We start from the raw sequence: 144,179 nt of genomic DNA, 5'->3' as shown, positions 1-144,179 counted from the left end.
TCTTTATTGATTAAGGTATCATATATTTGTCCTCATCCCCCCATTCCCATCCCACACCCCTCCCCACACATGCCCCCACCCCCCTGTTGTCCTTAACTGCTGGTTAGGCTCATATGCTTGCACACAAGTCCTTTGGTTGATCTCTCCCCTTTACCCCCACCATCCCCTACCCTCCCTCTGAGGCCCGACAGTATGATCCATGCCTCCTTGTTTCTGGGTCTGTTATTGCTCATCAGTCTATGTTGTTCATTATTTCCCCTAGATGAGTGAGATCATGTGCTATTAGAAATACACTTATAAGAACCGAAAATGAGATAATCAATAATGGTTATGGTGACAAGCAAATGAATCAGTCTGTAGTGAGTTTCTTTCTGGGCCAACAGTTCTTTTGCCTCCTAACATTTAAATAAAAAAGGAGAGGATAGTAGAAGAATATCATGTAAGGAAAAATATCCTGTAAGTAAATTACATCTAGAAAATTAATACTTTAGAAAATTAATTGTAAGGCTAAAAGCAAGACACCCATGAAAAACACACAAGGTGTCAAAACAAGCCAGAGGAAAATCATTTGGGCAAAAAATGAAATAGGATCCCAAGTCAAATTTATAGAAAATATTCCTTTATTAACTTTTGGTCGAGAATATGTTTGTATATTTTCAGAAAACAACTCTGAGACCATGTGGATTCCAGCAACAGAGAGGAATCGACAGGACTACTCCAGCCATGAAGACAGAAGAGAAGCAGTCCAGAGATGGAAGACGCTGATGTGGCCTTCCCATACTAGCAGTTAGCAGCTGTGCATCACTGCAGGTTGCCCAGGACCAAACCAGAGAGAATTGGACCTGATGAATTTTTTATATCCATTTCATTTAGCTTTTCTTCAGGAACATTCCATTTTTCTTTCATTTGGGGCTTTTTTTTTTTTTTGTCTTTCCATTTTGGTTGCCTGTTGGGGTTTATGTCTAGATTAGATACATCTGCTGTAAGTCCCAATCTCTAGTGCAGGACAATGTTAGACCCATCTTGTGACTGGCCCTGAGCACCCTGCTTGGAGCTATCAACAATTCACAGCTTGTTGCTCCCTCTGCTCAAGCTGAGTGCCATTGGAAAGGACCAAAATGTGCACAAGTGTCTGTTTTTCTTAGCCTTGAGCTTGGATTTGATCAGGAAAATACTCAAAGCCTCCAGAGACCTGCCTCTGCCTGCAGTCCCATTGACTCTCAGACTTGAAGAGTCTCAGTCTTTTGAGCACAGGGTGAGGTGAGAGGTCTTCCAATAGGATGGGTCAACCGCCTTCCCCCCAGGCAAAAAAATGCCTGGATATCAAAGTATCAAAGGTCCACCTCTAGAGAAAGATTTCCTCCACAGTGTGTGTTAATGTCACAGCATAGGAAACTGAGGGTAGCTGTCATCCAAACTCCAACCCTGGAGCCCCCAATCCTGGATTCTGCTCACACATCTCCAGTGCACTCTGCCCTCCCTCTTCAAGAGCTCAAGGTGAGTGGCTTCACATGAAATTTTGTGTGTTGCCCCATTAAGTGGGTGCCTGCATTTCCAGTCATCTCTTCCTGGCAGATGGCAACCCTGTTGCTCTTCACAGGTGGATGTAATGTGGGCACTTTTCTCAATTCTGGTGCTCTGGGCTTGGGAGCCAAGCTTGAGGTTTAGACCTCAGAGTTCTCAATGGGAACCCCCCACAGCTGAGATATCCCTCCAGAACTTCAGTTGCTGCCTATGGGAGCCGGGCCAGCCCTTTTAGGCATCTGTCCTTCGTACCAGTCACTATGCAGTCTCCACTTTCCAACTTTTATTATCAGGGCTCTTTCCAGCTAGTCTTTAGGATGATTATTCAGGATAATTTTTCAGTATTTTAGTTAGTATTTCCAGTTTGGTCAGTGTAGCATTCACTTATTCCGCCTCCAATTTGGAATCTCATAATTTTAGTAAACATATGAAGGCATTTTTGGACTCCATAGTCTAAATATATTTTTATTGATTTCAGAGAGGAATTGAAAGGGAGCGAGAGATAGAAACATCAATGATGAGAGATAATCATTGATCAGCTGCCTCCTGTATGACCCATACTGAATATCAGGCCAGCAACCCGGGCATGCACCCTGACTGGGATTCGAACCATGACCTCTTGGTTCATAGGTGCATGCTCAACCATTTAGCCGCACTGGCTGGGTGCTGCTTCCATCTTAAAGTCCGAGTTATGCTACTCTCCATCTCAACTATGGGTTAGGCAAAAGAGGGACCAGTACTTCAAATAGTTCCCAGATAGATTAGAACATTGCAAATTAGGTCTCTTCTACTCTTCCCATTTGTGGTAGAAAATAGAACTGGGCTGGAGCTTTTGTGAGGAAAATATAAAATTACATCAGGTAGGCAATGCAGCAAGGAAGAGGTAAAGTGCCATGAAATTTCCTATTGATTGGAATATTGCTTTTCTTGATTGGGTATTTGCTTCGTTGTTAAAGAATTTTGTTTTCCAGAGCTCCTATTAGGTTATTTTATACAATTTGTTTTTTGGGTTTTCTATTTGTTTGTTTTGATGTTTTTTTTTTCTATGTATATATGGAGGAACAAAGACTTGAAGTTTCATATTTTGCCATTTTGCTAGAATATTTTTATTGCATAGTTTACTTTTTAATTATTTTAAATTTTATTGGAGTGACATTAGTCAACATAAACATATAGGATACATGTGTGGATTATTATTTTACAAAATCTGTATATAGGACCATGTGCCCACCACCCAAAGTCAAATCTCCTGTCACCTCATATTAGGACCCCTTTCTTCCCCCACCCCCCTCCCTCTGGCAACTACTACACTGCTATTTGTGTCCATAAGTTTCAGTTTTATATTCCACATAATAGTTAAATCATATAGTTCTTAGTTTTCTCTGTTTGACATATTTTATCTCACATAATGTTCTCAAGGTCCATCCATGTAGCTGTAAATGATGTTATTTCATCCTTTCTTTTTTTTTTGAAATTTCTTTTTTTTATTAAGGTATTATATGTGTACATATCTGACCACCTCACTCCCATATATGCCCTCACCCCCCAGAGTTTTGCGTCCATTGGTTATGTTTATATGTATGCATACAAGTCCTTGGGTTGATCTCTTATCTTCCCCACCTCTCCCTAAACTTCCTGCTGTAATTTGACAGACTGTTTGATGCTTTACTGCCTCTGTATCTATCTTTTTGTTCAACAGTTTATAATGTTCTTTATTATCTATAAATGAGTGAGATCATGTGGTATTTTTCTTTCATTGAATGGCTTATTTCACTCAGCATAATGTTCTCCAATTCCATCCAGGTTGCTGCAAATGGTGAGAATTCCTTCTTTTTTGTGGCAGCATAGTATTCCATTGTGTAGATGTACCATAGTTTTCTGATCCAGTCATCTGCTGATGGACACGTAGGCTGTTTCCAGATCTTAGCTATTGTAAATTGTGCTGCTATGAACATAGGGTTGCATATATCCTTTCTGATTGGTGTTTCTAGTTTCTTAGGATATATTCCTAGGAGTGGGATTACTGGGTCAAATGGGAGTTCCATTTTCAGTTTTTTGAGGAAACTCCATACTGTTCTCCACAGTGGCTGCACCAGTCTGCATTCCCACCAGCAGTGCACGAGGGTTCCTTTTTCACCGCATCCTCGCCAACACTTGTCGTTTGTTGATTTGTTGATGATAGCCATTCTGACAGGTGTGAGATGGTACCTCATTGTTGTTTTGATTTGCATCTCTCCAATAATTAGTGAAGTTGAGCATGTTTTCATATGTCTCTTGGACTTCCTTCTGTCTTCTTTTGAAAAGATTCCATTTAGGTCCGTTGCCCATTTTTTTATTGGATCATTTTTCTTCCTTTTATTAAGTTGTATAAGCTGCCTGTAGATGTTGGAGATTAAACCTTTATCAGTGATACCATTTGCAAATATGTTCTCCCATACAGTGGGCTTTCTTGTTGTTATGTTGATAGTTTCTTTTGCTGTAAAAAAGCTTTTTATTTTGTTGTAGTCCCATTTGTTTATTTTCTCTTTAGCTTCCATTGCCCTAGGGGCAGTGTCTGTGAAGAAGTTCTTTTGGCATATGTCTGAGATTTTGCTGCCTGTGGATTCCTCTAGTATTTTTATGGTTTCCCGTCTTATGTTTAAGTCCTTTATCCATTTTGAGTTTATTTTTGTGTATGGTGTAAGTTGGTGATCTAGCTTCATTTTTTTTGCATGTATCTGTCTAATTTTCCCAACACCACTTCTTGAAGACACTGTATTGATTCCATTGTATGTTCATGCCTCCTTTGTCAAATATTAATTGAGAATAGTGGTTTGGGTCAATATCTGGATTCTATATTCTATTCCATTGATCTATATGTCTGTTCTTGTGCCAGTACCAGTCTGTTTTGAGAATAGTGGCTTTGTAATACAGCTTGAAATCTGGTATTGAGATCCCTCCTACTTTATTCTTCTTTCTCAGGATTGCTATGGCTATTCGGGGTCTTTTTTTATTCCAGATGAATTTTTGGAGAGTTCTTTCAAGGTCTATGAAATATGACGTTGGTATTTTAATGGGGAGTGCATTGAATCTATAAATTGCTTTGGGTAGTACTGACATTTTAATGATGTTGATTCTACCAATCCATGAACATGGTATGTTCTTTCATCTGTTTACGTCTTCCTCTATCACTTTTTTCAGTGTCCTGTAGTTTTCCGCATATAGGTCTTTTACCTCCTTAGTTAAGTTTATTCCTAGGTATCTTAATTTTTTTGGTGTGGTGGTAAATGGGATTGCCTTTTTAGTCTCTCTGTCTGTAAGTTCACTATCGGTGTATAGAAAGGCCATCGATTTCTTGGCATTAATTTTGTATCCTGCTACATTGCCAAATCCATTTATTAAGTCTATTAGTTTTTTGACGGAGTCTTTGGGATTTTTTATGTACAATATCATGTTGTCTTCAAATAAAGACAGCTTTACTTGTTCTTTTCTAATTTGGATGCATTTTATTTCTTTTTCTTGTCTAATTTCAATGGCTAATACTTCCAGTACTATGTCAAACAGGAGTGGTGAGAGTGGGCATCCCTGTCTTGTTCCTGTTCTTAGGGGAAATGTTTTTAGTTTTTGTCCATTGAGTATGATTTTTGCTGTGGTTTTATCGTATATCGCTTTTATTATGTTGAGTTATGAGCCTTCTATTCCCACCTTGTTGAGAGTTTTTATCAAAAAAGGGTGTTGGATTTTGTCAAATGCTTTTTCTGCATCAATTGATATGACTATGGGATTTTTATCTCTCAATTTGTTTATTTGATGTATCACGGTTATTGATTTGCGGATATTGTACCATCCTTGAATTCCTGGGATAAATCCTACTTGGTCATGGTGTATCATCTTTCTGATGTACTGCTGGAGCTGATTTGCTAGAATTTGGTTGAGGATTTTGGCATCTATGTTCATGACGGATATTGGTCTGTAATTCTCTTTCATTGTGTTGTCTTTATCTGGTTTTGGTATTAGAGTGATGCTGGCTTCATAGAAGGAGCTTGGAAGTGTTCCTTCCTCTTGAGTTTTTTGGAATAGTCTGAGGAGGATAGGTTTTAGTTCTTTCTTGAATGTTTGGTAAAACTCTCCTGTGAAGCCCTCAGGCCCCTGGCTTTTGTTTGCCAGAAGCTTTTTGATGACTGCTTCAATTTTGTCCATAGTTACTGGCCTATTGAACTGTTTATATTCTTCTGATTGATTTTTGGAAGGTTATATTTTTCTAGGAATATGTCCATTTCTTCCAGGTTGTCCAGTTTGTTGGAAGAGAGTTGTTCGTAGTATTTTGTAACAATCCTTTGTATCTCAGGGGGGTCTGTTGTTATTTCACCTCTTTCATTTCTGATTTTGTTTATTTGGGTCCTCCCTCTTTGCTTCTTGGTGAGCCTAGCTAGAGGTTCATCAATCTTGTTTATCCTTTCAAAGTACCAGCTCTTGGTTTTGTTGATCTTTTGTATTGTTTCTTTGGTCTCTATGTCTTTTATCTCTGCTCTTATCTTGGTTATTTCCTTCCTTCTGGTTACACTGGGCTTTTCTTGCTGCTTTTTTTCTAACTCTTTGATTTGTAGGGTTTGGTAATTTATTACCATTGTTTCTTGTTTTTTGCAATAGGGTTGTAGAGGTATGAACTTCCCTCTCATGACTGCTTTCGCTGTGTCCCATAGATTTTGGATTGTTGTGTTTTCACTGTCATTTGTTCTTATGATGTTTTTTATTTCTTCCTTGATGTCTCTGGTGACCCAGTCCTTGTTTAATAGCATGCTGTTTAGTCTCCATGTCTTTCATTTCTTTGGATTGTATTTATAGTAGTTGATTTCCAGTTTTATGCCACTGTGATTTGAGAAGATGCTTGATATGATTTCTATCTTCTTAAATTTGAAGAGACTTTGCCTGTGAACCAGCATATGATCTATTTTTGAAAATGACCCATGTGCACTTGAGAAGAATGTATATACTGTGGCTTTGGGGTGAAATGTTCTGAAGATGTCAATTAATGCCATCTGGTCTAGTGAGTCATTTAGGATTGATGTTTCTTTGCTGATTTTTTGTTTCTGAGGATTTGTCCAATGGTGATAGTGGGGTATTAAAGTCTCCTACTATGATAGTATTGCTATTAATCTCTCCTTTGATATCCTCCAGGAGTTATTTTATGTAGTTGGGTGCTCCTACATTGGGTGCATATATGTTTACCAGAATTATTCCTTCTTGTTGGATTTCTCCCTTTAGTATTATGAAGTGGCCTTCCTTATCTCTTGTTATGGCATTTACTTTGAGGTCTATTTTGTCAGATATAAGTATTGCTACCCGAGCTTTTTTTTTTCATTTCCATTTGCCTGAAAGATATTTTCCCATCCCTTCACTTTCAATCTGTGTGAGTCTCTTGTTCTGAGGTGGGTCTCTTGTAGACAGCATATATATGGGTCGTGTTTTTTTTATCCATTCAGCCACTCGATGTCTTTTGATTGGAGCATTTAATCCGTTTACATTTAAAGTTATTACTGAACGGTATTTGTTTGTAGTCATATCTATTTTTGTGTCTGTATTCCTTCTTACCTGTTTATTTCTTCTTTTTACAGTATTCCCTTTAGCATTTCTTGCATTGCTGGTTTGGTGGTGATAAACTCCCTGAGCCTTTTTTTGTCTTCAAAGGACCTGATTTCCCCTTCAATTTTGATTGATAGCCTTGCTGGATATAGTATTCTTGGATTCAGTCCTTTGCTTTGCGACACTTTGTATACCTCCTTCCATTCTCTTCTAGCTTGTTGTGTTTCTGTTGAGTAATCATTTGACAATCTGATGGGTGTTCCTTTGTAGGTAACTCTCTGTCTCTCTCTTGCCGCCTTTAAGATTCTCTCTTTATCATTTATATTTGCCATTGAAATTATGACATGTCTTGGTGTGGGTCTTTTGGGGTTGATCCTGCTTGGGACTCTCTGTATTTGTGTAACTTTTATCTTTCCCATATCCAGGAAGTTTTCTGTCATTATTCCTTCAAATAGATTTTCTAATCCCTGCTGCTCTTCTTGTCCTTCTGGCAGCCCTATTATATGCATGTTACTTCGTTTCATATTGTCCCGAAGCTCCCTTAGGCTTTCCTCCTGCTTTTTAATTTTTTTCTCCAATTGCTGTTCAGATTGAGCTTGTTTCTGGACCTGATTTTCTAACTCACTAATTTGGTCCTCTGCTTCTTCTAGTCTACTGTTGAAACTTTCCATGGTGTTTTTGATTGTAGCTATATCACTTTTCATTTCTTCCTGATTCTTGCATAAGTTGTTGATTTTCTCATCCATCCAATGTATAAATTCCACGACCATTACTCTGAACTCTTTTTCGGTCATGTTGCAAGCTTCAGTTTCACTAATTTCTTTTTTTGGTGACTCCTCATTTTCTTTCCTATGTGAGTTATTTCGTCTCCCCATTCTGACTATCATCAGAAAGCTCAAGCTTCAGTTTGTGTGGACCTGGGCCGTGTGCTGTGGGGACTTCACTCCACCTGAGTTTCACTGAAGTGCTCTGACACTAGGATGTGTGACTGTCGTTGGTTGGTGGGAACCAGGCTTGCCCAGGGTCAGTGTCCCCAGTGTTCCGTGTGGTCTCATGTGCACACTTAGAATCAGGGGCCCTGTCTACACCACACTGTTGGTATGTGCCTAAAATGAGATCCTTAGCATGTGCCAGGAGTCAGAGTTTTCCTGTGTCTGCACCAAGAATTGAGTTTCAGAGTCTCTGTTGCCTCGTGTGGTTTCTCGTTGAGAATCAGGGTCCCTGTGTGTGCATGCACCAACAATTGGAGTCACTGGCTCTTAGTGTGAATGCGCTGTGAGTCAGGGATCCCAGGCAGCTGTGTCCAGTGTGCCAAATTCCCTGAAGTGGAGCTGTGTCCTGTGTGTGCTCTCTCTACTGAGCCAAACCAGCTAGGGCTTCGAACACTCTCAAATTCCTGAAGGGTAGCTGCCTCTGTGCACTCTTTCAGATTCCCCAAAGGGGGGCGGAGTCCGTCCTGTGCGTCAAATTCCCCAAAGTGGAGCCCCTCTGTGCGCTGTCTAAGATTCCCTGAAGGGGAGCTGTGCCCCGCAAGCCAAATTCCCCAAAGGGGAGCCCTCTGTGCATGCTGTCAGTTTTCCCCAAAGGGGAGCTGCGTCTGTCTCGCACCAAATTCCCTAAAGGGGAGTGAGTCCTTGTGCGGGCACTCTGCAGCCTGGGAGAGAGGCGTCTATCAGTTATTATGGCGCTATCCGCAAGTCTGCGGGGAGGGGGATAGGCTCTTTGACTCAGGGAAATCTGCTGCCAGGAAGCCTGGATTCTTGTTGTCTGTTGGTCTGAAGCTGTGATAGCAGTTCTCTGTCCCCAGTGGCTGCAGGGTCCTGGTTTGTGTCTGAAGCCAGGATCCTAGTCTCAGGCAGCTCTGTTTCTCAAGATGGCATGGTCTCCGAGTCAGCACCAGCTGCCGAGAAGTGTCCGTTTTGTGTGTGGGGCTCCGCAGTCTAGGACTGCCTGGTTAGGCAGCCCCTTGGAAGACATGCAGAATCTAACTGACCCTAGCTCATACACCCACACACACCATGCATGTCTACACTCTCCTCTATGGGTTCCTCACTCACACTCTCTCTCTCCCTACCTTCCTGCCGGTCGCCATCTTTTTTTCTCTCTATTTCATCCTTGATTATGGCCGTGCAGTACTCCATTGTGTATATATACCACATCTTCTTTATTCATTTTTCTATTGCAGGTCACTTTGGCTGTTTCCAACTCTTGGCCACTGTGAATAATGCTGCAATGAGCATAGGGGTGCATATATCTTTGTGTATAAATGATTTCGAGTTTTTTGGGTATATACCCAGGAATGGGATTGTTGGGTCATATGGTAGCTCTATTTTTAATTTTTTGAGGAATTGCCAGATTGCTTTCCATAGTAGTTGTACAAATCCACATTCCCACCAGCAGTGAATGAGGGTTTCCTTTTTTCCACAACCTTTCCAACACTTGTTGTCACTTGTTTTGTTTATGATGGCCACTCTAACTGGTATAAGGTGAAAACCCCTGGCTAGACTCACTAAGGGAAAAAGTGAAAAGATCCATATAAACAAAATCAGAAATTAGAGAGGAGAAATCACCAGAGACATCACAGATATACAAAGGATCGTACTAAAATATGAAAGCCTTTATGCCACCAAATTCAATGATCTAGAAGAAATGGCCAAGTTCCTAGAAATATATAACCTTCCTGGACTAAATCATGAAGAATTGGCAAATCTAAATAGACCAATCAGCAGTGAGGAAATTGAATCAACCATCAAAAACCTCCCAAAAAACAAAAGTCCAGGACCAGATGGCTTCACCAGTGAATTCTACCAAACGTTCAAGGAAGGATTAAAGCCTATTCTTTGCAAACTCTTCCAAAAAATTAAAGAGGCAATACTTACTAACACATTCTATGAGGCCAATATAACCCTAATACCAAAACCTGGCAAAGATAACACAAAGAAAGAAAACTACAGACCAATATCCCTGATGAATACAGATGCAAAAATCCTCACCAAAATACTAGCTAATTGAATACAACAGTACATCCAAAAAATGATACATCACGATCAAGTGAGATTCATCCCAGGGGCACAAGGATGGTTCAACATTTGCAAATCAATCAATGTAATATACCACATTAACAAAAGAAAGGATATAGTAGAGGAATATCATGTAAGGAAAAATATCCTGTAAGTAAATTACATCTAGAAAATTAATACTTTAGAAAATTAATTGTAAGGCTAAAAGCAAGACACCCATGAAAAACACACAAGGTGACAAAACAAGCCAGAGGAAAATCATTTGGGCAAAAATTGAAAAAGGATCCCCAGTCAAATTTATAGAAAATATTCCTTTATTAACTTTTGGTCAAGAATATGTTTGTATATTTTCAGAAAACAACTCTGAGACCATGTGGATTCCAGCAAGAGAGGAATCGACAGGACTACTCCAGCCATGAAGACAGAAGAGAAGCAGTCCAGAGATGGAAGACGCTGATGTGGCCTTCCCATACTAGCAGTTAGCAGCTGTGCATCACTGCAGATTGCCCAGGACCAAACCAGACAGAGTCGGACCTGCATAACCACCATTTGTCCACCATCCAGTACTGAAATGTCAGTGCTGACATGTACACATAAGGAACTGTTGGACATTGAAATTGGGTCTCAAAAGAACTGTTGGCCCAGAAAGAAACTCACTACACACTGATTCATTTGCCTGTCACCATAACCATTATTGCTTGTCTCATTTTCGGTTCTTGTAAGTGTATTTCTAATAGCACATGATCTCACTCATCTAGGGGAAATAATGAACAACATAGACTGATGAACAAGAACAGACCCAGAAACAAGGAGGAATGGATCAGACTGTGGGGCCTCAGGGGGAGGGTAGGGAAGGGTGGGGGTAAATGGGGAGATCAACCAAAGGACTTGTGTGCAGGCATATGAGACTAACCGGTGGTTAAGGACAACAGGGGGGTGGGGGCATGTGTGGGGAGGGGTGTGGGATGGGAATGGGGGGACAAGGACAAATATGTGATACCTTAATCAATAAAGAAATTTTAAAAAATAAATAAAAAAATAAATAAACAAAAGAAAGGATAAAAATTATATGATCTTGTCAATAGATGCAGAAAAGTCATTTGATAAGATACAACATCCATTTATGGTTAAAACTCTCAATAAAATAGGAATAGAAGGAAAGTACCAAAGGCCATATATGACAAATCCTCAGACAATATCATACTCAATGGTGAAAAACTGAAAGCTTTTCCCCTAAGATCAGGAATAACACAAGGATGTCCACTCTCACCACTCTTATTCAACATACTGCTGGAAGTTCTAGCCAGAGCAATAAGGCAAGAGAAAGAAATAAAAGGCATCCAAATAGGGAAGGAAGAAATTAAACTGTCAATTTTTGTGGATGACATGATTCTGTATTTAGAAAACCCTAAAGACACTACCAAAAAACTACTGGAAACAATAAACAAATATAGTCAAGTTCCAGTATACAAAATCAATGTACAATAATCCATTGCCTTCTTGTATACCAACAACAAGACTTCAGAAAAAAGAAATGGAGAAAACAATTCCTTTTGCAATTGCAACCAAAAGAATAAAATACCTAGAAATAAACTTAACAAAGAAAGTGGAAGAGCTATATACTGAAAATTACAAAACATTATTAAAAGAGAATGAAAAATACACAATGAAATGGAAAACATATCCCATGTTCATGGATTGGAAGAATCAATATAATTAAAATGGACATTTTACCTAACGCAATATAGAGATTTAATGCAATCAAAATCCCAATGTAATTTTTTTTAAAAAATAGAATGAGAAATCATCAGATTTGTATGAAACCACAAAAGACCCAGAATAGCCAAAGCAATCTTAAAAAAAGAAAGAAGTCACACCACCTGACTTCAAAATATACTACAGAGCTATGAGAATCAAAACAGCATGGTATTGGCAGAGAAACAGATACACAGATCAATGGAATAGAATAGAGAGCCCAGCTATAAAACCATACATATATGGACAGATAATTTTCAACAAAGTAGCCAGAAATGCACATTGAAGTAAAGATAGTCTCTTTAATAAATGGTTCTGAGAAAACTGAAAATCCACATGCAAATGAATGAAACTTGATTGCAGTCTGTCCCCATGTACAAAAATCAATTCAAAATGCATCAAAAACTTAAACATAAGACCCGACACTATAAGTCACATAGAAAAAAATATAGGTACCAAACTTATGGACCTGGGTGATAGAGAACATTTTATGAACTTGACCCCAAAGACAAGGGAGGAAAAAAAAATAAATGAATGGGACTATATCAAACTGAAGAGCTTCTGCACAGCAAAATAAATGGACAACAAAACAAACAGGCAGCCAACCAGATGGGAGATGATATTTGCAGGCAGTAGCTCTGACAAAGGTTTAATTTCCAAAAAATATAAAGAACTCATAAAACTCAACACCAAACAAATCAACAATCCAATCAAAAAGTGGACAGAGGACCTGAAAATACACCTCTCCTAAGAATACATACAAGCAACCAATAGATATATGAAAATACTAGAGTCCTGGTGCATGAAATTCATGCACGGGAGGGGGGGGTTGTCCTTCAGCCTTGCCTGCACCCTCTCCAATCTGGGACCCCTCAGGGGATGTCTGACTGATGGTTTAGGGGCATTAACTCCAGCCATTAGGAAAATCACACAGAATGTCCTTGACAGTGTGGTTTTATGAGTTGTTTTAATAATGGCCATTCCTTTAAATAATATCTGCTTACATACAATACAGCTGGTACTATGTGAATTCAGAATTTTAATATCACAAAATCATAGAAGGTTGTAGTGGAAATAACCTTGAATTGTCTAGTCCAAACTTTTATAAATATTGGAATTCCCTTTTCAAAGATTTTGAATGCTTTTAGTCCTAAGAAGCTTAAGCAACTTTTGAGGCAACCCGTTTTCTGTGAAAGAACTGGGGGACTCTGGCAACAGATGTGCGGAGCTACATGACCTACCTGAAGGCAGGTCTGGCTGCACTGCACGCCTTCTGCCCCCATAGACTGAGGGCCTCTGGCGGGGCTGAGGGGACTGAGCATTGCCATCTTTGTGACAGTCAATTTGCATACTCCCTGTTTGTTAGATAGGATGTTCAACCTTACTAGCAATCAGGGAAATGCAAATTATTGCATATTTTAAAAATCTAATTTCTGTAGTCTATACATTTATGATATCTCTCTGCTTTGTTATTTGTAAAGTGTGTTATTTTATGTTAAGCAGGACAGAACTAAATGCAAAGGCCTATGGCAGATACTTGGAAATTTCTCTAATTTTTTCATTGATCCATTACATAATATACTTTTAAGATCAGTCTTCCACTGAGTTAGAACTCCCCCAAACATGATATCTAGGTCACATATTTTTACTTGTATCATTATTTGCATTAATTAGATAATTAATATATTGGGAATTGTTCTGAGCTACTAATATTCTAACTCACTTAAAAATAAAGTTAATTTGTTTCACTTACTCTCAGAACTATTTCTGGCCTCCTAGTGATCAATAATTTCTTTGACACATTTTCTTAAACTATGTTTATTTTTATTTAAATTTTATTTTTAAATTACAATTTACATTCAGTATTACTTAGTATGAGTTTATGGTGTACCAAATAGTGGTTAGAAAATGTAAAAATTCATAAAGTTTTCCCCCTGACATTTTCAGTACCTATCTGGCACCATACAGAGTTATTACAATATTATTGACTATACTTCCTATGCTGTATTTACATCTCTATGACTTTATTGTAACTACCAATCTGAACTTCTGAATCCCTTTAACTTTTTCACCCAGTCCCCCAAGACCCCTCACCTCTGTCAATCATCAATCTGTTCTCTGTGTGTACGAGTTCGTTTAGTTTTATTTGTTTGTTTATTTATGTCTTTAGATTCCAAATATAAGTGAATTCATATGACAGTTTTCTTTCTTTGACTAACTTATTTCAATGAGATTAATACTCTCTATGTCCATCCATACTGCTGCAATGAAAACATTTCATTCTTTTTTATGGTCAAGTAATGTTGCAGTGTACATATGTGCCACCACCTTTTAAACTTTATATTTATTTATTTATTTATTTATTTATTTATTTATTTATTTATTTATTTATATTTATTATTTTAATCCTCACTCTAGGATATTTTTTCTATTGCATTTAGGGAGAGTAGGTTGGAGAGAAGGAGGGGTGAGAGAGAGAAACATCAATGTGAAAGAGACACATTGATTGGTTGACTACTGCACGACTCCCAACCAGGGCCAGGGATCTAACCTGCAACCTAGACCAGCCAATGTTGCTCAGTGGTTGAATGTCGATGTTTGTACCAGTAGGTCACTGGTTCGATTCCCCACCAGAGCACATGCCCAGATTGGATTGCAGGCTAGATCCCCATCTGGGGGAGTGTAGGATGCAGCCTATCGATGTTGGTGTTTCTCACTGATATGTCTATCTCTCTCTCCCTCTCCTTTCCTCTCTCTCTAAAAATCAATAAAAACATATTTTAGCTGGCAACCCAGATACATGCCCTTGACCATGAGTGGAACCTGTGACCCTTTAGTGCTCGGGCTGACACTGTAACCACTGAACAACACTGGCCAGAGCAACTTTATTTTTATTGTTGACAATGTTATAAGTGTCCCCATTTCCCAACTCTTTGCCCACATATGGGTACATATATTATTTCCAATCCATGTTACTGTATTCTTAGGATATATTCCCAGAAGTGGGATCACTAGGTCAAAAGGCCATTGCATTTTTGTTATTTTTTTGAGGAAACTCTATACTGTTTTCCATAATGGCTGCATCAGTCTGCATTAGGGTTCCTTTTTCTCCACATTGTTGCCAACACTTATTGTTTGTTGATTTGTAGATGGTAGCCATTCTGGCAGGCGTGAATTGATATCTCATTGTAGTTTTAATTTGCATCTCTCTGATAATTAGTGATGAAAAACATTTTTCCATATGCCCACTGGCCATCTGAATGTCCTTTTTAGAGAAGTGCTTATTCAGGTCCTTTGCCCATTTTTTAAATTGGACTCTTTGTCTTCCTGGTATTTAGTTGTATAAGTTCTTATTGTACTTTGGAAATTAATCCTTTTTAGATATATCATTGGCAAATATGTTCTCCCACACAGTGGGTTACCTTTTTATTTTGAGGATGGTAAACTTAAAAAACTGCATAATGAGTTAATGAATGACCAATTTCTTGGCAAATTTTTTTAAATTAAAAAATCTTTATTGTTCAAATTATTACAATTGTTCCTCTTTTTTACCCCCATAGCTCCCCTCCACCCGGTTCCCACCCCACCCTCTGCCCTTACTTCCCCACCACTGTCCTCATCCATAGGTGTACAATTTTTGTTCAGTCTCTTCCCGCACCCCCCACACCCCTTTCCCCCTGAGAATTGTCAGTCCACTCCCTTTCTATGCCCCTGATTCTATTATGTTCACCAGTTTATTCTGTTCATCAGATTTTTAATTCACTTGATTTTTAGATTCACTTGTTGATAGATATGTATTTGTTGTTCATAATTTTTATCTTTAACTTTTTCTTCTTCTTTCTCTTCTTAAAGAATACCTTTCAGCATTTCATATAATACTGGTTTGGTGGTGATGAACTCCTTTAGCCTTTTCTTATCTGTGAAGCTCTTTATCTGACCTTCAATTCTGAATGATAGCTTTGCTGGGTAGAGTAATCTTGGTTGTAGGTTCTTGCTATTCATCACTGGCCTGCATAGTTTCTGTTGAGAAATCAGGTGACAATCGTATGGGTACTCCCTTGTAGGTAATTAACTGTTTTTCTCTTGCTGCTTTTAAGATTCTCTTTGTTTTTTGCTCTTGGCATTTTAATTATGATGTGTCTTGGTGTGGTCCTCTTTGGATTCCTTTTGTTTGGGGTTCTGTGCGCTTCCTGGACTTGTATGTCTATTTCTTTCACCAGGTGTGGGAAGTTTTCAGTCATTATTTCTTCAAGTAGGTTTTCAGTATCTTGCTCTCTCTCTTCTTCTGGCACCCCCATAATTCTGATGTTTGTACGCTTGAAGTTGTCCCAGAGGATCCTTAGACTATCTTAATATTTTTGGATTCTTTTTTCTTTTTGCTTTTCCAGTTCAGTGTTTTTTGCTTCTTTGTATTTCAAATCTTTGACTTGATTCTTGCGTTCCTCTAGTCTGCTGTTAGGTCTCTGTATAATATTTTTTATTTCAGTCAGTGTATGTTTAATTTCTAGTTGGTCCTTTTTCATATCCTCTAGGGTCTCACTAAATTTGTTGGCCTTTTCTAGAAAATTCTTGAAAAACCTCATAACCTTGGTTTTGAACTCTATATCCAGTCATTTGCTTTCCTCCATTTATTTCATTTGTGATCTGTTTCTTTGTCTCCACATTTTTGCTGCTTCCTTGAGTTGATAGAGTAGCTTTGTGTGCTAGGTGTCCTATAGGGCCCAGTGGCTTAGCCTCCCCAGTTACCTGAGGTGGACACTCTTGGTGCAACCCTTTGTGGACTGTATGTACACCCTTGTTGTAGTTAAGTCTTGATTGTTGTTGGTATCACTGGGAGGAATTGACCTCCAGGCCAATTGGCTGTGAGGATCATCTGTGTCTACGCTGGGAGAACTTTTGTGCTGGAGACAGCCTTATGAGACAAGACTTGCAAAATTGCAAAAACCTCTGTGTTCAAGTTGGATGGGGCGGAGTCTCAGGGCTGAGCAGTCTTGGCTTCCCGTCAGCCCTGCCCTATGAGGCCTCTGGGTCTCAGTGTCCCTCAGTAATCACTGCAAGCACCTCTGAGAGAAAGCTGCCTTTGAGTTTTGCCCACTGCCAGACAGTCCAGTTTCTCCCCCAATGAATCTGGATTCCCAGATTCTCGCCCGGAACTGGGGTTCAGCGCAGTCGGGAGCTTCCATCTCTCTCCCACTTGAGAAAGCCACCAGCACACTCAGCAGTCAGTCCTTTCTGCATGCACTTGTGCGTGCGCCCCCAGACCTCTGCCTTTCGTGGCTCCCCTGAGTTTCCATGTGCTCTCTCTCTTCCTGTCAGTCCAGATGCCCCCATATAAGCCTGGGTCCCCAGGGTCTCGCCCGGAATTGGGGTTCAGTGCAGTCGGAACTGGGGTTCAGTGCAGTCAGGAGCTTCCTTCTCCCTCCTGCCAGAGAAAGTCAGGCAGGCACTCAGTCGCCCTTCCTCTCTGCGTGCGTGTATCCGTACCTCAGCCTTTTGCAGCTCCTCTGATTCTCCGTGAGCTTTTCTCTTCCCTTCTAGTTGTAGAATTTCGACTCAGCCAGCTTTCCTGTGGTTCTGGATTATGTCCGTTTTGTCTTTTAGTTGTAGTTTTGAAATTGTTGTGGGAGGCAGCAGTTTAGGTGTTTACCTATGCCACCATCTTGGTTTCTCTCTCTTGGAAATTTTTAAAAATAATTTCCCATAATAAAATCCAGAATAAGTTACTTTTCAAAGAATAACATTCTTTGAACTTGTAAACTACTTATAATAAAGGAACTTTTCTGATAAATGCAACTATCGGCAGCTTTACTATTTGTGTGTTTCCAACATTAAAACTAATGTCTTTCACTACTTTAAATGTTTTAATAGTATTATTTTTCCAACTGAAATGGTAAATGTCTAAGCCTCTAATTTTTTTTTTAACTTGTAACAGTAATGCCTTTATTAACTGATAATTTTTACACCTGTGGTTTGCATGATAAAAATGGTAGAATGATTATTTGGACACAATAATAACTGATTTTTGTTTAAGAGTTGTTGCCAGGAGCCAGTTCCAGCATGTAATAATTACAAGAGTTTCATCAAAAGGTTGATGAAGCTTGGGGGCTCAACAAGGGCTGAGCCACATATGTAATCATCTGTTGGAACGGCTAAAAAAGCATCTCCCCCAAACCTGAATAGGATTGTTTACTGCCAAACAGCTCAGGACATCTTAATTTACATGTTATTGCCTCCTGGTGGCCAAACACCTGAACAGCTGTAGGCTATTTCCCAACCTGACAATGCTTCTGTACCCTACCCTTTGAAGTGTATTATCTCCACCTTGCCTTAGGACAAATTGTGATAATAAAAAGCAAGGGGTCCTGAGACAAAGAAGAGTCTTTAGCTCCTTTAGCTGAAGCTCCTCTGACCCCAATGCCTCTCAAAACTATCTTTCGTCTTTGGACTCCTTATTGAATCTATGCACAGCCTTTCTCCAGATTGCTGAACCCTTCTTAATGCTGGGACAAGAACCCCAGCTGGTTGTAATACTTGCTATAAATTCCTTGGAGTATCATCTGAATAATCAATATACTTAGTTGCACAACCATTTCATCCACTGTTGTTTTCAGTATTATTGTTTATAATGGATCAAATGATTATTATTTTGCCTCTTGCAGACTAGTTTTATATGCCCAAATAGGCACTACAAAAAGAGGTGCTTCTCTTCCAAAATTTCCAAAGAGTTCTGTTAAAATAATTTTTTTCCTAAGTATGTGGTCATTGGTTGAGTAAAAATACTAATGCTTTCTTCAGGTAAAATTTAAAACAATAATTATTTTAGACAATCAATTAATATAACATTCTTAGTAATTTACTGGGAAAATTATAACTTCATTTAGAATGACATAATCTGAGAAAAGTTATCATTGAAATCTATAAAATCATAAATTTAAAGAATCATTAATTGAATGCAAACTTTTTCACAACATTTGAGACTACTGTAATTTGGATGGATTGTGATTGAGAAGGCAAGATTATGGTAAGTGAAGAATAGTAACTGAATTTTATTATGCTCAATAAATGTTACAGAAAAACACACAAAATATTTTAAATAAACTTTTAAAAGGTTTTACAGATCGGTGTAAAACAGGGTTAGGGAATCTTTTTTCTGCCAAGGGTCATTTGGATATTTATAACATCATTCATGAGCCATGAGAAAAATCATCAACTTAAAAATTAGCCTGCTCTATTTGTTCAAACATTTAAATGATTTCTTGGGCCTTATGCAGCCCTCAGGCCGGATGTCCCCCACCCTTGATCTAAAATATATTTTAAGGAAACTAGTAAGCTCATGAATGTATGGTAGTTAAAATATATAGGAGCCACCAGATTTTTATATTGGGCCTGGCTTTTATTTAGTTTCCTTACGAATCTAGGGCTAGATTCTTGTTTCCTCATATATGAAAGAATTATGGAAATTATATCCATTAGAATTGTCATTTTTTGTTATGTTCTATAATTGTGAAAAATAATTCATACTGTGTTGGTGGATATGTAAGTCAATAGACCTTGCAAGTTATAATGCATTATCAAGATATAAGGTATTATAATTGTTTTGTTTAACATTTTAGAGGTAACATCCATCTGTGCCATCCAAGACATTCTTTTCTCTGAGGGAGAATATTTGACTGGATAGAATGTTTCTGTGACACAGTTTGGACATTAATATGTTCATATTTTATAGGATTTGACTTAATATAAGATTTTTTCCCTTTTTTACTTGCCTTAATTTTATAAATCTTTATGATACATTATTTAAGCCACTAAAAACTATGCAAAAATCAAGGTTTTAAAATCAAGAGACTTGTTATAATACACAAACTATTGTAAAAACAAACAAACAAACATGTACTATGTTCATGTAAGAAAAGTTAAAAGCATTACTTGAAAAAATATCTGGATATCTGGATAATCCATGCCATATTAATACCATCTTTCAAAATACCCATGTAATTGGGTTAAAATATTTACTTATTTGTATATATTTGAGTCAGGTTTCCAGTTCATTTTTCTCTTGTAGACATAGTCACAAAATATTTCCATTTATGTTTGTACTTATTTAGATTGGTTTCCTTTGAAATTTCACAAATGATTGTGCATGTTTTCATACTGTACATGATGCAAAGTGTGTAAGGCTGCCAGTTATATCAAGTTAGACAAAAATTATTTAGACTGTTGTAATCAGATAAAGAGAGTTCATGTAGCATGTTTGTCTCCTATGTCAGACTACACCAGAATTCCATATTATAATGTTGAACCTGGTTATACTCATTCATCCTCTGTTTTATGAAACTTAGCTGGAAACAGTAAATAATGGTAGACTTAAGAGCTGTCTTGTGCTTCTGAATGTGGAATAAGTTATTATGTATGATGGTGCCAATATTGTATGTCCATATGACAAACATAGCATTTAAATTTTATCTCCAGTACTTTCTGGAAATACTTTGGTGCACTCCGCAGAATTTAAAGTGATGGTTATGAATTCATACACCTTTTCTGCCTGAGGAGAGAGATAAATGATTGATTTACATATTTATTAAATATATATCTTATCAGAATGCACACACCTGCAATATTTCATCTCATTTATGGGGTTGCTTTTGTTGCAGGTACTCATTGAGATGAAAATATTAAACAAAAGCCCTTATAAGTTGAATATATAAAACAAAAGATAAAGTAGTATATGAGAAGTAAGTAGATATATTCTAAGGACATAAAATATAAATGATATAAACATAAAACAAGCAAAACATAAGCCTTTTAAGGAATTTCAGGGCTTTATATTTTTTATTTAACAGTGTTACAGTAAATCCAAACTCTAAAATTGTTAAGTATTAGACTTAAATATTATCTGTGAAATATGATTCAGACTTTCTTTGTCCTCTAGAAAACAAAAGAAAAAGAAGGAAATGTGTGTGAGATCTTACAATTTCTTTATCTAAAAATAGTTCTTTATATTAATAGTATTATTTCAAGATTGTTTTTTTATTTATCAGAAAGTATTTCTTTTTGGATTTTAAAAATCTTCAGATTCTTTAGCTGTAGTGTCTACTTTCTAGAGAGTCGAGATTCATTAATATTAAAGATATAATCACATACAATTACATGAATATAAAAATCAATATCTGAAAGCCATTTCTTCTATAGGTAAGAGTAAATTCTTTATAATCTGAACTGTGAAGTACTCTGGTTATTAATTGCTATTAAAAGCATTGCCATAGAGCTAGAACTCATATTATATAATGTTACATAATTTTTCTCAAGGCTCTAGAGATTAAAATTTTTCTAATTTGAATAAGTTATAAATAATAAATATTGCCCAAATTATGTTTTCTGAAGAACACAATATATAGAAAAGAATATCATGATTCCTTAATTGGAAAGATGCTCCAACACCAAACTACTTCAAACTTGATAGGCCCCTGAGTTTGCATTGTTAAGCTTATAATGTCAAATCAAGGGAAGATTGAGACTACTAGTAGTTTACAGATTATAATAATATGGATCAGGACAAACCATGCTTAGCACTGCACTGCCCAATATAAATCACCATTATATTTTATGTCATTTTGACCCCATGATCCTGGATTATTGCATTTCAATGTCCTTTGAAAATGCAAATAATTAAAATTATTGTTTTCCTACACCAATTCCAAGGCTTTATTTAGAATTTAAGTTCACTTAAGAGATATCAATACTTGAATACTGTGCCACAGATTATAGTACTTTATTTGGGGACTGGTTTGCCTAGAAGTTATTTCTTATGTCTCAGTAGATAGGTGCAAAGTTGTCTTTTATCAAGGGATATTAAATATAGCTGAAAAGTTATAGTCTTTTGTGGCATGCAAACCAGGGTTTACTAGCTCTGCTACCTATTAATTGAGCAATCACAAGCAAGTTAATTATTTTTGAGCCAAAGATGATGATTAATAATACTTATGTAATAATATTTATTATTACTCAACGCCTGGCCTATATTAGAAGTTCTCTCAAGTATTAGCATTTCCCTCCAAGCCTCTTGCATTTCTTTCCCAATATCCCAGCTCTCCTGAAGAACTAAGATTTCTGATTTTCTTCTTAATATCATGATATATAATGGCTAACCAATGAAGAAGGCTAGTAACTAGCTATCAAGATATGCAGATTATTATATCCCTGGTTATATTAATAATAGAGTACCTACCTTTGTTGTATTCTGTTACTTCCAGAGGAAAATAAAATTATTTAGCAAAAGTTTCTAAATGAAGTCTTTATATCATCTATCTATATAATACATCATATATATCATATACCTATTATCTATATTGAGAAGAGTTATGTGGCAATTAAGAATAAGGAAAACTTTCATAAGATCTTCAAATCCAAAGGTTTTTACTGTTCAATATAGTTCTACCAAGAAATTAATGAATAAATGGCTGAACTAATGTCTAATTTCAAAATATTTCACTTGGCATTTAACAGTTATTTGGGAGTTAGATTTTAAGAGATGTTTCACTATATATATATATATATATATATATATATATATATATGGGAAAGAAATGAACAAACAATTAATTGCTTCCTTATTTTTGGTTTAGGTTAGTATATTCATGATTGAATTTAGATCCTGAAGTTTTAAAATGTGAGGTTTACAGACAGAAATGTTATCCTATTGGGCAATACTAATAAGAAGTGAAACATTAAAGGCATCATAAAGCAATATATGCCATCTAAACACTTGGCTTACCTCAAATAACAAAATTGTGTAAGTCCTTATTGAACTCAGTTAAGGTAAGAAATGATCCAATTATGCCAAATCTTATTTTATTAAATGTAAAATGATAATAGATTACATTATGATGTCACTTCCTATCCCTTTAAGATAATATAAGCATGGAACTGCTGTAGATTTCAGAGTGATGTAAGTGAAAAATGGGACAGCTCCTAAATATGAATGATTCCTCAAGGCTTGGATTCTATGCATAATAACAATTATCAAGTTACTATTTACATTTACATGTTATCTTTACAGATTATTTGCATAATGGATATATTAGTTTCCTGGTGCTTCCATAATGAAGTATCACAAACCAGTGGCTTAAAAAACAGAAATTTATTTTCTCATATTTCTGGAGGGTATAAATCTAAAATCAAGGTGTTGTCAGGGTCATGCTCTCAAATAAGCTCTTAGGGAAAGATTTCTTGCCTATTTCAGCTTCTGGCAACCCCATGTATTTCTTGACTTGTGGAAGCATAAATATAACTTGTCTCCATCTTCATATGGCTGACCTCTTTCTGTGTCTGGCTCTTCTCTTTCTATTTTATTTTTAATTTTGTTTTTTCAGAGTTTTAATATTTAGTAAATGACATCAAAACATTTATATTTATTAACGATCACATTAGTCATATTAGCTTAATGGCCTACCTTACTGAAGAATGGCTTTAGCCTGGTAGGTGTGGCTAAGTGGTTGGGCGTCAACCTATGAACCAGAAGGTCATGGTTCAATTCTCAGTCAGGGCACATGCCTGGGTTGTGGGTTTGATCCCCAGTGGAGGACATGCAGGAGGCAGCCAGTCAATGATTTCCTCTCATCATTGATGTCTCTCTCTCTCTCTCTCTCTCTCTCTCTCTCTCTCTCTCTCTCTGTCTCTCTCTCTCTCTTCCTCTCTGAAATCAATAAAAAAGAATGAACTCATTTTAACTTACCTAATTAAATCTTTAATGTCCCTATATTTAAATAAGTTTACATTCAGAGGTATAGGGAATAGGATCTCAATATGTCTTTTTGGAGGGACACAATTCAACCCACAATAATCCACCCTAAAATTAATATCTTTCCCATGTGAAAGACACATTCATCTTAAAATATCTCATAACTGTGATCCATCTCAGCATCACTCTAAGTTCTAAATCTCATATAAATATGATGAACTCAAAATGTCCCAAATCTTATCTTCTAAATCAAATGTGGGTGAGATTTCTCTAAGTATGATCCATTCTGGAACAAAATTCCTATCTGTGGACCTGTGAAACCAGTCATCTGTTTCCAAAACATAATGGTAGGAAAGCCATATGATAGATATTCCCATTCTCAAAGGGAAAAATTGGAAAGAAAAAAAAAAAGTGTTGTGGTGACAAAATAAGTCTAAAACCCAACAGGGCAAATTCCATTAGATTTCAGTTCTTTTGAAATATAATCAGTGATTTTATGATCAATCCTCTTGCCCTGCTAGCGTGGAGATCCTGCCCTCTTGGCCCAATGAGATCCCATTAGGCCCAGCCTCTGCATGTGTGATTCTGCCCTTGGAGCCATTCTCTCTTCATCTTGTCTCTGTCCATTTCAATAAAGGCTGGCAGTTTTTCTGCTCATATCTCATCCTCAAAAACTTGTTTTGCTTCTCTGGATATCAAGGGGATCCACCTCATTAGACACAACGTTCTCCACATATCTTTCCTTCAAATCCTCATCTCTATTCCTGACTATTGCTGAGATAGGTGATTGGATTCATAAATCACATAAGTTCCATGACTAAACTCTTGGCAAATGTTTGTCCAGATAGAATCTTGGTCCTATTTCCATAGCACACTATCTGGATGGGCTGAGAATTTTCCAAATCATCAAGTGCTGGCTTCTTTTTGCTAAGCAGTTTCGTTCTCAGTATATTTCTTTCTCCTTATATTTTACTATAAGGAGCAATGAAAACAAATTGCACCTTCTTCAGTTTGGAAATATCTTCAACTAAATATTAAAGTTCATTGATTACCAGTTCTATTTTCCACACAATGTAGCACATAATTCAGACAAGCTGTCTGCCATTTTAAAACAATGATCACTTTTTCTCCAGTGATCATAACAGGCTCTTTATTTCCACCTGAGACCTCAAGAGAAGCACTTTTAACATTCAAATTTCCAACAACATTATATTTTTGTGTGTGTGTGTGGGTGTGTAATTGTATGTTTATAGTAAGAAATATTTTTTTTTCCTGAGACAATGATAGCTTTCTCTCCAGCTCTCCTTTATGAGCCTTCACGAAAATTTCCTGTAATGTCCATATTTCTACCAACAATCTCATTAAAGCAATTAAATTAATTTATTATAGAAATTAAGTGCTTCAAAATTATTTCACCTTTTAGCCATTTCCCAATTCCACATTTTTAACCATTTGTTATAGAAGCAACCCGCTAAGAACATACTTTTTGTATGTTTCCTAGGTTTGCTGTGACAAAGCACTAAACTGATATAGTTATGGAGGCTAGAAGTCTGAAACTTGGCTAGGCTATTCTCCCTCCAAATCTTCTTTGGGAGGATCTTTCCTTGCTTCTCCCAGCTTTGGTTAGCCCCAGTATTCCTTGGCTGTGGTCACAAAAGTTTTATCTATGTCTCCAACTTCCTATGACTGTCTTCTTTCTGAGTGTCTTCTCTCATAAGGACACTGGTCATGTGGGATTAAGGGCCTGTCTTAGGCCAATAGAACTTCATTTTAACTTAACTAGTTACATTGTAATAACTATTTCCAAATACATTCACGTTCTGAGGTACTTAGACTTCAACATATCTTTTGGGAAGATACATTTCAATGCATAATTACAGATGAACTGTGATATGAGTCTTAAAAATGAACCATATTTCAGTGCTTTGAGTTATCCTCATCCCATATGTATGGCTTTGTTAACATCATTTATGAGAGAATTTATAAATACATTTATAAGTTAATTATAGGATATTTAGCATGTATTTAAAAGTCAGATTTGAAAAAAAAATTAGAGATCAAAAGAGGTTTTAGCAGTGGGGATTACAGTAGGATATTTTAGACATCATACAATCTAATGTGTCAGCTCAGAAGACAACATTTTAAGAGCAAGAGATGATTCAAGTAGAAGTATTTTTTCATCAGAGATTAGTTTTTCAAACACAAGAATTGAACCCACATCTTCAGATTTGTTTTTCTCTTCCACAAGATTAGTGTATTGGTGTTTTTTTTTTTGCTGTATAACAAATTACCAAAAACTTTGTAGTTTAAAACAACATTAGTTTTTTTTTTTCAATCTCAAAATTCTGTAGGTCAGAAATCTTTCAAAGCAAGGCTGGAATCGCTTGCAGGCTAAAATCATGATATTGGCCAGGCTGAGTCCTCACCTGCAGGCTCTGGGGAAACATCTGCTTTCAAGCTCATTCAGGTCATTGGTTTCTTATGGTTTTAGACTGAGGCTACTGTTTTCCTTGCTAACTGTACATTGTGGGCGATTCTCAACTAAATAGCACCCATATCCCTTGTCAGGTCCATCCCTCCAGCATCAGCATATTGAATCTCTTATTTTAAAAATTTCTGATTTCTTCCTTTGTGACTAGTCAGAGAAATCTCTCTGCTTTTAAAGCACTCATGTGATTAAATCAGGCTCATCTTAATAACCTCCCTGTTTTAAAGTTAACTGCGCCATATAATCTAATCTTGGGAGTAAAATTCATTACATTTATAGTCTGATCATTTGTGCAGTAAATGTGCATGTTGGGGGACAATAATTACTAGGTTCACCTTTAGATTTTTCTGCTCTAATTTAGCACCTGCTTTTGTTTAAAAAAGGAATGAACAGAAGAAATGGATTCATTATGATCTTCTTTCTTTTTATAATGATATTTTTATTGCATTTTGAAAGAAATGTTTGTTATGTAAAGTAGTATGTATTTATATATTACTAGTGGGGTTCCTCAGCCTGGCCTGTGGGATCAGGCCGAAACTGGCTCTCTGACATTCTCCGAGGGATCCTGGATCGTGAGAGGGCACAGGCCAGGCCGAGGGACCTCACTGGTGCACGATTGGGGCCAGGGAGGGATGTGGGAGGTTGGCCAGCTGAGGAGGGATTGCAGGAGGGCTCCAGGGCGTGACCGGCAGGTCTCACTAAGTCCCAATCAGCCAGACTCCAGCAGCAAGCTAACCTACCAGTCAGAGCATCTGCCTCGGGGTGGTCAGTGCACATCATAGCAAGTGGTTGAGCGGCCTTAGTATATCATTAGCAAATTATGCTTTGATTGGTTGAATGGACGACCGGATGACTGCACACTTAGCATATTAGGCTTTTATTATATAAGATTATACTGTATATACAACTGGGGGCCAGGTGCATAAAATTCATGCACTAGGGGGGGTGTCCCTCAGTCAAGCCTGCCCCCTCTCACAGACTGGGAGCCCTCAGGGGATGTCCTCTGTGGGAGGCAACCGGGCTGATCAGGGGAAGGCACCAGCCCCAACACCCCGCTGCTGCAGTCACTGCCAGCCACCGTAGCCACCACAGTGTTTTCATCAACACGGACTCTAGTCCCTTCACCATGAAAAAATGACAGCTTTCTTTAGGCACTTTCAAGATGTGTCTTTCATAGGATATGACATTTCTTTCTTTCTTTTTTTTTTTTTTTTATCCTCACCTGAGAATATGTTTCCATTGATTTTTAGAGTATGGAAGAGAGAGGGAAAGACAGAGAGAAACATCAATGTGAGAGGGACACTTTGATTGGTTGCCTCCTGCATGAGCCCTGACCTGGGCCCCGTCCAGGGAGGAGCCTGCAACCTAGGTACATGCCCTTGATCAGAATCGAACCCGGACCCTGTGGTCGGCAGGCTGAGGCATTATCCCCTGAGCCAAACTGGCTAGGGCAGGATATGACATTTCTTAGCCCTCCAGCAGTGGACCTTTGTTTTTTCCTCTAGGAGTGAGGTGGAAAAACCCTAGTTCACTTTTTTGGATTCTTATTACCCAAGTTACCAAGAACACTGTGAGTGGCGGCATACAGGGAGCTTAGCCAATGAGCAGTCAGAAAAGGTGTTTCCTCTGCAGCCCCTGGCTCCGCTCAGGCCCTGCTCAAGTGTCTGACGCAGCTTAGGCAGGGCCCCTCAGGTCCACTCAGGCCCTGCTCAAGCCTCCGCTGTGGCTTAGGCTGGGCCCCCCAGCTCCGATCAAGCCTCTGCTGTGGCGTGGGCAGGGCCCCCCGGGTCCACTCGGGCCCTGCTCAAGCTTCCACCATGGCTTGGGCAGAGCCCCCCCCGGCTCCAATCAAGCCTCTGCTGTGGCTTGGGTAGAGCACCCACCTTGGCCCCACTCCTGCCCTGCTCAAGCCTCTGCCGCCTCGCCCCCGGCTTCTAGGCGCCAAGGCCCATAGGCCAAGAGTGGCCTGGGGCGTTCTGGGACTCTGACAGCTCAGGGCCTACATGTGGGTCTACAGGATCAGAGAAGCCTGGGTCCCGAGGATGTTCCCAGGACCCAGGCTGCTGGGTGCCTGCATATGCAAATTAACCCACCATATTTGTTGGGTTAATTTGCATACTCACTCCTGATTGGCTGGTGGGCGTCATGGAGGTACTGTCAATTTGCATCTTTCTCTTTTATTAGTGTAGATATGTACACACATAATTAAAATCAAATGAATAGCCATGCATACATCTTGCAACCTAAGCTATAGAACCTTACTAATACCTTGCATAAATTTCTATGGGATACAATCTTTTGAGAGTTTCTCTTTTAACTTAGAAAGGTTATAGCCATACTTTGCTCTTAAGTATGCTAGGAAATATTCTCAATATTCCTTGATGGCCCTTAGAGCTGAGATTTGAAAACACTGGTATAAATTTTAAGTTCTGAACAGTGCAGATAAGAAAAAACATTAGCTGGAAATGTTAAGGGGCTTTTTATAGCAGGACATAGATTTGATCTATTACTGAAAGTGATCAATAGTGCTTCATAATCAAGAAGACAGTGAACAAAACTCACATGAAGAAAACACCTTGAGAAATGGTGCAGACTTTGGAATAAATACTTCATATTTGAAGGATAATGTGTAGATTTCCCTGAAAGAGTCTTGTGTTGGATAGTACTGAAAGAGATATATGAAAAAGTAGTTTGGAGCCATATATTGAAGTACCTTAAATATGTACATATTGAGTTTGAAATTGTCTCAAAAACAGTGGGAGCCATTTTAGGTATTTAATTATGTTCAGGATATAAGCTCTAAGCGAATAAGAATCAATGACTCTTGAAATCATCACTGTATCTATAATACCAGATATAGTAAGTGCTCAATGGATATTTATTGAATGAAAAAATTACAAATGGAAGAGATTACATTCTGGGAGATACTTTTTGGGGCCATTCCATGAAAAAACTGGCCCAGAGAGATATTAGTGCTAATTAAAATGAAGATTGGGATAAATATAATGAGTACAACAGAAGATTGTAGTTATACAAGAACATCCTAAGTACTAGTGATGTTAGCACTGAGGCAGGTGACTGCAGAACTTACTTTAGGTATAGAATTATCATGTACTGATATACAAGATGAAGTGAATGCTTTGAGTAATGTGAGATCTGAGTACAGATACAGAACAGATTTAGCGGGTCCTTAATCTATTGCATTTTGGCTGACCTGGCCTGGGGAAAAATAATTACTGTCTTTTAAAATAGTGCCAGTTTATAAATTATCTGTGTGTGTGTTACTGGGATATATTTGATATTTGAAGTAAAGTAGGCATCAAGCCATGGGGTTTTTGTATTTCTGCCAACATTGAAATCTGCTTCTGATTTCTTAAAAAAAGAAATAGCTTCATATGTCTTGAGTGACATATAAACCACATCATTTCTTTTAATATAAAGGCCTTTCTAGTTTAAAAAAAATAATCCTTATGTTTCTTGATATTTTCAGAAAATGAGTCAAGTTTAAAGATTAACTTAATATAGAAATTTAGGGATTGATTATTCTCATTAATGACTTACCTGAATACATTGTCATTCTTTCAACTATGCTTAGAGTATAATTATTTAAAAATTATCCAGGGCCATTTATATAGATATTTACTGTAATCATTGATAAAAATGTTCAGCTATTAAATTTTCCCCCAAAATATTGTTTTTAATTAGAGATAATGTAGTTTAAAATTGTATGAATAGACAGATTGATAATTTTAATCCTTCTCCATATTTTTTGCATGTTTTCTTTTTCTCATTTGAGAAATAGGCATGGTAATAGCAGCAAACTCATAGTTTTGTTGTGAGGATTAAGTGAACTAGTGAATGTGAAATGATTAAAACATTCCTGATGTAAATTAATTGCTCTATAAGTATATATTTTTTGTTATTGTTACTGTTTGGTTTTAGAAAAATGATTACTTTTGAATGTCTTTTTTTAAAAAAGTTTCTCATGTTTCACATTTTGTGTGTGTGTGCCAGTAGTATAAGTCGTTAATTCAGGTTAATTTTTAAGTGGAAGCTTGCTTTTGAAAGGCTAATTAAAACACATATGAAAGAAAATGTCTGATATTGAAGATTTAATTTCGATATTTCTAAGGGACTTAATAGTTTTCTTTATTGATTATAGCAATTGGAGATACTAGTACTAGATTCTATCTGTACTTTTCTTACTTTAGAAAATTCTTACTTTAATTATTCTTTATTTTTATTGTTGCACTATTAGATATATCCCAATCGCCCCTGCTTTGCCCGCCTTCATCCAGCCCCTTATTACCCCTTCCTTATGGTCATCACTGAACTGTTTTCTGTGTCTGTGAGTTATACGTATACCAGAGGCCCGGTGCATGAAATCCGTGCATGGGGACGGTACCTCAGCCCAGCCTGTGCACTCTCGCAATCGGGGGATGTCTGACTGCTGGTTTAGGCTGGCAGTTGGACATCCCTCTTGCAACTGGGACTGCTGGCTCCTAACCACTCGCCTGACTGCCTGCCTGCCTGATCACCCCTAACCACTCTGCCTGCCTTATCACCCCTAACCGCTTGCCTACCTGCCTGCTCAGTGCGCATCATAAGGACTTGTTGTTCTGCCATTGGGTCAATTTGCATATTATCCTTTTATTATATAGGATGTTTTTTCACTAATCCCTTCACCTTCTTTCATCCAGTACCCCCTTGCTCCTCTCCTCTGAAAGCTGTCAGTCTTTTCCATGTATCCATGCCTCTGTTTTTATTTTGTTTGTCAGTTTATTTTGTTCATTATATTCCACCTATAAGTGAAATCATGTTATTTTTCTTTCTCTGAGTGGCTTATTTCATTTAACATAATAATTTCTAGGTCCATTCATGTTATTGCCAAAGGTAAGAGTTTGTTCCTTTTAACATCTATATAGTATTCCATTGTCTAAATGCACCACAGATTGTTTATCCACTCCTCTACTAATGGAAACTTGGGCTTCTTCTAAATCTTGGCTATCTATATATATAAAAGTCTAAGCAACCGTCTGACTGTTTGACTGTCCAACCAGTAGCTATGATGAGTACTGACCACTAGGGGGCAGACACTAAATGCAGGAGCTGCTGAGCTGAGGTGACTTGGCAGCTGCAGTTTTCAGGTGCAGGTGATGCACCTGGAACCAGAGAAGAGGGAGCCAATTCCAGGGTGTGTCAACTGAGAACCACCATCTTGCAATCCAGGACCCCTCGGGAGATGTCGGAGAGCTGGTTTTGGCCCGATCCCCACAGGCCAGTCTGAGGGACTCCACCTGCCATAGGGACCCCGCTCACTCCACAGACAACTTTTGAGCCACTGCGCTGCCCCAGGTGCTGCCGGCTGGGGAGGGACCGCGTGAGGTTGGCTCCAGGACATGTCCGGACCTTCTCACCCAGTCCCACCCTGCCGGCCACCTTCTACTTAATTTCTTTTCAATGTGCACAAATCTGTGCACTAGGCCTCTAGTTGTAAATAACACTGCTATGAACATAGGGGTGCATATATTATTTTCTGACTGGTGTTTCAGGTTTCTTGGGATATAGTCCCAGAAATGGGAATGCTGTGTCAAAAGGCAGTGCCATTTTTAAATTTTTGAGGAAGCTCCATATTGATATAAATAGTGGCTGCAGCAGTCTACATTCCCATTTCTCAACATCCTCTCCAGCACTTGTTGTTTGTTGATTTTTTTATGGTAGCCATTCAGACAGGTGTGAGGTGATACCTCATTGTCATTTTAATTCACATTTCTCTGTTGATCAGTGATTTTGAGCATCCTACCTAATAATAGACAAATATGCAAATTGATCGTACCTTCGCTATGCCCACAATTGGCCAGGAGGCGTGGGGGGTGGAACTTGGGGTGGCCGATTGGGCCAGCAGGACACTGAGCTCGCGTTGCCAGCGGTGGCACGAGCTCAGCGTCTGCTCCATGGCTGTGCTGCGGCACAGAAGGGGCCTCTGGGGCAGTGAGCTCACGTCCCTCCGTGGACCATCAAAAGCGGGGAAGCCTGATGCCTGAGTGGACAGGCACCCAGCTCCCTCATGATCAAAAGTGAAAGCGTGTAGGGGACCCTACACAGGCATGATTTAATCATGCACTGGGCCTCTAGTCCTATCTAATAAAGAAGGAATATGCTAATTGACCCTCACACTGTCACAAAGATGGCGGTGCCCACAGCCAATAAGGAGGGAATATGCTAATTGACTTCCCCACCCTTAAAGATGGCAGCACCCACAGCCACAAGGTGGCAGTGCCCAGTCTCCTCAGCCCCCCAGGGAAGCAGGCATGTGCGGCCGCTTTGTGTGCCTGCCTCCTGAATCTCCCAGTCCCCTAAGCTCCCCAACTTCCCAGGGCTGGCCCGAGGCACAGGCAGGCCTCAGATGGCGGCTGCTCAGCTAATACCCAAGGTGCAGGCAAACCTCAGATGGTGGCTGCCCAGCCAACTAGGCTGCCCAAATTTCCCCAACACCTGCCAGCAGTGGCAGCAGCAGAGGTGTGATGGGGCATCGCCTTCCCCTGATCACCGGGTTGCTTCCGACCCCTGAGGGCTCCTGGACTGTGAGAGGGGGCAGGCTGTGCTAAGGGACACCCCCCCAGTGCATGAATTTTCATGTACCAGGCCACTAGTTTTTTTATATGTCTCTTGGCCATCTGTAAGTCATCTTTGGAGAAGTGTCTATTCAGGTCATTTGCCCAATTTTTAATTGGATTTTTTGTCTTCCTTTTGTTAAGTTGGATGAATTCCTCATATATTTTTGATATTAAACCTTTATCAGATGTTTCATTGCCAAATATGTTCTCCTATACAGTGGGCTCCCTTTCGTTTTGTTAATGGTTTTGTTTTGCTGTTCAGAAGCTTTTTATTTTGATGTAGTCCCATTTGTTTATTTTCTCCTTAGTTTCCTTTGCCCTAGGAGAAAATATCCATAACTATATTGTTAGATGTCTGACATTTTACTGCCTATGGTTTCTTCCAATATTTTTATGTTTTCACAACTTAACATGTAAGTATTTTATCCATTTTAAGTTTATTCTTATGTATGGTATAAGTTGGTGGCCTAGTTTCATTTTTTTGCATGCATCTGTCCAATTTCCCCAACAGCATTTATTGAAGAGACTGTCTTTACTCCATTAAATGATATAAGAATACATTGGAATATAATTCATAGATGTATACATGTATTGAGATGTTATTTTTATGGAAGCAGTTAGTCCCTTTAGTTGAGTAGCAAGTTTCCTATCTACACTAATAAAAGAGAAAAATGCTAATTGACTGTACCTCTCCTACACTCACCAACCAATCAAGTGTGATATGCAAATTAACCCAACAAAGATGGCAGGTAAATTTGCATACACAGGCGGGGCAGGCAGGGTCATGGCCAACCCCTGGGAGTCTGGGTCCATCAGGGGCTGGAGGAGGCTGGGCAGGCAGCACCAGAAGCCACCAACAAGGTACTGGTGCATTGGGGGCCCGGGGAGGTGGGGCGGGAAGCACCAGATGCTGCCAGTGGGGTCCAGGTCCATCGCAGGCCTCGTGAGGGGCATAGGGCCCATGTAGCCATGCCTGCAGGGCCCAGGGAACATTGCCACCCGGGGGAGGAGTGGCCGGGCCCACCTAGCCACGCCTGCGGGGGCCTGGGAACATCGCAGGCATGGGGTTGCTGAGACCCAGGCCAGGCCTCTGGCCACAGATTCACAGCTTCATGGAGACCGACCCTACCAGGCTGCCTAGAGGCCATGTGGCTGGGCCACAGGGTGCCCGTTCAAGATGTGACACAGAGAGGAGGTGCAGGAGGAAATTCAGAGAATGGGATGTGGGGGTTCAAGACTCACTTCCTTTGGGCTTTGTCCTTCTTAACCTTGGTCCTTTTCTTTCGGGCCTGGAGCGCAGGCACTGCAGGAGAGAGGGATGGATGAAGGCCGAATGGGGAAGAAAGGAGGTGACCCAGGTGAGGGTGGAGACCTAGCAGAGGTGCGAGACCCGACTGCAGGGCTGCCTGAAGGGTGGCTCCAGGGTGAGTGCCGCGGCTTTGGTGAAGCAGCAGGCCAGGAGGCAGATTTTCCAAGGGGCGCAGAGCAGCGCCGCACCATCCATCTATGAGGACACACCACACAGGCGCTGCCTTCACCAGCAGGCTCTGGGCGACATCTGCAAATGCTACTGCAACCTCTAATATTCTGGACAAAGACTGACCCTGTGCCCCTCTGGGTACCAGGCTTGCTAGTAGTGTGCTGTCACCAATGCCATAAATCAAAGGCAAAAACCTGGCGAGGCAGGGTGCACCAGAGGGGGCTCAGGCTGGGCAGGGGGCCGGTGGGCAGGGATCTGCCTCGCCTGCAGAGAGAGAGGTTCTGCAGTGGCCCCAAGATGCTGCATGGAAGGATGCCTGGGAGGAGGGGCAAGGACCAGCAGCCCTGAGGCAGGAGTGGAAGGGAGGTGCCACCTCAGTGGAGGGGTGTTGTACTGCAGGGTACAGAACTGACTGACATGATTCAGAGAAGCTCCCAGTGCTAACCAGGCCTCACCCAGGCGGCCTTTGCACTTCAGAGGCAGTGACTCCTGCTTCCACCTTGGCCCCAAATCAAGCCAGCGCCCACCCTGCCCCAGGGAAGAGCATGCCTGCACAGTGAGTATGAAGCCTACCACCTGCTCCAGAGAAGGGGGGCAGTAAAGAATGAGGGCAGGGGACCTGGGAGAAGAAAGAATGTGGAGCAACTGCGATGAAGAAGTGCTTGGTGCTTGAGAAAGAGGCTCGGAAGCCTGACAGGAAGGTTTGTTCTGTTTGCCCTGCGGCTGCACCTTAGGAAGGGCAGAGAGCATGCTGAGTCAAGTTCCACAGACAACGGAATTGGCCTCAGTTTCCTGGTCTATAAAATGGATTAAGCGTGTCCCAGTGCCTTCGCTGAGCTTCGATTGCCAATTGAGATACTATATAAGGAAAATGAGGGAAGAAGTGAGAAAGAAAAGGAAAGGCGAACAACACAAAATAAAGACTGGAAGGAACCTGTAAACCCATTGTCACTTAAATAGGGAATATAGTCAATAGTGTTGTAATGATGGTATGATGCCAGGTGGGTACTGAAAATATCGGGGAACACTTTGTAAAGTATATGATTGTCTAACCACTATTCTGTAACTAATATAAAACCTGAAACCAATACAAAATAATATTGAATGTAAAGAAATGAAAATAGGAGTGAATTTTTTATAAATTTCAAAATTTAAATAAAGGCTGTAAAGGAAGGAAGGGGGAGAATAAAAATAGTGTTTTTCATTTTACTACTTTATTGTCTTTTCAGTACATGAAAAGATATTGCCACCACATATGTCTGATATTATGCTGCCTATGGATTCTTCTAAGATTTTGATTGATTCCTGTCTTACATTTAAGTCCTTTATGCATTTTGAGGTTTTTTTGTGTGTGTGTGTGTATGGTGTATGTTTGTGGTCTAATTTCATTTTTTTGCATGTATATGTCCAATTTTCCCAACACCATTTATTGAAGAGACTGTCTTGACTCCATTGTATGGTCTTGCCTTCTTTGTCAAATATTAACTGTGCATAAAGGCTTTGGTCAATTTCTGGGTTCTCTGTTTTTTTCCATTGGTCTATATGTCTGTTCTTATGCCAGTACCAAGCAGTTTTGAGAACAGTATCTTTGTAATATAGCTTGATATCTGGTATTGTGATCCCTCTAACTTTGTTCTTCTGTCTCAAAATTGCTGTGGCTATTTGGGGTATTTCTTTGTTCCATATGAATTTTTGGCACATTTTTTCCAGGTCTTTGAGTAATATGCTGTTGGTATATTAATGGGGAGTGCATTAAATCTATAGATTGCTTTGGGTAGCATGGACATTTTAATGATGTTGATTCTATCAACCCATGAACACGGTATATTCTTCCATTTGTTTATGTCTTCCTCTATCTCTTTTTTCAATAACCTGTAGTTTTCTGAGTATAGGTCTTTTACCTCCTTAGTTAAGTTTATTCCTAGGTATCTTAATTTTTTTGTTGCTATGGTAAATGGGATTTTTTGTTTTTTTCTTTTCTGTGAGTTCAATATTGGTGCATAAAAAAGCCATAGATTTCTGGGTGTTAATTTTGCATGCTGCTACATTGGCAAATTCATTTATTAAATCTAGTATTTTTTATGGAATCTTTAGGGTTTTCTATGTACAATATCATGTCGTCTGCTAATAATGACACCTTTACCACTTCTTTTCCAATTTGGAAGCCTTTAATTTCTTCTTCTTGCCTGATCGCTATGGCTAGCACTTCCAGTACTATGTTGAACATGAGTGGTGAAAGTGGGCATCCCTATCTTGTGCCTGTTCTTAGGGGAAATGGTTTTATATTTTGTCCATTGAATATGATGTTGGCTGTAGGTTTCTCATATAAGGGCTTTTTTTTATGTTTAGGTGTGACCCCTCTATTCCCACTTTGCTCAGAGTTTTTATCAAGGAAGGTGGTTGGATTTTGTCAAATGCTTTTTCTGCATCAATTGATATGATTATGTGATTTTTGTCTCTCAGTTTTTTTATGTGATGTATCACGTTTATTGATTTGTGGATATTGTACCATCCTTGCATGCCCGGAATAAATCTCACTTCGTCATGGTGTGTGATCCTTGTAATGTAATGCTGGATCTGATTTGCTAGAATTTTGTTGAGGATTTTAGCATCTATGTTCATCAGAGATATTGGCATGTGATTTTTTCGTTGTAGCGTCTATCTGCTTTTGGGATTAGGGTAATGATGGCTTCATAGAAAGAGCTTGGAAGTGTTCCTTCCTCTTGAACTTTTTTGGAATAGTCTGAGGATGATAGATTTTAGTTCTTCTTTGAATGTTAAAACTCCCCTGTGAAGCTCTCTGGCCCAGGGCTTTTGTTTGCTGGAAGGTTTTTGATGACTACTTTATTTTTCTCCATAGTTATTGGCCTATTAACATTTTTTTTATCTGTCCTGATTGAGTTTTGGAAGGTCATATTTTTCTAGGAATATGTCCATTTCTTCTAGGTTGACCAGCTAGTTGAAATAGACTTGTTTATGGTATTTTTTTCATAATCTATTGTATTTCTGTGGGGTCTGTTGTTATTTTGCCCCTTTAATTTCTGATTTTGCTTTTTGGGTCATCTCTCCTTGCTTCTTGGTGCACCTGGCTAGAAGTTCATAAATCTTGTTTATTCTTTCCAAGAACCAATGCTTGGTTTCATTGATACTGGTTTTTTGTTTGTTTGTTTATTTTTGTCTCTATGTCACTTATTTCCACTCTGATATTTATTATTTCCTTTTTTTCCTGCTTACTCTGGGCTTTTCTTGTTGCTCTCTTTCTACTTCTTTAAGTTGTATAGTTAGATCTTTTATTACCAGTTTTTATTTTATTTTTTATTTATTTATTTATTTATTTATTTATTTATTTATTTATTTATTGAGGAAGGCCGGTAATGCTAAGAACTTCCCTCTCAGAACTGCTTTCACTGTGTCCCATAGATTTTGGATTGTTGTGTTTTCATTACCATTTGTTTCCAGGATGTTTTTTTTTTTTAATTATTTCTTCTTTTATGTCTTGTGGAACCCAATCATAGTTTAACAGCATGCTATTTAGCCTGAAAATTTTGGAATTTTGTGATTTTTTTTATTGTAGTTTATTTCTAATATTATGTCATTGTTAACTGAGAAGATGCTTGATATTATTTCTATCTTCTTGAATTTGAAGAGACTTTGCCTGTGCTCAAACATGTTGTCTATCTTTGAAAATTTCTCATGTGCACTTGTGAAAAATGTATATTCTGTGGCTTTGGGGGTGAAATGTTCTGCAAATGTCAAGTAAGTCCATCTGATCTAGTGAGTCATTTAGGATTGCTGTCTCTTTGCTAATTCTTTTGCCTAGAGGATTTATCCAATGTTGTTAATGCGGTATTAAAGTCCCCTAGTATGATTTATTGCTGTCAATCTCTCCCTTGATATCTTCCAGACTTTTTTTTTTTAATGTATTTGGGTGCTCCTGCATTGGGTGCATATATGTTTATTTGAGTTATATCTTCTTCTTGTATCAATCCCTTTAGTATTATGAAGTGGCCTTCCTTCTCTTGTTATGGCCTTCACTTTGAGGTCTAATTTGTCAGATATAAGAATTGCTACTCTGGCTTTTTTTTTTTTTTTCATTTCCATTTGCCTGAAAAATATTTTTCCAACCCTTCACTTTTAGTCTCTGTGAGTTCCTTGTTCTGAGGTGGGTCTCTCATAGACAGCATATATATGGGTCATGTTTTCTTATCCATTCAGCCACTCTATATCTTTTTATTGGATCATTTATTCCATTTACATTTAAAGTTATTATTAATAGGCACTTGTTAGTAGACATTTCTATTCTTTATGCCTGTTTGTTTTTCCTTTTCTATTTCTCCTTTTTACAACAGTCCCTTTAGCATTTCTTGCATAGCTGGTTTGGTAGTGATTAACTCCTTTAGGCTTTTTTATCTGAGAAGCTTCTGATTTTCCCTTAAATTATGAATGATAGCCTTGCTAGATAGAATATTCTTCTATTCAGTCCCTTGCTTTGCATCACTTTTTAACACTTCATTCCATTCCCTTCTGGACTGATGTGTTTCTGTTGAGAAATCATTTGATAATCCAATGGGAGATTTTTTTTAGGTAACTCTCTCTCTCTTGCAGCCTTTAAGATTCTCTTAGTCTTTAACTTTTGCCATTGTAATTATGATGTGTCTTGCTGTGTGTTTTTTTGAGCTGATATTGATTGGGACTCTGTGCTTGTATGACATTTTTCTTCCCCAAATGAGTGAAGTTTTCTTTCAGTATTTCTTCAAAAGGGTTTTCTAAACCTTGTTCCTCTTCTTGTCCTCCTGACACCCCTAATATATATATATATATATATATATATATATATATATATATATATATATATATATATATATTACTTCATTTCATGCTGTCCCAAAGATCTCCTAGGCTCTCCTCCTGTTTTCTATTCTTTTTTTCTCCAATAGCTATTCAGATTGGGTGTGTTTCACTGCCCTATCTTCTAACTCACTAATTCGGTCCTCCACTTCTTCTAGTTTACTGTTGAAACGTGTTTTTTATTATAACCATATCATTTTTTTTATTTCCTCTTGATATTTACATAACTTGTTGACTTTCTCATTCATCTGGTTTATGAAAAGTATGACCCTTTGAATTATTTTTCTGACACATTGCATGCCTCTGTTTCATTTAGTTCCTTTTCTGGTGATTCTACTTTTTCTTTCCTTGGGGAAAGACCCTGGCCTGCACCTGTCCAATCTGGCCTGCACCTGGCCTGCACCTTGCTTTGTCTCCCCATTTGCTGTCTCTTTCTGGCCCTGGCCACCCTGCTTGGGGTTTGAGAGGTTGAAGACCCTATCAGGGCAATGGTCCAAAAATTGTTAGCCCAGAGGCTGGGTCTGCCTTAATTCTCATGACTCTATTGTCTCTGCTCCAAGTGTACACACCTTTCCTACTGATCTGGTCCCTCAGTTGTTTATTTCATATGTTTGGGTTGGTGGAAGCATGTGCACAGTTCCTCTGATGTGCAACTCCCTGTGATGATCCAGATCCCTCTGACATGCAGTTTTCTGTGTAGCCTAGCACCTGTGTCAGGATGGCACTCTAGGTCCCTCTGACAGTACATTTGTGTCATGGCCCTGTGGCTCCTGGCTAGGCACACCTGCTGGCTCTAGACCGCACCAGAAGCACTTACCTATGGCCTTTAGTGTGGCATGTGCTGTATTGCTCTGAGTAGCCCCTGTGGCACAGTCCCAGAGGCCAGGGAGAATCGGGTGTGTGTTGCTCTGGGTCACACAGTCCCTGCTTCTTTTTAGCCCTGATGATATATGTACTGGGTTCCTCCAGTTTTCCCCTCAATGTGGAGCAGGGTGGGTTACCATGGGTCACTCAGTCTGAGCTCCCCTGTGGCCTGAGTTGGGCATGTGCGCTGTGCTACTTAGGAATGCCCCAACAGCAAGACCCTGGGCTAGGCGTGGAGTGGTGGTGGGTTGCTCTGTGTTGCACAGTCCAGGCTTTCTTGTAGCCAGGAGTGAGAAGCACACTGGGTTGCTCCAGTTTGCCCCTCCTCAGTATGGAGTAGGGGCAGGTTCCCCTGGGTTACTCAGTCCATGCTCCCCTGTCACCCGGAGTGAGGTGCATGCTCCCCTGTTGCCCAGGGTGAGGTGTACATTAGGTTGCTCCAGATGACACCAGCAGGACTGTCCCGGGAACTGGGGTGGAGCAGGCGTGGCTTGCTCTGGGTTGCAGTCATATCTTCCCTGTGGAATGCTCTGGTTTGACCTGGCTCACCCTGACAGCAGATCCTGATGCTGGGGGTGGAGTGGGGGACTTGGGTGGCTTTGGGTCAGGCTAGCAACATGGTTCTGGGGTCCGTTCTGGGGCTAGAGCACAAGGTTACCCTGGCTTGCACTCACTGCAGAGTCTTGGAGCCAGATCCTAAGACACTGGGTCCCAGCAAGCTGGTGAGGAAGCCACACTCTGGTGGTGTGCACTCCCTACAGACATCTGGGAGCCTTCCAGGAGGTACTGCACCACTCACTGCTGGGGCATGGTGGTAGTTTCACCTGGGTTATGGCTGGCAAGTGGCGTTCTGTAGGCATCCTCTGCCTTTCCTTATTGAAAATTGTCTAATTTGTTAATTCAGGGTGGATGTTCTCTTATTTAGTTGCTTTTATGGCCTAGCCCTAGCAGGAGGTGTACTACAGTGCTGCCTATTAGGCTACCATTTTTCTCTCCTCCCTTCACCAATATATTTATTTAATGTCCTATATTTTGCATAGTTGAGGTCTTTAACCTTCTTTTTTAAGTTTATTCCTAGGTATTCTATTATTCTTGATGCAATTATGAATGTGATTATTTTCTGCATTTCTCCTTCTGATTGTTTATTATCTATACTAATAATAGAGGAATATGCAAATTGACATGGACACCATCACATAACATCCATTCAAGATGGAGGCAGGGCCGTGGTGGAGAGCTCTCAACATGCCTACACCAGGGGTCCAAAGGGCATGGAGAGGAAGGGAGAGCAGATAGGCAGTTAGGGTGATCAGACCAGGAGGAGTGAGCAGATAGGCAGTTAGGGGGATCAGGCCAGGAGGGGAGGGCAGTTAAGGTGATCAGGTCAGGAGGGGAGAGCAGATAGGCAGTTAGGGGGATCAGGCCAGGAGGGGAGGGCAGTTAAGGGGATCAGGCCAGCAAGGGAGAGCAGTTAGGCAGTTAGGGGTATCAGACCAGGAGGGGAGAGCAGTTAGGGGGATCAGGCCAGCAGGGGAGAATAGTTAGGGCCATCAGGCCAGCAGGGGAACAGTTAGGGGCATCAGGCAGGCAGGCAGGTGAGTGGTTAGGAGCCAGTGGTTCCAGATTGCAAGAGGATTCCTGGATTGGAGAGGGTGCAGGCCAGGCTGGAGGACCCAGACACCTCCCTACCCCCATGCATGAATCAAAAGTTTTAAGTGTCAACAAAAGTTTACTTCCACCCATCTAATATCTACAGGGTGCAATAAAAGGAGACACTTTATCCAGGTGATCAGTTTGTAAACAAGGGAAATACAGTTTACAGGGGAAACTGAAAATACTCCCTTGAGAAAATGGGGAGGCCTTCAAATATATAGAAATTGCCTACCTTGGTCCCTGATTGGTCTATTTTTATGCAAATGAGGAATATGCAGTTTTATTTGTCCAAATATCACTCTCCTGATTGGACAGAATTGTGCAACTTGATTGTTCAATATGGAGACACTCTGATTAGCTGTTCAAGATGCAAATGAGGATATAGCTGTGCAGCTGTGATTGGATGCAACAAGTCTTAGTCCATTGGTTGAAATATGATTCCAGGAACTTCTTTATAAGGTTTGGCTCAGAGGACAGGAATTCAATATAAGAGATTTGGCAGCTCATTCTATGCCTTTCCCCTGATATGCAGTTAGTGTGAGAGTCCTCTGTAAAGGATACATGCTAAATTGTCAAGGTGAATTTGCTCCCAATAAAACCCAAGGAGTCCTTTTCAGCAGGTATATTCCTGCTTAGGGTCAAGAAAGCTTTAACTGAATTAAAGGTATTGTCTAATAATGGCTACCTTATAAATGGCATTAAACAAATACCCTAAAAACTAAACTCACTATATTTTTTCAGAAGCAACAACCAATTTATACATATAAAAGCCTAAGCGACCGTTCAACTGCTATACTGCTTGACCACTCAACCAGTAGCTATGACGCGCACTGACCACAAGGAAGTAGACGCTTGATGCAGGAGCTGCCCCCTGGTGGTCAGTTTGCTCCTACAGCTGGAGTGCCTCTCAGCTGACCAACGGGTGCCAGATGGTGAGCTCATGGCTGGCAAGCACCGCTGAAGCGGCGTGAGCCTCTCCTGTAGACACTCCCCCTGCACGCCGCTCCCCCATTCAGACTGGGACCAGGATACGAACCAGCATTGGGACTGACTGGGTGCAAGCCCGTGGCCGCCCTAGGACAGGTGCGCAGAGACTGCAAGGGAACAGCAGTGAGACTACTGAGCAGCGGTCGCGCCAGGTGCATTGGGACTGGGATGAGCAGTAGGAGCGTGGCACACAGCCCGTGCTTAGGCTCCTCCCTGGCCATCTACTACTTTGAGCACTACTACATTCCTCAGGGGATATTGGACTGCAGGTTTCAGCCAATCCCCACAGGCCAGACCAAAAGACCTCACCAGTGCATGAACCCATGCACCAGGCCTCTAGTGAATTTATAAACAGTTTAAAATTCTGTTTCTTTTTTTACATTTTCTTTTAAAAATTGGATTGTGCAGCACAATATTATTAAAGATTTCTTAGCCATGTAGATACATTAAAATTTAAATATTGGTTTCTTCTTTTAATGTGCCAAATTTGTTTCAGATATGATTCACTGAAAGTAGAATGCCTTAGGATTAGTTTCTTTGTCCTACTTTGAGGACACATCCCTCCTCTTCCTCCATTTCTTTTTTCTCATTTCATCTTCTTTACATTCTCCTAAATTATAAATAATATTAAAATATAAAGAAGTAGGCAAGATAATAAGTGTACATGTTTTGTTACTTTGTAAAATCTATTCCGATCCTCCCACTCCCATTCACTTCCAAAATTGTTCCATATGCAAGGATAAGTGAATGCAGAATTGTACATTTGATTTAAAATTTCTCATTCAGATAAACAATTATTACTAAAAACATTTCCCAATAATATTCTTTAGTTTTACTTAATAAATTTGGTTTTAGACTTGTGTGATGCTAATTTTCTGGACACTAATCTCTCCATTTGAAAATAAATATACAAATTTTTTTAGCTAGTAAATGAAACTTTTATGAGTAATAGTGAGACAAATGAACAATGTTTCAAATTAATATGAAGCAAATTGTTTTACAATCCAAACATAAAACATCATTAAAGTGTGATGAAACATATTTGCTGCTTCTTAGAGTTAACACCAAAGTCAAGTACAGATTTTCTTCCCAGGACAAAACATATAAGTTTATGAACTCTGTACAAAAAATATATATTTATGACTATTCCTTTAATTATTTAACTAGAGGCCCAGTGCACAAAATTTGTGCATGGAAGGGGGATTTCCCTCAGCCTAGCCTGCACTCTCTCCAATTGGGGATCCCTTGGGATCAGGCCTAAAATGGCAGACAGACATCCCTCTCACAATCGAGGACTGCTGGCTCATAACCACTCACCTGCCTGCCTGCTTGATCGCCCCTAACTGCTTCTGCCCGCCAGCCTGTTCACCCCTAACTGCCTCTGCCTGCTAGCCTGGTTGTCCCCAACTTTCTTCCCATGCTGGCCTGATGTCACCCTCCAACGGCCCTCCCCTGCAGGCCTGATCTCATCCCCAACTGCCCTCCTCTGCTAGCCAATTTGGTTCTGATTGGTTGATTTCTATGACAGTCAGTGTCAAAAGCTCTGCCTGCTGGGCAGCCATTGGCTCCCCACAGCACCCAGATTTGGTTCTGATTGGTGGTTCCTATGCCAGTCAGTGTCTCTGGGCCTATTAATGGGGCCTCATCAGAAAGGCAGGGCTGATCAGCAGCACCAGTGGAGGCCTGGAGAGGAATGGAGGCACGGCGGCTGGCCATACTGGGAAAGAAAGAGAGAGGCAAGTGCCAATCAAAAGCTGCCACAGAGACAATGGATCGGTCCATTTCTCTCTTCAGGTCTCTCTCTGACCCAGATTTGCAGAACCCTCAGCAATCAGTGCTGGGGCACCGTGCATGCAGCAGAAGCAGGACTGACTTCCAGTTGGTAGAGCCTTGGTCGTTACTGGTAATTATGACCCAGGGCTTTTTATATTAGGATACGTATCATTAAGAGAATCAGCAGTGCATTTACTAGAAGTCTGAAAGAAACCTTTAGTATCTCTGTGAATAACAGAAAATTTATTAAATACACCTGGAATTATTCTAATACTTAAATAGAATATCAACTATTTTTTAATATTGTAGAACAAAATAATTGCTTTGGCTATTTATTGCATTTCTTATTATAACAATTAGGTAAAAATATTGGAAAATCACTAAATACTGAGAAATCTTCTGATGTAAATAATTGCATTCAGATAATTACATTAATGCCTTTAGAGAGAGGTGACAGATATAAAGGGCAATACGATTCAGCAATAAGACTGCCTGAAGACAATGATCAAACTGGGTAAGCCAGGAGATCAGTTACTGTGATGAACCATAACCCTGTACACAATATACAATCTTCATTCTAGTTATATCAGTTCCCTTTTATTCCATGAATATCTCTGCTCATTCTTGACTCTCTAACTTTTCTTATCTTATTCATATTTCCAAGAACTCTCTTTCTAACCTTGATTTTTTAAAGCATGCCTTCTGTTGTAAGTTAGATATTTTTCAAGGAGCCTTCCTATTTTAATTTTTAAATATCTACTTCTTTTAAACTATTAATAGTATTTTCAGTGTACACCACACAGTTTAGCCAACAATTTTATATTATAAATAGAGGCCCGGTGCATGAAAATTCATGCACTGGAGGGGGGTCCCTCAGCCCGGCCTGCCCCCTCTCACAGTCTAGGAGCACTCAGGGGATGTCCCATGTCCGGCCACCAGCAGGCAACTGGGACCCAGGCTTCCCTTGCAGCCCTGGCTTCATCCAGAAGGATGTCCAGTCTAGTTAGCATATTACACTTTTATTATTATAGGCTAGTGGCCTGGTGCACAAAATCCGTGCACATTAAAAGGGAATTAATTACAGGAAATATTTTAATATTGCTATTTGCCCTTTCTCTATAATAGAAGTGTTAGAGATAAAAGAAAATTAGTAAAATGTATATGAAAATCTCCCTCCTGTCAGAGTCTGGGGTGTGCCACGGGACCTAGAGTCAAGTCCCTGCCCACCACCCACACGCGCTTCTAAAATGCAGGAGACCCAGACCTGGCTGGCCCCACCCCTGTCAAGCCCTTCTGGGTGGAGGGCATAGCATCAGGTTCCCCATCAAGCACTGCTGGGTGGGGGACATGGCCTGAGGTCCCCCGTCAAGCCCTGCCAGGCTGGGGGCGCAGTTTGAGGTCCTCCAGCCTGGCATTGCGGCGGGGGGTGTTGCCTGAGGTCCCCCGTCAAGCCTCGCCAGGTGGTGGGTGTGGCCTGAGGTCTCCAAGCCTGGTGCTGGGGTGGGGGGCATACCCTGAGGTTCCTTGCCACGGGCAGGCACCATGCAGCCTCAGGTCCCTGCTGTTTGGTTGTGACGTTATGGCGTCCTGGCTAATTTGCATATCCCTCTATTATTAGATGTTTTTCTTATTATTTCACTAGTTAATCTAGCCTCAAAATAGCTGCATTGTAAACTGCTTGTGGAGATGTTTAAATATTTTGCTTCTTGGTGTCTACCACAGTTCTAAAAACAAAGTAACAAATAAAGATTTATTGATATTTCCTAGATAAAATGTTGAAATTTATATAATCCACCATGAAAACTGCTCATTGATTTTTTAATTTAGGTCTTTGAGATTTTATTCTATTGAACACCAAACTCTCTTGCAGATTTTGTATTACATTTCAGAATTAAAAGAATAAGAATAAATGGTACCTATCCTAATATGTTTAATGAGTTAGTGGGGAAGAGACATCCCAGGTCTTCAGAAACTATATTCATGAAGCCCTAGGTGTCCATGGACCTCAGACTGGGAAACTATGATATACCAACTTAAATAGATGTATTTAGAGATTAGGAAGAGAATACTGTGAGAATGCTATGTAAGGTGTTAAAGTAGGAGAAAATTAAAGAATGAAACAGTGATCAGGGTGTCACATTCTACAATGAAGTTTAGTGAAATATGAAATTGTTCACTATATTTAACAATGAGACTGCTCCTGATGATCTTAGAGCAGTTTAATTGGAATGGCAAGAAAATAAACAAGACTGCAGTGATCACAGAAATAAATGTTAAATGGGGAAATTTTTCTTTCTGGGGAAAGAGATTAATAAAAGGAGAGACATTAAACCATAGTAACACATGGTTTGCATTGCAATATGTGCACTAAAAATTAACCAAAATTTTATGTTCACTTCTACCAAATAGCATCCAGGAAGCATAATAAAATAAAATATCTTTCAGCAAGAAAGGGAAAACAAAGGTTGAATTAAATATGGCATAAAAACAACAGAAACAAACCAAAAAACATGGGGTGTTTAAATGGCTCATATGCCCTTTTTAGGGAAATTATTAGGGATATACTAGATTATAACCTCCAAAAGAATACAAGCAGTGTGCAATTATTTTTTTATTAATCCTGGAGCCACTATAACTGGGATTGCAAATGTTAATCTGTAGTAAATACTAGTTGAACTGATTGGAGACAATGGAACAGAATACTTAACAACATAGGAGAAAGGCCAGGTTTTACGCTCTGGTTCAAGCTCTTGGCAGAAAAATAAACACTCTGGGCCCCTTCTCTGCAAAAGGATATCATAGTAGTGTTTGTCTAGGTTATTGAGCATTAAATAATGTATATAAAATGTCTATGCCAATCACTTAGAAAGCACTCTATTAATACTAGATAGTTGTAATAATGATAATAGTATTAAATATAATACTAACATATTTATCAATGTATTTCAGGAAAAGAATCCTAATCAATTTATACTCTATATGAAATGCTATGTTATCTCAATATGATTACATCTAATATACCTTGCCAGAAGCTTTTATTCTGTATCATCAAGATTCAAACAGGACACTAAGGGATATAAGTAAAAAGTTAGTATTTTGAATCTTAATTAAATTAATTGAATTTTATCTTTATTAATTAAATTAAATTGCTATGTTAAATCTTAATATGATTAAGGTTGACTATTTGGCCTCTGTTCTGTACAGTCCTTACAGCATAAAAATTATCACTGAAGAAAGTTAAATTTTAGAATCATATCCTCAACATTATAATTTTTATTACTACAACTATCAAGAATCAACACTTGTTTTCATATTTAAAATATAAAGTGTATTCATATTTAAAATATAAAGTTCAACCTTCTTAAAAGTTATTTTTAGATGTATTATATTTATGAATTACTAGAGGCCTGGTGCACGAAATTTGTGCACGGAAGGGGGGGTGTCCCTCAGCCCAGCCTGTATCCTCTCCAATCTGGGACCCCTCAAGGGATGTCCGACTGCCCATTTAGGCCAGGACTGCTGGATCCCAACTGCTTTCCTGCCTGCCTTCTTGATTGCCCCTAACTGCTTCTGCCTGCCAGCCTGATCACCCCCTAACCACTCCGCTGCCAGCCTGATTGATGCCTAATTGCTCCCCTGCCAGCCTGTTTGCCCCCAACTTCCCTCCTCTGCCAGCCCGGTCACCCCTAACTGCCCCCCCCTGCAGGGTTGATCGTCTCCAACTTCCCTCCCTTGCAGGCCGGGTGCCTCCCAACTGCCCTCCCCTGCTGGCCATCTTGTGGTGGCCATCTTGTGTCCACATGGGGGCAGGATCTTTGACCACATGGGGGCAGACATATTGTGTGTTGGAGTGGTGGTCAATCTGCATATTACTCTTTTATTAGATAGGATAACTCTGTGGTCAAAGAACTTACTAATCAATGTAACTGATAACTTTGAAAACAGATGCAATTTTAAATGGGTCACCCAAACCCATCAGTAATAGTGCAGGACACATTACAGCAAGGTGGTTATGAAAGGCTTGGTCAGAAGGTAGATCTGGGCTAGAACACCTCCTTTTGTCTTGCTGTTTCTCAGTTACCTTATTGGTAATGTGTGGAAGATAATTATTTCTTTATTAAATAAAATAATGCATAGCATTTCTTACTCTGATGCCTGACACTGAGTAAAATTCAATAAATTTAGTCATTATTATTATTTGGAAAAAATCACATATCTCATAATATTCTTGTGAGGTATTACATTTTACATTGGTGTTTGATATTGATTAACTCTAAAATATTGCGGTAAAATCCTAATTTAATTTATTCACTTTTGCATTAATCTTACATTTGGTGACTTGAATATTTTGCTATGTTTTCCTATAGATTTTGAAATGTAGATGTTGTGCAGTACATCATTTCATTCAAATGCATCAAAGTTGTATTACACTTTCAGTGGGAATTTAAGAAGGATACCTAATTCAATTATATTAACTAAATCATGTTTATAACTATATCTTATATTTCTATTACAAATATAATGAATTTAATTTTTAGAGATATCAAAATATTGAATGTTATATTATTCAATATGTGAGAACAGTTGTCAATAAAGGCAAGAACTGAGGTATTCAATTGGCTAAATATCCTACCTAATAATAGACAAATATGCAAATTGACCATACCTCTGACATGCCCACAAGCCACGCCCACCATCCAATCAGAGTAAGCATACAAATTAAACCAAAACAAGATGGCTACAGCCACAGAGAGCAAGGTTTCCTAGGTAACAGAGGAAGCCAAGCTTTCCGCCTGCCCTTGCCAGGCCTAAGCCTCCACTCAAGCTACAAAGTTTCAATTATAGAAGGTAAACAAATTCAAACAAATGGTGGCAGAATGGACCTTGAGAGAGAAGGCCAGGGTTGCTGCTGGCAACAGGGGAAGCAAAGCTTTCTGCACACCCTGGCCGGGCCCACCCACTTAAGGCAACAAAGTTTCAATTATAACCCCAACATAAATGGCTGCCGGCCTTGGAGGGAGCCCCAGGCTTGGCTCTGCTCCAGGCTACAAAGTTTCAATTGTAGAAGGAAAATAAATTTCAGATACCAGGGCCTCTGCTTGGGTTGCCAGGGGGCGTGGCCAGCCTGCAAACCACCACAGGCCCCTTGCTCAGGCCGCCCCATGCCCCAAGGTAACCCCCACCTGATCCAGGACACCCTTCAGGGCAAACCAGCTGGCCCCCATCCCTGTACCAGGCCTCTATCCTATCTAATAAAAGACTAATGTGCAGATTGATCATCACTGCAACACACAATATAGCTGCCCCCATGTGGTCAAAGATCCTGTCCCCATGTGGACACAAGATGGCCACCACAAGATGGCCAGCAGGGGAGGGCAGTTGGGAGGCACCCGGCCTGCAAGGGAGGGCAGTTGAGAAGGACCAGGCTTGCAAGGGAGGGTAGTTGGAGGTGATCAACCCTGCAGGAGAGGGCAGTTAGGGGTGACCAGGCCGGCAGAGGAGGGAAGTTGGGGGCAAACAGGCTGGCAGCAGAGTGGTTAGGGGGTGATCAGGCTGGCAGACAGAAGCGGTTAGGAGCAATCAGGAAGGCAGGCAGGCAAGCAGTTGGGAGCCAGCAGTCCTGGATTGTGAGAGGGATGTCCTACTGCCCGTTTAGGCCCGATCCCACCAGGATCGGGCCTAAACGGGCAGTCGGACATCCCTTGAGGGGTCCTATATTGGAGAGGGTCCAGGCTGGGCTGAGGGACAACCCCCCTCTGTGCACGAATTTCGTGCACCGGGCCTCTAGTTGAATTATAAAAATCTAACTGTGATTGTCCAGCATCTGTGGTGGGTCAATGTATGTATCAGCAAAGAAGGGACACATGTTGTTATTGTTTTGTTTGTATTTTTAACATTATTTTAAGAAAATGAATATTTGATATTTAATTTAAAATACAAAGTAGTCTACATGGAATAAATCCAGAAATATAGTGGGCTTTTCTCTCTTAAATTTGATGTTAATATTGATTTAATTTTAATTCATAAAGAACAGGTGCTGGAAGCCAATTCCAGCATGTCATAATTGCGAGAGTTTCATCAAAAGGTTGATGGAACTTGGGGACTCAGCAAGGGCTGAGTCACATATGTTATTGCCTTCTGGAATGGCTGAAAAGCATTCCCCCAAACCTGAAAAGGATGCATTAAATTGATTGTTTGCTGCCAGACAGCTCAGGGACTCTTAATCTACATGTTATTGCCTCCTGTTGGCCAAACACCTGAACAGCCGAAGGAAATTCCCCAATCTGACAATGGACTCTGTAGACTAACCCTGGCCTTTGATGTGTATATCTCCACCTTGCCTTAGGACAATTTGTGTTAATAAAAAGCAAGGGGTCTTGAGCTCCTCTGCCCCCCCAAATGCCTTTCAAAATTATGTTTTTTCTCTGGACTCTTTATTAATTTACACACAGCCCCTTCTCCAGATTGCTGAACCCTTCTAGATGCCGGATTAAGACCACTGGCGCTAAATGGCATCCAACGTCTGGCATTAGACAGGGTCTCTCTCTCTCTCTTCCCCGCCTTCCCTCTTTTCTTTGCTTCAGCTTTCTAAAGACACTAATTGGGTTCAGGTTCAAAACATTTAACTTGGGTGCGGCTGGAAAGGGGGCCGCCCCCATGCCCTTCACGCAACGCACGTTCGTGGGGAACCTGGCGCTAAACCATTCATAGACGACCTGCTTCTGGGTCGGGGTTTCGTACGTAGCAGAGCAGCTCCCTCACTGTGATCTATTGAAAGTCAGCACTCGACACAAGGGTAAAAAAAAACAAAACAAAAAAACAAACAAACAAAAAAAACATTTAACTTGGGAGGCAGTGGGTGTTGTGTTGTGGGGTGAGGATGCACTCATGCACTCATGCGATCTAATAGTTATTCATCTGAATATAAAGCACTTCTAGAAATTGAGTTGTTGATTTATTATTTCTTATGAAATATGTCCCGTGTGTAACTAGGTGTGAAGGAAATTAGTTTGTGTGCTGATTGAAAACCATGAAATGGCTAGTCAATATTTTTATTAATTACTATTGTCATCATCACCATTATTGGCTATGCATTTTTGAGGCATGCTGATTATTGCTACTGAAATTTCAGTTTTCCCACATAAATAATGTCTGTGACATCAGAGATCCAATAGTAAAAAAAAAAACATTTTGAGATAAATATCTGTGCTTGTGTAATAGTTTCCTATTGCTGTAACAAATTACCCAAATATTACTAGTTTAAATAACACAATTTTGTTACCTTACAGCTCTAGAGAAAATAATTGTAAAATCAGTTTCATTAGGGTAAAATCATAGTGTTGGTAAGACTGTATTCCTTCTGGAGGCTCTAAGGAAAAATCTATTACCTTGCTTTTTCCAGCTTCTAGAGGCCATCCATGTTTCTCTGCATGTGTCCCCACACTATTCTCTCTGCTTACATCATAGCATCTCTGTTTCTGTCTCTGACCCTCATGTCTCCTTAAGGACTTTTGGGATTACATTGGCCCCACTCAGATAATCCAGGGCAATGTCCTCATCTAAGATCACATCTACAGTATCCTTCTTGCCATGTAAGGAAACATATTCACATTTTCCAGGATTAGGATGTGGACATGTTTGGAGGGCCATTATTCTGCCTACCGCAGTTTGCATATTTTTCAGGGGATAACACTTTAATGGTTTAATACATAAATATCCTCTATTAGAATATTTATATTTTTATAAAGGTGCAAGGTGACTTTCTGGTCACCTGTTGTGATAGGAAATTTATTTTAAGACACTGATGCTTTAAAATTTCTGTTGATTTTGACAATTTTAATACTGAGAAGGCTAACCCCTATTTTGTAAAACTACTGTTTGGAATTCTCTGCTGTTGTTTTAGACAGACTCTTATTCTAAAAAATAACTTTGCTGTCTAGCCTGCTTGAATAATGAGGAAGATAAACTTAGCTGTCTGACCTTGTAGGGCAGAGACTAGATATGCCCATAATCTCAATGCCATGCCAGGTGCATTTTTTTAATTGGATAGATCTGTGTTGTTTTTAAGGCCAGCTGCGAGATAACCACTAAGTGCACATAGGCTTCCCTTAATAAAAAGGGAAGTTCTGCTTGTAGCCTTGCTTAGAATTTGAATTCATTTTCTCTAAGCCCACCGCGGTGAATAAAGTGGATCTCCAAACTCTCCTGCATTGTTTGATTGATCCGAATCTCTGTAACATAATTTGGTGCATTGCTTCGGGAAAACCAACCCACGCTTGGCTCTTTAGCCTCTGGTGAGTGGACAGGGTAAGGGGCCCGGGGGCATTGGACAGGCCTCCAGGAGGCGCCACTCTGCTGAATTAGCAGAGTTAAACCAGGGGACTCTGGGCACTCCCGGACCCCAGCCCAGGACCCGGACAGCATCTGGAGAAAGCAGACAGACACTTCTGGACCTGTCGACAGAATCGGTAAGGTAGGGGCCCCGTCAGTTCAGCCCACTCCAAGTGAGTGGAAGGGGGAGCTTGATCAACTCTCTGGAAGCCATTCGGCTTCCTCAGGCAAATTAATCAGGAATTGGGTGGATTGTTGTTTAAACTCTGAGTGAATGTCTGGTGAAAGTGTGTGAGTGTGGAGGGAGAGGGCCTGCCCTCTCCTCTCCTTTGTGTGGCTCCACGACTTCGGTTACGGAGTCCGAGTGGGCCCCAACCTGCGGTTCCACGATTCGTCATATGGCATAATGGTGACTCCCCCCCACATGGAGGTGACCAGGCCTGGGGTTTATACGGGTGCACCTTAGCTAAGACAAATCTAAACTCCCAAGGGATGTGGCCAGGCGGGCATCTGAGTGAGGATCTGTGAAACAGGTCACCCCCTCCCTTGTCTGTCTCTTGCCACTGATCATCATGGGGTCGGGACAGAATAAACCCACTGTTCTCAATTGCATGTTGAAAAATTTTAAAAAGGGATCTGATTAAGATTATGGAATTAAAATAAAGTCTGAAACATTGAGGAAATTCTGTGAAGTGGAATGGCCAGCCTTTGGGGTTGGCTGGCCCTCTTTAGATGAAGGATTGGTCAGGGCGGTGTGGAATGTAGTCACAGGAGATCCTGGACACCCAGATCAGTTTCCCTACATAGACAGCTGGTTAGAAATTGCTCAAACCTTGCTGCCTTGGGTCCGGTTCTGCGTGTGTAAGAAGGAACAGAGTAAGGTTTTAGTAGTAGGAGTGAAGAGGCAGGCAGGGCAGGTGCAGGCTAAGGAGAGGCAGGCAGGGCAGGAGCAGGCTAAGGAGAGGCAGGCAGGGCAGGTGCAGGCTAAGGAGAGGCAGGCAGGGCAGGAGCAGGCTAAGGAGAGGCAGGCAGGGCAGGTGCAGGCTAAGGAGAGGCAGGCAGGGCAGGTGCAGGCTAAGGAGAGGCAGGCAGGGCAGGAGCAGGCTAAGGAGAGGCAGGCAGGGCAGGTGCAGGCTAAGGAGAGGCAGGCAGGGCAGGAGCAGGTCCCTCAGAAGGAAGTTCAGCCCCCTATTCTACAGGAACCCCCCGAGGAAGTTCCACCAGTGTTACCACCTCTGTATGAACCACAGGCAGCACCAAGTGCCCCCCCCCCCCCCCTGCTAGCCTGGAAGATCCGGAGAGTCTGGAAACACTGCCTCCCTCCATCTCCCCTCCACCAGGCTCTCCAGAGCCGGTTGGGTGGCGCTTGCGTTCAGCCGATCAAGGGCCCAAACAACAGCCAGCACGTCAGATGCCTCTCGGGGAGATTCAGGGCGCCCAAGTGCTTGGTGAAGATGGGACCTTACAGGAAGGAAGACCAGTCTATTACTATCAGCCCTTTACCACAAGTGACATTCTGAATTGGAAGCAACACACCCCAGCTTATTCTGAAAAACCTCAGATCTTCCAGACCCAGAAGCCCACCTGGGTGGACTGCAAGCAGCTCCTTTTTACATTAGTTAACACTGAGGAGCACATGAGAGTAATGACAGAGGCTCGGAAGTGGCTGCAGACCCAGGCCCCGGCAGGGACATTAGACACAGACAGATTGGCAAGGGAGGCCCTCCCCGATGAGGAACCTAATTGGTCCCCGAACTCAGAAGATGGAAAGACCAGGCTAGAAAGGTATCGGCTGGCTTTCCTCCAGGGATCAGGGCTGGAGCCAAGAAGCCCACCAATATGGCTAAAATCTCTGAGGTTTTCCAGAAGCCTGATGAAAGTCCAGCAGCTTTCTATGAGAGACTGTGTGAGGCATACTGGATCTACACTCCCTTTAACCCTGAGGCCCTGGACACTCAAACCATGGTAAATGCTGCTTTTGTAGGCCAAGCCCAGCCTGATATCAGGAGAAAATTACAGAAGCTGGAAGGGTTTGCAGGAAAAATGCTAGTGAACTGCTAGAGATAGCCAACAAGGTTTTCATCACCCGAGACAGGGCAGCAAAAAAGGAGGAAGAAAAGAGAATGCAAAGAAGGGCCAATGTGATAGCAGTGGCTTTCAGAGGCTCAGGCCCCCAGACAGCACAAAAAGGGAAGCAAGAAGACAGATCAGGAGGGAAAGGAATAGCAAGTCTGAGACAGGACCAATGTGCCTATTGTAAGGAGGCAGGGCACTAGAAGAATGAATGTCCCAAACGGCAGAGCAAAAAAATAGGGCCTCCTTTTCCACCCAGTCGCTATCAATCAGAACCACCTGAAGCAGATCTCATTGGGCTAGCAATGACTGATTCTGACTAGGACAGTCCGGGCTCTTTTCAGCTGGGCCCCCACAAGCCCATCGTCAGAATGAAAATTGGGGGCCAGACTGTGGACTTTATGGTTAATACGGGAGCTGAGCACTCAGTAGTCACACAGAAAGTAGCGCCTCTCTCAGGGAAGGAGGTCACCATTATTGGAGCTACTGGGGACCAGACCCGTAGACCATTCTGCCGGCCTCGCCGATGCCAACTTAGCGGCCACTGAGTAATTCATGAATTCCTGTACTTGCCAGACTGTCCAGTACCTCTAATGGGTAGAGACCTTTTAGCCAAAATGGGGGCAGAAATCACTTTTGCTCCAAATGGCTCGATCCTGTCCTTAGCAGTGCCCCGGGAGGAAGAATGGAGACTTTATACCCCTCAGTCAAAGGCCTCACCTTTAGAGCCTGAATTAGAGGAAGAATTTCCGCTGGTCTGGGCAGAAGGAAATCCCCCTGGCCTGGCCAAAGACCATGCCCCGATACTAACTGACTTAAAGCCTGGGGCACAGTCTGTCAAAATCCGACAATATCCAATTCCACGGGAGGCACGCCTAGGAATTCAGGTTCACTTAGACAGGCTACTTCAGTGGGGACTCCTTAAAAGATGTCAGTCACCATAGAATACTCCCCTCTTGCCTGTCAAAAAGCCTGGGACTAATGACTACCGCCCGGTACAGGATTTACGGGCTGTTAATGAGGCTGTTACAACCTTGCATGCGACACTGCCTAACCCATACACACTTCTAGGACTTATTCCATCAGAAGCGGAATGTTTTACATGCCTAGATCTGAAAGATGCCTTTTTCTGCCTCCGATTAGCCCCCATCAGCCAGCCGCTTTTGAGTGGGAAAACCCAAATACGGGAGCCAAGGAGCAGTTCACCTGGACCAGACTTCCACAAGGATTTAAAAACTCCCCTACTCTCTTTAGTGGAGCACTAGCATCTGATTTATCTAAGTTCCCAGGACAGGACTTGGGGTGTGATCTACTCCAATATGTAGACGACCTCCTACTAGCTAGCTCCACATGAGCTCAGTACTGGGAAGGGACACGAGCCCTCCTGAGACTGTTAACTGAAACAGGTTATAGAATGTCCAAGAAAAAAGCACAGATTTGTCAGAAGGAAGTCAAGTATCCAGGCTTCCGGATCACCCAAAGAAAACGAAGGCTAGGGACTGAAAGAAAGCAGGCAGAATGTGCCATCCCAGTCCCTAGCACCTGGCGACAGATTCAGGAATTCCTGGGAGCAGCAGGGTTCTGTTGAATCTGGATCCCAGGGTTTTCAGATCTGGCTAAGCCCCTCTATAAAGCTTTTAAAAGGAAGAGAAGGCACCCATTGTTTGGGGCCCCGAGCAGGAGAAAGCCTTCATCAGCATAAAGGAAAAGATTACTGAGGCCCCAGCACTTGGATTACCAGATATGACACGGGACTTTAATCTCTTCATCCATGAGAACAATGGGGTAGCCCTAGGAGTTCTAACCCAAGAGTTTGGACCTTGGCAAAGACCAGTAGCCTATCTCTCCAAGCACATTGACCCAGTTGCCTCCAGGTGGCCCCCATGTCTCAGGGCCCTTGCAGCCACGGCATTATTAATCAAAGAAGCAGATAAGCTTACCCTGGGACAAAACTTAAATGTAAAAGTATCTCATTCTGTTATTACTTTAATGGAAGCTAAGGGGCAGCACTGGCTAACTCATGCTCAGATCACTCAATACCAAGGATTGTTAAGTAAGACTCCACGGGAACAATTAGAAGCAGTAAGAACTCTTAATCCTGCCACCTTTCTACCTGTTGCTGAGGGGGCCCCTGAGTATGATTGCCTGGAAGTCCTAGAGGAGGTTTACTCCAGCCGGCCAGATCTAACGGATAGGCCCCTGCCAAACCCGGACTTGGTATTGTTCACAGATGGCAGTAGCTTCTTAGATAAAGGAAAAAAGACGAGCTGGGTATGCAGTGGTATCAGACTGTGAGACAATTGAAGCACAGGCCCTGCCTGAAGGATGGTCAGCGCAGAGGGCAGAACTTTGGGCCCTTGCCAGAGCTTTGGAACTCAGTAAGGATAAGCGTGCCAACATCTACACTGATTCATGCTATGCCTTCGCTACCCTGCATATTCATGGGGCTATATACAAGGAAAGGGGGCTTCTGACGGCAGGAGGAAAAGGAATCAAAAATCAAAATGAGATTTTAAAGTTACTAGAAGCAGTTTGGAAGCCTAAAGAAATAGCTGTCATTCATTGCATAGGTCACCAGAAAGGGAAAGACTCAGTGTCAGAAGGAAACCAGTGTGCTGACATCGCAGCAAAGCAGGCTGCCAAAGGACAAGCAGCCCCGGCACAGATCATGTTGGCCCCCGAATTACCTGAACCTCCAAAGTGCACTTCGCAGGAAGAGGAATGGGCTCAGCAAGAAGGTGGCAAAAGAACAAAAGAAGGTTGGTGAATACTCCCAGATCATAGGGTCTATATCCCAGAACAGTTAGCCCATAAGGTAGTCCTCCAGCAGCATGAACTTACTCATTTAGGAAAGACTGCTCTAGAAACTTTGTTAGGCAGATATTACCTAATTGCCCGTCTTCCCTCCTTGTGTGCCTCAGTCTCTCAGTGTTGCCTCCTCTGTGCTCAGAACAATGCCAAACAGGGTCCTGTGAGACCGATAGGAGTTCAGCGCTGTGGGCAAGCTCTCTTTGAGGACTTAGATTTTACAGAAATAGGGCCTAGCATAGGAAATACATACCTATTAGTCTTTGTTTGTACCTTTTCAGGCTGGGTTGAGGCATATCCCACTCGCACTGAAAAGGCGAGAGAAGTCACTAAGGCATTGCTGAAGGACATAATTCCACGGTATGGAATGCCTCTGACCATAGGGTCTGATAATGGCCCAGCCTTTGTAGCAGAAATAGTACAACAGGTAACTAAGGCTTTAGGAATTAGATGGAACCTACCTACAGCTTACAGGCCTCAGAGTTCAGGGAAAGTAGAGCGCATGAACCGGACTCTAAAGCAGACTATGGCTAAGCTATGCCAAGAGACAACCTTACCCTGGACAGATATCTTGCCTCTTGTACTCCTGCGGGTACTCTGTGCCCTGAGGGCCAGGGTAGGTTTCTCTCCCTTTGAAATTCTATATGGTAGATCCCCTCACTTAATTCGGCCAAAGGGAGATTTGGGGGAAATAGGAAACTTAGAAATCCAGAAGCAACTACAAGGACTTGGAAAAACTGTCTTTGAGATCCACAGATGGGTTACTGACCAACTACCCATCTCTCTAGGAACAGCTGTACATCCTTATAAACCAGGTTTGGGTAAAAGACTGGAAAAAAGAGCCCCTTAAGCCAATTTGGAAGGGAACCTACCCAGTCATACTAACCACTCTCACAGCTCCCAAGGTTGCAGGACTGAACAACTGGATTCACCACTCTCGGGTGAAAGCAGCACACCAGCCGAGTGACGTCCAGCCTGAGTGGAAGGTGACCTCTGACCAGAAACACCCCCTGCGGTTCACCCTTAGGAAAACAACGGACCTGGCTGATCAACCTGGTCTAAGGGATTCAGAAATGCCCTGCTGAATTCTTCCTTACACTAATCTTTCTTTCTTATCTTTTTTTAAATTGGAAATGCTCTGGTATTTCTGGATAATTATTGTTTTTATCTTTCTAATAATTCTCATTTTGTCTTTTCATGAGTGCCGCCAGAACCCGAGGCTAGTCCCAGGAGGAGAGCTCTTCTGCCCTTGCTGGAACACAGAGGCACCATAAAATTACTGCTTCCTAAACAGCAAAGGAACACGATGAAGCTAAGGCTAATTATTTCACTGTTACTGAACTCTCTTAATCTCGACCACTCACAGGTCTACACTCTGCCCCTTAAGAGCAGTCCAGCTAATCCCTCTCCTTATAACACTTGGCATTTCAGCAAGGGTTAGCACTGGAATAGGGGGGCTGTGCCTGTTCCTTGAGGAAGAATGCTGTTTTTATGCTAACCAGTCTGGTATTGTAAGGTATGGGGCCAAGAAACTAGCTGATTGAACTTCAAAAATAAGACAGGAGTTATCTGAGACCTGGGTTGCATGCGGGTGGAGCGGGGGGGGGGGAGTTTGGAAATGGCTCCTTCCATTGACAGGACCACTGTTAATGCTACTCATAGCCATAACCCTAAGACCATGTCTTCTAAATCTGTTAACTCACTTTATCTCATCCCGTCTAGATGCCTTTAAAGTTCAAATGGTCCTACAAGCCAGAAGAATTCCCTACAAACCTCTCCAAGAGGAAGAAATGGGATCCCTTTGGACAGCGCCTCTTTACAGCAGGAAGCAGTAAAAGAGTTTCCACACACCTGTTCACCATAACATCCCGTGGTTATTGTACCACAAGGCTGAAAAGCTTGTGGGACAAGGTGGGGGGGTGATGAGAAGGCTAACCCCTACTTTGTAAAACTACTGTTTGGAATTCTCTGCTGTTGTTTTAGACAGACTCTTATTCTAAAAAATAATTTTGCTTTCTAGCCTGCTTTAGCCTGCTTGAATAATGAGGAAGATAAACTTAGCTGTCTGACCTTGTAGGGCAGAGACTAGATATGCCCATAATTTCAATGCCATGCCAGGTGCATTTTTTTAATTGGATAGAGCTGTGTTTTTTTCAAGGCCAGCTGCGAGATAACCACTAAGTGCACATAGGGCTGGCTCCTTAATAAAAAGGGAAGTTCTGCATGTAGCCTTGCTTAGAATTTGAATTCATTTTCTCTAAGCCCACCGCAGTGAATAAAGTGGATCTCCAAACTCTCCTGCATTGTTTGATTGATCTGAATCTCTGTAATAATACCAGTTAAAATGAGGCATTGTTCCATAATTTAGTTTTGTTCATCTGTAGACTAGACACAATAAAATATTTCTACTGATTCATTAATTAACATTCAGCCCTTTGTTGGCATAAATATTTTTAAGTAATTTGTTCCATTAGTCTTACCCAAGGTGTATGTCAGGAGGTTAGGCTTCTGTTTTATTAAGACACTAGCTTTGTGGAACAAAATAATTTTTGTTGCAGAATAGTAAAAAGAAAATATATGGAAGTATTTCTTTCTGTTTCAAGAGGATGAGAGACTTTTTCTTTAAAATGGCTAAAACTGGCTTTTATGTGTGGGTTGTTTTCTATTGATACTGAATTTTTGGACTGGAACCCGGATTCTTTTTCCGCTGGAATCGAATAATGAATCCACTGACAGAAAGTGGTATAGAAAAGGGTGGAGATTTATTGAGGAACAAGTACAGACTCCCATGTAGGGAGGGGGAAAAGGGTCCCACAGAACTGACTCACATGTTGGGAGGGGGAAGAGTCCCACTGGGTTCATTTCCCTATGGCATATAAAGACTGCAGATCCTGGTGCCTGATGTCCCCTCTGATTGGTCAATATTCCCCAGAGTTGGTTACTATAGTAACTCCTGGGTTCAAAGGTCCTTCCTCATTGTTTTCCTATTCCCTTTGGGCTCCCTTATCTTTATTTTGTAAATATAGACCTTTCTTGGCTACTTCCAGTTCCCTTGTCTTATGGAAATATACCTGTTGCTGCTTCTTTGTCTTATGGAAATGTAACTGCACCTGGCTTCCTTGTGTTATGGAAATGTACCTTCTCCCAGTCTGCAGCCCAGTATTTTTTTTCCAAGGACCCCGATTTTTAAAAATCCCTAAGCCTGCCTATATCCCCCTAAAATTCCTGCTTCACTATCAGTTTTGAAGGTGATGGCTGAGGCCAGGCCTAAGCCTCTTGGATAATGTTTATAGTGTTCTCAAATGACATAAGAATGGACTAAATTGCTTTGAGTTGACAGTAGTAAAGGTCAAAGAGAAAAACAGTTTAGTCATTCTTGTATAGCTCCTAAGTAAACAAAGAAAAATAAGTTATAAAGTTCAGTGAGGATCAAATCGACTTCTCGAGAAAAACATGGCGGCGGGAAGCGAGTGAGCGGTCCGCACGGCCCTGCACCCGCAGGAGGAAATAGAGGGAGCAGCTGAAACGAGAGGAATCCAGCCCGAATTGGCGAAGGAGAAGTGGCTGGTGAGACAGTTTGCAGCTGGGAAGGGAAGAGATCTCCTGGAAAAAGGTAAAACAAGGTTCTGGGCAATAGAATCTGCCGGATCTCTAAACCCAGAAGGTCGGGGAAAACTACACTGCGCCAAGCCGCGTCCCTGAGGACAGGCAAAGTGTCTGACCGTGAGAAAAAGGGTCCACGGGACTGCGGGAGGTAGTAGATTTTAGACCTTGGAGTCTGACTTGGGATCTGAGCTCAGAGGCAGCCCTGAAGAGCTAACTGCCTGACTGCGCTGTGCCGGCAAGAGAGGAGATTGCAAAGACGTGGTCCCGCTTCTCGCTGGGGCCTGCGTCTTTCTCCAATGAACCTAGTTCGTAGGACCTTTCGGATACAGACACTTACCCGTGGCTGAGGTGCAAGAGAAGGGGAGGAGTGGTGGAACCTGGGGAGAGTGGGCAGAGGTGGAAGCGTGTCTGGGGCTGAGTCACATCGGATCCCCGGTCGCCATTTTCTCCTAAGAGATAACCCCTCCTTCCAGTCTCCAGGCAACCAATATAGCCACACCCGGATACCACTCTGATGAACACTATAGGATTTGAATACTCCCTGAGGCCATAGGTACCACCCAAAAGAAAAACCTTTAGCATCTATTACGCAGTTACACTACCAGAGCTCTTCAGAGTGCTTCAGTGTGCCTTGCTGGCAAACTTACCGAGGGTGCTCCTGTGAGCTGCCACTGGGAGTAAGCACCTATCCACCACAGGTACAGCATTAAAAGCTGAGTCTGCCCACCCCACAACTACAGAACTCTGGGCAACACAGTCACGCCTTTCCAGAGTGCAGGCCCCCCGAGCCACATCACCCCGACAGAGCCACTGTGAGTCCCCACTGGGCAACCGTAATTTCAATTTAGGGTGCAAGACAGAAAAATTGGAATACTACCCTCCACGACTGCTGACCTCTAGACACTGCAGTTGTGCCTCTCAAACTCGCAGGCCTACATAAAGAGAACCCAAATAGTTCAAGTAGGGAACTACACTAGATTACCAAGCCCAGGAAAACTGAGAGATTATACCAGTAGCACCATCACCAAAAGATCCTGGGTAGCAAAGCAATTGGAACTACAATTAAAACATTACAGGAAAACATGGGGAGACAGAAAGGAAATTCTCAAAGGAAGGAACAGGAAGAATCACCAGAAAGGGAGTTAATTGAACTTGAGGCTAGCAGCTTAACAGAGAAAGAATTTAGAGTATTCGTCATAAGGATGTTTAAATGGAAGGATGACAAATACACACAACTCAATGAGAACTATAAGGAGCTGAATGAAAACGTCACCAACATGAAAAGAAACCAAGAGGAGATGAAGAACGACATAGTCACAATAAAGAACACAATGGAAGGCTTAAAGAGTAGAGTAGAAGAGGCTGAGGACCGCATCAGCGAATTAGAAGATAGGAAAACGCACACAAACTCAACAGCAACTGGAAAGAAGACTTAAAAAGCAAGAGGAGAGCCTAAGGGAGCTTTGGGACGACAAAAAACAAAACAATATTCGAATAATAGGGATAAAAGAAGGAGAGGAAGAGAAGCAAGGACTAGAAAACCTGTTGGAAGAAATAATGACAGAAAATTTCCCTGATATTGGCAAGAAAAAAACTATCCAAGTCCAAGAAGCATATAGAGTCCCAAACAAGTTGAACACCAAAAGACCGACATCAAGACACATCATAATTAAATTGATGAACACCAACGACAAAGCAAGAATCTTAAAGGCTGCAAGAGAGAGACATAAAGTTACCTACAAGGGATCTCCTATCAGAATATCAACTGATTTCTCAACAGAAACACACCAGGCCAGAAAGGAATGGAATGAAATATACAAAGTGCTGCAAAACAAGGGACTGAATCCAAGAATACTATATCCAGCAAGGCTATCATTCAAAATTGAAGGTGGAATCAGAAGCTTCACAGACAAAAAAGGGCTAAGAGAGTTCATCACTACCAAGCCAGCAATGAAAGAAATGCTAAAGGGGCTGCTGTAAAAAGAAGATAGACAGAGGCTAGAAGAAACATAAACACTAAGGAAAAATATGTCAACAAACAGGTACTTATCAATAATAACATTAAACGTAAATGGATTAAATGCACCAATCAAAAGACATAGGGTAGCTGAATGGATAAGAAAACATGACCCATATATTTGCTGTCTACAAGAGACCCACCTTACAGCAAAAGACTCACACAGACTGAGAGTGAAGGGATGGAAAAACATTTTTCAGGCAAATGAAAATGAGAAAAAAGCTGGGGTTGCGATACTTATATCAGATAAAATAGACCTCAAAGTAAAGGCCATAATAATAGATAAGGAAGGCCACTACATAATACTAAAGGGAGCAATCCAGCAAGAAGATATAACTCTGGTAAACATTTATGCACCCAATGCAGGAGCGCCCAAATACATAAAAAATCTCCTGGAAGATATCAAGGGAGAGATCGACATCAATACAATCATAGTAGGGGACTTTAATACACCACTGACATCAATGGATAAATCCTCTGGACAAAAAATCAGCAAAGAAACAGCAATTCTAAATGACACACTAGATCAGATGGACCTAATTGACATCTTCAGAGTATTTCACGCCAAAGCCATGGAATATACGTTCTTCTCAAGTGCACATGGGACAGTCTCAAAAATAGACCACATTTTGGGTAACAAGCAAAGTCTCCCCAAATTCAAAAAGATTGAAATCATATCAAGCATTTTCTCAGACCACAATGGCATAATATTAGAAATAAACTACAATAAAAACATTCCAAAAAATTCAAACACTTGGAAACTGAATAGCATGCTACTAAACAATGATTGGGTTATCAATGAGATCAAAGAAGAATTTAAAAACATCCTGGAAATGAATGACAATGAAAACACAACATTGAAAATCCTATGGGACACAATGAAAGCAGTCCTGAGAGGGAAGTGTATAGCTCTACAGGCCTATCTCAAAAAAAAGAAAAAATGGTAATAGATCATCTAACACAAAAACTCAAAGAATTAGAAATGGAGCAACAAGAAAAGCCCACAGTGAGCAGAAGAAAGGAAATAATAAAGATCAGAGAAGAAATGAATACTAATGACATAGAGAACAAAAAAACAATACAGAAGATCAACAAAACCAAGAGCTGTTTCTTTGAAAGGATAAACAAGATTGATGACCTCTAGCCAGGCTCACCAAGAAGCAAAGAGAGAGGACCCAAATAAACAAAATCAGAAATGAAAGAGGTGAAATAACAACAGACCCCACAGAAATACAAAGGATTATCAAAAAATACTATGAACAACTCTATTCCAACGAACTAGACAACCTGGAGGAAATGGACACATTCCTAGGAAAACACAACCTTCCAAAACTTACTCAGGAAGAGACTAAAAATCTCAATAGGTTGATAACTATGGAAGAAATTGAAGCAGTCATCAAAAAACTTCCAGCAAACAAAAGTCCAGGGCCAGACGGGTTCACAGGGGAGTTTTACAAAACATTCATTGAAGAGCTAAAACCTATCCTCCTCAGACTATTCCAGAAAATTCAAGAAGGAACACTCCCAAGCTCCTTCTATGAAGCCAGCATCACCCTAATACCAAAACCAGATAAAGGTAACACAATGAAAGAGAATTACAGGCCAATATCCCTCAAGAACATAGATGCCAAAATCCTCAACAAAATTCTATCAAATCGAATCCAGCAGTACATCAGAAAGCTCATACACTATGACCAAGTAGGATTTATCCCTGGGATGCAAGGATGGTACAATATTTTCAAATCAATAAACGTCATATATCACATAAACAAATTGAGAGATAAAAACCATATAGTTATATCAATTGATGCAGAAAAAGCATTTGACAAAATCCAACACCCTTTCTTGATAAAAACTCTAAGCAAGCTGGGAATAGAAGGTTCATACCTCAACATAATAAAAGCCATATATGACAAACTCACAGCCAGCATCATACTCAATGCGCAAAAACTAAAACCATTTCCCCTAAGAACAGGAACAAGTCAGGGATGCCCACTCTCACCACTCCTGTTCAACATAGTGTTGGAAATACTAGCCATTGCCATCAGACAAGAAGAAGAAATAAAAGGCATCCAAATTGGAAAAGAAGAAGTAAAACTGTCCTTATTTGCAGATGACAAGATACTGTACATAGAAAACCCTAAAGACTCCATCAAAAAATTAGTAGACCTAATACATGAATTTGGCAGAGTAGCAGGATACAAAATAAATGCTAAGAAATCTATGGCATTTCTATACACCAATAATGATCTTACAGAAAGAGAGACTAAAAAAGCAATCCCATTTACCATCACACCAAAAAAATTAAGATACCTTAACTAAGGAGGTAAAAGACTTATACGCGGAAAACTAAACAACACTGAAAAAACAGATAGAGGAAGACATAAACTGATGGAAGAACATACCATGTTCATGGATTGGTAGAATCAACATCATCGAAATGTCCATACTACCCAAAGCAATCTATAATTTCAATGCACTTCCCATTAAAATACCAATGGCATACTTCACAGACCTAGAATGAACTTTTCAAAAATTCATCTGGAATAAAAAAAAGACCCCGAATAGCTACAGCAATCCTGAGAAAGAAGAATAAAGTAGGAGGGATCTCAATACCAGATTTCAAGCTATATTACAAAGCCACTGTTCTCAAAACTGCCTGGTATTGGCACAGGAACAGACATATAGATCAATGGAATAGAATAGAGATCCCAGAAATTGATCCAAATCGCTATGCTCAATTAATATTTGATAAAGGAGGCATGAACATACAATGTAGTCAAGACAGTCTCTTCAATAAATGGTGTTGGGAAAATTGGACAGATACATGCAAAAAAATGAAACTAGACCACCAACTTACACCATACACACAAATAAACTCAAAATGGATCAAGGACTTAAACATAAGACAGGAAACCATAAAAATACTAGAGGAATCTACAGGCAGAAAAATCTCTGACATATGCCAAAAGAACTTCTTCACTGATACTGCTCCTAGGGCAATGGAAGCTAAAGAGAAAATAAACAAATGGGACTACATCAAAATAAAAAGCTTTTGCACAGCAACGGAAACCATCAATAAAACAACAAGAAAGCCCACTGCATGGGAGAACATATTTGCCAATGATGTCAATGATAAGGGTTTAATCTCCAACATTTACAGGGAACTCATGCAGCTTAACAAAAAGAAGATAAACAACCCAATCAAAAAATGGGCAACTGATCTAAATAGACACTTTTCGAAAGAAGACAGAAGGAAGGCCAAAAGACATATGAAAACCTGCTCTAAATCACTAATCATCAGAGAGATGCAAATCAAAACAACAATGCGGTACCATCTCACACCTGTCAGAATGGCCATTATCAACAAGTCAACAAATGACAAGTGCTAGAGAGGATGTGGAGAAAAAGGAACACTCGTGCACTGCTGGTGGGAATGCAGACTGGTGCAGCCACTGTGGAGAACAGTATGGAGTTTCCTTAAAAAACTAAAAATAGAACTCCCATTTGACCCAGTGATCCCTCTTCTAGGAATATATCCTAAGAAACTGGAAACATCAATCAGAAAGGATATATGCACCCCTATGTTCATAGCAGCACAATTCACCATAGCTAAGATTTGGAAACAGCCTAAGTGCCCATCAGCAAATGACTGGATTAAACTGTGGTACATCTACACAATGGAATACTAAGCTGCGGTAAAAAAGAAGGAGCTCTTACCATTTGCAACAATATGGATGGAGATGGAGAACATTATGCTTAGTGAAATAAGCCAGGCAGAGAAAGATAAATATCACATGATCTCACTCATTTTTGGAATATAATGAACAACATATACTGATGGGGGGGGGGGGGGCGGAAATAGATCCAGAAACAGAGAAACATCAATCAGAATGTCAAACCTCAGGGAAGAAATTGTGAGGTAACCAGAAACCCAAGAATGCATGAGAACGCCTTTCCAGCCATGCTAGCAATCATCAGATGTAAGGTAATTTTACCTGGGACAAGAGGGTAAGTATTTTGGACTTATGCTCCTGACTCTTCATGGGTAAGACCACTCATGTGGGCTGATCCCCTGACTAATGTAGTTACCAATAATACCAAACACCTTGGTCATCCAGGAGGTCCATGGGTGGGGCAAGAAAGTGTAAATACACAGGGGTCTCCACCCAGCTTCCCTTTTGTATGACACAAAATCAAAACAATGCCCCTTTCTGTGTAAAATTAAAGAGATGTTTCTAGCTTGTGTGGACACCAAAGAAAGGGTGTCACTACTATCACTACTTTCCCGTGGTAGAAGTGCAGAAAATGTAACTAAGACCTTGTCTATACAAAAAGAAATAGACAGCCAGTTTGAAAGCGTATTGCCATAGAATAGAACAAAGAATATCCTTACATGATATTATTCTACACTGTCATTAAAATTTTCCCCAGATTTGGATCACCCCCATTACTTATAATAGTTCCTCACGCCCATGAGGGTGGGAGGAATCATCTGTTTGGTACTTGGAGACAAACGTAACACATCTCTAGATATTTTAGAATTACAACAGCATATTATATAATTACCCCAAACAAACTTACAAACTAATTCTTTGAATGTCTGGCAGCAATTTGAAAAGGACATGAAAGGGTTTAATCCCTTCCACTATGTAGAGGGCCCCCTGGGAAGGCACCTGAGCATTCTAAATTGGCCCCTCTTGCCCTTTTGGCCAAGAGGGACCTGCTTCTCACAATCCAATTATCCACAGCTGTTGCCTGAGCTTCTGTTCATGCCAAGGTTGAAACCTCGTGATGGCTGGTACCATGGATCTGTCTCTCACCCAGTGGGGTGAGCTGGGCCCTCCTTGGAGAAGAAACCTGGGTTCCACAAGATATGTGATCAGTGCTGGGACCCTGCCATCAGGCGAGGGGATCCCAAGGCAGGTGTTGGGCGTGGAGGCCATGGGGGCATAGGCGACCAAGGAGACAGAACTAAACCTCACATCACCCTGCTTGGCCCTGGAGGATGGCTGGTTAGCCAGAGACGGGTAAGATTCCTCAGGGAAGGAACAACCTAAGACAGGCACAGTCGCACAGGGGCCATCAGGAGAGAACTTGGGGTCAACAGAGGTGGGGCACAGACCTTCACCCCCCCCCCAAGTTTGCAGGGGCATGAACCCTCACCCCTGCTGAAGGAGATCTCCTGCCTCCATGGCTACTCAGCTTCACATGCCCAGCTCAAATCGGGACCCAGGTAACAGAGACTTGGCCGACAGCAAATGCCCTCTCACTGCAACAAGACTTGATGGAGATGTCTTGCACCCATGATCCTGGGAACTGGGGTCTAGGATATCTAAATCCAGCCTTGCACCAGGAATGCTCAGGGCCTACTCAAGAAGGCGAATAATCCTCTCCACTAATAATTACAGGGTAAAACAAGATGGTTGTTAGAGTATTAAATTTGACAGTTAAATCGTAGTCAAGTTTTCAGACTAATTTAAATTGGCCAATCAAAATAAGCAAATACTCTAGAAAAATCAATTGTACTGGACAAAAAAAGCTGTTACTAAAGTGTTAACTAAAATTTTTATTGGTAGTTCATCTCATGGTAAAATTGCGTAACATATAATGAACCTAAAGCAGTCACATTTTAGTGCAAAAAAGTAAAATTTAAAAGCTATCAAGATTACAGCATAAAATTTCCAAAAGCCTCCCAATATTTAAACCAAAAAAGGGGGGATTGTAGAAGAATATCATGTAAGGAAAAATATCCTGCAAATAAATTACATCTAGAAAATTTTTACTTTAGAAAATTAACTTTCATTTGTAATGCAGGTAAAACATACATGGTGTCAAAACAAGCCAAAGGAAAATCATTTGGGCAAAAAAATGAAAAAGGATCGCAAGTCAAATTTATAGAAAATATTCCTTTATTAACTTTTGGTCGAGAATATGTTTGTATATTTTCAGAAAACAACTCTGAGACATGTGGATTCCTGCAACAGAGAGGAATTGACAGGAGTGCTCCAGCCATGAAGTCAGAAGAGAAACAGTCCAGCGATGGAAGACGCTGACGATGCCTTGCCATACTAGCAGTCAGCAGATATGCGTCACTGCAGATTGCCCAGGACTAAACCAGAGAGGGTCGGACCTGCAATACCACCATTTGTCCACCATCCAGAACTGAAATATCATTGCTGTTATGAACACATAAACAACTGTTGGACATAGAAACCGGGACTCAAAAGAACTGTTGGCCCAGAAATAAACTCACTATAGACTGATTCATTTGCCTCTCAGCATAACTATTATTGCTTGTCTCATTTTCGGTTCCTATAAGTGTATTCCTAGTATCACATGAGCTCACTCATCTAGGGGAAAAGATGAACAACATAGACTGAAGAACAAGAACAGCATTGATCAGACTGTCAGTCCTCAGAGGGAAGGTAGGGGAGGGTGGGGACAAGGGAGATAGATCAACCAAAGGACTTGTGTGCTTGCATATGAGCCTAACCAGTGATCATGGACAACAGGGGGAGGAGGACATGTGTGTGTGGGGGTTTCGGAAGGGAACGGGGGGAGGGGGTTGATGACAAATATGTGATACCTTAATCAATAAAGTAATTAAAAAAATAAAGTGCAGTGAGGAACTTTTAACTTTAAAAATAACTGGTAGCATAAGAATTATGTGTTTAAAATAGTGCAGTAGGCCTGGCGGGAGCAGGTGTGGGGTGGTGGGGTCAATGGAGGAATATTTGTAATATTTTCAACAATAAAGATAAATTAAAATTAATTAATTAATTCATTAATTGCTGATCAGGGACTTTGAAATAAGGGTGACTATTACAGGTTTCAGATGAATCACTCTTAGATTTTTCCTTTTACATTTTTACTCTAGACTACATTATTTTATATGAAAAGTATTTTAATTTATCCTCTTTTCAAGAACATTGAGTATAGTTTTTGTGTGAGGGGAATGATTCTCACTAGCCTTAATTATTGTTACATATATGATTTGAAGAACCTATATACTCTGGTTTAGGATTTTATCCTTTCCTCAGGAATAATTTAGGAGAAAAAGAAATAAACTCTTGTCTTTTGCAACTTAGTCCTAGTTAACTTGGCACCATTTGTGCAATTGTAATCCAATAAAATGTCCATTCAGAAGGGAGTAGAAAACGGTGGCCGAATAGGCAGATCTGTCAGACACCTCGTCCCAGGGTCAGGCTGGAAATACAACTAAATCAGAGAACATTCACATGGAATTACCAACTGTGTTCCAGCTGAAGAGGAGACTTAAAACAAGGAAGAACAAAAGGCACCTGGATATCAGTAGGAAATGGGAGTTTTGGAGAGGAGGAGAGGAGCCAGGAAAGGAGGGAACAGAGCTATGGGCATAACTGTTCTGGGAGCTCAGACAGGGCTCCACACACTCAGTTGGGACTGCAGCAACCCAATCTGCAGTGCTTCCCACCCCATGGGGGTGCGACCCACAGCACCCATATCATCCAAGCAGCTGCAAAAGGTAGTAGGACTGCTGGCAGCAGCAGAGTCTGTGGGGGAGAAAGCTGCAGTGTTGCTTGCCTTTTTAAAAATATTATTTTATCTCTAAACTCAGCGCACAAGAGTTTTCACTTGCAACTACACACCCAAGGCTTTGGTGCAGGGAGGGAGGCACAGACTTGAGGTGCCTGAGGAGAGGGCCTGGAGGAGCAGGGAAGGGAGACTTGGAAAGCAGTATCCAGGAGTCCTGCATTGGGTCATTCATATACTTCCAAACAGAAATGGCCATTTTCCCTGGGAGGAGCTACCTCCTCCAAACACCCAGAGGGCAAGTTAAAGGGGAAAACTCCTACCCTAGGTGATACAGCCTGCCACACCTTGCATTTTGAGCTTTACTGAGGAACCAAAGGCAGAGGCCAAGCCTAAGGGTCTGAACAGTCTCAAGGAACCCTCCATGACTGGATTGGAAGGAGGGTCATCTGCTCCACTATTCTAGGAATCACACTGATAAAAACTACAGGTTCTCAGCTGACCCCATTGGTCTCATATAAAGCACCTCTGTCCAGCCAAGGGTAGAGTAATATTTTGGGCCACTCACAAAGGAGTAGCTCTGGGACAGGAAAAAAGACATCCATCATATTCCCTGAAAGTGAAACAGCACCAACCCCACCTAAAGCCCTGTCAGAAACAGACCCTTGTTTGATTAAGATTGACAGTTGGAAGACAGGCACAGAGAGCAGATTGGCCCATCTTGCTTGCAGCCAAGGCCTGTGGAGACAGACACAAGAAGTGAATCAATGGATCACTTGAAACTTCAAGCATTGTGCAAAAAGCCAAAAGGCAGTGCCTGACAGTGATTAACACCTAAGTACCTAACAGTGAAAAGGCTAAAAAAGGCTAATTCCTATGTAACCCTGATATTTGGGGGGCTAGCATTCTGGATCTGCGCCAGCAAGCCCAGTGTACATTCCTGATAACCTATAATTAAGTCACTGCTTCTTTCCCAGAAACTGGCCTTGCAAAACCTGTTACCTAAATACAAAGGCCATAAACTCTGAACAATGCACAGCCCCGGAGGGCGGAGGTTGTTAGTGCTGGTGCCAGGCCAGACCATCAGATATGGTCTCAAGACCCCCAACACCTGGGGCTTTTTGCAAAAGCCTAGGAAGGGATTGGAAGCATAATCCATATTTGAAGGACAAAGACCCCAGAAAGATATAAAAGCGAAGCCCTCTGCATATTCCTTTACTCAGATTTGGGAAGTTATTCCTCTGAGTCGACCAGGGTAAATAAATAGTGTAACTCCTTTTCTCTAAAGTGTTGCTTAGTTTTTCTTTGGTCGTCTCCAACAACAGGAGGCCCAAAATTGGCAGACCGAACAGAAGAATGGGGTTCTAACTCAGTTTCCACAGGGTATTAAAACTGGACTGAAGTGAACAACACTTCATTTTTTTTTAACTTTTTTTTTGCACATTTTTCTTCCTTTCTACCCTTTTTTCCTCTCATTTTCTTCTCCTTTCTCCTTTTTAGTTTTACTCTTTTTAAAAATTGATCTCCTTTAATGTTTTATTGATTTGTTATTATTGTAGTGTATGTTGTTTTATTCACATATCTAATTTCCTCTTCCCTGTAGCTCTGGAACAGGAAAAAATGCCCATTATATCATCGTATTCCATGAAAGCAGGCAAAGAGAGGCGACTCAATTTCCCTTTCTGTTTTCTTTTTTTTGTGTTTTTTTTTTTAATCACTCAATATTTAAAAATGTTTTCTCTCTTCTCTTTCTTTTTTCTTCTTCTCCTAATTTCTTAACTTGTTTCACTTACTAAATTTAGGACTATGTGCTCTGTCTTCTATTCTCCTTTTATAATTATTTTCTTGTCTTCTCATTTCTTTTCTCCATCCTTTCTTCTAACCCATGGTCCTCCCTCTATGTATCTAAGTCTTTATCCTTATTTTCTTTATTTAAGATCTGCATCTATAGATTCTGACCCCCACTTACTTTGAGTGTTTTTTGTTTGTACTTTTTGGTTTATTTGTTTGTTCCTTTGTTTTGTTGTGTTTTCTACCAATATTTTTCTTTCTTTTTTTCTCCCTTTTCTCCTTCCTAATTCTCTTTTCTCTGGTAGTCACTTTTTTTGGGGCTGTAGGGATCTTGTGTTCCTTCTTCTTCTTCTTCTTCTTCTTCTTCTTCTTCTTCTTCTTCTTCTTCTTCTTCTTCTTCTTCTTTTAGTTTAGGTGTTTATTTAATTTTTTTTTCATTTTTTATTAAGGTATTATATGTGTACATATCTTACCATTGCCCACCCTACCCCAGTACCATACATTCCCTCACCCTCCAGTGTTTTGTGTCCATTGGTTATGCTTATATGTATGCATACAAGTCCTTCAGTTGATCTCTTATCTCCCCTACCTCTCTCTAACATTCCCACTGTAATTTGACAGTCTGTTTGATGCTTTACTGCCTCTGTATCTATCTTTTTGTTCATCAGTTTATAATGTTCTTTATTATCCACAAATGAGTGAGATCATGTGGAATTATTCTTTCATTGACTGGCTTATTTTACTTAACATAATGTTCTCCAATTCCATCCAGGTTGCTGCAGATGGTAAGAATTCCTTCTTTTTTTTGGCAGCATAGTATTCTATTGTGTAGATGTACCATAGTTTTCTGATCCAGTCATCTGCTGACGGGACCTAGGCTGTTTCCAAATCTTAGCTATTGTAAATTGTGCTGCTATGAACATAGGGGTGCATATATCCTTTCTGATTGGTGTTTCTAGTTTCTTCGGATATATTCCTAGGAGTGGGAATACTGGGTCAAATGGGATTTCCATTTTTAGTTTTTGAGGAAACTCCATACTGTTCTCCACAGTGGCTGCACCAGTCTGCATTCCCACCAGCAGTGCAGGAGGGTTCCTTTTTCTCTGCGTCCTCTCCAGCACTTGTCATTTTTTGATTTGTTGATGATAGCCATTCTGACAGGTGTGAGGAGGTACCTCATTGACGTTTTGATTTGCATCTCTCAGATGATTAGTGACTTTGAGCATGTTTTCATGTGTTTCTAGGCTTTCTGAATGTCCTCTTTTGAAAAGTGTCTATTTAGGCCATTAACCCATTTTTGATTGGATCATTTATCTTCCTTTTATTAAGTTGTATAAGTTGCCTGTAGATGTTGGAGATTAAACCTTTATCAATGATAACATTTGCAAATATGTTCTCCCATACAGTGGGCTTTCTTGTTGTTTTGTTGATGGTTTCTTTTGCTGTGAAAAAAGCTTTTTATTTTAATGTAGTCCCATTTGTTTATTTTCTCTTTAGCTTCCATTGCCCTAGGAGCAGTATCAGTGAAGAAGTTCTTTCGGCATATGTCTGAGATTTTGCTGCCTGTAGATTCCTCTAGTATTTTTGTGGTTTCCTGTTTTATGTTTAAGTCCTGTATCCATTTTGAGATTATTTTTTATGGTGAAAGTTGGTGATCTAGTTTCATTTTTTTGAATGAATATGTCTAATTTTTCCCAACACCATTTATTGAAGAGACTGTCTTGACTCCATGGTATGCTTATGCCTCCTTTGTCAAATATTAATTGAACATAGTGGTTTGGGTCGATATATGGATTCTCTATTATATTCCATTGGTCTATGTGTCTGTTCTTATGCCAGTACCAGGCTGTTTTGAGAACAGTGGCATTGTAATACAGCTTGAAATCTGGTATTAAGATCCCTCCTAATTTATTCTTCTTTCTCAGGATTGCTGTGGCTTTTTGGGAGTCTTTATTTTATTCCAGATGAATTTTTGGAGAGTTCTTTCTAGATCTGTGAAATATGCTATTGTTATTTTAATGGGGAGTGCATTGAATCTATAGATCGCTTTGGATAGTATGGACATTTTAATGATGTTGATTCTACCAATCCATGAACATGGTATGTTCTTCCATATGTTTACGTCTTCCTTTATCCATTTTTCAGTGTCCTGTAGTTTTCCAAGTACAGGTCTCTTACATCCTTAGTTAAGTTTATTCTTAGGTATCTATATTTTTTGGTGCGATGGTAAATGGGATTGGTTTTTTAGTCTCTGTTTCTGTAAGTTCACTATTGGTGTATAGAAATGCCATAGATTTCTTGGCATTAATTTTGTATCCTGCTACATTGCCAAATTCATTTATTAAGTCTATTAGTTTTTTTTATGGAGTCTTTTGGGTTTTTTCTGTACAATATCATTTCATCTGCAAATAAGGACAGCTTTACTTCTTTTTTTTTCCAATATGGATGCCGTTTATTTCTTCTTGTTGTCTAATTGCAATGGCTGATATTTCCAGTACTATGTCAAACAGGAGTGGTGAGAGTGAGCATCCCTGTCTTGTTCCGGTTCTTAGGGGAAATGGTTTTAGTTTTGGCCATTGAGTATGTTGTTAGCTTTGGGCTTATCATATATAGCTATTATTATGTTGAGGTATGATCCTCCTATTCCCACCTTGTTGAGAGTTTTTATCAAGAAAGTGTGTTGGATTTTGTCAAATGCTTTTTCTGCATCAATTGATATGACTATGTGATTTTTATCTCTCAATTTGTTTATGTGATGTATCACATTTATTGATTTGCAGATATTGTACCATTCTTGCATTCCTGGGATAATTCCTACTTGGTCATGGTGTATGATCTTTCTGATGTACTGCTGGAGCCGATTTGCTAGAATTTTGTTGAGGATTTTGGCATCTAGGTTCATGAGGGATATTGGACTGTAATTCTCTTTATTGTGTTTTCTTTATCTGGTTTTCATATTAGGGTGATGCTGGCTTCATAGAGGAAGCTTGGAAGTGTTCCTTCCTCTTGAATTTTTTGGAATATTCTGAGGAGGATAGGTCTTAATTCTTCCTTGAATGTTTGGTAAAGTTCCCCTGTAAAGCTGTCTGGCCCGAGCTTTTGTTTGCAGGAAGCTTTTTGATGCCTGCTTTAATTTCTTCCATAGTTATTGGCCTATTGAGCTGTTTAGATTCTTCCTGATTGAGTTTTGGAAGGTTATATTATTCTAGGAATATGTCCATTTTCTCCAGGTTGTCCAGTTTTTTGGAATAAAGTTGCTTGTAGTACTTTTTAACAATCCTTTGTATTTCTGTGGGGTCTGTTGTTATTTCACCTCTTTCATTTCTGATTTTTTTTTTTTTTTTTGGTCCTCTCTCTTTGCTTTTTGTTGAGCCTGGCTAGAGGTTCATCAATCTTGTTTATCCTTTCAAAGAACCAGCTCTTGGTTTTGTTGATTTTTTGTATTGTTTCTTTGGTCTCTACGTAGTTTATCGCTGGTCTGATCTATATTATTTCCTACCTTTTGCTTACACTGGGCTTTTCTTGTTGCTCTCTTTCTAACTCTTTGAGTTGTAGGGTTAGGTAATTTATTACCATGGTTTCTTGTTTTTTGCAGTAGGCTTGTAGAGCTATGAACTTCAGTCTCAAGACTGCTTTCGCTTTGTCCCATAGATTTTGGATTGTTGTGTTTTTATTGTCATTTGTTGCCATGTGTTTTTTATTTCTTCCTTGATCTCTCTGGTAATCCAGTCATTGTTTAATAGCATGCTGTTTAGTCTTCATTTGTTTGTTTTCTTTGGATTGTTTTTAATGTAGTTGATTTCCAGTTTTATGCCACTGTGATCTGAGAAGATGCTTGATATGATTTCTATCTTCTTGAATTTGTAGAGACTTTGCCTATGTCCCAGCATAAGGACTGTCTTTTAAAATGACCCATGTGCACTTGAGAAGAATATGTATTCTGTGGCTTTGGGGTGGAATGTTATGAAGATGTCAATTAATTCCATCTGGTCTAGTGAGTCATTTAGGATTGATATTTCCTTGCTGATTTTTTTGTTTAGAGGATTTGTCCAATGGTGATAGTGGGGAATTAAAGTATCCTACTATGATTGTGTTTCTGTCAATCTCCCCCCTGATATCCTCCAGGAGTTTTTTTTTATGTATTTGGGTGATCATGTATTGGGTGCGTATATGTTTACCAGAGTTATTTCTTCTTGTTGGATTGTTCCCTTTAGTATTATGAAGTGGCCTTCCTTATTACATGTGATATACTTCACTTTGATATCTAAATTGTCAGATATAAGTATTGCTACCCCAGCTTTTTTTTTTTTTTTTTTCATTTCCATTTGCCTGGAAAACCTTTTTTCATCCCTTCACCCTCAGTCTGTGTTTGTCTTTTTTTCTCAGGTGGGTTTCTATAACAGCAGATATATGGGTCTTGTTTTCTTATCCAATCCGTTACCCTATGTCTTTTGATTGGGGCATTTAATTCATTTACATTTAAAGTTTTTATTGATAGGTACTTATTTGTTGCCATTTTTATTCTTTACCCCAGTGTTCCATCTTCGCTTCATATATATATATTTATTTATTTATTTTTTTTTTTACAGCAGACCCTTTAGCATTTCTTACATTGCTGGTTTGGTGGTAATAAATTCCCTTAGTCATTTTTTGTCTGTGAAGCTCCTGATTTCACCTTCAATTTTGATTGATAGCTTTGCTGGGTACAGTATTCTTGGATTCAGAACCTTCCTTAGCATGACTTTGTATATTTCAATCCATTCCCTTCTGGCCTGATGTGTTTCTGTTGAGAAATCAGTTGCTATTCTGATGAGTGATCCTTTGTAGGTAACTTTCTGTCTCTCTCTGGCCGCTTTTAAGATTCTTACTTTGTTGTTGGTGTTTGTCAATTTAATTATAATGTGCCTTGGCGTCGGTCTTTTGGGTTTCATTATGCTTGGGACCTGTGAGCTTCTTGGAATTGTGTGGGTTTTTTCTTCCCTATATCAGGGAAGTTTTCTGTCATTCTTTCTTCAAACAGGTTTTCTATTCCTTGCTCAGTTTCCTCTCCTTTTGGAATCCCTATTATGCAGATGTTTTGTTTTGCGTTGTCCCAAAGTTCCCTTAGGCTCTCCTCCTGCTTTTTAATTATTTTTTTTCTAGAAGCTGCTCTGCTTGGGTATTTTTTCCCACCTTGTCTTCTAGCTCACTGATGCGGTCCTCTGTTTCTTCTAGTCTACTCTTGATGCTTTCTATTGATTTCTTTACAGCAGTGATGTCATTTTTCATTTCTTTTGGTTCTTCTTCATTTCCTCTTGGTTCTTACTCATATTGTCGAATTTGTCTTCCATTCTTTTCATCCACCTTATGACTATTTCTCTGAATTCTTTCGCTGAAATTTTGCTTGCCTCCATTTCATTTACTTTCTTTTCTGGTGATGCCTTCTTTTCTTTCCTATGCGGGCTTTCTTTGTCTCCCCATGGACTCTCTTCTCTGGATGTCTGGTTATGTAGTTCTCTCTCTCCTTATCCCAGGCGAGATATGACCTTTCCGTGGTGGAGTGTAGAGCTTCTCTGAATCTGCATGTTTGTGCCAATTGGGGACCGGTGTTCTGGGGCTTGCAGCTATTTGGTGGTTGCCGCAGTTGTCCAGAACCCTTCTCTTGTGTATATTCCTGTTCTGTTCCTTCTGTGAATATATTCATAGACAAATACAACTTTCCTAAATTCAATCAGGAAAAATCAGAAAACCTGAATAGAGTGATAACTACTGATGAGATTGAGACAATAGTATGAAAACAAAACAAAACAAACAAACAAAAAAAACTCCCAGCAAACAAAAGCCCTGGTATGGATGGTTTCCCAGGGAAGTTTTACCAAGTATTCAAAGAAGAACTAACACCTATCCTGCTCAAACAATTTCAAAATAATTCAAGAGGAAGGAACACTTCCAAGCTCTTTCTATGAGGCTAGTATTACCCTAATTCCACAACCAAATAAAGACACGACAGAGAAAGATAATTATAGGCCAATATCCTTGATAAACATAGATGATGAAGTCATCAACAAAATTTTAGCAAAGGCAATTCAGTAATACATTAAAAATATCATACACCAAGACCAAAGGAGATTTATTCAGGGGCTGTAAGGCTGGTACAGTATTCACAAATCAATAAATGTGATACAGCACATAAACAGATTGCAAGATAAAAATCACATGATCATATCAATTGATGCAGTAAAAGCATTAGACAGAATGCAACACCCTTTTTGGATAAAAACTCTCAGCAAAGTGGGAGTAGAGGGATTGTACTTCAACACGGTAAACAACATATATGACAAACATACAGCCAACATCATATTCAATGGGCAAAAACTAAACTCATTTCCCCTAAGAACAGGAACAAGACAGGGATGCCCACTCTCACCACTCTTGTTAAACATAGTACTGGAAATCTTAGCCATAGTGAACATACAAGAAGAAGAAATAAAAGGCACCAATTTGGAATGGAGGAAATAAAAGTCTCATTATTAGCGGATTGTATGACACTGTAAATAGAAAACCGTAAAGACTCCATCAAAAAACTACTAGGTTTGCCATAGCTGGTTTTGCTCAGTGGATAGAGCATCATCCTCTGGACTGAAGGGTCTCAAGTTCTATTATGTCAAGGGTATATACCTTGGTTGCAAGCTTGATCCCCAGTAGGGGCTGTGCAGGAGGCAACTGATCCATGATGTTCATCTCCCATTGATGTTTCTATCTATCTCCTGCCATTCCTCTTTCTCTAAAAATCAATAAAGACATATTTTTTTAAAACTAGTATAGATAATAAATGAATTCAGAAACATAGCAGGATATAAAATTTACACTAAAATATCCATGGCATTTTTATACACCAATAATGAACCCAGTGCTGACTGCAGGACTGACTTCCGGTTGGTCGAGCCTCAGTCGTTACGACCCAGGGTTTTTATATATTAGGATATATATAATAAAAGCATAATATGCTAATTAGACAGGATATCCTTCCGGACGACCTTCCAGATGAAGCCGCAGTGGTGGGGGCTGAGTCAGAGGCAGCTGCTGTGGAAGTGGGGGCAGAGCCTCTTGCATGAATTTTGTGCATTGGGTCTCTAATATATATATAATCCCCCCAAGGATCCCCTGATATATATATATATATACATTACTCCTTTGCTTGAGTTCTTTCAATGGTTTCCATCTCAGTAAGGGTAATAGCCAAAGACCTATAAGGCTTTAGAATATTCTAAATGTTAATCTTAATAAAGAAACACAGAAATAGAAAGATAATCGCATGTTATATCTTCAAGTCTTTCAGTAAACTTTTTAACCTCCTGGTATTTCTTTAAAAATATCAGTTTATTTTAAGAAATTCGTTAAGAAAATATAGCTGTCATAGTATATCCCAATCATATTACTGTCCTATTAACCAAATCTTGAAGAAAATCTCTTTGGCATCAACAAAGGTTAAACTTTCCACATTATTTACCTAAATATGGTGTTAATTATGGAGTTTATATTAATACATTTACATTTCAAAATAACTAAGGACTCTTTCTTTTTTTTTCTGCTTCTAAGATGGGAACAATTTAAACCTTTTAGAAATAAGAAAAAGGTTCTTTATGCCTAATGGCATCAGTTATCCATTCTGTTGATGATAAAGTTTGAGGAGAAATTGAATTGTGTTCTATACATAGCTACATTCTATAAAAGCCTGTGATCAATCAATAATGAACATAATAGTAATATGAGCCTTTTTATCAGCATTACAAAATTTTAATTCATAATTTTAATAATGTATCATTATACATTTGTATTTAACGTATTACCCTGCTAATACACAACATAAAATACAATTACAGAAATGCAATGGGGAAAAATAGTGGTAATCTCAACAGAGTTATGAACAGTGATTCCAAATTTACTGAAAAAAGGTAACAAGTCCACTGAGGCTAGGAAACGAAGGAAATATGCTTTTAATAGTAAGTTTTGCTAGGTTTTTCCATGATCATTTGGGGCACGTTAAATCATGTTATTCCTCTACCTTTGTTGGGCTGCTATAACTAAACACCACAGACTGGGTAGCTTATGAACAACAGAAATTTCTTTCTGACAGCTATGGAGCCTGGAAGTCCAAGATTACTGTGCCAGCATACTTGGGTAATGGTCCTTTTCCAAGTTGTATCCTCACATGATGGAAGTGGCTAGAGAACTCTGTGGAATCTCTTTTGTATATACAGAATTTAGAGAGAAAGAAAGGAAAAGAAAAATGGAAACATCAATGATGAGAATAATTGATTAACTGCCTCCTGCATGCCCCTAAATGGGGATTGAGCCTGCAACCATGGCATGTGCTCTGACCAGGAATTGAACTGTGACCTCTTGGTTCCTAGGTCAATGCTCAACCACTGAGCAACACTGGCTGGGCAGCATTTGCTTCTCTTTATGGTACGAATTATCTTACCCCAGATATCCATATGGTTCACTTCATTGCCTCCAGATTATTGCTCAGATGTCACCATCTGAATGAATTATACTCTGATCATCCTATGTAAAATTATATATCCTACTCATTCCTCTTTCATTCTTCATTTCCCCCCATAATACTTATCATATTTTGATATGCTATATAAGTTTCTTATTTATTTTGTTTATATTCTATCTTCTCCCACAAGTATATGAGCTCCATTAGGGCAGAGGTTTTGTTTATTTGTTCACTACTATTTTCCCAGTGCTTATAATAATGACACACACATAGTGAATAAATGAATGAATAAATTATGGGTGGTAACATCACTCTGTATGAACCTTCAAGCTTTTTCACAGTTAAACATATCTAATATCTTTAGGAAAAAAATACTTATGTCACCCCCTCTTTTGTTTCTGACTGAAACTTCTTTTTCACCCTACCTGAAACCAACATGATGCATATTGTTAAGCAGATGATTTGCATTTTCTACTGGAGAACAAACTGGATTGTTTTAAAGGGAAAGATAACCACATAAGCAAAAGTATATTTGAAACCCAGAACATAAATAACATTTCAGTGCTCTTTGATAGGTTACAATGTTACAGGAAGCTAAATGGCAAATTATAGAAGCTCTTCCTTTCCTGACATATAATACAGCTCTAAGAATATGCTCCCTTATAAGTTTGAAAATTGAGGATTATTCATGTTCTAAATGGAACTTCCAGAAAAGTGTGGGGGTGGGTAGATAAGATTGGGGATGTCCTCAAAAATAATAGAAGCTCATGATATCTCATACATGATAAGTAACTTTTAGTCTTACAACTTTCAGTGTAGAATGTATATGAATTATTCATTTAGCAGTATATCATCAAATGAAGGACTGGTAAGTACAGTAAATAATTAATTTACAACTCATTTGAACAAAAAAGCTAGTTTTTAATCACTAGGCTGCTATAGAATCCCTTAGTATAACATAATAGGTATCACTGTGAACATGGAAAATGTCAGTGTGATTTTTAAAATAATTATTTTATCATCACCTGGATTTTTACGGAAAAAGCCTGTTAATTCATCCTTGAAAATTGATTCACCCAAAATTGGTCGCATACATTAAAAAAGGATTGCAAAATTATTGTGAGAGAAGAGGTAATATTATCTGCACAATGTGAATGAGTAAACTTGAACTTCTATTAAAAGAAATAAATGACATAATTTGGGTTGAAATGCTTTTCATGATAAAACTTTATTATACAACACATCATTAAAATATACCCCATTTTCCACAAGCAGCTAGTACTCTAGTTAAAAAATGAAATCACATGGACTAGGCTTCAGTCCTGCACATCACATTTCCTCCATATTCCTGAGGTTGGGAGAAGTCTGCACATAATGATTGTCTGCACATAATGATATTTTTGGAAAAAAAAATTTCAAGTACAAGCCACCTTTTAAATTATTCATATTTTAAATTATTTAATCTATTAAATTAATAGATTGACCTGTAGTATGTATAATAGTAAATTAATTCTCTGAAATAAAATGTGAAAAATATAATTTTAACATTATAGAGAAAATTACCTTTGTAATATAATCGCTTGTCATACGTCATACATGGTTCTTTCCTTTCTTCTTTCTTTCTTTCTTTCTTTCTTTCTTTCTTTCTTTCTTTCTTTCTTTCTTTCTTTCTTTCTTTCTTTCCTTCTTTCTTTCTTGTTAATCCTCAATGAAGGACATTTTTTTTCCTCATTAATTTTTTAAAAAGAGTGGAAAGGAGGGGCAGAGACAGAGAGAGACACACATCCATGTGAGAGAGAGACACACAGATTGGTTGCCTCCCACATGTGCCCAGACCAGGGATGGAGCCTGCAACCGAAGTACATACCTTTGACTGGAATAAAACCAAAGACCCTTCAGTCTGAGGGCCTACGCTCCAACCACTGCGCAAAACTGGCTAGGACCATTCATGGTTCTTTTCTGAGCTTCTAAATCAGGAATTTAAACATCTCAGATTAGTTCATCTACTGTGCTATCAAAATTACACTCTTCTCTAGATTACACTAGATACATTTTGGAAAATTATGTAGTCAGAGTACCTGGGCTAGAACAAATGCAGGGAAGGGATTTTGAGAGAAGTAGTAATGATTATACTGTAAAGACATATTTACACATGCACTACCCTAGAAGGATGAATAATTACTCATTTATTTATTCAACAAACATCTTTTTACATATACTGAAATCCAAAACACTGCCATTCTAGAAGCTCAGTATCTGGTTGAGGAGTAGCATGTAGCACAAATAAGCTATGCATAATACATGAATGCAATTACATAGGTAAATTTAGGTTTTGTGGTGCCATAAGAGAAGGACTTGTAAAATCTGCTTGTTTGTGTCAGAGGAATTTTTATAGTTCAGGTACCATTTCATCTGGATCTTCAAGGAGTGTCATATAACTATTTATATGAAAGTTACAATAAATTTATAGTTTACAAGTTTAGATGGATATGCAATACTTTCCAATAATTCTTAGTCACCAAATAGATAAGCCCTCGCATACTTTTACACTGCTCCATATTGTCTACTAGAGGCCTGGTGCATGAAATTCATGCACAGGGGCTGGGGGGTGTGTCCCTCAGCCCAGCCTACATCCTGTCCAATCTGGGACCCCTTAGGGCAGTCGGACATTCCACTCACAATCCAGGACTGCTGGCACCCAACTGCTCACCTGCCTGCCTTCCTAATTTCCCCTAACCGCTTCTGCTTGCCATCCCAATCACCCCCTAACCACTCCAATGCCAGCCTGATTGATGTCTAACTGCTCCCCTGCCAGCCTGTTTGCCCCCAACTTCCCTTCTCTTCCAGCCTGGTCACCCCTAACTGCCCTCCCCTGCAGGCTTGATTACCTCCAACTGCCCTCCCTTGCAGGCCTGGTGTCTCCCAACTGCCCTCCCCTGCTGGCTATCTTGTGGTGGCCATCTTGTGTCCACATGGGGGCAGGATCTTTGACCACACGGGGGCATCCATATTGTGTGTTGGAGTGATGGTCAATTTGCATATTACTCTTGTATTAGATAGGATAGAGGCCTGGTGCATGGGTGGGGGCCAGCTGGTTTGCCCTGAAGGGTGTCCCAGATCAGGGTGGGGGTTCCCTTGGGGCGTGGGGCGGCCTGAGTGAGGGGCCTGTGGTGGTTTGCAGGCCAGCCACACCCCCTGGAAACCCAAGCAGAGGCCCTGGTATCTGGAATTTATTTACCTTCTACAATTGAAACTTTGTAGCCTAGAGTGGAGCCAAGCCTCCTGCTCACTCCCTGGCTGGCAGCTGTTTCTGTTGGGGTTTGTGTATATCTTCTATAATTGAAACTTTATAGCCTTAAGCAGAGACCTGGGCCGGCCAGGGTGTGCAGAAATCCGGGGGCAACCCTAGCCTCCTGCTCTTTCCAGCTCCATGGCTACCGCCATTTCTGTTTGGATTTGTTTACCTTCTATAATTGAAACTTTGTAACCTTGAGTGGAGGCTTAGGCAGGGAAGGTCAGGCAGAAAGCTTGGCTTCATCCCTTAACTGGGAAACCCAAGCCTCCCTCCTGCTCTCTGTGGCTGTAGCCATCTTGGTTGGGTTTATTTACATAACGCTCTGATTGGCTGGTGGGCGTGGCTTGTGCATGTAGCGGAGTGATGTTTAATTTGCATATTACTCTTTTATTAGGTAGGATTCCAGACTTGGGTTGTTTTCCCTTAAATCTAAAATTCTACATTCTCTTTCAGTCCCAGAAGAAGACAGCCTGTCACTACACTGAGGAAAGTAATGGCATTAAGCAAGAATTCCCTAAATTTTTTTATTTCCTTCCTACTGTGGTTTTCCATATTCATGTTTTCTTTTATTTATTACCTTATAATTCTAATGGAAGAGGATCTTCTTTTTTCACATTTCTCCCTTTCTGCTTCTTCTGTTTCTCTAAGAAATTGTTTCTAAGATACCTTCTTTATATACTTTGTCAGTAGCATAAATCTCTCTAGCCATCAAACTGTTTTCTTTATAGTTGAGTCATCACTAGAGCAGTCTACATTTCCTGCCTCTACTTACTTATTGACCATTTTCCCTAACATTCAACCATATGGATTCCCAACAAACCCTACATTCCTTTGAACACAGTTCTTCTTAGATTTATCAGTAGGCTTAGTGTTTCTAAATGCATGTGTCACTTTGCTTTCCTTATCTTACTTCATATATATTTGATACTAGAAGCCTGGTGCACGAAATTCGTGCACGGGGGTGTGTGTCCCTCAGCCCAGCCTGCACCCTCTCCAATCTGGGACATCCTTCTCACAATCCAGGACTGCTGGCTCCCAACTGCTTGCCTGCCTGACTTCCTGATTGCCCCTAACCACTTCTGCCTGCCAGCCTGATCACCCCCTAACCACTACCCTGACAGCTTGATTGATGCCTAACTGCTCCCCTGCCAACCTGATTGCCCCTAACTGCTCTCCCCTGCAGGCCTGGTCACCCCTAACTGCCCTCCCCTGCAGGCCTGGTCCCTCCCAACTGCCGTGGACAGCCATCATCTTGTTTGGGTTAATTTGCATACTTGCTCCTGATTGGCTGGTGGGCGTGGCTTGTGGGTGTAACAGTGTGATGGTTAATTTGCATGTTTCTCTTTTAGTAGTGTAGATTTGAGATTGTTGAACAACTGTCACCTTCTTTAGACTCTCTTTGCTCAGTTTCTATGACATACTTTTCTCCTGGTTTTCCCTTATCATTATGGATATTTTCACCTACTCTCTTTTCAGGTATTTCTGCCAGGACACCCCTGAAATATTGATGAAGTTGATGGATCCATCCTCTCTGCCTTCTCTTTTTTACTACATAGGCTCTTCCTGAATAACTTCAGACATGCCCATGACCATACTTTTATGCCTATAAAACCAAAGTTTCTATCTGTATTCTTGAACTACCTACAGAATTCCAAACTATATATATTCAATTTCTAACTACACACCTCTATTGGACTTTTCCAGTGGCATAACAAAAAACAACTTCCTTCTTCCAGTTTTTTTTTTCCTATTTCCTGTCATTCCACTCTGCCAAAGCACTGTTTGGTGTCCACTAAAGTTTAGGCTAAAAGAAAACACCATGTAGTTCTTATTACATGCATACATGCCCCCAAAGTAAGAAACTATAAAAAACAGTATATGAAATGCAGGAAATAAGAGGGACCTCTTATAAAAAATTCCTAGAACATGCTGACATTGTTCTGATACATATGATTTGGGGTTGGATAACACACCAATATAAAATTAGAACTAATAACCTTCAAAGTATCCTAGTTTAATAAAGTGTTTAAGTGCCAACATATTGGCTAAACCTGGGTTCACTTTAGATATCTATAAGAAAACACCTTGGAATTACAGTGACAATTTAACATTTCATTTGTGATAACCTGAGAGCAAGTTATAGTTTAGGTTTAAAATAGATAAGTAAAAATACTACTAATTATTATAAGTTAATAAGCAAGAAAAATTTATAATTAAAGGCATACCTAAGAGATATTGCAAGTTCATTTGTAAGCCACTGCAAAAAAGCCATACCTACATTATTTGTTGGTTTCCCAGTGCATATAAAAATTATGTTAACACTATTCTATAGTCTATTACATGTGAAATAGCATCATGTCTAAAATAACAATGAGAGAACATATTTGCCAAAGTTATCTCTGATAAAGGTTTAATCCCCAACATTTACAGGGAACTCATACAACTTAACAAAAGGAAGATAAACAATCCAATAAAATAATGGACAAAGGACCTAAATAGACACTTTTTGAAAGAGGATATATAGAAGGCCAAGAGACATATGAAAACATGTTCAAAGTCACTAATCATCTGAGAGATGCAAATCAAAACAACAACGAGGTACCATCTCACATCTGTTAGAAAGGTTATCATCAACAAATCAATGCACTGCTGGTGGGAATGCAGACTGGTGCAGCGACTGTGGAAAACAGTATGAAGTTTCCTCAAAAAACTGAAAATGAAACTGCCATTTGACCCAGTAATCCCACTTCTAGGACTATATACCAAGAAACCAGAAACACCAATCAGAAAGGATATATGCACCCCTATGTTCATAACAGCACAATTTACAATAGCTTAGATTTGGAATCAGCCTAAGTGCCCATCAGCAGATTAGTGGATTAAAAAATGGTGGTACATCTACACAATGGAATACTACTACTCTGCTGTAAAAAGGGGGGAACACCCACCATTTCAACAGCATGGATGGCCATGGAAAGCTTTATTAGAAGTGAAATAAGTCAGTCAGAGAAAGATAAATATAGCATGATCTCACTCATTTGTGGAACATAATGAACAACATAAACTGATGAACAAAATCTGATCAAGACAGAGATGCATCGATAAGACTGTCAAACCTCGGAAGGAAGGTAGGGGTGGGTGTGGGGGGCAGGGGGAGAGATCAACCAAAGGACTTGCATGCATGTATAGAAGCACAATCAATGTACACAGACAAAAGGAGAGTGAAGGCACGGGCGGGGAGTTAGGGGGCAATGGGGGGATGAGGACACATATGTGAAACTTAATCAATGAAGAAAAAAAGTTTCAAGTAAAATTATATGATCCTGACAGATTTGTCTTCATATTTTTATTATGCATATTTAAAATGTGAAAATAATTACATTATATAGTTTTATGACAAATTGCAATGTAAATGTCTCTATCATTATTTTTTTAAATATGTGAAAGCACCATATTTTAAATTGTCTGCCCTAATGTATATTCACCCCCAAATATTTGACTATTATCAATAACTCATTAATGAGCATTCTTATACAATAATTTTCCCTACTTCTCTAATTACTACCTGATGATAAATTCTTTAAAAAGAAGTTGATACATCTAAAACTGTATTCATATTTTAAGTCTTTTGATATGCAGTGTTAAAATGACTTTTGTGAGTGTATCCAATTTATAGTCTCTAAAAAATACATGTGTGCCTATTTTGTTAGCCCTTACTTAGGCTGGGCATTACTAATCTTTATAACGTTTCCAGTCTATTTCTGGTAAATTTTCCAATTAATCTCAAAGAAAACTCAGAAACAAAAAATAAAACAGTATGCCATGTAACACAGGCAACAGCCTCGTACATTTCATGTTTTCCACATCTCTTGATTACATCATTTTCTCTTATGGATGGACCTAGAGGGAAATACACTAAATGAAACAAGTCAGACAGAGAAGACAAATATTGTATGACTAGAGGCCCGGTGCATGAAATTCGTGCACTGGGGGGAGGGGGTTGTCCCTCAGCCCAACCTGCAACCTGTCCAATCTGGGACCCCTCGGGGGATGTCTGACTGCTCTGTGGGATCGGGCCTAAACAGGCAGTCGGACATCCCTTTCACAATCTGGGACTGCTGGCTCCCAACTGCTCACCTGCCTGCCTGATTGCCCCTAACCGCTTCTTGCCTGCCAGCCTGATCACCCCCTAACCATTCCCCTGCCAGCCTGATTGATGCCAAACTGCTCCCCTGCCGGCCCGATAGTCCCCAACTGCCCTCCCCTGACAACCCAGTCACCCTCAAATGCCCTCCCCTGCATATTCCCTCTTTATTATATAGGGTTTTTTCTTTAACATATTGGACAGCCCTAACTGGTTTGGTTCAGTGGATGGAGCATCAGCCTGCAGACTCAAGGGTCTCAGGTTCGATTCCGGTCAAGGGCATGTACCTTGGTTGGGGGCACATACCCAGTGGGGAGTATGCAGGAGGCAGCTGATCGATGTTTCTCTCTCATTGATGTTTCTAGCTCTCTATCCCTTTCCCTTTCTCTCTGTAAAAAAATCAATAAATATATTTTAAAAAAACATATTGGACAGTGTACCTGCCGTGGTCTTGACAAACCAGTAAAAATGTAAATCCACACTAAAAGTGTCATAAAATAAACTCCTTAAACAGGAATTTCATGATACCTTGAAAAGGTGATACCATGTGGTTGTTTCTTCCTTTTTTCCTTCTCTTTCTTTTTCTTGATGTTTCATCTTTTGTCCTTTCTTTCTATTCTCCTTTTATTCCTTTTCTGTCCTCTCTTTCTCTTAACTTTTCCATTGGTAGAATCATCAGTACTTGGATCTGTCTTGCTTCCAGAAGATGAAGAAGAGGGAAACACACCGTCATTTGAAGAAAAAGATGATCTATGTTGGGATCAGTGGTGTTTCTGGTTTTGCTCTTTTCCTGGTTTCTTTGTCATTTCTGCCGCCCTGGCATCTTCAGGACTTGTGCCTGGGCATTTCTTATTCATGTCTACAAAACCTCCCTGCCTTGGTGAAAACTGTAGGGGAAAAGGTGTTCCTGGGTGGGCTCAAGCCCTGCCTGAGGTGCTGAGGAACCAGGGTGGGGAATGCCCGCCACTGCTGTTGCAGAGCCAACTTCCGGGGTACTCTCCAGTTATGTAACTGCAATGTCGCAGTTTGCCTTCAGAAATTAGTTGTAAGTTACTTCCGATGTGAAACCCTACCTCAGACATTTCCTTTGCAATTTGTAAAGATTTTAAACAATACCCATTTACCTCCCTAACCTGGTCAGAAGTTTCTACCCAATGGGAGAGGTTTCTTTGGGCAGCGTCGCCCAGATACCCCCCTCCCCCCATCTCCAATCACTTGTCTGGGGGCAAGGGAAGTTCCAAGGCGGACTCCCTTAGGCTGTCAGTGGGGCAGGATCACTCGCCCAGTCGCAGGCACTTCTGAGGCTGAGACCCTGAGGCTATAGGTGTGTGTGGGGGGGATCGCTCTGTGGGGGCGTGGGCGCCTCCCAGCCAGACACCCCGAGCTGCCACTGGGAGGGGATCACTGCGTGAGGGTGCAGGCTCCTCCCGGGGGACTCGGGCAGGGCTGAGAAGACTGGGCGCTGCCATCTTCATCGTTGCTGATCAAGTTCATCCTATCATGTTGATGGTGTATTCCACTGGAGATGGCTTCATCCAACAAGACAATGCGCCATGCCACGGTGCTCATATTCTGCATGAGTGGTTTCAAGAACATGAGGGAGACTTTACCTTGCTTAGGTGGCCCCCACAATCACCAGATCTCAATCCAATTGAGCATTTGTGGGACGAAGTTAAAAGAGCCATCAAGCAGCTGGTTCCACAACCACCAAATCTCACAGAACTGGACAGTGCTATTCCTCAGGCATGGTGTCAGATTCCTCACATCACCTTTCAATATCTCATGGAGTCAATGCCAAGAAGAATCGCTGCCGTATTGAAGGCAAAAGGTGGCCCAACGAAGTACTGATGGCATGGTCATAATAATCTGGCCACTCAGTGTATATCTGAAACTAATATAATATTATATGTCAATTATAAGTTTAAAATAAATAATTTTTAACACTCTAAAAAATGAAAAAACAATGTACACATCTTAATTTGAAGATAATTTATTGTTAGAAAATGCTAACCATTTTCTAAGCCTTCAACATGTCATAATGTTTTTGCTGGTAGAGGGTCTTACCTTCAATTTGTAAAAAAACAAAACAAAACAAAAAACACATTATCTGTGAAATGCAGTGAAACAAGGTATGCCTGTATTTGCTAAAGCCACCACCACTCCAAGCATTTCCTCCAAGCTAAGGGAATGGGTTCAGAGTAGCACTATTTTAAGCCAAATGTATATTTTGGCTTAGGTCATAACTGAAATAAAAGTAGAATTTATACCTAGAAGAGCATTATCTTCTTAATTTGTTTGACTGTGAAGATCTGATCCAGCTATTACAAAGAGTTTAATTTTGTATGTTCTGATGTTATTTTCTAAAACCATCTTCAGCTTCTTAATTCTTACTTTCTACTAACACAATCTGTTTTCTCAGGTTCCTTATAATCAGTATCAAACTTAGGGGAATAGAGTAGAAAACAGTCAATTTAATATAATTTATTCAATGTAAAATTAGCTGGCTTACTGTTTTCATCTACTTTATTTACAGTGAATTAATTTTCTCACAAAAAATGTTTGAATTATCTATTTATTTGGGTTTCCAATTTAGAAAAAGGCAGAAAATAGAAAATAACTATCCAACTGAAAAGCCCCTAACTCCTATAGAAAAATAGAAACAAAATATGAAGTATAAAATGCAGCTAGTCAATAGATATATGAAATGATGCTCAACATAATTAATCAGGAAAATGCAAATTAAACCACAATGAGATATCACCTCACATCTGTCAGAATGGCTATCATCAATAAAGTAACAAACAACAAGTGTTGATGAGGATGTGGAGAAAAGGGAAACCTTATGCACTGTTGGATGGATTGTTAATTGGTACAGCCACTATAGAAAACAGTATGGAGATTCCTTAAAAATTAAAAACAGAACTACCATATGACTCAGCAATTCAACTTCTTAATATTTATCCAATGAATCCCAAAACACTCATTTGAAAAGACATATTCACCCCTATGTTCATTGAAGCATTATTTACAATAGCCAAGATATGGAAACAACTTAAATGTCCACTGATAGATAAATGCATGAAGAAGATATGGAACATATATACAATGGAATATTACTTGGCCATAAAAATGAAATTGTGCCATTTGTGACAACATGAATGGACCTAGAGGGTATTATGCTAAGTGAAATAAGTCAGACACAGAGGATCAAATACCATATGCTTTCACTTCTATGTGGAATCTAAAAAACAAAATAAATGAATAAAACAGAAACAAACTCATAGATACAGAAAACAATTTGTTGGTTGTCAGATTGAAAAGTAGTTGTTGAAATAGGTGAGAAAGGAGAAGGGAATAAGATATATAAATTGCTAGTTATAGAAACAGTCATAAAGATATAGAGTACAGGGGGGTGAGGGAAAGTGCTGGGGGGGTAGGGGAGGCTGGGGGCAGGTCAGTGGGGAGACAAAAAGAGACATATGTACTACTATTTGTAATATCTTAAACAATAAAATTTAAAAATATATATAGAGAGTACATCATAGGGAATATAGTCAAAAATCCTATCTAATAAAAGAGTAATATGCAAATTGACCATCACTCTAACACACAAGATGGCCACCCCCATGTGGTCAAAAATGGATGTCCCCATGTGGCCACAAGAGGGCCACCACAACATGGATGTCAGGGGAGGGCAGTTGTGGACAATCAGGCCAGCAGGGGAGGGCAGTTGGGGGTGACCAGGCCATCAGGGGAGGGCAGTTGGGGGTGACCAGGCCTGCAGGATAGGGCAGTTGGGGGTGACCAGGCCATCAGGGGAGGGCAGTTGGGGGGGACCAGCCCTGCAGGGGAGGGCAGTTAGGGGTGACCAGGCCTTCAGGGGATGGCAGTTGGGGTTACCAGGCCTTCAGGGGAGGACAGTTAGGGGTGACCAGGCCTGAAGGGTAGGGCATTTGGGGGTGACCAGGCCGGCAGGGGAGGGCAGTTAGGGGCGACCAGGCTGGCAAGGGAGGGCAGTTAGGGGTTACTGGGCAAGCAGGGGAGGGCAGTTATGGGCAATTGGGCCGGCAGGGGAGCAGTTAGGTGTTGATCAGGCTGGCAGGGGAGTGGTTAGGGGGTGATCAGGTTGGCAGACAGAAGTGGTTAGGGGAAATAAGGCAGGCAGGTAGGCAAGCAGTTGGGAGCCAGCAGTCTTGGATTGTGAGAGGGATGTCCGACTGCCCATGCTGGAAACTGAACATTGTCACTAATAGAGAAATGTGAAAAGGGAATCCAGAAGGCTGGTCAACCTTAACTGCTCTGAATGGTCGGAGCTAATCATTCATTGTTTAGTTGAGACATTGGTAGTTAAAGCAACCTCCACCTGTTAAACATATGTAAATTCTTACTGATTGTCTATTATTGGAATTTCCTGCCTAAAGGATATGGGTGTTTCCCATAGCCTCAATAAAAGGGATAGCAAGGCCAGAGCAGTAGTAGTCCTCCCCCTAGAGGTGGACTCCTGCCTGGCCCCCCATTTTCCCAAATTAACTCTTTTCTAGCCTCTCTTCATTTTGCGTGCAGCCTTCTCCAGAACCCGGAACCCTGAACAGGAACCCTGAACCACGTGGGACGTGGGATCGTGCCTAAATGGGGACATCCTTCAAGGGGGCCCAGATTGAAGAGGGTGCAGGCTGGGCTGAGGGACACACACCCTCGTGCACAAATTTCGTGCACCCGCCCTCTAGTCTATAATAATAAAAGTATAATATGCTAATTAGACTGGGCAGCTGAATGACCTTCCAGACATCCTTCCGGACATCCTTCCAGATGACCTTCTGGATGAAGCCACAGTGGCGGGGGATGAGGCAGAGGAAATTAGGGGAGATCAGGCAGGCAGGTGAGTGGTTATGGGTGATCAAGTGATCAGGCAAGCAGGCAGAGGTGGTTAGGTGTTATCAGGCAGGCAGGTGAGCGGTTAGGAGCAAGCGGTCCTGGATTGTGAGAGGGATGTCTGACAGCAGGTTTAGGCCCGATCTCGCAGGGCCTAAACCAGCAGTTGGACATCCCCCAAGGGGTCCTGGATCACAACCCCCCCCCATGCACGAATTCCATGCACCGGGTTTCTAGTGTTGTAATCACTAGGTATTTTGTCAAATGAGTACTAGACTTATTAGGGTGATCACTTTGTAAAATATATAAATATCAAATCACTATATTATACACTTGAAACTATGTAATATTATATGTCAACTTTAATTAAAAATAAGTAAACTTACATAAAAAATAAGGTATTAAATAGATTTGGCAACAACTTTTGTCTCCAAAATTAACAAAGTACCAGTTTTCACATCAGCTATAGCCATCAGCTGATGTTCCAGGAATTTCACCATATAGTGTATTTTAAATTATCTCTCAAAATACTGTACAGCTTACTTTTTTACTTACACCTGGCAAATCTTTAAGATTTTCCAGGGCTTAGGTGATAAACATGCCTGCATCCATTGCTTTTAATTTATATTTAATATTTCTTCCTTCTTTTTTAATTTTACATTATTATCTAGCATTTATTGAGTAACTACCCTGACAAGTATTACTTTATATGAAATACAAAATTGAAAAAGTCAGTGTATCTAAACATAAAGTTATTACAATCAAATGGAGGAAAGATAAATGTCAAAAACAACTAAAATAGTGAAAAAATGATAGTAAATACTCTAAGGACAGGAATGATTAGTTCCACCAAAAGGAGAAACTTCATTGAAGGAATCACTGGAGAATTTTTTTGTATTTCTTTTTTTCCCCCCATTGGAGGATTTTAAGCTAGAAAATGACATTGCCTGATGGATATTGTATATAGACTATTTTGATGGACAAAAGAAGATTAGATTGATGTAAAATTAGATCTGGGAAAAGCAGTTAGGAAATTATTGCAATAATCTAGAAAAAGAATATGAGGGTCTGACCTAAGCAGTTGGATATAAAGAAAAAATACCATAAATAATGGGAAAATATTTTCTCATTTGTATATGTGGAGGTTAAGGTAAAGAGATTTGAAATAATTCTCAAAATTCTGATTTGAAACAGTGGAAACATTAATCAGGATATGATATACAAGAAAACATAGGTCTAGGGAAGGAGGCTGTGATGATGAAATTAATTTTGGACATTTTAACCTTGAGAAGACTGTAGAATGTCCAAGTGAAAATGTCCAGTTGGGATTGGTTTTATTCATCTTAATCTCAGGAGCAAGATCTGGGAAGAGGGAGAATTAAAATTTTTGAGTTGTTAGCATATTGATGGTAATTGAAGCACTAAATGTGAATGTATTTATCCTGAGAAATTACATTGAGTAAGAAAAATATTGAAAATAAACCCCCCAAAAATGCTAGCATTATATAGAAAAATCGCAATCAGTCAAAGAAAAATGACACTTCTCAAATTATAAAATGTAAAAAAACCAAAAAAACCCACGCAAGATAATGTGTTATCAAGAAAAACTAACAACTAGAGACAGTTTAAGATAAAGAGAGTAGTGAGTTGCATAAAAAATTATAGAAAAATCTTATTTTGCCCAAGACCAGTCCACAGCAGGAGTTAAAAAGAAATAATTGCAGTTATTTTCTTCATACTCAGCTCAGCTACGAAAAAGTGACATTTGAACCAAAATATGTAATTCTTGCCTTTTCTCTATTCTTAAATAGTTATAATGTAGAGAGAATAAGCAAAAAGAAAGCAAAAAGAATTGGCTTACAATTATATTTTGTGTTAAACTAAGGAATAACACACTAGTCATCCTGTGCTATATTTAGTTTGGTTGTGGCGTTAAATTTCGATAACTAATTTACTTCCAAGAGCTTCTAGGTTCAAAGATTAATATGATACAAACCTTGTCCTCAAGGAACTTGCAGCTTAACAAAGAAAACTGAAATAAGTTTTGAAGTTTGATACAACAAAATTAGAGAAACTAGAAGTATTACGTATTTGCTTTGAGAATTCTCACTTCAGTTCTCTAGTTCTGCCTGATTTGAGTGTTAAGATTTTAAGCTTTCTTCATTTTGTTTGAAATATTAAAAACACCAAAGAACATAAAGCATGTCATGTTTATAAGTACGTTTAAGTGACTTTTGAAAATTTCACCATGGATATTAATCATCATACCTAATAAAATGGTAATATGCAAATTACCATCACTCCACTATGCCCACGATTGGGCCGGCTGGAGGCACGGGGGGCGGGACTCAGGGTGGCCGATTGTGTGGCTGCTGGCACCAGTTTTCCGCCAGCAGCAGTTTTCCTCTGGCCACCCGCCCGATCAGAGTGCCTCCTGATTGGAGTTCCTCTCGGGGTGGCCTATCGTGCTGGTGGGAGGCGCTCTGATCAGCGGGTGGCCAGAGGAAAACTGCTGCTGGCGGATAACTGGTGCCGGCAGCCAGGTGAAGGAAAAGTCTATTGCACGAAACTTCGTGCAACGGGCTCCTAGTTTCCTCATATGACAACAGGGGTTTCCAAATCTGGTATCCAATGTAAACACTTCAAAATTATATTTATATATCTGTAGCCAGCAAATAGCCCACCATGAATTTCTCCCTACAGAGAGAGAGAGAGAGAGAGAGAGAAAGGAAAATAATCATTGCAAATTTAGTAATTGTATTGCTGTATACATATACTATCGCCTCTGGAATTGCAGTTCAGTGCACCAAAACTTTTGATCAGAGCAAAAAATATATGCATTAGTTACTTTTAAACAACAAGTGTAAAACAGACAATGCATTATACTGGTATGTAAGCCAACAAAATGATATCATTTGTTTATATTAAAAAATAGCAATTTTCTAACTAAATTGTTTTCAGACATGTCATCTCAGTAGTGTTTAGACTAGCAAAATAATGTGTCTGGTCAGTTAATCAACCAGCCCCACCACTTCACAATCAACTGGAAAGAAAAAATATTCCTGAAACTGTAATTTTCTCATTATTTTTCCTCACTTAAAGAGTGCAAATGTTTCTTTATTTTGGGAGCCATAAACTAAAAGTTGATTTTTAAAAAGTTTATGTATTGGAGAACATAGACTATGTCAGCAATTTTCAAACCTTTTCATCTCATGGCACATATAAACTATTACTAAAATTCTGTGGTACACCAAAAAATATGTATGTTTGCTGATTTGACAAAAATAGGCATGGTTTTGATTCATTCACACCAGATAGCTATTGTGTTGCCTATTGTCATTTAAAAAAAAAAAAAAAAAAAATATATGTATATATATATATATATATATATATATATATATTGATTGATTTCAGAGAGGGAGGGAAAGGGAGAAAGAGACAGAAACATCAATGATGAGAGAGAATCATTGATTGGCTGCCTCCTGAATGCCCCACACTGGGGATCGAGCAGCAAACCAGGCATGTGCCCTGACCGAGAATCGAATCGTGACCTCCTTGTTCATAGGTCGATGCTCAACCACTGAGCCAGCTGGCCAGGCATCACTTTTTATTTGAAAATCTAAGGGAAAAAGGTGAGTGCCTCTGACTAAATAATCAGGTATTGAATGTTTTAAAAATTTTTGCGGCACACCCGTTGAAAGTTGCTGGACTGTTGCCATGAAAACCTAAAGACTTACAAGAATACTTAATCTTATGACCTAATGACATGATTAAAATACATATTGTTAATTAGAAAATAATTTGAGAACATTTGGCTTGTTTCTGTACCATTGGGGCTTTCTTTTCTTGTCTTGAAAATTAGGCCTTGGTTAAAAATTCATTTTATATGGCTAAATTTTCTTTTCTCCTTCTTACATGTCTTTAGCAGTCCCTTCCAGCTAGCTATCCACTTAATTATTTATCTAGGAAATATTTTGAATTTTATCTGTAGAAGATTTTAATTCGTAAGTTATTTTCCTTTGGATATGATTCAGAACACAGTGTTTCAAGTATACTTTTAGTTATTACACTAAAAAGTGACTTTATTTCTGCTTTGGTCAACATACCATTTCCTTTAGAATGTGGTAAATCCAGAGTTAAAGGGAATTAATACTTATCCAGTGGGGCTTTATATAAAAACGTCTGTAACATGAACATGGGACTGTCAGAAAAGAAATAAATCAAGGAAATGAAGGTAAGATATGCTTATCTATATATATAAAAGCCTAAGGGACTGTTATGACTGAATGACTGGAGCGACCAGAATGATTGGAATGACTGGAATGACCAGAATGACCGGTTGACCAGTCATTATGGCATGCACTGACCACCAGGGGGAAGACGCTCAATGTAGGAGCTGCCCCCTGGTGGTCAGTGCACTCCCACTGGGAGAGCGTCGCTCAGCTGACTGACCCATCCTGGCATCCCACCTGCCCAATGGCAGCCACTCACTCCCTCAGTAGTCCTGCAGGTCCAATATCCAGAGAAAGGGCCAGGCACCAATGGACCAGTGCTGCCTGCAGGATCCTGACAGTGCCACCAGCCTCTAGGAAATCAGCCTCGGGCACTGCGGGGCTTCCCCTCCCTAGATGCTGCACAAGGGAGAAACAATATAAAAGCGGCCACCAGGTGGCTCCCGACATCTGGTGCAAATGTCATTGGGACAGATCCAGATATCGGGCCTGCAAGGGCATCCCACCGTCTGCCTGGAGGGCTGATTGCATCCCGCCTGCCCCCCGCCTCCCCCACAGAACCTCACCCATACACGAATTCGTGCACCAGGCCTCTAGTTTATAAATAAAATCTAAAAATAAAATTGAGCATTATGACACCCCAATATACCATAGAGAAATTTTTGTGGATAGTTGTAACTGAATTCGGTCTTTGTTAAATATGGTTGTAAACTTTTAGAGAGATGAGTCATTCATGTTCCAGTCACTGTATAATAACGTGAAAGGTTTAAGCTGTGACTCTCAATCCTGGAGGTATGTAAACAAAAGAACCAGCTAGAACACAGTGCAATATAAAGAAAACTACCACGCACCACAGCCACAGCCCTCTCTCATATCAATTCTTAGAGAGACTATCATCTGTGTCCTCAGAGGCTTCTAGAAGCTGTTCTTCCACACACTCAGTAGGAGAGTTGGAAAGTGAGATAGCAATCAATTATACATGTGTATTTAAGGTTACAAGTTTTATATGCCTATTATTCCAGGGGTCTATCATATGTTTTTAACTCTACTGTTTTCAAAGCTATAAACAACTATATTGATTAATACCAATTATGACAAATTTAAGCAAACAATAAACATTTTTTTACTTATATGTTATTTAACATTTTAATTGAAAAGTTAGAATAGAAATTGTACAAGAACAAGGAATGTTGGATAGATCATTAACAATACTAAGAAAATAATTTAAAAAGCTATTATTCATCTCTTATATTGACATATGTACATGTTTGTGCATGTGTGTATATGAAAATGAAACATTTAGTTGATAAGTTTGGAATATCTACCTAACCTTTAATATTAAACAAATGGCTCACACTATCTAGACAGTATTTATTGAGTAATCATGTATGATTACAGAAATTGTCCAATAAAAATGAAATGCAAATGTTAAGGTATTTTCACAAATAATTACTAAAATTTGAATTTACAAAATTGATTTTTTAATCCAACATAGGAGGACATGATTAATTCTTGGAGATAAAGAAACATCAATGGGCTGCATATTATACATGCCCTGACCAGGATATAACCCACAATCTAGGTATGTGCCCTGACTAGTAATTGAGCTTACAAACATTTGGTGTATGGGACAACCCTCTAATCAACTAAACCACCCAGCCAGGACCAAAATTGATTTTTAAATCATTGTATTGTGTTTTGCTTTTGTTTTAGACTCAATTTTTACTTCAATATATAACCCCCTCTTAATGTATTACCAGATATTCTATATAGTTAAAGTATGGTACTTATGGTTTTCTTTACCCTGGCCCCTCTAAGTCAGGTTTTCTTCTTTACTGTGTTTGCCCTTTTGTGAACTATCCCTTTTATCCTTTACCCATTTAACTTGTATTGACTCTTTTGATCTCAATTCAAATGAAATTTTCTTGAAAAAACATTCCTTGGGTTTCCTGATTAGGTTATATTTATACTGTATGCTCCCATAGGAGTATGTTCCCCTCCTTCATAACAATTTTCACATTTCTAATTTTATATTTATCATTATGATCATTTTGTTGATGTTATCTCAACTAATAAGATGGTCAGTGACATTAAACAGGTTGTGCCTGCTTTGGCTCCCTATTCTTTTTCCTCCTTCTCCTATCATAATTCCAAATATCAAGGAAGCAATTAATAAGTATTCAATGAGGGAGTAAAAGAAAAAATAAAAAGATCGGTGGTTGGAGGGGGAAAAATGCAAAAAATAGAGCTTGTTCAGCTGAAGTACAATTGATTAGACTTCATTTTTCTTTTTTTATTACAATCCTACCACTGACATACTCAGTGAGCACCAAAGCACCACTGAAGCAAGTCCTGCTGTGTATGGTATACTCCTGCACAGAAGCTCCTCCACTGTAGTCACAGTGGGGCTTGCAGAAAATTGGCCTAAAGGTCAATCCCTTCCAGTGATGTCAACAGTAATCAAGGCTCAACTACAACAGAACAGTGCATACAGCCCACACAAGGGTACACCTGAAGCATCCAGTTTGGGTGACTGCGGAGGTTGCATTACTGAGCCGTAAAGGCCATCTACTACACAAAGCAAATATAGCAAGTACAGAAGACACAGAAGTTCTACCTAATACACAGCAACAAACATAGGGAAATGGCCAAATCGTGAAGACAAAGAAACAGGTCTCAAAGAAAAGAACAGGAGAACTCTCCAGAAAAATAACTAAATTAAATGGAGGCAAGCAAACTACCAGGTACAGAGTTCACAACAATGATTATAAGGAACTTAGAAGAACTTAGAAGAACTTCAACAGCATGAAAACAGACATAAAAACCATTAAAAAGGTTCATTAAATAGAACCAGTCAGAAATGAAATATATGCTAGCTGAAATGAAGAATAACTTATAGGAAATCAACAGTAGAGTATATGACACTGAAAATCAAATCAGCAATTTTAATTATAAGGAAGTAAAAACAAACAAACATCCATTCAGAACAGAAATAAAAGAAAGAATCCAAAGCTATGAAGATAGTGTAAGGAGCCTCTGGGAGAACTTCAAGTGTATCAACATTCGCATCATGGGGGTACTGGAAGGAGAAGAGAGAGAGTAAGAAATTGAAAAACTATTTTTAAAAAATGACAGAAAATCATCCTTATCTGGTGAAGAAAATAGATATACAAGTACAGGAAGTACAGACAGTCCCAAACAAGATTTACCCAAAGAGGCCTACAACAAGACACATCATAATTAAAGTGCAAAAGTTTAAAGACAAAGACAGAATCTTAAAGTTACCCACAAGGGAGCTCCCATAGACTGTCCACTGATTTCCCAACAGAAACATTCCAGGCCAAAGGGAGTGGCAAGACATACTCAAAGTGATGAATAGCAAGGACCTACAACCAAGATTACTCTACCCAGAAAAGCTATCATCTATACTAATAAAAGAGTAATATGCTAATTAGACTGGGAGACCTTCCAGACACCTTCTGGAAGTCCATCCAGACAAAGCCATGGTGGTGGGGCCAAGGCAGAGGCGGTTAGGGGCGATCAGGCTGGCAGGGGAGGGCAGTTGGGGGCAAGCAGGCCGGCAGGTGGGGAAGTTAGAGGTAATCAGGCTGTCGGGAGGGGCAGTTGGGGGCAATCAGGCTGGCAGGAGGGACAGTTGGGAGTGAGCAGGCTGGTAGGGGGGCAGGTGGGGGAGAGCAGGCCGGCAGTGGGGACAGTTGGGAGTGTGTAGGCCGGCAGGGGAAGCAGGTGGGGGCAAGCAGGCCAGCAGGAGGGGCAGGTGGGGGCTATCAGGAGGGTGGGGGGCAGTTGGAGGAGAGCAGGCCAGGGGGGGCAGGTGGGGGCAAGGAGGCTGGTGGGGGGGCAGTTGGGGGTGAGCAGGGCAGCGGCAGGAAGTTGAGGGAAATCAGGCTGACAGGGTTGGCAGTTGGGGGCAATACGTCCAGCAGGGGCGGGCAGTTAGGGGTGATCAGGCCAGCAGGCAAAGTGGTTACGGGCAACCAGGCAGGCAGGCAGGTGAGTGGTTAGGAGCCAGTGGTCCTGATTGCTGGCAGTCAGACATCCCCTGAGAGATCCCAGGTTGGAGAGGGTGAACGCTGGGCTGAGGGACACCCCTTCCCCTTGCACGAATTTTGTGCACCAGGCCACTAGTTTAAAATAAAGAATAGATAAAGAAAAAGGACAAGAAAAAAATAAACGAATTTAAGGAGTTCATCACCTCCAAATCAGTATTACATGAAATGTTAAAGGGTGTCCTTTAAGAATAAGAGAAAAAAGAGAAAAAAATTTGAACAATAAAATGACAATAAATGCATATCTATCAATGATTAAATTTTAAAATCAAAATAAATGAATAACCAGAACAGAAACAGACTCATAGATACAGAGGACATTTTTATGGTTGTCAGATGGGAAGAGGAGTTGGGGACATGGGTTAAAAAAGTGAAAGGATTTAGAAGTACAAATTGGTAGTTACAGAATGCTCATGGGGATGTGAGGTGCAGTATGAGGAATGTGGTCAGTGACATCCTAGTGGCTGTGTGTGGTGTGAGATGGGTATAGGATTTATTGGAATGATCACTTAGTAGGTATGTAGTGTCTGGTCACTTGAAACTAGTAAATCAATTTTAATTGGAAAATAAAAAATGGTTTAAAAAATTCCCAATGAAGAACAAACAAACAAACAAAAATGCATAAACACAGACAGCAGTATGGTGCTTACCAAAAGAAAGGGGGTGGGAGGTGGTAAAGGATAAAGGGGGTCAAATATATGGTGACAGAAAGTTATTTGACTGAATGGTGGGCACACAGTGCAATATACAGATCATGTATCATAGAACTGTACACTTGAAACCTATATGATTTTATTAACCAACTAGGGGCCCAGTGCATGAATTTGTGCATCTTGAAAGGAACTGTGGGCTGTAAGGCTGTGGTGGGCACAGGGGTGAGTCTCGGCCCATCCTCCGCATCCCCGCCCAGCCCCTCCCACCATGGTCCCTGGTCCCCTGTCTGTAGGCAACCCTGCTCCCACCACCACCGCTCCCATGTGCTGATGGTGCTGGCCTCGCTTGCACCCACTGATGGTGGGGAGCAATTGGAGCTGGCGCCAGCCATGGGTGTGAGTGGGGACAGTGCTGTCAGTGGGTATGAGTGGCAACTGATGCCCCAATCAACCGTCAGGAGCAGGGGGAGGTGAAGAAGCCCTCAGGGGCGATTGGGGCCAGCAGCCGCCACTTGTACCACTGATGGCACCAAGCGATCGGGACTGGCACTGGGTGCCTGCAGCAAGTGTGAGTGGTGGCTCTGGCACCAGCTGTGGTTATGAGCGGGGCCAGTGCCAGCAGCAGGTGCGAGCACCTGGTGGGACTGTGGCACGCAGGAGCAAAGAATTTTCAGTAACTATCAGAGGCTTGCCCCAATGACACCAACTGGCACCACACCTTGGTCTGGCCCCCCTGCTTACCTGCTCCACCATCCCACCACAATCGGTGCCCCACCCTATTCTGTGTTCTGCCACCTGCTGTCGATGCCCACCATGTTCCCTGCCCGCCCCCTGGTGGTGAGCACACATCATAGCAACTGGTTGTCCGGTTGTTCTGCTGTTCAGTCTATTTGCATATTAGGTTTTTATATATATAGGTGCCCCACCAATAAATTTTATAAAAACTTTAATAAAAATATTTTTTATTTCAGTTGACACTCAATAGTGTATTGGTTTTGGGTTTACTGTACAGTGTTTGCACATTTATGTGACTTGCAAGGTGATTCCCCCTATGTGTCTCCTGCCTATTTGGTATCATGCACAGTTGTTACAATGTTATTGACTGTATTCCTTAATCTGTGCTTTATATCCCCATGACTATGAACCCACTTGTTTCAATATTCAATTTGGTGATAAGGTAAGTAGGGGGTTTTGAATGGAATAGGATGTATCATTTGTCCTCAAGCCTAAGCCATGTATTTTTTTCTTAAATAAAATTCTTTCTTTCTAAAAAATTCAGATGAAGATTTGACTTTTTGTTTTAATATTTCTTAATGTTGTTCAAGCACCTGTAGGCTTAAAAGTTCTAATTCAAGTTTCACCTAGACACAATTAAAATGTTTTTATTTATTTCCCAATTGAAATTATGAATTTTATTTTAAGAATCATTTAAAGTTTTTGAATTTACACTTTATTTTCAATGTACATAAACCCTTTTTACCTTAGTCAATCATGACATCTGTGTTTCCTTTAAAAATTATAGTAAAACTAGTGTCCCAGTGCATGAAATTTGTGCACATTAAAAGGAAATTAATTAGAGGAAATGTTGTAATATTGTTATTTGCCCTTTATAATAGAAGAGTCATAGACAAAAGAAAATTAGTAAAATGTATATGAAAATCTCCCTCCTGTCAGAATCTGGGGCACACTGCGGGACCCAGAGTCAAGTCCCCGCCTACCCGTGCACATCTCAAAATCGCACAAGACCCAGACCTGGCTGGCCCCATGCCCGTCAAGCCCTGCAGGATGGGGGGCACAGCCTCAGGTCCCCTGGCCCGGTGCTGGGCGGGGGGTGTAGCCTCAGGTCCCCCAGCCTGGCACCAGGGCAGGGGGCATGACCTCAGGTCCCCTAGCTCGGCCGCAGGTCCCCCGGCCCTGGTGCAAGGGTGCGAGGGCATGAGGGCATGAGGCCATGAGGGCACGAGGATGTGACGACCATTTGCATATTAGCTCTTTATTATATAGGATAGGATGTTAATTGCATATAGAAGTGGAGGTGGAGATTGGGTGATGATGAAGAATATAGATGCATAGTATATATTTTATTGATATTCAGATTGAACAGAACTTCAGATAGAGGTGCCAAGATGCATAGCTCACTTTACCATGCATTCCCTTCAAATGGTATCTTTTCTTTTAGATGTAATTTAACACAAAGATGGTTACAAATTGTAGGGAAACATAGACTCCCTAAGCAAAACCAAATGATATTGACTAAGTGTTATGTCTCTGGAAGCAGACATTCAGACTCCCTGATGTTTTAATTTTTGATTTATAGTTTGATAATGTACATAGTTACATCTCTGTGTCTCAAACAGAAAAGAAAAAACGATAAGCTAAACCATTAGGGGATTTATATCTATTTACCAGTGTTGTTGTTGTTTTTTATACTTTCTCTATTTTTAAAGTCCCAAGTCCAGAGGCCTCTCAGGATAATAAAATAGATGTGATTGGGTTATCATTTGTGAAAGATACAGTGACTCATACACACTTAAAGAGAACTGTAAAGTCTAAAATTATATCCCTTTGGGTATATAAATATGCAGTTAGATGCTTTATCTCTTCCTATTTCCTGTACTCTGATCAATGTCTCTATGACCCATTGCTATGTGGAAGACATTTAATTCATGAGCGTTTATTTAGGTCATAAATTGAAACAAATAGAAATCTATTTTTTATTCTAAAAACATCCATTTGAATATATAAAAGCCAAACTTACTGAAAGCTTTCTAATTGTTTGATTTCCAATATTAAAGCCAGAGATCAACCCCTCCATCCATTTAACAGCTTAGGGAGTTTTGTTTTGTCTATGTCAATTTAAATCACTTGATTTTATAACTCAGAATCTTAGGTTATAAAATTGTATGTTTTATTGTTTTTCTTTCAACCAATATTAATGGCTTTTAATATTAACTGTCTCATGATTAATCAAATGGCTCTATTAGTTATGGGGTCAGAACTAAAAACTAGTGAGAAAGATAAAAGCTAGAACAGGGATTAAGTGCCACTTTTGAAATTATCACATACACACAAAGTTAAAACTAAAGTTTGTCATCACAATTTTTCTGCCTACCATGATGATGATGAACATAAAATAAATAACATTTCTTTATTTAGTGCCTATTATGTGCTATGAATTGTGCACTCAGTATACATCATGAATAAGTATTATTGTTTGTATTTTACATACAGATAAAGGACTTAGGTCATTAGAACTCAAGTCCCACAAATAGAAACTATCTTCGATTAAACCAATTCAGTTAAACATCAAGGTCTGCTGCCATTATTTCTACACTGCACTGACTTCCCAAGGTGTAATATACTGTACTTTTCACATACTGGTGAAATGCAACTTCTACCTTTAGGACAAACCAGAAAAATATCTGCTTTCGAGCAAAGGTTTATGCTTTATCAATCTACTAAAATTGCCAAATGAAACTGTACATTTTTATACTTTGTGGAAACAAAAGGATGATTTAATTCTTCAAGAACATAAAGGTTCCTTACATGCAAGATTTTTGTTTTTGTTTTTACCACTATAGCAGCTAATATGTATTTATTTATACTAGAGTGTTGAAAACCAATGTGTTATGTGTGTGTTTGTGTGTGTGTATGTGTATGTTATAAAATAAATTTTGTGACGTTCAGGGTTAGATGACAAGGAAGGAAATGTAATCTATGTAGCACAACACTAGTGATCTCTCTTACAATAATAGTACAGGAAAGCATCAGCAAGCAATGCACTAAGAAGGCATGTGATTTTGACCTACCTTTCCTGTGGATTTTGAAAACTCTCCCTATTAGCAAGTTTTGCTTTAGTAAATAACTCCTTACTAACTGTTAGTGATTTTTGAGTAGCTCAATTCCCAGATGCCTAGACATCTGTAATGAAAAACATGGGTAGATGTTGATTGATTCTGCAAGTAGTGAAAAACTAGAAGGCAGAGTTGACTAGAGACCTAGATAACTTCTTGTAATGCATTCTGATACTGATTTCATGAGTGTATGGTTATGGTAATTTTTTTAAAATTATTTTTTATTTTTAAATATATTTTATTGATTTTTTACAGAGAGGAAGGGAGAGGGATAGAGAGCTAGAAACATCAATGAGAAAGAAACATCGACCAGCTGCCTCCTGCACACCCCCTACCAGGGATGTGCCCACAACCAAGGTACATGCCCTTGGCCGGAATCGAACCTGGGACCTTTCAGTCCGCAGGCCAACGCTCTATCCACTGAGCCAAACCAGTTTTGGCAAGGTTATGGTAATGTTAATGAGGATTATTTCTGTTCTTTTCAGCTCCCAAAACCCATTGGAGAACACATTCTGAAATTTCCCAGATGATGGAATTTAAAGTTTTATTAAATTGAGAGTTGAAAAAATAGTGGCTAGAGGCCATACAGTACAGTTCAAGAAAGAATAAATCTCAAGTGATAGTTTATTTTCTTGCATAAAAGAGCGTCTACATTTATGGTTCTGAGCTTGTTCCATGAATGTGTGTAGTGCCAGGGCTTTATTTTGCTGATGCCTGTTTTTTACCATAGCATGAAATGTGAAGATTATTGAACAAGAAGTTTAAAGTCAGGAAATTATTTAATTATTTTGGTTATATATTTGGCATTGAACTAAAATAAGAAAAATTAATGATCTGGGCAATTATCAAAGCAATTCACGAGAGAAGAAAGAACATGGAAAATGACTCAAATTAATATTTTTATAATGCATTCTTTTTTAAATTTACTTTTAAATTCTTTATTATTGAAAGTATTACATATGTCTCCCTTTCCCCCCATTGACCTCTCCCTATCAGTTCCTGCCCCCCAGCACAGGCCTTCACCCCCCCATTGTCTGTGTCCATTGCTTACAAGTCTTTTGGTTGATCTCTTATCCCCCTTCAACCCTGATGGTTTGTTTGATGTTTCTGAGAATGTGTACTTTTGGATAATATACTAGCTTTTTATTTTATTTATGTACTTTTTAAATCATGCTTTTAAAAAAATAAATATTTATTGTTGGAAGTATTACATATGTCCCTTCCCCCTCCCCATTTCTCTCTCCCACCACCTCTCCCCAAGCCTTCACCACTCACTGTCTGTGTCCTTGGGTTATGCAAATACACATAAGAGTTCATTAGTTGATCTCTTCCCCCCTCCACCATCCCCTGCCTTCCCTCTGAGGTTTGATGGTCTTTTCGATGTTTCTATGTTTCTGGGTCTATTTTTGTTCATCAGTTTATGTTGGTCATTAGATTCCACATATGAATTAGATCATGTGATACTTATCTTTATCTAACTGGCTTACTTCACTTAGCATAATGCTCTCTAGGTCCATCCATGCTGTTGCAAATGGTAAGAGTTCTTTCTTTTTTATAGCTACGTAGTTTTCCATTGTAGATGTACCATGTTTTTTTTTTTTTTTTTTAATCCACTCATCTGCTGATGGGCTGTTTCCAAATCTTAGCTATTGTAAATTGTGCTACTATGAACATAGGGATGCATATATTCTTTCTGATGGGTGTTGCTGAGTTCTTGGGACATATTCCTACAAGTGGGATCATTTTTAGTTTTTTGAGGAAACTCCAAACTGATTTCCACAGTGGCTGCACCAGTCTGCATTCCTACCAGCAGTGCACCAGAGTTCCCTTTTCTCCACATCCTCGCCAGCACTTATTGTTTCTTGATTTGTTGATGAAAGCCATTCCTACAGATATGAGGTGGTACCTCATTGTCATTTTGATTTGCATCTCTCAGATGATTAGTGAGTTTGAGCACTTGTTCATATGCCTTTTGGCCTTCTGTATGTCTATTTTGGAGAAGTGTCTATTGAGGTCCTTTGCCCATTTTTTAAAATTGGATTATCTTCCTTTTGCTAAATTATATGAGTTCCCTGTAGATTTTGGAGATTAACAACTTATGGGATGTATCATTGGCAAATATGCTTTCACATAGAATGAGCACTCCTGTTATTTTATTGATGGTTTGTTTTGCTGTGTAAAAGCTCTTTATTTTAATGTAGTCTCATTTATTTTTCTCCTTAATGTGTATTGTACTATTAGATGTATCCATAAACATGTTTCTATGAGAGATGTTTGAGATTTTGCTGCCAATGGTTTCTTCTAGAATTTTTATGGTTTCACATCTTACATTTAAATATTTTATCCATTTTGAGTTTATTTTTGTGTTTGGTGTAAGTTGGTGGTCTAACTTCTTCTTCTTCTTTTTTTTTTTTTGTATGTACCTGTCCAATTTTCCCAACACCATTTATTGAAGAGACTGTCTTGAATGCATTGTATGCTCTTGCCTCCTTTGTCAAATATTAAAAGACCATAATGACTTGGGTTGATTTCTGGGTTCTCTGTTCTCTTTCATTGGTGTATATGTCTGTTCTTGTGCCAGTACTAGGCTGTTTGGAGTACAGTGACTTTGTAGTATAACTTGAAATCTGGTACTGTGATTCCTCCAACTTTGTTCTTTCTTTCTCAAGATTGCTGCAGCTATTTGGTGTCTTTATTGATTCCATCTGTGAAATATACTGTTGGTATTTTAATAGGAATTGCATTGAATTTGTAGATTGCCTTGGGTAGTATGGACATTTTTATGATGATTCTACCAATCCATGAACACAGTATATCCTTTCACTTGCATATGTCTTCCTCTATCTCTTTTTTAAATGTCTTCTAGCTTTCCAAATACAGGTCTTTTACCTCCTTGGTTAACTTTATTCCTAAGTATGTACATTTTTTTGTTGCAATGGTGGATGGGGTTGTTTGTTTGGTTTCCCTTTCTGAGAGTTCATTATTGGTGTACTAGTGGCATGGTGCATGAATTCGTGCACATTGAAAGGAAGATAATTAGAAGAAATATTTTAATATAGCTATTCACCCTTTCTCTATAATTCACAATTGACAATGATAGATCGAAACACACATCGAAACACACCCGTGCGATTGGCACCAGTGAGAGCTTTATATGTATTGTGCATGGGCAAGTCAACTTGGCCTTTTATAGATATAGAATAAACTTGCTTAATTAGTCTTGCTTTCTGATTTAGCTAAACTTTTTCCAGCCCAGTGAAGCACTCAAACTTCTCTTTCAAGTAATTGTCAGCAATACAGCAGTAAATATCAACATGAAGCAGATTAGTATTTAAATTTTTTTTTCTTAATTGATTAAGGTATTACATATGTGTCCCTATCCCCCCATTGCCCGACCCCAACCACCACTCATGCCCTCACCCACCTGGTGTTTGCAGATTATTATTGTAGATCATGCAGGGAGAACACAGGGTAAAATATTTAACTGCAGCAGTGTTTGACTATATTCTGCACAGTGAGAAAACCTGAAGTCATTTTCAAGGTCCACCATTTCTTTTTTTTTTTTTTAATATATTTTATTGACTTCTCACAGAGAGGAAGAGAGAGGGACAGAGAGCCAGAAACATCGATGAGAGAGAAACATCGATCAGCTGCATCCCGAACACCCCCCACTGGGGATGTGCCCGCAACCAAGGTACATGCCTTGACCGGAATCGAACCCGGGACCCCTGAGTCCGCAGGCCGACGCTCTATCCACTGAGCCAAACCGGTTTCGGCAAGGTCCACCATTTCTTACTTCTTTTCATCTGGATCAAGTTTCTTAGCTTTCTAAATCTCTGTTTTCCAGCTAATGAAAATAAAATAGAATTCCACTGAGTCTCTTATCTACCTACTCCAGGACTTCTGTGAGGATCAAATGAGATGAGGCATGTGAAAATGCTTCACAGACATTTGGTTACAGTGTAAAGTGTTTCCACATGGCTATAAAGCAAGTCATCATAGCGACCAGTTGCAAGGTGGGAAGGACACTTAGCATATTAGCCTTTTATATAGATAGATAACAATGTCATAGATTTTTGCACATTAATTTTATATCCTGCTACATTGCCACATTCATTTACTAAATCTAGTAATTTTCTGATGGAGTCTTTAAGGTTTTCTATGAACAGTATCATGCCATCTGTGAATAGTGAATTTTACTTCCTCCTTTCCAATTTGGATGCCTTTTACTTCTTCTTGTCTGATTGCAATGGCTAGCACATATAGTACTATGTTGAACATGAGTGGCGAAAGTGGGCATCCCTGTCTTGTTCCTGTTCTTATGGGAAATGGTTTTAGCTTTTGTCCATTGAGTATAAGGTTAGCTGTAGGTTTGCCATATAAGGTTTTTGTTATGTTGACATATGACTCCTCTATTCTCACTTTGTTGAGAGATTTTATCAAAAATGGGTGTTAGATTTTGTCGAATACCTTTTCTGCATCTATTATTATGATCATGTGGTTTTTATCTTTCATGTTATTTATGTGATATATAACATTTATTGATTTGTGGATATTGTACGAAACTTGCATCCCTGGAATAAATCTCACTTGGTCATGGTGTATGATCTTTCTAATATATTGCTGGACCTAATTTGCTAGAATTACATTGAGGATTTTAACATCTATGTTCATCAGGGATATTGGCCTGTAATTCTCTTTCTTTTTAGTGTCATCATCAGGGTTGTGGATTAGGGTAATGCTGGCCTCATAGAAAGAGTTTGGTAGTTGGGAGTGTTCCTTCTTTCTGAATTTTTTGGAATAGTTTGAGGAGGATAGGTGTTAGTTCATTGAATGTTTGGTAAAACTCCCCTGTGAGGCTGTCTGGTAAAAGGCTTTTGCTTGATGGGAGTTTTTTAATTTTTATTTTTATTTTATTACTGCTTCAATTTCATCAGTAGTTATCAATCTATTCAGGTTTTCTGATTCATGCTGATTGAGTTTTGGAAGATTGTATGTTTCTAGGAATATCTGCATTTGGTCAAGGTTGTACAATTTATTGGAGTAGAGTTGTTCATAGTATTTTTTTATGATCCTTGTATCTTTGTGGGGTCAGTTGTTAACTTTACCTCTTTTGTTTCTGATTTTATTAATTTGGGTCTTCTCTTTTTGTTTCTTGGTGAGTCTGGCAAGAGGTACATAGATCGTATTTATCCTTTTAATGAACCAGCTCTTTGTTTTATTGATCTTTTTTTTTTGTCTCTATGTCATTTATTTCTGCTATGAGCTTTATTATTTCCTTTCTTCTATTTACTCGGGGCTTCTCTTATCACTCACCTTTTAATTATTTAAGGTGTGGAGTTATAAGTAATTAAAAGTTTTTGTTTTTGTTTTTTTGAGGTAAGCTTGTAGTGCTATATACCTCCCTCTCAGGATTGCTTTCTTTTATTTTTTTCTCTGTACTTTTTTATTGTTTAAAGTATTACAAATAGTAGTATATATGTCTCCCTTTTTTTCCCCATTGACCTTCCCCTGGCCTCCCCTACCCCCCGGCACATGCCCTCAAACCCCCCCCCCCAGTGTCTTGTGTCCATTGGTTATGTTTATATCCATGAATACAAGTCCTTAGGTTTATCTCTTACCTCCCCACCCACTTTCCCCAGCCTTCCTGCTATAATTTGACAGTCTGTTTGATGCTTCTCTGCCTCTGTATCTATCTTTTTGTTCCTCAGGTTATAATGTTCTTTATTATCCATAAATGAGTGAGATCATGTGGTATTTTTCCTTAACTGTCTGGCTTATTTCACTTAGCATAATGCTCTCCAGTTCCATCCATGCTGCTGCAAATGGTAAGAATTCCTTCTTTTTTATAGCAGCATAGTGTTCCATTGTATAGATGTACCATAGTTTTCTAATCCACTCATCTGCTGATGGGCACTTAGGCTGTTTCCAAATCTTAGCTATTGTAAATTGTGCTGCTATGAAGATAAGGGTGCATATATCCTTTCTGATTGGTGTTTCTGTTTTCTTAGGATATATTCCTAGAAGTGATATTATTGGGTCAAATGGGAGTTCCATTTTTAGTTTTTTGAAGAAACGCCATACTGTTTTCCACAATGGCTGCACCAGTCTGCATTCCCACCAGCAGTGAAGGAGGGTTCCTTTTTCTCAGCATCCTCTCCAGCACTTGTCATTTTTTGATTTGTTGATGATAGCCATTCTGACAGGTGTGAGTTGGTACCTCATTGACATTTTGATTTGCATCTCTCGGATGATTAGTGACTTTGAGCATGTTTTCATGTGTTTCTTGGCTTTCTGAAGGTCCTCTTTCGAAAAGTGTCTATTTAGGCCCTTAACCCATTTTTTGATTGGGTTGTTTATCTTTATTTTGTTAAGTTGTATGAGTTCCCTGTACATTTTGGAGATTAAACCCTTATCAGAGATAACATTGGCAAATATGTTCACCCATGCAGTGAGCTTTCTTGTTGTTTTGTTGATGCTTTATCTTGCTGTGCAGAAGTTTTTTATTTTTATGTAGTCCATTTGTTTATTTTCTTCTTAGTCTCTCTTGCCCTAGGATCTGTGTCTATAAAGATATTGCTATGATATATGTCTGCAAATTTGTTGCCTATCGAGTCTTATAGGATTTTTATGGTTTCCCATCTTACATTCAAGTCCTTTAGCCATTCTGAGTTTGTTTTTGTGTATGGTGTAAGGTGGTGATCTTATTTCATTTTTTTGCATGTATCTGACCAAATTTCCCAGCACCATTTATTGAAGAGGCTGTTTGGCTCCATTGTATGCCCTTGTCTCCTTTGTCAAACATTAATTGAGTGTAATGGCTTGGGTCAATTTATGGGTTCTTTATTCTGTTCCATTGGTCTATATGTCTGTTCTTGTGCCAGTACCAGCCAGTTTTGAGAACTGTAGCTTGGTAATACAGTTTGATGTCAAGTATTGTGATTCCTCCAACTTTGTTCTTCTTTCTCAGGATTTCCGTGGCAATTCGGGGACTTTTTTTTTTCTTTCTTTTTTTTTATTTTTATTCCAGATGAATTTTTGGACAGTTTCTTCTAGATCCTTGAAATATGCCCTTGGTATTTTAATAGGTATTGCATTGAATATATAGATTGCTTTAGGTAGTAGGGACATTTTAATGATGTTGAGTCTACCAATCCATGAACATGGTATGTTCTTCCATTTGTTTATGTCTTCCTCTATCTCTTTTTTCAATGTCCTATAGTTTTCCAAGTACAGGTCTTTTACCTCCTTGGTTAAGTTTATTTGTAGGTACCTTAATTATTTTGGTGCAATGGTAAGTAGGATTTTTTTTTTTCATTTCTCTTTCTGTTAGTTCATTATTGGTGTATAAAAGGCCATAGATTTCTGGGTGTTGATTTTGTATCCTGCTACATTGCCAAATTCATTTATTATGTCTAAGAGTTTTTTTATGGAGTCCTTGGGGTTTTCTATGTATAGTATCATATCATCTGCAAAAAGGACAGTTTTACTTCTTTTCCAATTTCCATGCCTTTATTTCTTCTTCTTGTCTAATCACTATGACTAGTACTTCTAGTACTGTGTTGAGCAGGAGTGGTGAAAGTGGGCATCCTTGTCTTTTTCCTGTTCTTAGGGGAAATGGGTTTAGTTTTTGCCCATAGAGTATGATGTTTCCTGTAGGTTTGTCAAATAGGGCTCTTATTATGTTGAGGTATGATTCATCTATTCCCACTTTGCTGAGTGTTTTTATCAAGAAAAGGTGTTGGATTTTGTCAAATGCTTTTTCTGCATCAATTGATATGATTATGTGATTTTTGTCTCTCCCTTTGTTTATGTGATGTATCACATTTATTGATTTGCGAATATGGTACCATACATGCATCCCCGGAATAAATCCCAATTGGTCATGGTGTATGATCTTTCTAATGTATTGATGAATCCGAAGCTAGAATTTTATTGAGGATTTTCCCATCTATGTTCATCACAAATATTTGCCTGTAGTTCTCTTATTTTGTGGTATCTTTATCTAATTTTGGGATTAGGGTAATGCTGGCTTCATAGAAAGAGCTTGGAAGTGTGCCTTCCGTTTGATATTTTTTGGAATAGTCTGAGGAGGGTAGGTTTTATTTCTTCTTTGAATGCTTGGTAGAACTCCCCTGTAAAGCCATCTGGACCAGGACTTTTGTTTGCTGGAAGATTTTTGAACACCGTTTTACTTTCTTTGGTAGTTATCCACTTATTCAGGTTTTTTGATTCTTCTTGATTGAGTTTTGGGGGATTTTATTTTTCTAAAAATATGTCCATTTCACCTTGGTTGTCCATATTATTGGAATAGAGTTGTTCATAGTATTTTCTCATAATCATTTGTATTCCTGTGGGATTTGTTTTTATTTAACCTCTTTTATTTCTGATTTTGTTTATTTCGGTCCTCTCTCGTTGCTTCTTGGTGAGCCTTGCCAAGGTTCATCAATCTTGTTTATCTTTTCAAAGAACCAGCTCTTAGTTTTGTTGATTTTTTGGTCTCTATGTTATTTATCTATGCTCTGATCTTTATTTTTTCCTTCCTTCCACTTACACTTGGCTTTTCTTGTTGCTCTTTTTCTAACTCTTTGAGTTGTAAGGTTAGATAATTTATTAGCATTGTTTCTTGTTTTTTGAGGGAGGCCTGTAGAGCCATGAACTCTCCTCTCCAGACTGCTTTCATTGAGTCCCATAGATTTTGGATTGTTGTGTTTTCATTGTTGTTTGTTGCCATGATGGTTTTTATTTCTTCTTTCATCTCTCTGGTAGCCCATTCATTGTTTAGTAGCATGCTATTTAGCCTCCAGGTGATTGATTTTTTTAAATTCTTTTTATTGTCGTTGATTTGATAGAAAAAAAGATGGCTACTGGCAGGAAGGTATGGAGAGAGAGAGTATGAGTGAGGAACCTATAGAGGAGAGTGTAGACGTGTGTGTGTGTGTGTGTGTGTGTGTGTGTGTGTATGAGCTAGGGTCAGTCAGATTCTGCAGGTCTTCCAAGGGGCTGCCTAACCAGGCAGTACTAGATGGCGGAGCCCCGAGCACAAAGCAGACACTTCTCGGCGGCTGGTACGGAAGCTGAGACCACACCATCTTGAGAAACAGAGCTGCCTGAGACTTGGATCCTGTCTTCAGACACAAACCAGGACCCTGCAGGCACTGGGGACAGAAAACTGATATCACAGCTTCAGACCAACAAACAACAAGAATCCATCAGATTTCTGTGAGTCAAAGAGCCTATCCCCCTTCCCGCAAGCTAGCGGATAGCGCCATAGTAACTGATAGACCCGCCCCTCACCCAAGCTGCAGAGTGCCCTCACAAGGACGCGCTCCCCTTTAGGGAATTTGGCGTGCAGGACAGACGCAGCTCCCCTTTGGGGAAATCTGACAGTGTGCACAGAGGGCTCCCCTTCAGGGAATTTGAGGGAATTTGGCTTACGGGACACAGCTCCCCTTTGGGGAATCTTAGAGAGCGCACAGAGGGGCTCCCCTTTGGGGAATTTGGTGCGCAGGACGGACTCTGCCCCCCTTCGGGTAATGTAGGAGAGTTCACGGAGGCAGCTCCCCTTCAGGAATTTGAGAGTGTGCGAAGCCCTAGCTGGTTTTCCTCAGTAGAGAGAGCACACACAGGTCACAGCTCCACATCAGGGAATATGGCACATTGGACACAGCTGCCTGGGATCCCTGACTCACAGTGCATTCACAATAAGAGCCAGTGACCCCAATTGTTGGTGCATGCACACACAGGGACCCTGACTCTCAACGAGAAACCACACGAGGCAACAGAGATTCTGACACTCGATTCTTGGTGCACACACAGGAAAACTCTGAGTCCTGGCACATGCTAAGGATCTCATTTTCGGCACATACGAACAGTGTGGTGCAGACAGGGCCCCTGATTCTAAGTGTGCACACGAGACCACACGGAACACTGGGGACACTGACCCTGGGCAAGCCTGGTTCCCAACAACGAACGGCAGCCACACGTCCTAGTGTCAGAGCACTTCAGTGAAACTCGGGTGGAGCGAAGTCCCCAGAGCACACGGCCCAGGTCCATGCAAATTGAAGCTTGAGCTTTCTGGTGCTAGTCAGAATGGGGAGACGAAATAACACACATAGGAAAGAAAATGAGGAGTCACCAAGAAAAGAAATTAGTGAAACTGAAGCTTGCAACATGACCGAAAAGGAGTTCAGAGTAATGGTCGTGGAATTTATATATCGGATGGATGAGAAAATCAACAACTTATGCAAGTATCAGGAAGAAATGAAAAGTGATATAGCTACAATCAAAAACACCATGGAAAGTTTCAACAGTAGACTAGAAGAAGCAGAGGACCAAATTAGTGAGTTAGAAGATCAGGTACAGAAACAAGCTCAATCTGAACAGCAATTGGAGAAATAAATTAAAAAGCAGGAGGAAAGTCTAAGGGAGCTTCGGGGCAACATGAAACGAAGTAACATGTGTATAATAGGGCTGCCAGAAGGACAAGAAGAGCAGCAGGGATTAGAAAATCTATTTGAAGAAATAATGACAGAAAACTTCCCGGATATGGGAAAGATAAAAGTTACACAAGTACAGAGAGTCCCAAGCAGGATCAACCGCAAAAGACCCACACCAAGACATATCATAATTTCAATGGCAAATATAAATGATAAAGAGAGAATCTTAAAGGCGGCAAGAGAGAGACAGAGAGTTACCTACAAAGGAACACCCATCAGATTGTCAAATGATTACTCAACAGAAACACAACAAGCTAGAAGAGAATGGAAGAAGGTATACAAAGTGTTGCAAAGCAAAGGACTGAATCCAAGAATACTATATCCAGCAAGGCTATCAATCAAAATTGAAGGGGAAATCAGGTCCTTCGAAGACAAAAAAAAAAAGGCTCAGGGAGTTTATCACCACCAAACCAGCAATGCAAGAAATGCTAAAGGGAATACTGTAAAAAGAAGAAATAAACAGGTAAGGAATACAGACACAAAAATAGATATGACTACAAACAGATACCTTTCAGTAATAACTTTAAATGTAAATGGACTAAATGCTCGAATCAAAAGATATCGAGTGACTGAATGGATAAAAATACATGACCCATATATATGCTGTCTACAAGAGACCAACCTCAGAACAAGAGACTCACACAGATTGAAAGTGAAGGGATGCAAAAATATCTTTCAGGAAAATGGAAATGAAAAAAAAGCTGGGGTATCAATACTTATATCTGACAAAGTAGACCTCAAAGTAAATGCCATAACAAGAGGTAAGGAAGGCCACTTCATAATACTAAAGGGAGAAATCCAACAAGAAGAAATAATTTTGGTAAACATATACGCACCCAATATAGGAGCACCCAACTACATAAAAAAAAAAAAAAACCTCCTGGAGGATATCAAGGGAGAGATTAATAGCAATACAATCATAGTAGGAGACTTTAATACCCCACTATCACTATTGGACAAATCCTCTAAACAAAAAATCAGCAAAGAAACATCAATCCTAAATGACTCACTAGACCAGATGGAATTAATTGACATCTTCAGAACATTTCACCCCAAAGCCACAGAATATACGTTCTTCTCAAGTGCACTTGGGTTATTTTCAAAGAAAGACCATATGCTGGGTCACAGGCAAAGTCTCTTCAAATTCAAGAAGATAGAAATCATATCAAGCATCTTCTCAGATCACAGTGGCATAACACTGGAAATCAACTACAATAAATACAATCCAAAGAAATCACACACATGGAGACTAAACAGCATGCTATTAAACAAAGACTGGGTCACCAGAGAGATCAAGGAAGAAATAAAAAACATGGCAACAAATGACAATGAAAACACAACAATCCAAAATCTATGGGACACAGTGAAAGCAGTCTTGAGAGGGAAGTTCATAGCTCTACAACCCTATTGCAAAAAACTAGAAACAATGGTAATAAATAACCTAATCCTGCAACTCAAAGAGCTAGAAAAAGAGCAGCAAGAAAAGCCCAGTGTAACCAGAAGGAAGGAAATAACAAAGATCACAGCAGAGATAAATGACATAGAGACCAAAGAAACAATACAAAAGATCAACAAAACCAAGAGCTGGTTCTTTGAAAAGATAAACAAGATTGATGGACCTCTAGCCAGGCTCACCAAGAAGCAAAGAGAGAGGACCCAAATAAACAAAATCAGAAATGAAAGAGGAGAAATAACAACAGACCCTGCTGAGATACAAAGGATTGTTACAAAATACTACGAACAACTCTATTCCAACAAACTGGACAACCTGGAGGAAGTAGACATATTCGTAGAAAAATATAACCTTCCAAAAATCAATCAGGAAGAATCTAAACAGCTCAATAGGCCAGTAACTATGGACGAAATTGAAGCAGTCATCAAAAAGCTTCCGGCAAACAAAAGCCCAGGGCCTGACAGCTTCACAGAAGAGTTTTACCAAACATTCAAGGAAGAACTAAAACCTATCATCCTCAGACTATTCCAAAAAATTCAAGAGGAAGGAACACTTCCAAGCTCCTTCTATGAAGCCAGCATCACCCTAATACCAAAACCAGATAAAGACAGCACAATGAAAGAAAATTACAGACCAATATCCCTCATGAACATAGATGCCAAAATCCTCAACAAAATTCTAGCAAATCGGCTCCAGCAGTACATCAGAAAGATCATACACCAAGACCAAGTAGGATTTTCCCAGGAATGCAAGGATGGTACAATATCCGCAAATCAATAAATGTGATACATCACATAAACAAATTGAGAGATAAAAATCACATAGTCATATCAATTGAAGCAGAAAAAGCATTTGACAAAATCCAACACCCTTTCTTGATAAAAACTCTCAACAAGGTGGGAATAGAAGGCTCATACCTCAACATAATAAAAGTTATATATGATAAACGCACAGCATACATCATACTCAATGGACAAAAACTAAAAACATTTCTCCTAAGAACAGGAACAAGACAGGGATGCCCACTCTCACCACTCCTGTTTGACATAGTACTGGAAGTATTAGCCATTGCAATTAGACAACAAGAAGAAATAAAAGGCATCCAAATTGGTAAAGAACAAGTAATGCTGTCTTTATTTGCAGAAGACATGATATTGTACATAAAAATCCGAAAGACTCCGTCAAAAAACTAATAGACTTAATAAATGAATTTGGCAATGTAGCAGGATACAAAATTAACGCCAAGAAATCTATGGCATTTCTATACACCAATAGTGAACTTACAGACAGACAGACTAAAAAGGCAATCCCATTTACCATCGCACCAAAAAAATTAAGATACCTAGGAATAAACTTAACAAAGGAGGCAAAAGACCTATACATGGAAAACTACAGGACACTGAAAAAAGAGATAGAGGAAGACGTAAACAGATGGAAGAACATACCATGTTCATGGATTGGTAGAATCAACATCATTAAAATATCCATACTACCCAAAGCAATCTATAGATTCAATGCACTCCCCATTAAAATACCAGCGGCATATTTCACAGACCTTGAAAGAACTCTCCAAAAATTCATCTGGAATAAAAAAAGACCCTGAATAGCCACAGCAATCCTGAGAACAAAGAATAAAGTAGGAGGGATCTCAATACCAGATTTCAAGCTGTATTACAAAGCCACTATTCTCAAAACAGCCTGGTACTGTCACAAGAACAGACATATAGGTTAATGGAATAGAATAGAGAATCCAGATATTGACCCAAACCACTATGCTCCATTAATATTTGACAAAGGAGGCATGAACATACAATGGAATCAAGACAGTCTCTTCAATAAATGGTGTTGGGAAAATTGGACAGATACATGCAAAAAAATGAAGCTAGATCACCAACTTACACCATACACAAAAATAAACTCAAAATGGATACAGGACTTAAGCATAAGATGGGAAACCATAAAAATACTAGAGGAATCCACAGGCAGCAAAATCTCAGACATATGCCAAAAGAACTTGTTCACTTATACTTCCCCTAGGGCAATGGAAGCTAAAGAGAAAATAAACAAATGGGACTACATCAAAATAAAAAGCTTTTTTACAGCAAAAGAAACTATCAACAAAACAAGAAAGCCCACTGCATGGGAAAACATATTTGCAAATAGTATCACTGATAAAGTTTTAATCTCCAACATCTACAGGCAGCTTATACAACTTAATAAAAGGAAGATAAATGATCCAATAAAAAATGGGCAACGGACCTAAATTTTCAAAAGAAGACAGAAGGAAGGCCAAGAGACACATGAAAACCTGCTCAATGTCACTAATTATCGGAGAGATGCAAATCAAAACAACAATGTGGAACCATGTCACACATGTCAGAATGGCTATCATCAACAAATCAACAAACGACAAATGTTGGCGAGGATGCGGAGAAAAAGGAATCCTCATGCATTGCTGGTGGGAATGCAGTTTGGTGCAGCCACTGTGGAGAACAGTATGGAGTTTCCTCAAAAAACTGAAAATATAACTCCCATTTGACCCAGTAATCCCACTCCTAGGAATATATCCTAAGAAACTGGGAACACCAATAAGAAAAGATATATGCACCCCTATGTTCATAGCAGCATAATTTACAATAGCTAAGATCTGGAAACAGCCTAGGTGCCCATCAGCAGATGATTGGATCAGAAAACTATGGTACATCTACACAATGGAATATTATGCTGCCATAAAGAAGAAGGAATTCTTACAATTTGCAGCAACCTGGATGGAATTGGAGAACATTATGCTGAGTGAAATAAGCCAGTCAATGAAAGAAAAATACCACATGATCTCACTCATTTATGGATAATAAAGAACATTATAAACTGATGCACAAAAAGATAGATACAGAGGCAGTAAAGCATCAAACAGTCTGTCAAATTACAGCAGGAAAGTTAGGGAGAGGTGGTGAAGATAAGAGATCAACCAAAGGACTTGTATGCATGCATATAAACATAACCAATGGACGCCAAACTCTGGGGGGTGAGGGCATATATGGGAGTGTGGTGGGGGGGCAATGGTAAGATATGGACACATATAATACCTTAATAAAAATATTTAAAAAAGTACTAAATATATTCAAGTGACAGTGAACAGCAAGCCAGTTTAATTACAGTGGGAGTCTCAGGTACTGGATTTGTAAGCAAAAGGCTGGAAAATAAGTTATGAATAAATTCTGGAGGTCTCTAAATGTCAGTGAAGCTGTATATTTACCTTACACCAGGAGACGTTAAAGTTTTTTGAGAAGATGAGAGCCATGATCCAGGCAATATACAGTACAGATGTTTAATAGTGAAATATTTGTGGCAGGGAGGATGATTAGGAGCCATATAGAATTATTTGCAATGTCAAAAGTGGATATAACTCCAGTTATGTGCAGTAGTATACTTCATAGAAAGTATTGGCAACAACTTGGTAGTTGGTGCTCACAAAAGAGGCCATAGTGAAGATAAAATTTGGAGCCACTTGTAGTCATCCAAGAAAATGGAAGAAATTCTTAAAAGAGAATAGAAAACTTAGGTAGTGAATTTAGGGATAATTACTATGTTTTGTGGAAAATTGTAGAGAAAGCAATAAAGAAGCCAAATAAAGTCAGAAAAGAAGCATGGTGGTTTACAGAGGCTATGAAAATTATGATAATAATATTAATAAATATATATAAAACTTATCGGAAGCTAATAATGAACTAGACATTGTGATTAGTACTTTATACACATAAGGGTTTTAATTGTCTCAATTTTATGAGGTAGATATTATTTCTATTATAATTTTAGAAAACAGTAATGACACTTAGGGAGAAGAAATAATAGCTAATATGTAGCAGAACTGGGTTTTAACTCTACCTCCATTTAATTCTGTCACCCAAACAATATATATTTTTTTTATATGAGAAGACATATGCATGTAGAAAGGTCTAAAGAAAGAAGTTTCCTTAACAAAATTTGAAGGAAGTTATAGGAAACTAGTAGCCTTGCGCATAAATCTGTGCACAAGTAGCTTGCTCCCGCTTGCCTCAGCTGGCAACCCGCCCACCACTGCTGGTAGCTCTCCACCTGCTGCCCTGCCCTCCTGGAACTACCATCCCCCACATCCCATAGCTTGCTGCCTTCTCCCTCCTGTAGCTTTTCGCCACCTGCTTGTAGTTCGCTGCCCCACCCTCCCGCAGATCCATGATCAGGTCATTCCACTGTTGGTCATTTCACCTCAAGGTGTATCGGATAATTAGCATATTCTTCTCTTATTATATAGGATAGTGTCATTAATGAATGAAATAATATTAGTTTTGTAAATAAGAGGTGTGGTTTTTCCCTCAAATCAAGAAGAAAGAGTACAATTAAAAAGACAAAGATATAATAAAGATAACCAGTAACAGCCAAATATCCTTGATCTTGATATCACCTATCATAAATAATATTTGCCAAGTATAGAGAGACAATTTCAGGGTATCAGGAAAGGGGAGTAAGTTTCTAATACAACCTGTAAACCTTATTTTATGCCCTCAAAAATAAAATCATCTAATAACAACAAAGATGCTTTAATTCCATTATATTATTCAGTAACATTCTGTGGCCTATGAGCATTCAGACAGGTGAATAGTGGAGATGATTTGGACTAAGGAATTGGCAGGGAAGACAAAATAATAGTGTGTGTTTTTTAATTGGGACAAAATAACTTAACCTCATTTTTTCATGCTCCTTTCTACTAAGTAAAACTATAAACCCTAAAAATAATGCAAAGAAAACCAAATGAGAACTATGAAAAATAGAAAGATAAAGTAAAAACTGGTTAGACAATCCAGGAATATGGCAGTGCATCTTATGATAATTCTACCCAAACGTGTGGATATGTTACCTTACATGATAAAAGAGGATATTCAGATGTGATTAATTTATGGTGCTTAGGATAGGGATATTTTCCTGGATTATCCAATGAGCCAATACAATCACAAGGGTCATTATTTGATGGAGGTAGCAGGGATGTTGTCAGTGAAGGTGATATGACAATGGATACAAAGGGCAGAGTGATGTAAGGTTATGAGTTCAGGAATGTGGGCAACCTCAAAACTGGAAAAGGCAAGGAAACATATTCTTCCCTAGAACCCCTAGAATACAAACAATCCTGCTGATATCTTGATTTTATTCTAGTGAACCCATTTTGTATTTCTGACATCCAGAACTATAAGATAATACATTTGTGTTCTAAGCAAAGTCTTTGGTGATTTGTTACAGTAGCATAAGAAACTGATGCAGCAATTCAATTTCAATGTTTCTTTACCTCCAATATAGCTGCAGAGGCTGCTCAAATATGCTTTTTCCACCTAACTATACCTGAGTCTTTCTGACAAAACCAGGTGAACCCACACCATCAGCAACGTGATTGACCAAGATCCTCTCTGACAATAAACAGCCAAGGGAAGTGTTCTTTTTCCCCCAAACTGAGACTCTCATATTCCCACTAAGAAAAACTAGCATTGTTAGGTAGCATCATGAGGGATTCAACCTCAAAAGGTAGCAAAACCTGGGTGTCTCCTTTGTCCCCATAGGCCTTAGATTGCAATTTTCCACTGAGAGATACTGGAAGATCAGTGGCAACTGCAAGAAAGATTCTTCCACAATTAAGTGGCATGGCCTGGGAATACACTACTCCCAAGACTATAAACATTAGACTAGGTCGGAGGTACCAGAAAAAGAGATCCCACTATAAAATCAGAAAAGCCCACTGAATTTGCACATATGGGCTTAAGACTCTCTTCTCCAAACAAGAGACACCAGGGTAACTAAGGGGAATCAGCAAGAGAGAACCCATCACAATATATGAAGTCTGGCCTAGGAGTCTCTTCTAAACTAATAGACACAAGTCAAGAATACAATTGGAAATTATTCATAATAGCAATGACTAAATGTTGCCAATGAAGGAAAGTCACAATTGAATGCAAAAAGATAATGGACTGATGACAACATTGAGGTAAATCAGAAGTTGAAATTGTCAAATTTCAAAGAAGTCACCATAAATGTTTTAGCAAACAATTAAAAGTTGTTTAAAAGAACCAGGTGAAAATTATAAAAAATACATTTAAAATGTATAACAAATAAAATCTCACAAAATTGGCTCAATAATAAAGTGGAGATGACAGAAGATACATGTTGGAGCCAGCAGCAAGAGCACCACACATCTCTGCTGGTCTGACTGGCTCTGAGTCTGGGCAGAGCTTGGCAGTGTCTTGGGAGACAGAGAAGGAGATGGAGAAGTTGTAGGTGTATAATAATGAATCTTTATTGCTGAAGCCAGTGGCCTTATAGCCATCAGACAAGAACAGTCCTCACAGCAAAGTCCATACAGGCAGGCAGCCAGACACCAACTGGTGAACATATATCTTTCCCATAAAGCAGCATCAGTCTCTGTACCCACAGCTATTATCTGAGCAGCCACATGCTGCCTCCTAGACTCACCGCCTCACATCCTAGCGGTACCTGAGCTCTGCGGCTCCGCAGTGTCTCCTGTCTCTCCTGCCCAGCTGCTCTCTACAGCACACTTCTCACTCCATCCTCAGCCGACTCCAGCCAACTAGCTGGTCAGTAACCTACTTTTACACTGTTTAGACAAAGAAGGCTTCATGCCAACTGTGACATCAATCATATTGGCTACTGAAGGGCACAGTGTACTGTGTGTCCTTTCACCCGCTCATTGTATCTTGGCCTGATTAGGATTCCCAGGCTCAGAGTCCTTGAACATCCTGCTTAGGCACATGCCCAGAGCAGCCTTTGGCCATTCTAATGTATTGATAACAAGGCCTCTGTGCTCCCACTGGCCTTGACTATCTGGGGACCTGGCATGATTCCCACAATACATTAGTGAATTTGTAGAACTATCAATACAATTTACCTAATCTGAAGTAAATAAAATGAAAATAAAATAACCTCAAGGACCTGTAAAACAATGATAAAAGATCCAACATTTGTATCACCTAAGTCTCAGGAGGAAATATAGTGAGGCTGAGAGTATTTGAAAATGTAATATTTGAAACATCTCCATTTTTAGCTATGACATAAATCTACAGAATTAAGAAGCTGAGTGAACTCCAAACAAGATAAACCCAAAGATGTTTATGCCACAACAAATCAATATTAAACTTCTGAAAAGTAAAAACAAAGAAAATATTAATAGTACATACAGACAAACAACATATTATTATAGGGGAACACTAACTGTCCTTTCATTTCTAATGTAAAATGATGAAGACCAGAGGAAGTGGCACACCATTAGCAAATGCTAAAAATAAAAACTGTCAATAACCAGAATTTTATAATCAGCAAAACTCTCTTCCCATTCTAAAAGGAAAATAAGTACATTCTCAGATTAATAAAAATCAAAACAATTATTAAGCAACAGACACGCTTTCATTATTGGCTAAAGCAATTCTTTAAACACAAAATGAGTGATAAAAGGAGGAATCTTAAAGCTTCAGAAAGAAAGAAAACACAAAGGAAAGGTATGTACAGTAGTCTATGCCTCAGTTCATGAGTTTTATAAATCATACTTGAAGACAAAAAATATAACATGATAGAATACTCAAAACAATAATATTTTAAAGTGTGAGAGGTAAAAAAAAAACTAACTGAAAGTAAGACTTCTGCATTTCACTCATAGTGGTAAAATGTGGATACAAATAGACAGTGATAAGTTATATATATATGTATCTCCAGAGGAACAACTACAGAAACTATACAAAAATACTCACTCAAAAGCACTATAAAAAATGAAATTCTAAAAATTATTCAAGTAACCCACATGGAGTTAAGAAGAAACAGAGAAATGAGAAACAGAAAAAAAGAGGCCAAATTAAAAAAATAGCAGACTTAAGAACTAACACACCAATCATTTTATTAAATATAAATGGTCTATAGACACCAACCAAGAGCCATAGATTGTCAGAGTGGATAAAAATAATGCAATTTTATTACATGTTAATTATAAGGAACTCCCTTCAATTCAGCAACATATATAGTTTTAGAGTAAAAGCATGAACATGATATATCATATCAACAATAAGTAAATAAAAAATAAAAGAGTTGCTATATTAGTATCAAATTAATATTAAACTAATTGCTGATCTAGAACAAAAAAAACTACAGACAAGGAGTGACATCACATAATGATAAAAAAAGAAATTTTGGTGATCTGATATATGTATGCACCAAAGAACAAAGCCTCAAAATAGATAAAACAAACACAAGAACAGATAAATGCACAATTGTTGAGGACTGCAATATCTCTCCCTTACTAAATTATAGAGATACTAGACAGAAAATAACCACATATATTAAATATCTAAATAATTCCATTAAGCAGCAGCATCTAATTGGTATTATAGAACACCTCCCCCATCAAGAACAGTAGAATTCACATTTTTATCCAGCACCCATGGAACATTTGCCAAGATAGATGATGTCTTGGGTTATAAAACAAATGACAACATATTGAAAAATAATTGAGTGTATAAAAATATATTCTCTGATCATAACAGAATCAAACTAGAAACCAATAATGGAAAAAAAAGAAGAAAATCAGTAAACAACTACCATGCTTCTAAATACTCCAGGGTCACAGTTGTCTGAAAGGAAATTTTATAAACACAAAGAACTTAGTGAAAATTAAAATACAACATATTAAAACATATAAGGTATAGAGAAAGCAGTGTTGAGAAAGAAACTATACCATTAAATGCTTATTTGAGAAAAGAAGAGCTCAAATTAATCAGCTAAATCCCTACCTTAAAGAACTAGAAACAAAAAGGCAAAATATACCAAAAGCAAGAAGAAAGTAATAAAGACAAGAATAGTGATCAGTGAAATTTAAAATAGGAAAACAAAAAAAAAATATATCCAAAAAACTGTTTTCCAAATATATCAATAAAATTGAGAAGCCTCTAAAAAGTAGAGATAACAAATCACTCATACCGAGAATGAAACAGAGAATATTACTAGAGATACTGCAACTATTAAATGAAATGTAAGATAATACTACATACATGTTTAGTAGAAATGGTCCAATTCCTTAAAAATTAAAAGCCAACCAAATTCAACTACAATCAAATAAGGAATCTGAATAGATCTATAACCATTAAAGGACTTAAATTCATTGTTAAAAATCTCCTGAAAAAGAAGTCTCCAGGACCAGGTAGATTCACTAATGATTTCTACAAAGAGCAATTAATACTAATTTTGCATAATTTAATAGATTAAAAAAGAGGACACTGCTTCAATTGTTTGTTTTGTTTTGTTTTGTATGAAGTTACCATTATCTTGAGTCCACAACTAGGCAAGGACAACACAAAAATAGAAAACTACAGACTAATATTTCTCGTGAACTTAGACTCATATATTCTCAAAAAATATTAGGGGATTATCATATAAAAACTTTCATTTATAAAGTAAATAAGTCATGGGGATGTAATGTACTTAGTACAGCATAGTAACTACAGTTAATAATGCTGCATTGTGTATTTTTAAGTTTCTAAGAGAGTAGATTTTAATAGTCCTGATAAAATGTTGTTTTTTCTAACTATGTATGGTGATGGATGCTATCTAGATTTATTGTGGTGATCATTTTGCAATATATACAAATATTGAACCACTGTGTTATATACCAGAAAGTAATATAATATTATACATCAATAAAATTTTATAATTATAAAAGACAGTTCAAAAAACATCAGGTGGAAGAGACCACCTGAAATGTCAAATATGGCAGACAGTAGATACCTGTAATTGTTTAAATAATTAGAATTAAATTAAATTAAAATGTTAGTTTGCCAGTGTTATTTACAACTAGAGGCCCAGGGCACGACATTCATACATGGGGCGGGGGGGGGGGGGGTCCCTTAGCCCGGCCTGCACTCTCTTGCAGTCCTGGACCCCTCAGGAAAATCTGACTGCTCCTTAGCACTGCCTCAGAGGCAGAAGAGGTTCTCGCCACTGCCACTGCGCTCGCCAGCCATGAGCCCAGCTTCTGGCTGAGTGGCACTCCCCCTGTGGGAGCTTACTGACCACCAGGGAGCAGTTCTTGCATTGAGCATCTGCCCCCTTGTGGTCAGTGCACATCATAGCCACCGGTTGTTCCCCACATTAGGATTCGGTTGATTTGCATATTAGGCTTTAATTATATAGGATAGCCAAAATCTGGAAAAAGCCCAAGGGTCCATCAGTAGATGAGTGGTTAAGAATGGTACATTTATACAATGGAATGCTATGTGGCTGTAAAAAAGAAGGAACTGTTACTCTTCATGTCAGCATGGATGGAACTATAGATTATTATGCTAAATGAAATAAACCAGTCAGAGAAAGACAAACATCCTATGATCCCACTTATATATAGACTCCAATCTACACTAATAAAAGAGAAACATGCAAATTGACCATACCTCCGCTACACCCATAAGCCACTCCCACCAGCCAATCAAGAGTGAGTATGCAAATTAACCCAACCAAGATGGCTGCAGCCACGGAGCAAGCAGTAGGCTTGGGTTTCCCTGGCAATGGAGGAAGCCAAGCTTCCTGCCTGCTCTGGCAGGCCCTGGCCCCAGTTCAAGGCAGCAAAGTTTCAATTATAGAAGATAAATAAATCCCAGATACCAGGGCCTCCTCTTGGGTCGCCAGGGGGTGTGGCCAGCCTGAAAACCACAACAGGCCCCTCGCCCAGGCCGCCCCATGCCCCAAGGGAACCCCCACCCTTATCTGGGACACCCTTTAGGGCAAACCAGTTGGCCCCCACCTGTGCACCAGACCTCTAGCCTATCTAATAAAAGAGTAATATGCAAATTGACTGTCACTCCAACACACAAGATGGCTGCCCCCATGTGGTCAAAGATGGCTCCCCCATGTGGACACAAGATGGCCAGCAGGGGAGGGCAGTTGGGAGGGACCAGGCCTATAAGGGAGGGCAGTTGTGGGTGATCAAGCCTGCAGGGGAGGGCAGTTAGAGGGCAATCAGGCTGGCAGGGGAGCAGTTAGACATAAATCAGGCTGGCAGGGGAGGGGTTAGGGGGTGATCAGGCTGGCAGGCAGAAGCAGTTAGGGGCAATCAGGAAGGCAGGCAGGAGAGCAGTTGGGAGCCAGAAGTCCTGGATTGTGAGAGGGATGTCCGACTGCCCATTTAGGCCCGATCCTACTGGGCAGTCGGACATCCCTCAAGGGTTCCCAGATTGGAGACGGTGCAGGCTGGACTGAGGGACACACCCCCGTGCACCAGGCCTCTAGTGGACAAAATAAAAAGACAAACAAAATAAAATAAGAGGCATGGATACATAGAACAGACTGACAGATGTCAGAGGGGAGGGGGAGGGAGGACTGATGAAAGAAGGTGAACAGATTAGCAAAGAACATATATGCATAGCCCATGGACATAAACAATGGTGAAGTGAAGGCAGGGGTTGGGGGTGGAAAGGTGGCCAAAGTGGAGTAAAATGGGGGATATCTGTAATATGTCAACAATAAAAAAATGTTACTTTGTCAGTCACATAAAATAACATTTCAAATATAGCAGTGCATCAATAAACTATAAAACACTAGCAAATGGGATATTTGAAAATCAATCAATGTAGTGCACTATTTCAATAGGATAAAAAGATAGTGTATGATCATATTAATTGAGATAGAAATTGTGTTTCACAAAACCCATTCATAATAAGTATTGTCAGCAAATTATGAACAGAGGGAAACTACTTCAGTTTTCTATAGAGCATCTACAAAACTTATAGCTAACATTGGATTTAATGATGAAAGATTTTCTTCTTTCCCTGTAAGTTCAGAAACAAATCAAAGATATCTGTTACCACACTCTTATTCAACATAGCACTGGATTTTCTAAACACCTAATAAAGAAGGGGGAGAGATAGTCTAATTGGAAAGAAACAAATTATTTCATGAATCAGAATTAAGCAATGTATTATTCTGCATTAATTTCTTGTTTAAAGAAAATAATTTCTTATTTCATTTAACTTAAATATTTTAAGAGGCATAACGTAACATTTTAATTATAAAGATTTAAACCTAAAACATTCCATTCTTATTTCATGCAGGAAACAGCAAAAACACTTAATGTTTTTATATTAAAACATAAAAAGAGTAGGGCTGATAAAATGTTATTTTTTTAATTTTTTTCCAGATCACTTTATTTTTTATTTTATTTTTATATTTTTTATGATTTTTATTTTATTTTATTGTTTAAGGTATTACAAATAGTAGTACATATGTCTCTTTTTTCCATCCCACTGACCTCCTCCCGACCTTCCCTACCCCCAGGCACTTGCCCTCATTCCCTTAAGGATGAATATGTTTTTAAGTGGGGGTAGTACAAAAAGGAAGAATATTTACACATGGGAATTGAAGGACATGTGTTTTCTATTATACATCTGTAAAATCATAAGCCCATCCTCTCTAATAAAAGAGTAATATGCAAATTAACCATCACTCTGCTACATAAGCCATGCCCACCAGCCAATCAGGGCGAGTATGCAAATTAACCCCAACCCTGGAAACAGAGGAAGCCAAGCTTTCCACACACTCTGGCGGGCCCAGGCCTCCACTCAAGGATACAAAGTTTCAATTATAGAAGGTAAACAAATCCAAACAGAAATGGCGGCAGCCACGGATCGAGCAGGAGGCTTGGCTTCGCTCCAGGCTACAAAGTTTCAATTGTAGAAGGTAAATAAATTCCAGATACCAGGGCCTCTGCTTGGGTCGCCAGGGGCGTGGCTGGCCTGCAAACCACCACAGGCCCCTCGCCCAGGCCTCTCCAAGCCCCAAGGGAACCCCACCCTGATCCAGGACACCCTTCAGGGCAAAACAGCTGGTCCCCACCCATGCACCAGGCCTCTATCCTATCTAATAAAAGAGTAATATGAAGATTGACCATCACTACAACACACAAGATCAAGATAGCTGCCCCTATGTGGCCAAAGATCTTGCCCCTATGTGGACACAAGATGGTCACCACAAGATGGCCAGCAGGGGACGGCAGTTGGGAGGGACCAGGCCTGCAAGGGAAGGCAGTTGAGAGGGACCAGGCCTGCAAGGGAGGGCAGTTGGAGGTGATCAACCCTGCAGAGGAGGGCAGTTAGGGGTGACCAGGCCGGCAGAGGAGGGAAGTTAGGGGCAAACAAACTGCAGGGGAGCAATCAATCAAGCTGGCATGGGAGTGGTTTGGGGGTGATCAGGCTGGCAGGCAGAAGCAGTTAGGGGGAATCAGGAAGGCAGGCAGGCGAGCAGTTGGGAGCCAGCAGTCCTGGATTGTCAGAGGGATGTCCGGTGGGATTGGGCCTAAATGGGCAGTCAGACATCCCTCGAAGGGTCCCAGATTGGAGAGGGTTTCAAGCTGGGCTGAGGGACACCCCCCCCCATGCCCCCATGCACGAATTTCGTGCACCGGGCCTCTAGTATGAAATAAGTTTAATCATACATTTTGACATGTTTAAATGAGATTTATATAGTTTATTGCAAGAGAAAATAATTTATACTAACTCAGTTTTTATATCTTACCCACAGTTTGTTCTATAATTAATATTCTGAAAGTGATTTTGTCTTAATATTTAGGTCTTACAGAGGCTTAATATTTTTTATTTAATAAATATTTTTGAAGAATGACTATGTCCTAGGAACTTTGCTTGGTATTCAAGATATAAATAAAAATATGAAACACATTCCCTCTTTAGACATTTCACAATATGTAGTTCTATTATCAAGTGTTGTGAGAATTGACTGAAAATTCATCCATATGTTACTTATAAAAATTTAAGGTCACTGAAGAAAAATATATGGAATACATATAGGTCAGGTCATAACAGTTATTCAGTTTATTGTTAATCTCACACCTTATCAAGGGACATGTGCAAAACAACAAAAATATGTAAAGATTATTAAGAAATCAAATTTAAATTGAAACAAATTTTGGCTATTTTTCACTAGCACACTATGCTTATGTTAGTCGAGTTTCTTCAAAAAGCAGAAGCCAAAATGTTGTCAAGCATAGGAGAGAATTACTAGGGTAAATTCCTGGAGGAAGGAAAGGAGCCCAGAGAGCCTGGGAGAGCCATTGGCCATAATGCAGGTCTGATTCTTGTAGAGGAGAGAGCAAAGGATGGAAAGTTGTGTGGAAAAGATTTAGATTGTAGTGCACTTCTAAGGCTGCACATCATTGCCAATTCAGAGTACTGAAGGCAAAGTTACCTGTCAGAGCAGCTGCCTTGTGAAGAGTCTCAGTTCTCCAGATACAGGTGTACCTTAATAATCCTACTCATCAACTGACAGCAGTTCATAGAAGGTGTGGCTTTAGAGCACAGCAATTGAGTCTTTGATTCACTTATGTCCTGCAGTTGAAAATCTGAGAGGTACATTTTCACAGCTGCCACAATTGCTTTCATTTGACTAATTAAAATATGTATGCAAACAGTGTAATATTTACTTAAGCAAAAAGCACCCTTATCTTCCAATTTTATATTATTAATAGCCTTTTTGATACTAGAGTTTAATGGCATATTGCATCTTTTGTGTGTTGCTTTTGTTATAAAAAAATTCAGTGGACTTCACTTTTGTGTACTTTATCATGCATGGAAATAATAATTACTAAAACAATTGCTAACATTTTATATTTACACTATTATGTTTTTACTATTTAAAGAAATTTTTAAAATACAGAAAAATTATCAAGAGGATAAAATCAGAAATTAATTATTTAGAAACAGAAAAGAAGTAGAATAAATAAACATAAAATATAAAATTAAAAGAAAATTTGTATTTAAAAATGAGAATAGCTTTGGGGTAAAGACTGAACAATTGGTCTTAGGATTGACATCAAAACCAAGCTCCATAACAGGAAATGTTTATAAATAAAGCCATAAAAATATTTGCTCGGTTAAAGGTTCTATTAAAAGAATGACAAAAATTAAGTGACAAACTTTGAGAAAATAATTACAAATCACATATTTGACAAAGGAATAATTTCTACAATATGTATAACATTCTTATAACTCAACTAAAGAGACAAACAGTCCAATTAGAAAACAGGCAAAAGACAAGAAGAGACATTTAATCAAAGATATAGATATGACAATGAAAGCATATGTCAAGATGTTTAACATAATTAGTCATCAAAAAAGCAAATTAAAATCACAATGATATATCAATACTTATCTACCAGAATAGTGAAAAACATTAAATAGTGGCAGTAAATACTGGAAAGGAAGTAGAAAGACAGCATCATCTACATGACTTATGGGAAGATCAAATGCCTATAACAGCAAACAGAACTTAGTATTCTAAGTGCTTGGGGCCACAGAGAACAAAAGATCTGGAGGGAGGAAAGATTGTTGTTTCAGAGCAGCTATGATGCCACAGACAAAATCAGAAGGAAATAGATATTATAAACTCCTGAAAAAAAGAAACCATCAAATTCCTCTAACTAGAAACTAACATGCACAAGTTCTAAAGAAAATAAATCTTCAGAAAAGGTTTGGGAGGTCCCGAGAATCAACCTGGGCTAATGGGCTAATTGGTGAAGGTCTTTCTCTGTCAAAAGCAAGCCCATAAAGATGGGGGAGTTGTTTTTTTTTCTTAAATGTGTGAATAATAACACACACAGAGAAAAACAAACAAACAACAACAACAAAACGAAAAGAAAAAAAAAAGGAAAAATGGTCCAATCAGAGTAACAAAAGAAATTTCCAGAAACCTACCCTAAAAAAACCAACACAAAACACACAAAAAAACAGAGGTATATGAATTACCTGACAAAGAATCCAAAATAAACATAAAAATGATGCTCTACAAGCTCTGGACAAGCAAAACTATGGAGTCAGTAAAAAGGATCATTGTTTAACAAGAAGTGTGTGTGTGTGTGTGTGTGTGTGTGTGTGTGTGTGTGTGTAGGGAAGTGATGAATAGTCAAAGCATAGATAATAATATTTTAGGGCAATGAAAATACTCTGTATGCTATTATAATGATGGACACATGTCATTACACATTTGTCCAAACCCATTGAATGTAAAACACCAAGGGTGAACCCTAATGTATACTATGGATTTTGTGTGACTATAATGTATCAATATAGTGTATTTTTGGCAAAAAAAAATACCATTTGGGGAATGATGCTAATAATGTGGGAGACTATACATATGTCGGGGCAGAGATATGTGGAAAATCTCTCTACCATCCCATCAATTATTTTTAAATCTGAAAATGCTTTATAAGTCTTAATTAAAAATAAATAAAATAACTAAATATAAATTTTGCAGCTGAAGAATTCAGTATCTTAACTGAAATTTTCAATAGAGGGTTTTCAAAAGCAGATTTGATCAAGCTGAAAAAAGAATTAGAAAACTCAAAGATAGGATATTTAAAATAATCTACTCAGAAGATCAAAAAGAAAAAAAAAGAAAGTGAAGTCTAAGGAACTTACAGAACAACTTTAAACCAAGCAATTTACTTATTATGGGTTTCCCAGGAGAAGAGAGACAGAGAGAAAGACAGAAACATTATTTAAATTAAAAATTTAACATTATTTAAATTAAAGATCCTATATATATTGTTTACAAGAGACTGACTCAATTTAGATTTAAGGACTTACATAGGCTGAAAGTGAAAGGATGGAAAATAATATTCCATGCAAATGGTAAATGAAAGAGAACACATTGACCCTACTTATTAATATACCAGACAAAATAGTCTTTAAATAAAAACTGTCACAAGAGACCAAGAACTACATTATACAATGGGATAAAAGGGTCAAATTACAAGGAACATATAACAATTACAAATATATATGCAACTAACTTCAGAGTATCTAATTATATGAAGCAAACATCAATAGACTAAAGAGATAATTGGAAATAATAACACATATATTCCAATACCCCTCTTTTAATAATGGATAGAACACTTTATACCTCAAAGTGAAGACCATAACAAGAGATAAGGAAGGCCACTTCATGATACTAAAGGGATCAATTCAACAAGAGGATCTAACTCTGGTAAATATATATATAAGCATCCAATACAGAAGCACCCAAATACATAAAAGAACTTCTGGAAGATATCAAGGGAGAGATCGACAGCAATATAGTCATAGTAGGGAACTTTAATACCCCATTGACACCACTGGATAAATCCTCTAAACAAAAAATCAGCAAAGAAACATCAGTCCTAAATGACTTACTATATCAGATGGACTTAATTGACATCTTCAGAACATTTCACCCCAACGCTACAGAATATACAATCTTCTCAAGTACACATGGGACATTTTTGAAGACAAACCACATATTGGGACACAGGCAAAGTTTCTTCAAATTCAAGAAGACAGAAATCATATCAAGCATATTCTCAGATCACAATGGCTTAGAAATTAGAAATCAACTACAATAAAAAAATGAAAAAAAGTCAAACACTTGGAGGCTAAATAATTGAGTTATCAAAGAGATCAAAGAAAAAGTAAGAAGCATCCTGGTAACAAATTACAATGAAAACACAATAATCCAAAATCTATGAGACATAGTGAAAACAGTCTTGAGAGAGAAGTCCACAGTTCTACAGGCCTACTTCAAAAAACATGAAAAAACTCAAATAATTACAAAGAGAGAAACAAGAAAACCTAGAGTAAGCAAAAGGAAAAAATATAATTAAGATCAGAGAAGAAATAAATGACATAGAGATTTAAAAAAAATACAAAAGATCAACAAAACCAAGAGCTGGTCCTCTGAAAGGATAAAAACGATTAATGAACCTCTAGGCAGGCTCATCAAGAAGCAAAGTGAGAAGACCTAAATAAACAAAATCAGAAATGAAAGAGGTGAAGTAACAACCTACCCCACAAAAATACAAAGGGTAATGAAAAAACAATATAAACAACATTATTCTAACAAACTGGACAATCTAGATGAAACGGATAGATTCTTAGAAAAATACAAGCTTCCAAAACTCAATCAGGAAGAATCAAAAAACCCTGAGTAGGTCTATAACTACTAAAGACATTGAAGCAGTAATCAAAAATCTTACAGCAAACAAAAGCCCTGGACCAGATGGCATTACAGGGGAGTTCTACCAAGCATTCAAAGAAGAACTAAAACCTATCTCCCTCAGACTATTCCAAAAAATTCAAGAGGAAGGCATATTTCCAAGCTCTTTCTTATGAAGCCAGCATTACCCTAATTCCAAAACCAGATAAAGACATCACAAAGAAAGAGAACTACAGGCCAATATCCTTGATGAACATAGATGCTAAAATCCCCAACAAAATTCTAGGAAATTGGCTCCAGTATTATATTGGAAAGATCATATACCATGACCAAGTGGAATTTATTTCAGGGATGCACAGATGGTACAATATCTCCAAATCAATAAACATGATATATCACATAAATTGAGAGACAAAAATAACATAATCATAATGCAGAAAAAAAGGCTTTGAAAAAATTCATCACACTTTCTTGATAAAAATTCTCAGCAAAGTGGTACTAGAGGAATCATACCTCAACATAATAAAAGCCTTATATGACAAACCTACAGCCAACAACATACTCAATGGGCAAAATCTAAAAACATTTCCCCTAAGACAGGAACAAGACAGGGATGCCCACTTTCACAACTCCTGTTCGATATAGTACTGGAAGTGCTAGCCATAGCAATCAGACAAGGACAAGAAATATAAGGCATCAAAACAGAAAAAGAAGTAAAACTGTCCTTATTTGCAGATGACATGATACTGTACATAGAAAATCCCAAGAACTCCATAAAAAAACTATTAGACTTACTAGTAATAAGTGAATTTGGCAATGTAGCAGGATACAAAATTAATGCCCAGAAATTTATGGCTTTGTTTTATTGTCTAAAGTTTTACATGTGCTCCTTTTTCCCCAATTGAGCCCCCCCCACAACCATTCCCACCCCGGGCAAGACCCCACTGCCCCCGTGTCTGTGTCCATTGGTTATGCTAATATGCATGCATACAAGTCCTTTGGTTGCTCTCTAACCCCCTCCCCCCTATCATTTGTCTCTAGATCGATCTATTCTTGTTCATCAAATTATGTTGATCATTATATCCCACATTTGAGTGAGATCACGTGATATTTATATTTCTCTGACTGGCTTATTTCTCTTAGCACAATGTTCTGCAGTTCCATCCATGTTGTTGCAAATATTAAAAGTTCCTTCTTTTTTATAGTGGCATAGTATTCCATTGTGTACATGTACCATAGTTTTTTAATCCACTCACCTGCTGATGGGCACTTAGGCTGTTTCCAAATCTTAGCTATTGTAAATTGTGCTGCTATGAACATAGGGGCTCATATATCCTTTCTGATTGGTGCTTCTGGTTTCTTGGGATATAGTTCTAGAAGTGGGATTACTGGGTCAAATGGGAGTTCCATTTTTAACTTTTTGAGGAAACTCCATACTGTCTTCCACAGTGGCTGCACCAGTCTGCATTCCCACCAGCAGTGCAGGAGGGTTCCTTTTTCTCCGCATCCTCGCCAGCACTTGTCATTTGTTGATTTGTTGATGATAGCCATTCTGACAGGTGTGAGATGGTATCTCATTTTTATTTTGATTTTCATCTCTCAGATGATTAGTGACTTTGAGCATCTTTTCATATGTCTCTCTGACTCCTGTATGTCCTCTTTCAAAAAGTGTCTATTTACATCCTTTGACCATTTTTTTATTGGATTGTTCATCTTCCTTTTGTTAAGTTGTATGAGTTCTCTATAAATGTTGGAGATTAAGCCTTTATCAAAAATATCATTAGGAAATACGTTCTCCCAAGCAGTGGGTTTTCTTGTTGTTTTGTTGATGGTTCCTTTTGCTGTGCAGAAGCTTTTTATTTTGATGTAGTCCCATTTAGTCTCCATTGCCTTAGGACCTATGTCTGTAAAATACTGCTGCAACATATGTCTGCTAATTTGCTGCCTATTGACTGTTGTAGTTTTTTTATGGTTTCCCATCTAACATTCAAGTCCTTTAGCCATTTTGAGTTTGTTTTTGTGTATGGTGTAAGTTGGTGATCTATTTCCATTTTTTGCATTTCCCAGCACCATTTATTAAAGAGACTGTTTTGACTCCATTTTATGCTCTTGCCTCCTTTGTCAAATATTAATTGAAAATAGATGAAATAAAAAGCATCATGGCAACAAATGACAATGAAAACAGAACAATCCAAAATCTATGGGACACAGTGAAAGCAGTCTTAAGAGGGAAGTTCATAGCTCTACAAGCCTATCTCAAAAAACAAGAAACAATGGCAATAAATTATCTAACCCTACAGCTCAAAGAGTTAGAAAGAGAGTAATTCTGGTTATAAATTTTTCTCCCTTTCTTCTGTGGATAAGCTGGAACAGATCTCTGAATGCACTGATACTGAAGACGTGTGCATCGTGGAAAGATTGTTCTTGAGCAGCTTGGTGGCCATCGTCAGCCTTAAAGCTCCTCGGCAGCTAACAGTTTGACACTTTAAGAAGGGACTGAGATCTGCAACTACAGCTACTCCAACACCATCCTGGCTGTGAAGCTGAACAGGCAGAGGGTCATCGTGTGCCTGGAGGAATCTCTGTACATCCACTACATTCGGGATATGAAGGTGCTGCACACCATCCAGGAGACACCCTGAACACGGCAGGCCTTTGTGCAACAATGGCAACTGCTACCCGGGCAGCGCCAGCATCAGAGAGGTGCAAGTCTTCTACACCATTAACTTCAGAGCTGCCAACATCATCCCCGCTCATGATAGTCCTTTAGCAGCACTGGCTTTCGATACCATTGCTTCCAAGAAGGAGACCGTGATTAGGATGTTTTCCATTCCAGAGGGACAGAAACTATTTGAGTTCTGGAGAGGAGTTAAGAGGTGTGTGAGCATCTGCTCGCTGGCCTTCAGCATGGACGGCATGTTCCTTTCCACCTCCAGCAACACGGAGACTGTGCACATCTTCAACCTTGAGACTGTGAAGGAAAAGCCACAGGAGGAGCTTACCACCTGGACTGGCTACTTCAGGAAGGTGCTCCTGGCCTCCACCAGCTACCTGCCCTCCCAGGTCACAGAGATGTTCAACCAGGGCAGGGCCTTTGCCATGATCTGCCTGCCCTTCTGCGGCCACAAGAACATCTGCTCCCTGACCACAATTCAGAAGATCCCCCAACTGCTGGTGGGAGCATCTGACGGGTACTTGTACATGTACAACCTGGACCCCCAGGAGGGCGGCAAGTGCACGCTCATGAAGCAGCACAAGTTGGATGGCAGCATGGAGACAACCAGTGATATCTTAGACTCTGCCTCTCATGACTTCCCCTTGGTAACTCGACCTATAGCACAGCTGCATCTCCTGCATCTCCCATGAGACTGGCCTACACAGACCATTGGGGGACTGTGGGCGGCGCCTGGAGGAGGAAGCCAGCGCCCTGAGCCTGGAGGAAGACAGTGAGCACCCTCCCTTGATTCTCCAGACGGACTGAACTTGAGCTGTGAACTCTGATCCCATAGCAGAGAACACTGGCTGACAGAGGACTTTGTGTTATGCTGCTATGAACTTTGATCTGAGTTGGGGGAGAGGATGGCAGAGACTTAAAAAGAGAAAAAAATTGTAGTTGTAGTCTCTTTTCCTACTGAGAAATACATGGTTTTTACTTCAGTGGCTTTTAATCTGCTATGAATTTAGCTTTTTGTTTGTTTTCTCTTTTTGCCAAAATTAACTGGTGAAGCCCTTGAAAGCTCCTTGCTTTGTTTGCATGCATTAATGTGCCAAGCCAGCACAGGGCAGCCAGGAGCCACTGGTTACCAGCAGCTGTGTGGTTTCTCAGCTGTGCACACGGGGTGTGCAGTGCAGAGCAGGTCTGCTAGTCCAGCTGGTTCTGCTTGACCAGGTCTCAAGCTCCGGGCGGGGTGGCAGGGGTCCTCCCACAACTTCTCCTGGACCATGTCCTTCGCTTTATTTTGTTAATTTTTTTTTCCGAATTGGAAAATAAAAAAGAACAGATCCCCTGTCTCTCACCCAGTGGGGCGAACTGAGCCCTCCCTGGAGAAGAAACCCGGGTTCCAAAAGATATGTGATCAGTGCTGGGGCCCCGCCAGCAGGCGAGGGGATCCCAAGGCAGGTTCTGGGCATGGAGGCCACGGGGGCATAGGTTACCAAGGAGACAAAACTGAACCTCACGTCACCCTGCTTGGCCCCGGAGGATGGCTGGTTAGCCAGAGACGGGTAAGATTCCTCAAGGAAAGAACAACCTAAGACAGGCACAGTCGCAGAGGGGCCATCAGGAGAGAATTTGGGGATCAACAGAGGTGGGGCACAGACCCTCACCCCCCAACATTGCAGGGGCCTGAATCCTAGCCCCTTCTGAGGGAGGTCTCCTGCCCCCATGGCTGCTTCGTGCTTCCCATGCCCAGCTCAGATCAGGACCCCGGTGACCGACAGAGACTTGGCTGACAGCAGCTGCCCTCTCACTCCAACAAGAATTGTTTGAGTTGTCTTGTACTCATGGTGTGGGGAAGTGGGTTTATGATATCTAAATCCAGCCTACCACCAGGAATGCTCAGGACCTACTCAAGAAGGCAAATAATCCCTTCCACCAATATTTACAGGGTAAAATAAGATTGTTGTTAGAGTAATAAATTTTACAGTAAAATAGAAGTCAAGTTTTCAGGCAAATTTAAATTGGCTAGTTGAAATAAGCAAATATTCTAGAAAAATTAATTGTACTGGACAAAAAGGTGTTCCTAAAGTGTTAACTAAAATCTTTATTGGTACTGCATCTCATGATAAAATTGTGCACCATGTAATGAACCTAAAACAGTAATATTATAGTGCAAAAAAATTAAAATGTAAAAGCCATCAAGACTACATTATAAAATTTTCAAAAACCTCCTAACATTTAAATCAAAAAAGGAGGGGATAGTAGAGGAATATCATGTAAGGAAAAATATCCTGTAAGTAAATTACATCTAGAAAATTAATACTTTAGAAAATTAATTGTAAGGCTAAAAGCAAGACACCCATGAAAAACACACAAGGTGACAAAACAAGCCAGAGGAAAATCATTTGGGCAAAAAATGAAAAAGGATCCCCAGTTAAATTTATAGAAAATATTCCTTTATTAACTTTTGGTCGAAAATATGTTTGTATATTTTCAGAAAACAACTCCGAGACCATGTGGATTCCAGCAACAGAGAGGAATCGACAGGACTACTCCAGCCATGAAGGCAGAAGAGAAGCAGTCCAGAGACGGAAGATGCTGATGTGGCCTTCCCATACTAGCAGTTAACAGCTGTGCATCACTGCAGGTTGCCCAGGACCAAACCAGAGACAGTCGGACCTGCATTACCACCATTTGTCCACCATCCAGTACTGAAATGTCAGTGCTGACATGTACACATAAGGAACTGTTGGACATTGAAATTGGGTCTCAAAAGAACTGTTGGCCCAGAAAGAAACTCACTACACACTGATTCATTTGCCTGTCACCATAACCATTATTGCTTGTCTCATTTTCAGTTCTTATAAGTGTATTTCTAATAGCATATGATCTCACTCATCTAGGGGAAATAATGAACAACATAGACTGATGAACAAGAACAGACCCAGAAACAAGGAGGCATGGATAAGACTGTCGGGCTTCAGGGGGAGGGTAGGGAAGGGTGGGGGTAAAGGGGAGAGATCAACCAAAGGACTTGTGTGCAAGCACATGAGCCTAACCAGCGGTTAAGGACAACAGGGGGGCGGGAGTATGTGTGGGGAGGGGTGTGGGATGGGAATGGGGGGATGAGAACAAATATGTGATAGCTTAATCAATAAAGAAATTCAAAAAAAAAGAACAGATCCAGACACAAGGTGCAGGGGAGGTTGGAGGTAGAGATCAACCAAAGGACTTGTATGCATGCATATAAGCATAACCAGTGGGCACAGACACTGGGGCGGTGGCATTTGCCCTTTAGGGTGAGAGTGGGGGGTGGTCAATGGGGGAAAAAGGAGACATATGTAATACTTCAAACAGTAAAAAAATAAAAATAAAAATAAATAATGGATAGAACATCCAGACATAATATTAACAAGGTAATAGAAGACTTGAACAACACTACAGCCCAAATGGATGCAACAGACATACAGAGAACATGTCTCAAAACATCAGCAAAAGACACATCCTTTTTAAGCACATATAGAACATTCTCTGGGATAAATCACATGCTAGATCACAAAACAAGTCTTAAAAATTTTATGAAGACTGAAATCATACCAACAATTTTTTCAGACCGATAGACCCTCCTTTCCCCCAACTGGTGGGTAGAGTATGACATAACCTGCAGCCCAGAAATACCTAAGTGCCTAACCATGTACCTTATATGGACTATACATTGAATCACCAATCAGCACCTGCCAAATACCCAAAGCCCTTGTCCTTAAGTACCTGAGTGCCTAACTATGTACCTTATATGGACCATACATTAAGCCACCAATCAGCGCGCACCAAGTACCCTAAGCACCCATTTTTTCCCATTCCTCCCCCCAAAAGGAGTGCTCACCTCTGCACAGATTGCTGCTCTCCCCTTGTGAAACAGGTCTTTCTCCTAATAAAGCCTGTAATACCTGGTTTTCGGCTCCCTACTGATCTTTCATTCTGGTGCCAAAACCCAGGAGGGGCAAACTGGACCATATCCCGAGCATTTCAGGGAAGCGGTGGACAGTGGAAGCTCGACCCAGACTAACTTCCTGACTTTGCTCAGTGGTGCGTTCCTGGGTTGATTGGCCTGTCCCAGTCCCTTCTCAAACCCTGCTGAACCAGGACCCGTGGGGATCTCTTCACCTCCCACCCTCTAGTAGGCCTTCGGACCCAACTTACCCCCCCCTTTTTTTCTTGTTCCCTGTGACGTGGAGGGGCATTAGGGCCTCAGAGTTTCCCGTCTACTCGACTACTTGTACTATGAAAGCCCAGGTGCCTGGCTGGGAATATTCTCCTCTACTCCACGGGAAAAGTGTCTCGGGGTGACGATCTCGGAACCTTTTCTCTCTCTCTCTTTCTACAGGTTGGGTGAGGGAACAGGAGGATGCTCTTTGTTCCTTCCCCAACTTCCGATAGCCCTTCCTTCCAGTCATGGGGACCTCTCAATCCAAACCCCCTGGAAACACACCCTTAGGGTGTCTCCTCGCCAATCTCTCGACCCTTGGTCTTTCTGGCTACATCAAACCAAAGAAGCTAATTTTTTTTTTTTTCTGTAACACTGCTTGGCCACAATATAATCTCAATAATGGCTCTCAGTGGCCCGAGAATGGCACTTTTGATTTCAATATTCTTCGAGACCTAGATAATTTCTGCCACCAGATAGGGGAGGCCTCAGAGATCCCTTATGTACAAGCTTTCTTTTTCCTCCACTCCCACCCCTCACTTTGTTCCTCATGTTCCACTGATCAGATCCTCCTCGCAAAGTCCCCTTCGCCCCCTCAAACCAGTCCTCAGTCTTCTGACACTTTCTCTGTCTTCTGACACTTTCAACCCAGCCGATCATTCTTCTCCACCTTTCCCACCAACCTCCACCCCTTATACATCTTCTCCCTCACCTGCAGTAGATTCCCAAAACCCAGACCCTCTTAACCAGTAACCACCTTCTCCCCAGTCCCTGAGAGCCCAAATCCTGAGAACATGAGCTCCAAAACAGCCTTTTCCATCTAACACTCATTCTCAGGCCACCCAAAGACTGCCTTCCTCAACAGCCTCTTCTATTCCTGCATCCATTCTACCCCTGAGGGAGGCAGCAGGAACTGAGGGCATAGTCTGAGTCTATGTCCCATTCTCTATGTCCAGCCTCACACAGATTGAGAACCTTCTCAGTTTTTTTTTCCACTGACCTGATCACCTTTACTAAGGAGCCTGACCCAGTCCTATGTCCTGACTTGGCATGACATCTATGTCCCCCTGTCCTTCTCTATAGAAATTTACCATGTTAGACCCCACTTTCCCAGAGGGAACCCTTCTTCTAAATACCCATTTTATATCCCAATCAGCCCCCGACATAATCCCCGACCTATCCCTCCCCCACTAAAGGACATTCTCTCTCGCCCCCACGAACTCTGGACCTACTCCTTTGCCCACCCTCATCAACACAACCTT

General features: G+C 39.7%; 1 pseudogene; it reads left to right on the top strand.

The window, feature by feature from the left end:
• Positions 1-55,329: 55,329 nt before the first annotated feature.
• Positions 55,330-139,535, top strand: LOC103303062 (WD repeat domain phosphoinositide-interacting protein 2-like; annotated as a pseudogene).
• The last annotated feature ends 4,644 nt before the right edge of the window (positions 139,536-144,179 follow it).

The sequence above is a fragment of the Eptesicus fuscus genome, chromosome 1, assembly GCF_027574615.1.
Source record: "Eptesicus fuscus isolate TK198812 chromosome 1, DD_ASM_mEF_20220401, whole genome shotgun sequence".
Taxonomy (NCBI): domain Eukaryota; kingdom Metazoa; phylum Chordata; class Mammalia; order Chiroptera; family Vespertilionidae; genus Eptesicus; species Eptesicus fuscus.
Note: the sequence above shows the minus strand (reverse complement) of the source record. Positions and strands in the feature narration are given on the sequence as shown.